Raw genomic sequence first — 133,643 nt, 5'->3', positions numbered from 1 at the left:
TTTTGTTTAACTCAATGTGCAGTGGTCTTTGAGACAGAGAAAAGGTACCTAAATGCATTGTTTGTGTTAAAAAATCATAGTTGTCCCAAACTGTCTAGTGAACCAAGTGCCACATGGCCACCCTAGGCATCCTGTTACCATCCATTTGTATCATTGGTTTGCACTCTAGAAAACGTTTCCAATAAATCCTGTGCTTTTAAGCTTTAGATCATAAAAGCGTGCTGTTAAACCAGTCTTGATCCCTGTGCTTTACAGTAGCTGTGGGACTTTTCCATGAAGATCCTGATTCTCTTCACTAGCTGACAGGTAAAAAGAGCAAAGCAAGTGCCTGTGCTGTGATATTCTCCTTCTCCTGCTAGTCAGCAAGACACAGTAAACACTGGAATCTCATTCCAGTCTGTCACAGGCTGCTGTGCTCCTGTTCGGTGGTGTCAGATTGACATACTCACCTGCTCACCTGGCTACAGTGCAGGGCGCTTTGGGGAGGACGAGGAAGGATTTCTTTTTTCCTCTCTGGATACAGCACAGAGAATATTGTTTCAGTTGTCTGTAGTGGGGACTGAATAGCAATTTTGAATTAAGATAAAGTTTTTTGGGGTAAAATTATGATTTAATCTCCTTTTTCTAATTCTAACCATAAATGTAAATCCCCTCATAAATAAATAATAATAAAAAACGTAACTACACAGTAATTACACATGTATATTGTAATGACACTGTAATAGGAACAAGTTAATGCTGCTTATAATTAAAGCTCAGAAATGAGACTGATACAATGTGATATATCTGCTTTCATCTTTCTGAATGTTACCATAGTTATCAAGGTTATTCCTGATGAAGATGAAGCAGCTGACATTATTTTACTCCTGCGCTTTTATCTCCAGACGCATGGCAGTGCGTGGCAGTGCATTCCATTGCATCAGCAATCCTGTATCCGTTAGCCCTACTAGTTCAGGTTCACTGCTTACAGACTAGGCTATCTATAATATGATAGAGACCGGGCATCCTTGAGCAGCACGCTGAACTGCTCACGTGTGAGCGCCCTCCAAAACTCCTGAAAGAGGTTCGTCAGTGTTTGAAATTGAACTATCAGACTGTTTGAAGCATTGTGCGCTTCTGCTGGAGCACAGATGGTAACTGCCAGATTATAGCATATGCTTTCATATCTGAGGTGTTATGCTTTATAAGGGGAGTATTTCTGTGTCCCCAATGACTTTCACAGCTGAGCAGATACTGAATATTAGTTTCCTCAAAAGGGAGAGGCTTTATGAATATCCCGTGGTAAAGCAGCAAGACAGATCATCATATTTAAATGTGAACTATTAACAATGGATCGTTACATTTGTGTACTGTATTAGCTTTCTTTGACCTTCAGTTGGTCATATCAAAGATATATTTATCAAAAGTTGATTATGATTCCTTTTGACATATACAGTACCATCACTACAATGCTCTGAAACACAATGGTCTGTTGATCTGCCAATTTTTATGATGACATTAGCAGAGTTGTAGTATGACTCAATGATTATTTTTTTTAGGCTTCACGCCAAGGAAATATTTGTTTTTTTTTTAAGGGAAGTTATATCGTCATTTGATAGAGATTTTGTAAAGGAATGACTGTAAAACCTCAGAATGCTTTCTATCATGGGGAAGTAATAACCTATAAGACATTTCTGTAATCTGCCACTATTTTGCCAAGGTTATGAATGCCACATTAAAAAGACAAATTATTATTCCAAATATTCTGTCATTATTTTTACACCAACAATGTTATGTTTATATATATATATATATATATATATATATATATATATATATATATATATATATATATATATATATGAGGCTCCATTGAGAAAGATATGTACAACATATCGAAACGTTGGGCAGCTGGCTAAAATATATATATATTGCGTCTTCTTTAACTTACTTATGACATCACTTTGATGCACTGTGAATGTCCTTCTCTCAATCTAATTACCCTTTCTAGAGGGAAACACTAGAGGAAATTACAAGGACATAACAGCCTTGTAATTTATCCGGTTGTAATGGATGGTTCTGGTCAGCTAGCCATTCAATTTATCATTGTTGCCCCTATACCAATCAGTATTGTTTTCTTACAGCTTAATCTTGCATCCTTGTTTATAAATCTCCCTCTTGACCTGTGAGGGTGCTGTGTAAATGGAACAGAGTGCCTCGGACTGGATGGTCTGACAATTCGTTCCTAGGGAAAGGTGGAAGTCGGCCTTCTAGAAAGGGGGCGGAGCTACGGTACACCAAGTCTTCACCCCAGAGGGGAAGTGATGTGTCAATCACAGATTGGAGGAGAAACGGTTGTACTCGCTAACCAAGGGGACGTGACTGACGGTACAAAAGGGGATGTGGCTAGGTGATCTGTTCCCTTTGTTATGGTTAAGGTCGAACCGAGAAAGGAGAACTGTAAACTTACCGTGAGTGTTTTGTTTGTTTGTCCTGTCTAATTATACTTGTTTGTTATTATTAGACGGCTAACGCGATCCGGAGCTGTCACTTAAGGCCAGCACTAAACCCGGACAACACTTCACACGAATAAATTGTATTTCACTACGAGCACTTTAGCACTCACTCTGGAGTTGTGATTGTGTGTGTGTGTGTCTTTGTGTGTGTTATACTGTGTTTATTCTTTCGGGACTGTAACCCGTTGTTTTGAAACAATGCAAGACACACTGCCTGGGATTATTCTTTGTGGTCGCCAGACCAGGATTATAAATAAACATTTCTGTCTGGATTGTGAACTTTGTTGTCTGTCTTCTGTTTTGTAATCACATCACCTCTACACCTGCGCACTGCAAACCACTTTACCACAATCGTATATATTGATTAGCATGCAAGCTGACTTGGACTAAATTATTATGCTCATTGTACAAAGAAACATCTACAAAAAAAAAAACACACACACAACTACTGTAATAAGAATGTTGTTACACAGACATACTGCAGCCATCTATTATTGTTCAAGAACAGAGCACTTTTAAACATGACTCACCTTTTTACTGCTATCTAGTGGAATAAGGTACAAATACACATTTAAAACGAGAGTAAATTCCGCATGTTTTTTTTTTCAGGTCTTTACTAAATAAGGTACATAAATAACCATAGTTTTGTAAAATTCAAATATAATTAGACATTCTGAAATGATTTTAATAATTGACTATTAAAAATGTAATAGGAAAGTGAAAGCCCAGAGAACCATTGTCAGTCAACAAAGCATAAGGAAGCATAGTAAGTATGGCACATTTATTGTTTAAATTTGACTATAATATGCTGTTTTCTAATGCATATATATGAGCTTACTGTAGGCAAAGGCATGATCATCCAAAATCATGAAATAAAGCATGGAAACTTTAATAAAAGGCTAATATAGTACAAAGGATAAAAAATAGATACCTAGAAGGAACTGCCTTCAAGCTGGAATAAAACACAACTTGTGAGAAACATTATAAGCTCCTTTACTGAAAGGTTTCACTGCAGCTAACATGCTTGGCCTTCAAAGTATTATATGCTGGTTAATTTGTTATCAGTTTTTGTAATATAATTACTCTGAAGAACCACTTTAATATCTGAAGACTGGCTTGCCCTGGCAAACCAATCACTGTGTGGGGACATATTGCTACATACAGTTGGGGTGTGCTTCAGGGAGAGCCTACACTGAGAGTAACAGAATGATCTTATTCTTTCAGAAATGTTTCCTGTATCCCTAGTATTCACTTCATTATAATTAGAATAAGTCAATTGAGATTCTCATGTGCAATAATGCCCTGGGTGGTTACAGATTGGCCGAGCATGCTCAGTTCTACTATCCAGAACGATATACTGTACAGAACTAGCAAGAAATAGTCATTAAAGGTATACACAGAAAACTTTTTTTTTTAATGATCTAAACAGAACTCGATTTATCCCCTTATGTTCAAATGTGGACGTAAAAATATGTGTTAAATCTATAAAATGACTCTTGTTGAAAAGTAGTTTAAAATATATTGGAACTGTATAGGTTAAATACTGCTGGCCTACAATTTATAAACCTGACTTATTCCACTGTATTTGTATTGTTTGTAGTGTGTTATTAAGTGATCATTAAATGAATCCTTGAGGGATACCAGGAACAGACAGGGGTATTTAGATTCATTGCTGTTTAGATCATTAAAATATGTTGTAAACTTTACACTGGAGTGAATGCGTAGTTAATTTGGCCTATTATATAATTAAAGTACAAAGACTTCATGCATCTAACACTTTACAGGTGAGGCACCTTAGTTTTAATGATGCTCTAATCATTGTTGTAGAGAAGTTTATAAGCAACGGCACTGCTCTAATGCAAGGTATTGTGCAAGTCTGTCACTGTCCCCATGAAAAAGCATGAGCACCAGAACAATTCTCTACAGGAAGTATACTGTGCAATAATCTTATATTGAGATGCTCATACATCCGAGTGGCCACACGGTGGCATAAGCTAGCTTGGTCAAAACCACCAGTTCAGTTCGTTTTAATTTTTTTTTTTTTTTTAATATATTTGTAAACAATACCATATTATTGTTGAAATGATTTGTGCATGTTTGGAAATGAAATGAATCGCTATGGTTTAATTGTTTGTGGTAGTAATGATAGAAATATAAAGCAATAGATACTGTATTCAAAATATCTCATATATGCCTATATAATATATATTTGTATACATTTGCATAATACTGTTTAGAGGATATGTATATAGGCTGACAGATAGATAGATAGATAGATAGATAGATAGATAGATAGACAGATAGATAGATATGTACCGTTACTGTACAATGGTTCTGTAACTGAAGAACGGTTCACCTCAAAGTGTTAACAAGTCTGTTACTTGGAAACCACTGATGTCACGCTTGCCTCCTCCCATGAATTCATTTAAAACAATGAATAGAATTTAATCTTTTAAGTCGCCGGACGTGTAGAACAACTCCTATGCAACCTGTGGCAACCACCACACGTTAATTTATTGTACAGCATAGGATGAAATGTAAACCTGCGATCATGCTCGTGGGTCCCAGGGGAGAGAAGCTCGTGAAAGCTCAGATGAGGAACACGTACGAAACTAAAATGTTTGATATCAACAAGGAGATCATTGAAAGGGAATGCAATCGCTCGTTGCTTTTGATTAAGAGGAACATCAATGAAGTCAAAAAAAGTTTAAGAGACATAAAGACTATAAGTGGATACTGCGGGGAAGCTCGGGGGCCATCGCCGAAATCAAAACCACCAGGTAATAATATTAATAAATTGTGTCCTTCAGCAAAGATGAATTTCAGCAAAGAGGAATTACATTTGAGAAACCAGAGCCCAAATGAAGAAATTGCACATGATGCAGAAGAGCACAAGAAAGAACTACATGGAATGTCAATTCTGAATGAGAAATTATGCAGCTTACCGTCAGACACCAGACAGAGTACCTACACTTTGAAGAAGGTGCACTATGATTCCAATGCTTTTACTTTGCATCTCTCCGAAAATGCATACGACACCGGGAACGCGGCGATCAGACACGGTGACCATTTGAAAGGACATTCAAAAAACGCAAAGAACGAAAAAGAAATAGACTCTGATAGTGAAAGTACTTGCTCTTCTTCCGACAGCAGCGACTGGCGTTCGAGGCCATTTAGTGATTCAGAAAAAGACGCGACCCCTAAAAGAAAGCTTATAAGAAACAATAAATCTCATTGCAATTCAGGTCAACATACTGAGGCGATTGTTTCAAGAGAGGAGCAATTTGGACTAAGACAAGAGGGATTCGAAAATGGATCAAAAGGGGAAAGGTTGCAGCATTCTTCTATGCTGTCCTGGGAGAACCCTCGCAGGTCTTCAGATTCAGGCACAAAATCGACTGAGTTTGCCAAAAACTTAAAGGACAGACCATTCAGACCAGTTTCGGAAAATCTGTTCTACAGAAGACACCTTACACTTTGTTCAACAAATACCGACTCTAAGAACGATTGCTATAAATCACAAAGGTGTTTTTCTGCTGTGCAACTGAATCCAGGTGACGATGGTGTGGAAGAACAAAATAAATCGAGTTTGGACGATGGATCCAGGCGTTTTAAACATCTTATAAACGAGCAGTCAAATGGAAAAGTGTTTGCATCTGTCGCGGGCAAATCAAACAGCGGTACACGAATTGTTAATTTTCCCAAAACTGACAATCACACAAAACTCAAACAGAAGTCTCCCGTCTTGAGAGATAAAAACATGAACAAACGACCTAAGACAGCAATTACTTTGCAGTTCAACGATGCATTATTAAAGCCCGAGTTTTCCAAGCCCCTAATTATCGGCTCTTCTCCATGGCAAAACAATGCCTCGCTGCGGCTGCGCCGGTTGTCCTCAGAGTCACCCGCTGTTATTTTCGGTACCAGGGACAGCGTCAAAGCCAGGGTTGTCATGTCTAAATCTGCTATACAGCGAAGCCTCCACCAGTTGGTTTTGGAGTATAACAAACCCAGAACCGTAAACCACTTGGAAAAACAAAAACAAAAACTTCTGCAAACCAAGGTCTCTTCCTTTGTAGCTATCCTGGAAACAGATAATCTAGTTTGAAAGCATACAAATGCTACTGCAAAAATACATATTTTTCCTACACGTCTGTGTCGTTTGCTTAAAATATAACTAATTACATGCTGGTATTCTATGCAATTGTTTTATTTCACACACAAAAAAAACTGTTCATATGCTGTGATTATTGTTGTCATTTATGAAGTCAAAGTCTTTTACGCGTATTTTTTTCAAGGGTATTTTATAATCAGGTAGTAAAAATAACATGAAGTTTATGCACTGCTTATTAATAGTGGTGTGAGGCATATACAGTGCCTTGCGAAAGTATTCGGCCCCCTTGAACTTTGCGACCTTTTGCCACATTTCAGGCTTCAAACATAAAGATATGAAACTGTAATTTTTTGTGAAGAATCAACAACAAGTGGGACACAATCATGAAGTGGAACGAAATTTATTGGATATTTCAAACTTTTTTAACAAATAAAAAACTGAAAAATTGGGCGTGCAAAATTATTCAGCCCCCTTAAGTTAATACTTTGTAGCGCCACCTTTTGCTGCGATTACAGCTGTAAGTCGCTTGGGGTATGTCTCTATCAGTTTTGCACATCGAGAGACTGAAATTTTTGCCCATTCCTCCTTGCAAAACAGCTCGAGCTCAGTGAGGTTGGATGGAGAGCATTTGTGAACAGCAGTTTTCAGTTCTTTCCACAGATTCTCGATTGGATTCAGGTCTGGACTTTGACTTGGCCATTCTAACACCTGGATATGTTTATTTGTGAACCATTCCATTGTAGATTTTGCTTTATGTTTTGGATCATTGTCTTGTTGGAAGACAAATCTCCGTCCCAGTCTCAGGTCTTTTGCAGACTCCATCAGGTTTTCTTCCAGAATGGTCCTGTATTTGGCTCCATCCATCTTCCCATCAATTTTAACCATCTTCCCTGTCCCTGCTGAAGAAAAGCAGGCCCAAACCATGATGCTGCCACCACCATGTTTGACAGTGGGGATGGTGTGTTCAGGGTGATGAGCTGTGTTGCTTTTACGCCAAACATAACGTTTTGCATTGTTGCCAAAAAGTTCGATTTTGGTTTCATCTGACCAGAGCACCTTCTTCCACATGTTTGGTGTGTCTCCCAGGTGGCTTGTGGCAAACTGTAAACGACACTTTTTATGGATATCTTTAAGAAATGGCTTTCTTCTTGCCACTCTTCCATAAAGGCCAGATTTGTGCAGTATACGACTGATTGTTGTCCTATGGACAGAGTCTCCCACCTCAGCTGTAGATCTCTGCAGTTCATCCAGAGTGATCATGGGCCTCTTGGCTGCATCTCTGATCAGTCTTCTCCTTGTATGAGCTGAAAGTTTAGAGGGACGGCCAGGTCTTGGTAGATTTGCAGTGGTCTGATACTCCTTCCATTTCAATATTATCGCTTGCACAGTGCTCCTTGGGATGTTTAAAGCTTGGGAAATCTTTTTGTATCCAAATCCGGCTTTAAACTTCTCCACAACAGTATCTCGGACCTGCCTGGTGTGTTCCTTGTTCTTCATGATGCTCTCTGCGCTTTAAACGGACCTCTGAGACTATCACAGTGCAGGTGCATTTATATGGAGACTTGATTACACACAGGTGGATTCTATTTATCATCATTAGTCATTTAGGTCAACATTGGATCATTCAGAGATCCTCACTGAACTTCTGGAGAGAGTTTGCTGCACTGAAAGTAAAGGGGCTGAATAATTTTGCACGCCCAATTTTTCAGTTTTTTATTTGTTAAAAAAGTTTGAAATATCCAATAAATTTCGTTCCACTTCATGATTGTGTCCCACTTGTTGTTGATTCTTCACAAAAAATTACAGTTTCATATCTTTATGTTTGAAGCCTGAAATGTGGCAAAAGGTCGCAAAGTTCAAGGGGGCCGAATACTTTCGCAAGGCACTGTAGTAATAAAAACACCCCCCTGCCGTTTTTGCAATTCCTGCAATACAGGGAGGGTTATTGACATTTGTGGTGTGTTGCCCTATTGTAAGTAATTTTGTAAACCGTGGTGTGTGTAATTGCATTATGTTTTAGAGGAAGTCTGTGTTAAAGACCACGTATTATTGGAGACGCCTTGAAAGACTAGCTAGGTTCAGATAATACTTTCCATTAAAACATACTAGGAGACGAAGGGCGGTTGCTTAGGACCGATTTGAACTGAATTAACACAGTGCGATTATTAACTGTTTGATATAAGGGGTCTTGTTCACACAGTTTAAATCAGTGAGTTATTGTATAAAAAGTGTGATGTTCATGAGAATACGGTTGTTTGTTTCATGCACACAAAAACATTTCAATCTAACAAACTGTTATATACCCAAAAATAAAAATACATATCTTTTTCAGGAAACATCAAATTTGTTAAAGCTTTGTGAAAAGGACGCCAAGGCAAAGTACCACCTTAAATGTCATACAGCATTATAGCTCAATGGTGAATGGACTGCACGCATTTAGAAGCAGTACAAGGTAACCGTCATCTGATATTGTATGCACAGTATTGTGATGTCACCCACTACCATATGCCCTATTGAACTGTTGCAGTAGATAGCTATTAAGTACAACAGTAGTTGCAGGTTGTACAAAAAAGCGAACAGCAATGTATTCAGTGATTTGGTGAACAGGATGACCAAGAGGCCGCTCGATCAATTACCAGGCTATTGGGTGTATCAGAATTACAGGAACCACATTAACACAACGTTGGCCCAAACATTGAGAGTTGTTGATGTGGAAGAATTTGACTCATTAATTCAGACTACATCAGCTTTGATGTAGTCTGTGACGTTGCGTAAAGTTTTGGGAGTTAGGTGGTGTCTTGGGATCGTTATGACGGTGTACTTTGAGCAAGCGCCTTTGAGCTCTGTAGTTTAATTCTGTAACTAAAAGCAACAAACCTCTGCCAAGGAAATAAAGAACATTGAACTGAGAGAACTCGTTTGGACATTTTTTTATACACTTCATGAACCTGGCTGGCTTGTCTGAAGAGAACACATGCATTTTACCGGCCAGCAACAATATGGTCAATTTGAGCATAATGTAGCGATCTTGGTTCCCGCAGGCAGGCGCAATCCACACACAGGCAGAGGGCGGACGCGAACCCGGGATCTCTCGCACTAAAGCATAGCGCCGATACCGCTGTACAAAAGAGCACGCTACAATAACATCCTAAACTTCTTTTAGAGAGATGAAACCCAATACGTTTCTATATTAACGATACAACAACATATTTGGATTTATTTTAAGCGATTAAAGGAATGCCATTATGTCTGCTTTATTATTATTATTATTATTATTATTATTATTATTATTATTATTATTATTATTATTATATAAATTGCATATTATGAGGGGGGTATTTTGGGAAAGTGATAATTAGTATGTTTTTAGTCTGGAAACATTTATTTATTTAAAAATTAAAAATAAGAAAACTGCTATAATGACAATGGAGTAATAATAAAGGCAGCTCCGGCAGTTTTGCCTTGGTCCGGCTTTACCACCACTACCATGTATATTACTGATTGCATTCTGATGTGCGTTTATAAGACCCGCAGTGTGGTGCTACGGTACTATAATCAACTTCGTCATAATTAAGCATTAGCATTTCAGATCTTACTTTTGAGTAAAAAATAGTGTTTTAGTTTCACATTTCAAATACTGTACAATAAAATCTACATCAGCAGCACCAACAATATTATAGTATTGTGAGGTCACTTTGTAGGCAAGGCTGCATTTCCAGCAACGATGTCTGACAGTGCTGAGCCAACAGCTTCAAACTGCGTGAAAACAAACGTGTTTTGTGATTTGGAGAGGATAGGAAGGTATCAGAGTTATGAACCACGGATTTATAGGACCTTGGCCAAACTATTGAGAAACGCTGATTTGGATGAGTTCGAGGCATTGATCTCAGACTATATCGGCTTCACACAGGATGCTCGCCAGCGCCTTGATGTGCACTTCTATCTCGAGTTCACTGAAATATGCATTAACACCATTCTTTACTGGGTATTTGCTCGGCCGGGAAACCCTTCCTTTGTGAAGTAGCTAATGGAGAAGACCAGATTTTTTTCAGGACAAAACCAATAACCTGGCACTCACATGGAGGTAACAGCAGCGTCAATCTAATAAAATACAGTAGATAAGAAAAAAACAATAATATTAATAACTTCAAATAAATGAGAGCATGCATAGCTAACCTTGAAATTATCACGGTACACTTACAAATGTATACATGTGTTTATCTACTTGATTGCCTACTTTAGGTACAGCAAACAGAAATGAACACATGCTTGTCCGTTGTGCCACATGTGGGGGGTTTAAAATTAAAATAAATAAATACATATATGACAATACTTTAAATAACATAATTCATGAATTCTGTCTGACAAATATCATGTTTCCGTATATTTTATATGGAGTCAACTTTTACATTATAAAACTTTCTTTCTCCATTAATTTATCATGAACATGGACCTATTTTAATGTGTGATCAAATTAACATTATTAAGTACAGCAAGTATTCTGGCCCTATTTGTACTACAAGTTGTTTCCAACTCTTGTTTATAGACCCTTCACACCAGTTTACAGTCCAAGCCCTCTTAGTGGTGTAACACCTTTACATTATGTAGCCCAGACCAGGCAGCATAACATACTGAAGATCCTTCTGCAATATGGGCTGCTGGAGAGGGAGATTACCCCGAATTACATTGTGCTCACTGTACTCTTCTACCCCCCAAGAGTAAGAATTCTGGATGACCTGAATTTTACTGATATCATTGAGGATGCTAGAGCCTGTGTAGCCTTGTGTGCCAGGGTGCTCACCCACATATCTATCAGTCATTGAGGTAGGCAGAATTCCTCTATACAGAATATAAATGATTTATTCTGAAATGAGGTATAGTTAGGAACTATAAAGGAACCAATGCATGCCATTCCTGCACTGTGTAAATCTCAAACATACAGAAAATTGTAATAGGAAATTAAACCAAACAGGTAAAAAAAAAAAACAAATAGACTTAAGAGGTAAATATGAATAGGCTTTTACCTCTCCTTTCATGGTGTTTGCAATCAGTCTGGGTGGTTTGAAGTTCTGTTGCTCCAACATCAAAAAGTATTCTATAGTGAACTATTTTACAATATGTTTAAATGGGATTTTAAATAATTAATCTGTCGGCTTTGCAGACTTACATTGGTTTTGGACTTCATTCTCTCGTTGCTGACTGGAAAGACTGTATACCTCCAACCCACTACAAAGAGCCATGTGAGCTTGTGCACCTGTGTAGAGTGACCATACGAAACTGCTTGTTAACCTACAACAGGCTCCCAGATGGGATCTATGGACTACCTGTCCCAAGAGCTCTCCAGAGCTTCTTAAACCTGGACACCTGAAGAGGATTTCAATCACCTAAGCAGACAATGAGCCAACCCCAACTTCGAGGGAGATCCGAATAAACTAAACGCAACAATAAAAAAATAAAACCGATTTGTATTTACTTTGTCACACATTATTATTAGATGATGATTATTGTTAAAATGCACGCATTAGTGGTCTAACAAAGCTTTTGAGCTATATTTAATAGAAATGCATCAAAACCACAAGCAAGCAAACATCAGACCCTGCACGTGCCAGGCGAAGAAGCCATCTCACCAACTATACCCAGCTTGAGGCAGGAAATCCAGGTGCCAGGCGAAGAAGCCATCTCACCAACTATACCCAGCTTGAGGTAGGAAATTCAGGTGCCAGGCAAAGAAGCCATCTCACCAACTATACCTAGCTTGAGGCAGGAAATCCAGGTGCCAGGCGAAGAAGCTATCTCACCAACTATACCCAGCTTGAGGTAGGAAATTCAGGTGCCAGGCGAAGAAGCCATCTCACCAACTATACCCAGCTTGAGGCAGGAAATCCAGGTTTTCTAGGTACAGCTGCTAATTATTTTCAGAAAAGGTGTATATTGAAATTGGACTATAAAAGTAATCATGTAAGGTTAATTGTTGTTGTTTTAAGGTCTTGCATTTAAAAGTGAACAAATTGAAAAACTGAATTCATTAAAATAATCATTTTCTTATTTTTTTATAATAAAGTGCCTAAGTCCATAATTGCCAGAAACATCTATATAAAATATGTATGTGCATTGTTAATAAAACAACCTTCCCCCTACATGCCACTATAAAACCAATGCATGTGAACACTGTGAAGCCCATGGAAACCAGTGCGATTGTACACAGATATTATTCTGTCTGATATTTGTTAGCTAGTATTTCATGAAAATGATATGTAAATTACCGTACATTAAGGGTTAAGTGTAGCTGCGTTTTAACTTAAAAACACAGACAAAAAGCTTATTTATATTCTAAGCATACTTCAAAAGATGATGCAAGTTACAAAAACACAAGAGGTGTGTGCATGTGTGAAAATGATAGTAGCATATCCAGCATGGAAACTGCATCAGGCAGCCTGTATAAATAATGAATGGGTTCTTAAATCTCATGCAGCAATTTACTCAGTGCCCTGGAAACAGACAACAAATGACATGAAACAAATAGCACGGGGGGGGGGGGGGAGGACTCAGCTGGACTTTAAAAACTTTTCTTAAAGAATTTTACTTTACAATGTTTTTTTTTTCCCTCATAGTTATTATAAACTTATTAAAAACTGATGATGGTACTAAAAGCTATCAAACTGCTGCCACAGAATACACTAGGAGCACTTGTTTTCTGACACTATAGCAACCAGTTTAAAAGGGGCAAGCTATTTATTCACTTGTCTCATGATCACACATGCTATTGGAAGTCTGTTTGATGCTGGCCAAGGCATATTTTTGTTTTCCTTATTTAAAATTCCCCTGATGTTTTAGAAATAAGCCCAATCCCTTTATACAGTAGGTAAGTCACTTAACAGATCTTCAGCAGTGAAGTTTGTACTTGAAAACATTATTATTTTCAAACTAAAACTTGTAATATTAAAGAAGTCCGCTTATAGGACAGGACTCAATATGTTGGTGATGATACTACTAAAAACCTAGAAGCCAGTGTCCTTGATGTGTCAGCATAGTGTGAGGCAATGCTATAACCCTTTCAATAGTACATCATACACCATTCCTTCCAGTATTGCCTCAGCATCATTTTATAAAATAAGTATCTCTTGTTCTTTCAACATACTGTTCTAATGTCCAACATACTATTCGATAGTTGTTCTTCTAAAAACAAATGTAATACAATAAAGTGCATTGACGTTTACATTCCACTCAAGAGACCAACCTAATGTAAACAACTAAGACTAGCTCTGGGGTAAAAGCACTAACAATACCCAGTGGGACTCTGCCGCAACCTGACAGCAATGGCTGTGTTTGTAGTTATTGATGAGCAATGAGATTGTTTGTGGTAATGTATGCTGGGCTACAGTAACCTGGGTTATCATTGCAGTTGATTATTTACCAGCAGTGCAAAGACACATCAATTAGTCTATCAGGATTTAACTGAATTAGACTGTGAACTGATGGATAATCACTAAAAAAGTATTCATTATTTAGCTTATCTACATTATCTGAATAATGCGCGATACATGACTTGAAACCATATTCACTTCATTCACAGTGATCAGCATTGTTTAGATAGTGTGAAGTGTACAAGTTCCTTCTGCTGATGCCAAGCAGCACTCCATTGTATCTCTTCAAGTAAGCAGATGTAGCTGCATTAAAATATATACATTCCAAATAAACTTGGCAAGAGTAAAAATGATATCTGTTCCATAATGTCACACTCGCACAACTGTGCTGACACAAGACAATAAGTTTAATTTGTAATTCAATATGCTTCCTCTCTCAGTAAGGGTAACCCTCAGGCTTTTGTAGGTGTCAGATTATATTTTGTTGTTTAACACTAGTGCAAACACAGTGTATCTGCTTCATACACAAACACAGGCCGTTGTTAGAGATGTTAATACATTTTAAGCTTGCTAAAGGAGGTAAAAAGGTGTGCTTTAACATTTCATTTTAAAATTTTGAGAGACAGAAATCTTACCTTTTTGGTGTGTAATCATGGAGGCAGCAGTTTCAGAATTGCCTGTTTATTCTCAAAACTACCACACCACTGCACATTGACTTAGCATTATACATTGTGATCTTAAGCCTTGGCTCCAGTAAAATGTTATTTTAAACACACACACACACACACACAAACTGTTAATGTTACAAAACTAATCAGATACAACTTTTGTGCACACCGGGGCTAAGGCCTAGCAAACAAACATTATTTGTAGCCAAAGGGATCTGTGTTATTTAGCAAGTTTCGAATTGTACGCTAGTGCAGAACCTGCCCCAGCTGCCTGCTCATTTCCATGGAAACTAATATTGAGAGACTATGGGAGCGTAAACTGAGTTCTGAATAATCCAACGTATTCCAGCCATGCGGTGACTGCAGCAAACCAGTTCCCTTAAGAATAGAAACAAAGTACTGAATTATTTAAGTGAGGACAATTCTTCTCTTTGAAAAATCCACTGTTCTGGCAGCACTTGAGGTGGCTAAATATTCTCTAATTTATCAGTATCCATGTTAGCTTCTACTCATAGCTCATGAAAGTATGCATTTAACCTGCCATGACCACTTTAGGGCACATGGGAGCAGATCAGTCTCTATGCCCATCCAACTCTTTCTCCAGACCCATTTTACTTTTGAGCAGACTTTGATTCGAACACAAACTACAGCCTACTTTTTTTTTGGTGTCTACTATATGCCACCAGTATCTTCTTCATGGGAAAATTAAAACTTATCTTTGTAGGATTCATTGAAGTGCCTATCTGCTGTAAAGTTGTTTTCCATTAGAAAAGAAGTCCCATTTCCATAAGTTTAAAGTAAGAGTACCTGGGATTAGTCCTATTCAATTTTGCCACAGACTTGGTAACAGATTGTGATCCTTGCCAAGGGACACAATAATTAACATGATGCAACTGCATCTAACCCCCAAGCAGTAGCAGACCTAATTCTACATAGCAACAATAGTTTGTAGAAGGGTATTGTTCATATCTGGAGTCAAAATCTTCTCTGGGCCAAAAGTCCTCTACCTTTGAATTTAAGCATGATAGCCATGTAGTTTTACAAGGGACAGACATGATTTGGACTAGCTACTTAACCTTTCTGCAATAAACTATAGTGTTTTGAGGTATTTTTTGTATTTTGTATATGGGTAGTGCTACGGTTTCTTGAGTTTTGGATGTCTCCACACACACATACAAGTAACAAATTGCATGGGACAAAGCAATGATCAGTTACGACACATCAAATTGTAATTGACATCTAGTATACCATACAGCACTACACACGAGACAGCAGTATATATTATCTTGACAACCAGTCTTCTCAGGAAAATTAAAGCACAGTTCTGTTCAGCAACTATCCAAACTGTGAGCTATCATGTAAGCCTTTGAAAAAACATCCTGCAAGTTAAAGGTGAACTAATAGCCAGAAGACCACTGAAGCAGACAAGCAAACATAATCCATTCTTGCATTTGTTGTGTACAACTAAATAGCTATGTGTAATGAGATTGTTTTACAGCCATGACTATACAGCAATAAGGCCAATATTAATCTACTTGGATTCACAATATATTCTTTAAGAATAATACTATATATTACATATACAGGCACAACTTTTCAACAGGAACTTCAGAAAAGTAAGCAAAGTCAAAAATCTGTTAATGTTTTAAGCTCTATCAACTGGAAACCAGTATTTTTTAAAGATGAAAAAGTTTTCTAATCAGAAACAGATGCTATCACTTGGGTAGAGAAATGGTGACATCTGCTGTTCATAAAAAAAAAAATCAACTGTCCTATAGAATATTGTGGTTCATTTCTGGAAATGTTACATTTCAGATTGACCAGGTGCTGCCATACAGTATAGGTTATTTTGTAAAGCAGGAACTGCACAGGAATTTGTGTAGACCTACCTTGAAAAGTTAGTCATTACAAGTGACAAATTAAACAAATTAACAGGCACCATATTGTATACAGAATATATATATATATATATATATATATATATATATATATATATATATATATATATATATATATATATATATATAACATTGAAATAAATTAATTCACTGGAATGATATCTATTTATTAATTAATCAGACATGATACTGACAATCTGAAAATCAGTCTGGCTAATCCATAACATATTTTCAAAGCACTGGTGAAATTACTCATTGTAAATAAAAACCTTTCCCGATTGCTAAAAAAACAAACTAAACAATGTGTACAGAATACTGCTGTATAACCCCATTTACAATCTCTAGCTACTTCAACCAGTATACTGTATCAAGAAAGGAAGATACAAGTTTCCTTTCTATAAAAACACTATCTGACTCTTAAGTGGCTACCGTTAGTCAAACATCAGTGCTGAACTGATATTGAACTATTCTAGCGAAACCATTCAGTGGTGTCTGCCAACTAGCCTGTGCCACTGTATTCAAACGATTTCCTCACTAACAATGTGTAGGGGGGTTGATTAGTATTCATTTATTCCACAGATTAAACCAGGGTGTAGTGATAGTTCCTGGGGCACATGGTGGCAAGTTACAACACAAAAAAGAAAAAAAAAAAAAAGACACAATCAAGACAAAACACAACAAAATGATACATTTCCACTAGGATTCTATAATGGTCAGATTCAAAGCTAACGAGTTGAGGGATAAGCAAGGATCAGTTTCCTTAACTTTTATTACATTGTTCCCTCTTTTCTTGTAATAAGAGAATACAACTGGTTGCAAAGCTTGGCTATCACTCTTTCGAAGGCTGCTATAGTTTGAAATTCTTCAGAGATACAGAAGCGTTGTACTCTTTTCATTTCATTGCTTGAATTCACCTGAATCGTGAACAAAGGAATCACACTGGGGTTTCAAAACATACAACAAAAGAACCAGTTTTTCTATCATCCAGAGTTCAACAACATACAGTGAAGACATGTCCTCATGATACAGTGTACACAGGGTGTATTCAAGTTTCAGAATGCAAATAGTGTATAATCAGAACTATGAAACTAGAACCTTCTTAAATCTGCTCCTTTTAATTTGATAAATTGATCAATACAGCAAAATAATTTAAAAGCTATCTCCTGCTTTTATTACATGTCAGAATACCACAAATAAAGTGATTTGTTCACAGCAGTAAACATTTAACTATTTCAGCGCTACATATCTTTATAGAAAGGTGACCTTAGGATGACCAATTAAGATTCCTACACTAAATAATAAATACATAAATCTGGTTAACAGATCTGCAGTTTTGAGTGGCCCTGTACAGAGGTGTGCAATGTTGTTTGTTACCTAATTGGAAGATCCAAAATTCAATTAATAATTCAATGGTAAATATGTTTTCCAGTTTTCAGACTGACAATTTTGGTATCTGAAGTTTCTCATTCACAATATCCTTTTCGGTATGAAAGGTAACAGTAACAATCTGAGCACTGTCCTAGCTTAAAACCTCAGGATGCACATTGATTCTCTTGAGGACCTCCTCTGGCATACAAAACACTGGGTTCACTTCTTTGATCTGTTCCTCTCCCATCAGTGATAGCCCAGCAATTCCAAACAGGGTATGAAAAGGATCCACCTAGCATGGACAAAAATAAATATACTTTAGTAAATGACAGAAGCAGCTTCCATAAGAAATGTGCAGTACAGTGCATTCTGTAAACAGAAATCAAATGTTTGATTGTTTAAAGGGTACAGACTGTTGTCCTTTTAAAGATCATTGCCGCAATTGCCAATAAAAACTGAACAAAAATCTGCGGATACTGTTTTTTGAAGATCACTAATGTTTTAAAAAAGGGAATGTGCATATAGAACTTCATTGGGAATGCAGAGTGAATGAATGTCTTTGCAGTCACCGGATCAGTCAAATAACATGCATCGATACTTTTTTAGTATACCATTTAGACAATCACATAAGATCCACCGAGATACAAATATCATTTCAGTTACAGTTTCCCATTCCTTGTATATACATACAGGACAGAGGAACTGAAAAACTAATAGAGAGAGAAATAGCCAGTGCAGTTGGAATTCACCATGACCTGCTCTGGAATTGTACCAGGACATTGCTGCTCCTCTTAAATTTGTGCAATGTATTTTTTTTTTAATATTTACACAGTATACAGAACCTCAGGTATGCATATTTGCTATTGGAGAGAACTCATTTGTTACAGTAGAGTACTTACCATATCTCCAGGCCTGTCAGCAAACCCCCCAGTCTCCTCATCCTGGCAGGCCAAGATAAATCTGCTTAGTTTGTTTTTGTCAATCCAGTGGATTCTTCCAATAATTTTCAATGAAGCAAGCACCCACCATGAATAACAAACATCTGGTAACTGCAATATTATAATAATAATAATAATATGAAAAGTTTGATTCCCTCTGGAAAGGGCAGACATGACTTATGAAAATGCTAAACAGAATGTTTTCTGGAATTCACGTTCAAATGAAAAAAGTTAATAACACTATCATTACAAATCAACATTTGTCTAATCGTAGTACAGTACTTCAGCAATACAAACGATTATACTTTTACAAAGCTAAAAAGATTTTTTTTTTTTTAAATAAAGCAGCACTGAAGATTATTTTCATTTTTGGATGCCTCCATACTGGACCTTTTATTGAAGCACTATTTTGTATATAAAATGGTAAAGACATTTTCTGTGCTCAATCAAAGCCAGATTTGACGACCGCTTGCCAGATTCAGTTGATTTTGCATTAATGGGTCTTCAAACTGTCTTTTCTAAAAACAGAATACCAATTATCTAGCTACCTTCTCTGGCCTCCCATTCAGCCCTCCAGATGGTAGCTGTCTTTCACACAGCCACCAACCAAGCAAGTCTGCTTTTATTTGGTGCAGCTGGCCTGTTATAGATAAAAATCCCGTACAGCAGTAAATCTGAAAAAAAACGAGCATCATAGTTATCAACATCATAGAAATCTTCACTCAGACATGACGCTGTCCATGTCTTTCTATAACATTAATAAAATATTTAATGAATTCACCTCCTACAAACAGTACTATTGCACTGATTCTTTAATAAAAGCATCCACAATCATTTTGCTACATATGCATTCACGGAGAGCAAGTACAGTTGCATGTTTTGGAAATAAATACATTATTAAATCCGAGAAGAAAAAGAAATAAGAATTGATAATGATGCTGCACACTGTATAATACACACCTGCCCTGCATGAGATTCGGAGCCTGGTCTGCAGCCAAACCCTCCATCAAAGTTCATACAGGACAAGACAAACTCTACAGCTTTCTCAACATTAATAGCATCCAGTTTTCCCTGAAAAACAGATTAATCATTACTGCATTCTGTATGGCTTCAATATAAAATAACAATGGATATAAAAGGAAAACAAGAACAACTGTGCTCCCTCGTTATCAGGGGGCTCTTCATACTGTGAAAGCTGTTACAGGATATGGCTCTCATTTGCCCCACCATGCCATTCCATATGCACTTTCATTCTTCTTAGAGGATGGTTCACACATATCAGTCTCTTAAAAGGATAAAGGGAGAGTACTGCAGTTTCTTTCCATTAAAATTTCTGTTTCCATTCAATTAAGGTACCTTACCAGCAAAGCAAGTGTTGCTACTGCACAGAAAGAGAACCTTGTGTCTATTTCACCTGTAAGAAAAAAAACATGTTTTAGTTTTAGTTTAAATGTATATGGGGATGGCATAAAGTTTCTGCGGTATATCCACACATCCATGTCTTATCTAGTTGGTTAACAGAACATGATAATTTTAATAATCACATATACTTGAAATTTAAACCTCACCCCATTTGTCCCCAGCAAAGGATCCATCTTCTTGTTGCAGTCCCTTCACATATTCAACAACTTTACCTACATCTATAGCACTGAGACTGTCATATAAACTAAGAATCTGGAGGAGAAAAAAAAAGGAATAAATGGTTAAAAAACTAATGGCAAGATTACTAAAAGAAAGTTCCCTTATGTCATATAAATAGTTTATTTAATGCTTTACAAACAAAAAATCTGAAATTTAACTCTAACTGCATTACAATGACATTAATCAGTATGGAAACACTGGATGTGCATTAATATTATACATCTTAAAATGTTAATTCGTGAAAACATTAAAGTATTTAATCTATTATTAACTGAAGTTATGTTTTTATGTTCTTTGATGTTATTATCCAAGGCAGCGAGATCTAATTAGCAACGCATTACGATCCAGGAGACACTGGGTTTAATGCCAGCACTGCCACTGACTAGTATGTCAGATGCTTCCTGAGAGAAAGGAATACATATAGAAAATGTTTTACCTGCACGGCACTAAGAGTATAAAGCAAGTGAGGATCGTGTCCTATGCTAGCACTGATCCCACCACAGTCATGCTGGCAAGCCTTGATGAATTCAGTGATTTCTTCCTTATCCATTCGATGGAGATGCCCCATAAGATCCATGACTGTTAAACCCCAATAGATGCCACTCATTCGCAAATATTCTGACATGGTATATTCCTGGAGGAGACAGAAACACCAGTGTTAGGGAAATATTGTTATATGAAGAAACTCAATTCACAGTTACAGTAACTCATGCATCCATACAAAAATGCAAACAATACCCATTAATGAGCTCTTTTGCCAATGCCCAGTGAATATTACACACAAGACACACCATTGCAGTAGATAAGTGAAGCACTTAAAATACTGAAACATTTAATTTAACTGATGTACAGTCTACATTTGAAAAATGTGTGGACAAATTTCGCCAACAAATAGTTAAATAAGCAAGTGCTAAAGTTCAAAAGAATCATGCAAGCAGTATACATGAAGACCTAAAGCATGCCAATAGTACTTCTACTATAGCACTGTACTTGATAACTTGATCTCAGCTACTCATTTGATACCTACGTAATCATCCTTCTTCGATCCATAAGCTGCTATGTAGTCTGCATGCTTCTCCAGCAGCAGTGTAGCTGGAACATCAGGTTTTATAACAACATCTTTAACTTGGGTACCCTGTAAAAATCAAAATAAACATTTAGGTTTCATTTTACCAGCTCCTTGTTAGCCAAAACACATTTAAAAATTAATGCTACCAAGGCATAGGCTTTTGTATTGCAGAAAACGTCTGGAACGACATAAACAAAAATATACAATAATAATAATAATAATACGAAGAAGAACAGCATTTTGTGCATGGGAGCACAGTTCTAAAGAGGCTCTGTTCGTGACAGGTTATGGATAATGTTTATATCTTAATTAACGATGCTATAGCTGACAAGCACATGTCATCAGTTTTTTAGACTTAAACCTGTGTTTTCAATTTGAACATGTATCCTTTGTTTTATAAATACATTATACTGTGTTTACTGTGGTATATTTAATATCGAAATAACAGAACAAACTCATAGAAACAAACTTGTTTTTTACTGAAACAATAAATGGTTACATGTAGAGTAAAAAAACGTAAGAGCTGGCTGTGCTAATGCTCTCAGACCAGGACTCAGCTAAGTAACACAGAGCATGCAAGCTGCAGCATGCTATTTCCTACATTACACCTGGACACAATTAAAGGGGCGTCAGCAATTCCCTACACAAGACTTGCAAAATATCTTAAATATAAAATGTTCATTGCAGTCATCAGCTGCATAGATCACCTATTCAACAGAATGAGGCAACAAAGAAGTCAGTACTAACATACCTTACTGTTTTACTATCACTGCAGTGTCTCAACAAGTTGTTATGTTTTAAGCAGTTTTTGGCCAAAGAGCCATTGACTCCTAAGGCAAAAAGTTAGTCTGAATCCATGTCTAGACTGCTGGTTAACAAAAAAAAAAAAACATCGTCTGAATAAATAAACAGCTATTATTAAGTTAAACTGTGTTGTTTCTTTTTGTAGCCAATAATTAGCTTTATATATGAATCATATACAAAATTACACAACATACTACAGTTTGGCCTTGACTTGGGTTTAGTGGCCTTGGTGCATTCTACAACTGTATTGAACTGAAGGCCATTTTGGCCTTGCCCTTGCCCTTCTTGTTGCCAATTTAGAGCCCTGCAGTACAATCTAGCAGTAAAGAACACACACACACACACATACATACATATATATATATATATATATATATATATATATATATATATATATATATAATACATGGATGAAGGCTATATTTGCATCCTGAGCCATTCTAAAAAAGGGCATAATACCACATTAATTTATGACGTCACAGAAACCTTAGATGTAATTATTTTCCTGTAACTCACTGAAGCCCATCTATTTTATATATATATATATATATATATATATATATATATATATATATATATATATATATATATATATATATATTATTATTATTTATTATTATTATTTATTTCTTAGCAGACGCCCTTATCCAGGGCGACTTACAATTATATATATATATATATATATATATATATACATACACACACACACACACACACAACGTGGGCCCTGATTAAATGTAATTATGGGTGCCCCCATGCAGCATTATACAGCAATAACTGCGTCATTAACTTTAACTTAATTCAGTTCATAAAAACACTGATCAAACACGTTATTAATGCTGCATGACTCACTGCATGACATTTTAAAAAGGCTAGATAACCACAAACATAGATGCCAACGAGTTGGTCCAGTTTCCTAAAACTGGTGAACGAGTAAATAAATAATGTACATCACTGTTGCTTTTTCATTCTAAATACAATTTATTTTTCTTCTTTTGTTCTCCGTTGGATAATATATATGTATTTTTTAAAAATAATAATAAAAATAATTAACATAATTATCGTTGTCGAGTCAAATTTATTGCACAGAAAAAACACATATCTGGAACGAGTTCAAGTATACTAAAGCACTACTGTTCATGTTGTAAATCGTACTTTCTAAACAGTAAACCAAAAAAAAAAAAAAAAAAACTTACACTACAAAACAATAGCATTTGAATCGGTGATCAACAAGAGCACAGACATATTGGCAGGGTAGTAGTGTCCGTGATCCGAGTGACAGACACCAGTACACATCTACCGTATTTACAAAAACATCTTATCAGTTTTGACCTCTTCACTAATTAGCATGACGGACCGGTTAAATATCGTCATTCGTTTATTTTGTGATTTTAAAATAGACGCCAATGACAGTGAATGTACAAAATATCGTTTCCCGTACATTATAATCCATTGACTATTCCGATGTAAGCCAACGGCAACATAAACAAATACCGGTATACAATATTTACCACTTAAAAGTAACTGTTATTGTACCCTCGTTTTACTTGCACATGCTACTGCAAACTCGTTTTTAGATGGTCACTTTTTCAATATTATTATTATATATAAAAAAAAATGAACACACCCTACCATTCTTAGATGCTGCCCCTAAATTGTCGCTACAAGTCGCACTTTTTGTACGTCAGAACAAAGGAGGCGAGGACAGGCAGGTCGAACAACTTCTGGTTTCCTATTTCAGAGTAGGGTCGCGTGATCTATTCTAGAGCGTTACAAATATGATAATAGTAGACAGTAAACTAAATAGCTGCTGCGGATGTTGAATAATTTTGTTCGCCACCATGTCTCGGCTCCCCGAGCTGATTACGGTGGAGCCACAATGGCGTCAGCTTCCAAACCTTCCCTACAGTTAACAAATGAAGAGGCATTATAGCCAGTATTAATACAGTAATCAATAATGTAATAACATGCCTTCCAGGGCATGTAAACATATTGTAAGTGTGACCCAAACAGCAACAGGAATATCACTTCCTGGGGGTGTTGGTTATACTTCTTTATATGTTTATTGAACTACAATAAAATACCCTTGTCAATTACCAAAGAGTTGCTGGCCCTCACTAAACTCTAGTTGATGTTTATAATAACAAGGCCAGTAGTTCGGGACAAACGCCAATCACAAAATGTTTTAGTATAAATATTTATAGTGGAGAATGTGATTGCATATACACATTAATTTGGAATCAAACCTAACTTGGTTTGAGGGCTCGCCCACTGGACAAGGCAAAGAACACCATTGACAAAAACCTAGAAATTGTTTTTAAGGTGGAGATGGGGAAGGTGATGGGTTATGATGAAATCAAAATGCGACTGAGAGGTAAGTGAAGAGGGTATTTATAGTACTAACAAGCTTACTTAGCTAATGTGTAACTCAAATGATTCCATTTGTTGACGCGGAGCTTGGTGTCTGACCCTCCTCCCAAACTTTAGTTAATAACTTCTTTTAACAGTTCTCTCTTTACAAAGCTGTGTAGCACATCAACAGCAGGTGTAACTCAACAAACATTTCCATTGACACAGCACAGTGCATTATCCCAATACATAATGTAAACACTCAAATCTTTGTTAAAATGTACAAATGTAACACTGGTGAAAATATGAGTTTACGTTTTTGTCACTTGCGTTAGCTTTTTACCTTTTAACATGCTTCACCTTAGTGCTCAGAGTTAGTGAGACATAATTTAGTTTGCAGTAGCTGTGACCATATGAACATGAGCAATCCTCAAATGGATGTTTAATTAGACCATAACACAAGTACCAATAGGGCAGTTATAAAAACACAGACACAAACATTGTTTATATTTATTTAAATTACACAAATTGTTTTGTTTTTTTCAGTTACATCACAGAACTGAAAACCACTTACCAATACATTGAGTTTTGTTCATAGATAAAACAAAACAAAGCATTTAGATATATCAGCATTGATCCAAATGTTTTTCCTGATGTATTTGGTATGCATATAGGCACTTCATTTCTAATTGAATAAAATCAAAATATGCTTTTATGGAAGACCATTAACCCTTTAAAAGAGGTAACAATTTTAAATTTAGATGGAAAGTCATGTAGTTTACATACATTAAAAAAAAAAAAACCACAGCATTAAATGGGAAGACAAACATTGATGCTCAGGTAGTTCCTATTACTGTTTGTATCTTGCGATGTGTTCACGTGCAATAATCAACCTCTGGATCTGAGCAGTGCCTTCATAGATCTGAAAGAAATCATTCTGTTAATTCAGATGTGTCCAGTGAAACTTCTCTTTCAACAAAAGTTAATATTGTTTTGTTAAAAAAAAAAAAAAAAAAAATGTACTGATCTACACAATTTGCCAGATTAAAGACTTTGTTTTAACAAAATACAAATGCATTAACAAACCGCCAACCATGAACGTTATTTTTAATAACACCATAAACACAAACCAAGTCATATGATGAAGTTAATGTATGATGTTTTCAATATTTAACCCAGTATTTGAATGTTAGATGTTTATACAAATACAACAAACTTTACATTGTGCTGTACAATAAAGTGCTAAAATGTTTTATCAAAAGTTTTAGGTGATATGCCAGTCATTTAATACTATACCTAGTTATAAAAACGGTTTCACAGTAGTAATGATTTAAAATATGGTTACCTGGTAAATTTTGGCATCTCTCATCAGTTTCTCAACGGGGTATTCACTGTTAAACCCATTTCCTCCAAAAACCTGGACAGCATCACTGGCAACTTGGTTTGCAATGTCACCAGCGAATGCCTTAGCAATGGAGGCATAGTATGTGTTCCTTCGCCCTTCATCCACTTCCCAGGCAGCCCTCTGATAAGCTATTCTGGCCAGCTCGACTTTCATAGCCATCTCTGCCAGTAAGAATGAGACTGCCTGGTGCTATTTCAGAGAGAATGACAAACATAAGGTTATTAAATCTTACGGTTCTCTTTAAATGATTATTCAGAGTACGAGAATGATCAATTAACATCATATCCAGCTTAAACGAAGGAACCACAGTTACAGTTGGACTACAGAGGCTAGTGGACAAATGGACTTGTCAATATTGTATTGTGAGCTGTTCAAAGAATGTTATGTTTCTTTCGTGGGTGTCATTTTATACAATAACATTATCGAGGACAACACAAAAATACTTACTTCTGCAATGAATTTTCCAAAAGTCTTCCTTTCCAAAGCATACTTTGTTGCTTCATCCAATGCTCTCTGTGCCAGTCCTGTTGCACCAGCTGCAACCTGTAATTGAGTTAGTCTGTTACTGCATGAAACAATCACTTTAAAAAGATAGACGAACGGAAAGCCTCATTTTAGGATGTCTGACCTAAGTTAACTACAGTGTACCTACATGAAATTCACAAATAAAGTTTCAATTACACTACTGTGCCTTTCTATTTATACAAATATTTTGAAATTGCTGTACTCACCGGAGGTCTGGTTTTATCAAAGGCTCCCATGGCAATTTTAAACCCAGCTCCTTCTCCGATAAGCACGTTTTCCTTAGGTACTCTTACATCTTCAAATGTAATACCTCTTGTGTCAGAGCAGCGCTGGCCCATATTCATTTCCTAAAAGTACACAAAACAGGATGGTTAAATATCAGTTATCTATGCAGTATTTTATTATTATTATTATTTAAAAGATGAAGACTGAATCAGTGAAAAACAGATTCTCATCTGTTTTACATTCTCTAGTTACCTATCAAGCATGCCTGCCGGTTTAAAAAAGGCTTCAACATTTCTCTTTCACCATTTACTTCATTAAATAAACTTTGTTTTGTTTTTGTGTGATTACTTCTTATAAGTATGTAGTCTTTCTACCTTTCTTCCAACTTGGATTCCAGGGGTATCAGCATCCACAATGAAGCCGGTGAAAGCTTTGTTTGCTGGGGTTTTGGGATCCGAATCGGAACGAGCCAGGAGGAAATACCTGTATACATACAAAAGGAAACAGTTTGTTTTCTCTCATTTGAGTTTTTTGGTCCTGTTCGCTGTGTTGTCAAACATCAAGCTACATATTCAAAGAGGCACACAGAATACAGTATGCCTCATACAGTAGAAGCACTTGCATACAGGACTTACCAGTTAGCTTTGCCACCATTTGTGATCCACATCTTCTGCCCATTAATGATATACTCGTCACCCTTTCTCTCTGCCCTGGTCTTAATCCCCGCCACATCTGAACCAGCTCCTGGCTCTGTCACACAGTACGCCTTTGAGATAAAACAAAAAATGGAGTTCAAAACACAGTTTTCCGTTTCTTTACATGTGATCTACTTATTTATCTACATTTTGTTAAAAGCTTTTGCATTACTGTATTTATCTTCACATACGCTGACCCATGCAGCAATTCTGGAGTATGTAAGTGAATGTGTTCAATATTAAGTTAAACAGTGTGCATCAAACAATTGGGGATCCTAGCCCAAGCAAAATGGAATAACACATTATAACACTGTCTGCCATAATAATATACGTTTCCAGAACACTTACACACATCAGAGGTTCCTCCGTCATTCTTCCCAAGTATTTATTTTGCTGCTGTTCACTGCCTGCAATGATGACTGGCATTTGCTTAAATAAAAAAACAAACACAATAAATACTAGTACAACTTGTGTATCATTTCCTTTACAGATGTTTCTTTGGAAGAATGTAACTTACTCCCAAAGAATTTGCTTCAATAGCAGTTTGAACACCAGTACACCCGTATGCTATCTCCTCTGTTATGAGGCATGCATCAAAAATGCCCAGTCCAATGCCACCTACAACAATGAGAAAAGAACATTAAATATATATATCTTCAGCTCCCAGGGATGGATTGTTGAATAATCAGAATGCAAACTGAATTACACAATAAATAATTAAAGATACAGTACCGCATTTTTCGGGAATGTGAGAATTCATCAGACCCAACTCCCAGGCTCTCTTGATAAGAGGTACAGGATACTAAAAGAAAAGAAAATACAATGAATGACACTTTATTAGCATGTTAATTACAAAAACAGAAAAGTTAAAAGTATTAGCATTCTGCAATATTTACCACTTTTAAAGAAAACAAAACTATGTTAAATTTTTTTTTCTTTCTCTAATGCTTCGGACAGTAAGATACCAAAAAGGATTTAAAACACTGAGCAGCAGCCCCATGCATCTCTATTACTATGTGTTAGAGCACAGGATTTCTGCGCAACAACTCCACATGGAATAGTAGAATACAGCACTTACCTCTCCAGTTCTGTCATAATGGGGCGCAGCAGGGACTACCTCCTCTCGGGCAAATTTTCTAGCGGTAGCTTTAAACTCTTTCTGCTGTTCGGTGAGCTCTGCAAACATAATTGTTCTGGACATTAATTAATAGAAACCACATTTATAAAATCAGACATACACTGGTATACATTCACAATGCATAAAAGTATCATTTAAATGTTACTGAAAAATATGAAGAGAAGTGAAACATCCACAATTGCAAAAGTTTTACTTACCAAAATTAAAACCACCTTGAGTCAGCTTAGCTGCACTTGGGGCTGCCCGAGCACTGGTATTCTGCAATCTCAATCCTGTCAGAGTGCTGGCTCTGAACAGCTGTAGCAAGAGGCGAATTAAGTATTCAGTGAGGTGTCAGATATTGGTGGTATCCTAATGCTAGTTAAACTGAAAGAGGAAAGGCCAGTCCCACAAAATGTACTTTTATTTCTTTAGAACGCTTGTCTGGCAGTGACAGTGTTATCGCGCGACTTGCAATTAAATATCTACAGGTTCACAGTACATAATGATGTCATCATTTTGGTCATATATAAATACCAGTGGGCCACACTTACTAAACTTTAGCTCCACTTTTAACTATAAATACCATTCCAATTCCCATTTCGCAGCTAAAAGGAAACCAAACCACCGAGGTAAAATAGATGATCATGTGTTGCAATTTCGCCGTGGACAGGAACCAAACTTTCAAATCTTGCATTTAGGATTATAAACTTCACGCTGGCATATTTACCCCCCCAAAAAAGCCTTTAATAAATAATGTCATTTGAAGAAGCAGATGTATTAGGACTGCATTACACAGACTGACTGCACTGAACAAAAGCAACACTGTGTCAGACCAGAACCAAGGGTGGCCGCCTGACCTTGTACACAATGCGATAATTTAAATACATGTACAGTAGATTGTGGCCAACGCATATCTAACTGAGGGCAGAAACTAGCAATACCCGCGTGTAACCTTTTATTTGAATCAGACAACTTAATATGTACAGTAAAATCTGCTACAATGTACAAAATTGTTTACAAAAAATATACGCACAGCACAAGTAAACAAGGCATTACATACTTTATACAGCAGAAAGCAGAAAACAGAAACAACATGACATTTGTTTACTTAAGATTTTAATATTGTAAAATAATAATGCAAACATAATGTATTATAATTTACCTTGCTTAAATTCAACATCTCTGTAATTTCCGGCGATAGTGTTGTCTGACGAAACCTTGATAGTCTAAATCCCTGGGCCTGCTCGAGCTCCACATTTATAGCCAATTACAGCCGTTCCTCCTGTCACGTGAAATCAGAGCCTGGATGACTTTTCCCCTAGTTTCCCTGTTAATTAATATTGATTTTGTGAACCAGTGCATCTAGCCGAATTTGGTTGTTTTGTCTATGGCGGGTTGGAGGTTATAACATTGTTGCAACGAGTCGTTAAGATTTTAAATTAAAGAAAATGTATACTTTTTGTGTTAGGTTTGAATTAAAAATAAGGAGCTAACTTTTTTTTTTTTTTTTACATTATCAGTAAAACAGAATACAAACTAACGTGATCTTGTTTCAAAAGCAACGCTTTTCCAAGAGTTTAAAAAACCAAGTCGGCACAATATAACTTTAAACATCATGGGACATCACGTGACCAAAAATATATATATCACACGCGCGCTCCCCTTATGTTTTTTTCTGGAGCTCTGCATCCAATAAAATTACAAATCCCACAAACGCTGGGGGGGGTGTCATCATGAAGAGGTACATTATCATTCTGTATTCCTGTAGCTGCTACGCAAACTCCCCCCTTACTCCAAAGATAGAATTACCTTGTCTCAAACTGACGGTTTTCCATCCACTGCAAATTCTAGCGAGTCAAAGGCAACTCCCCGTGACGTTTCGTGATGTCATAGCCTAATTTGCATATGTCGCTACGTTTTGGCCCTGTTACCACATATGCAGTTCACACAACCTTTGCATGCGTAAAATGGACTTACAAAGGAAAAAATATAGAACCTGCAGCACTGTTTTCGCATATTTTCTCACTAGTTTAAAAGGTTGCTTATTCTATTTCTGCGCTTTTGTTAGAAGTCTTCCTATTTTTTGTAGCACAGTGTACTAGGATGCATACTACTAAACTGCATAATCAGAAAGAAAAAAAAAACAGTTGTATTATTATAAAGCCATTTAAAAAGCACGTGTGTTTATACTATATATATATATATATATATATATATATATATATATATATATATATATATATATATATATATATATATAATGGACGCTCTTATTAAGAAAAAAGACAATTAAACATTCAGTTTGCTTAACTTAATTTCAAAGCTGAGGGGAACACAGAGCCACTAAATCGCAAATAGGTTTCAGGCCACTGCATGGCGCACCAGTGGAGACTTGAGGAGACTAGTGGCGCCAAATCAGCCAATCAAAAGCCCACTTTTAAAATGAGACAAAATAATTACTGAATAAAGAATACAAAGATTAACAAATTCGTACAGTTTAATAACATAATACACATTCAAACAACGCACACACTAGGAAATTAAGTTTCTACCACTTCATTTATCAGTAGTCTAACATAAAATAAAATGCATTTTATATAGTGCTAACACGTTTCTTGCTCTTATGTACTTACCTTTTTTTTGGGGCAGTATTCTTAAACAAAATAGCTTTTTTTTTAATAGACCTTTTTTGAGGGTGGTGTTTATTTTTTTAATTGAAATTAAACTTAAAACGTAAACAAATCAAGTGCAGATACATCATCATATACGTTAAGTAATTGTAAAAAGAATTGTATTTATTTGCTCCGGGTCTAACGTGTTTTTATCATCAGAGCATGCCAATTAAAGAATTTGACGTCACTGGAATGCAAAATAAGGGCGCTAGGACCAGAAATAGTCTCGTTACGCTTTTCCATGCAAGTGTCGAATAAAATATAGCAGCGGGTAAAAAATAAAACCACCTCTAGCGAGCGAGCTTGTCATATGAGTAAACACTTCTTAAAAGTCGACTTATCGCTCTATAAATGGATGGAAAGCGCACTTTAAACCGTTTTCCATAGTGTTTGTCGCATATATTTTTTTATTCGCATAAGTTTCACCGAACTTAAAAGTTGGATTGAAAAAGAAATAACATAACAATTGGAAATTAATGGTATGCCTGTCTCTCTTTATTTCACCTTAATTTACAAATAAATATGTGTAGATGTATTCCTTTAGAATAATTGACATGTTAAACCAGATCACATATTAACATTCACTGTTAAATGTCTTTTTTTTTTAGTGTGTGGTGTACCCAGACTATTTCTTTGTTTTATTTATTTTATTCCGTCTCCACAAAAGGAGCAAAAACAGACAGTATTTTCTTTTCATGACTAGCTACAGTTGCTTACGGTTTATTACAGCCTGGCATTTCTAATGATCTCATTATCAAGTACTACACCATCAGCCAACCTCCCACTCACACCTACAACATACAAAAATACTCTCCACACAGCTGCTATTTCTGGATTAAAACTGGCACTTCAGCTTGCTGTGTAGTCCTGGAAACCTCAGGCATCACATTTTCTTTTCTCATGTTTGAAATATTATGCAAACTTTTTCTTCCATTTTCTGACTAGAATAAAATCGTGTTATTTTAACCTTTAAAGTGTATGTACAAGGCATATCCACAATGTGCTTAATATGGCATATATATACTGAGCATCAAAATAAACTTATCACTTCTATTTGAGCATCAAAAGAAACTTATCATTTATATTTGGATAAAATTCACTAGATGTGATCGAAAAATGACAAACTCTGTTTTAGAGCTGGTGCAGTGACTTTTTATTGTGCTGATTAACAATTGACATCACGAAGATGCTGCAAAATGATCCGTCAATCTTGAGCAGGTGTTGTGACTCTTGGTCTCCCAGTTCGTGGCCTTTTCATTGACAGAGTGTGTCTGGTTATACCGTCTCGCCAGGTTTGAAATTGCTGGCTGTGACCACCGAAGACACAGAGACACAGTACGCTGACCTGTTATAATAGTGCTACGTCTCTTCTGATGCTCGGTATATATCCCGCAGTCTAGTTATAACTTGGATATTCTGGCTACCAGCCCTTAACAGCAATGACCAGGCCCCCAGTGCCACTAAGTACAGTACCTGAATATTAGTAAATGGAACCAAATAATTGCAAATGTTATGCTACATAGCTATTTATGTATTTTAAAATAAATGTGTTTATATCTATATAATATGTATCTAACTTAACTTTTAAATTTGAATTATGTTGTTGTTGTCGTAATCATACACCTTACATTGGTGTATTAACTGTAATATTTGAAAATAATTAGAAAAAAATGACAAGGGACAGGGGAAACAATTAAAATAAAATGTGGAAATACAATTTACTGCACATGTAAAGGTAAAGGTAATGGCTATAATTATGCATTTATAGAACTAGCTGTTGTGGCCTCATATTTGTTAGCTGTAAGGGACAATCTGTTTAATAAACAATAACATTAGCAGTTATGACCTTTTACCTACAAAGAGTGTCATATATACAAAGTGTATTTCTAGGACACAGATTCTGGAACTCTCTTTGACAAGGAGCTTATCTATGTGCATATTAACATTATGTGAGGTGTGGACCCAACCAGCCTTGGATATTTACATTCTGATCCATTGCCTGTGGTAGTTCTTTCTGAGAGCACTGCAGTCCCTTATCTTGCATTGATGTCATGTTCATAATGAATAGTGAAGCGCTTTCATATGGCATATATCAACATACCCTTGACAAGCTGTCCTGTCTAATGTCAAAATCCGTGTCATGTAATATGCACAAAGGCTTGAGTTGAGAATTCCACCTCAGATACTGCTGACAAACTTGAGTGACAAGGCTTACAACACTACAGATACCCAAGAGCCAGAGGAGTCATGTCTGCAGTATCTTCAATCCAGATGCTTTACAACCTAAGTAGCTCCTAGGAGACCTTTCTGTAGCAAAATGCATCCACGTTTTAGTGGATGCTCTGAACCACCAACAAAAGGGTTTGGATGTGATGCTCAACATTGCACAATAATCAATTTTTACAACAATATCAAAATCAAATTTGAGGTTAAGGTTAGAGATCAATATAATGACCTATATAACTGTTATCTTTTTTCCAAATCCGTATGCCTTATTATTCCCTTGCTATGGTTTTATGGTTAACATGACACAGAAATCTCACGTTGACCTCCTTTGCTGTTGCAACCAATATTGTCCCTCAGGTAAGTGGCTTTGTATTGCACAGGCCTGGCAGTTGGCCTTTCCAGGCTGCTGATAAAAGCAGGTCGATTGTAGCCAGGGGGCCTGGCCAAGTGGATTTCCACCCAGAAATAAAGCTCACTGACATCCAGCTGCAACATCTGACCTAGGCATCATTTATTAATTCCACCTACTGGATTGAACAGCCTGAGGAATGTACCAACTACCAATATAAGCTAAAACCTTTTTAGAAGGAAAAACTTGAGGTCTACATAAATGGTGTAATTTAAATCACTAGGACACAAATCTCAGTTAAACCATGAAGAGCTGACCGTGTGCCCATATGTACACAAGTTTGTTCTACTTTTGTTACTTCTTCAATATAGCTATCACACACTTACTTGTGTCTTCTTTGCAAAGGTTATTTGCAATTAATGACCCCTGTGTTCACATTCAAATGCTAGAGTTTTTATTAAGGTGTATAAGAAATAGATGACAAGCATATTTGACCTTGCATACAAGCTAGGTTTTACAAACTGCCAAGTTATGGTTTATGGTTTGTTAACACAAACCCAGGATTTTATATCATCTGAAGTAGGATTCCAAAATGAGTATGAAAAAGTATTTTACAAATATTGCATTTCTTTCAGCATATGGCATAGGAGGTTAAATAACAAAAATAAATTAATACGTGTGTAGTGCTTGCAATCAATGGCACCAAATACAACAAATGTTAAAAAGAAGTTAAAAATCATAGCATGCCTACAGGGCGGGTTTGAACAGGCAGTTGCTATCAATGGAAAAGTGTCTGTTCTAGACATGTTTAGTACCCAAGGTGTCCCTAGTAGACTGAATTACAGCGTACTGGCACAAAGCCATTTCTGGTGTACATCATAGCGATGGGCCATCATGTGCTTTGGGTTAATGCACTCCATCATTAGTAGAGGTAAGGAGTGTATTAAACAAAATCAATCAGGGTTTTATTTTCCTGCTATGATGTCTTGAGCCATCAATGGTTATATAAACCTTGAAGCTTCTGAAATAGAGCATTGCTTTCAAGTTGCATAAATGACAGTGAGTCTAAAAGCTTGGTCCATATATCAATAACATGAAAACAAAAAAAAACCTACAATGTATTGATTCTAATATACTGGTATCCTTTATAGATGTCTATCTTTCAAAAAATAAACTGCAAGCCTAGTCTTCATGTATTATGCAGTATTTTCAAACTGATGCAATGTAGAACGTAGGCAGCAGACTTGAATTTTAAAAATCAAAACTCTTCCTGCAAAACTCAGACAGGTCATGCATTGATTGATTATTTTCTTTGTTATGCAGATTACTTTAATTAGATAATTACAAGCTGTTGTTCGGTCAGGGATTGAACTCCTCACCTCCCAGTCTATACCTCAGCAACAATCACAGGGCAGCCCTGCAATCGGGACCTGCAAGTATCACAAACCATGATACTTTATTTAACCTGTGGGGTACCTTCATGTTTGTGATAAAACGTGATCCCTTTAAAACCCACGTGAGATCTACATGGCACACGGAAAAGCATGGCCAGTGAAACGTATTGAATGATTCAAATAGCTATACACTTTTAAATAAATCAGTAAAGTCACCCTCCTTTACGGTATGGTCGTACTGTGGTTCTGGGCTGTCGCTTATAAATATAAATCCTTTTTTCATTCCACATAGTTCACACAACCAGAAGAGTGGCTGGTCAATAATGCACCACGTTCTTAGATCATCTAATGAATTATGTGTGAGACAACCTAATTGATTTCCGTTTACACTAAATGTATTCATGGTGTTGCATGCATAGGACAGTGTTCCAGGGCAAAATATCTGTTCTCTAAGAAATACCATCTTGATTAATGCAGGGGTAAAGCGCTCAAATTATAGTGAGAATATTCTTCTGCATCCTGCATTCAGTAAAATGATGTTTTCTTGCTGTGTTTTAATCGCAATAATTTATAAACTTTGAAGTCAAAGGTTGTCACCTCTTGGTTTGAGCTACTTTCTCCACGTTGCTTCAACAACATATACAGTATATGTTGACCCTATGCAACGGCCATCCAAAACTCGAGGTAAAGAGCGCCTATTTATATATTGCCACTAGGGGGCGCCAAATATTTTTTTTTTTTACCAAAACTTGCCTACTTATCTTAGGTTTATTTTTCAATTTAAAATACATGCTTCTACCAAGCTTTAAAATACAGTCCCTTAAGGCAAATTTCACAAAAATGACAGTCAGTGATGTTGGGAATTCACAAATGCTTGAGTTGTATACATTGTGGATCTATTCCAGTGCTACACCTGCAATTGCCTCAAAGTTGTAGCTCCATATATACATATCAGTGGCTTAATTAACACCTTCAATTCACAGCCGGATGTGCCTGTCAAAACTAGGGAATACTGTAAGTGTACTTTTATTAAATCTGTTTTTCAGATTTTGCCAGTTGGAAAAGCTTTGGAAACTGTCTTTCTTTGATCAATAATGCTCCATGATCTGCCTACAAAGTGCCTCTCCAAAGTACTGCTGCCTCTTGTTCTTGATTGGATACGAGCACGATGTGGATTATACTGTACAGACACGCTTCACTGCTTTGTACTGCAGAATAATCACCAGGAGTCTGTACAACATTGCATCTATATTAGTATAAACACATGCTGTTTCCACACATGAAAAAAATATTTATGAATGCTATTCTTCTGAAATATAAGTTTGATAGAATTTTGTTTGTGCGTAACGTTTTTATTAAATGATTAAATTTCAATGCTTCAAATATGATTTGGTCTATTCTTTTTAGAACCCTGTGTTGTTCAGTATATAACAGCTCCATATAGAATCTAAGCAAAACAAGCGTTCAAGAGAAAACCCGAAGGAGATATATTATTAAATAAACATGTAGAATACCCAGACACACTCTTTTCTAAGAGTCTGCTTGCAACACAAAATATACTGAATTTGATTGCTGGCATCTGCACTCTTTGAAGCTCTGTACTCCCTGTGATGAATACCCCTTATAAAAGTTTACCATAATTCATAGCAAAGCGTAATAAAGCACAGTGAAAGCATGGTAAAGCATAGGAAAGCATGGTAAAGAACATTAATAAACATGGTAAACCAGGGTAAATTATGGTTAAGGTATTACCATGGAAAAAAGCAGGGGAAAAGTGCAAAAATACCATGGTAGACTTGTATAAGGGACTCCACAAAAGCGAAACCTCAAAATAAAACGAGATTCCTCGTGGCATTATTTGATACATGGACAAAATTGATAGCATCACATCTGTAGACATCAATGCCACAGGTGACAGGTGGTTGAGTCTGTTTGTTCCAGATAAGGAAACTCATTCTGTATGACAGACAGGGACCGAGGTTTGCACCTGTCCCCTGTCAGTGTGTCTGAACCCCCCACTCACGACAAAGATAAGCATTCTTTTTCAGCTTCGAAATATTTCCGCCACAAACCTACAGTACTGAAAAAGAAGCTTTGTTTAATGCCGAATTCATTGTATCACCAATAATAATAATAATAATAATAATAATAATAATAATAATAATAATAATACTGTATATTAAGCATCCCTATGGGAAAAGTGTAACCCATCAAGCTGGAATATATATATATATATATATATATATATATATATATATATATATATATATATATATATATATATATATATATATATATATATATATATATATATATATGTTTAGTTATACCAAAACTGTATACAGAAAACCCCGCAAATTCAGCAGACTGAGAACTTTACCCCTAAAGTACTGGATCAGGCATTTATTTAATCTAGAAATCAATCTTCTCATATTTTGGTGTTAAACAATCACAAATAATCTTGAAACACATTTTAAAAATACTTAACATTAAAATACTTAATTTAATGTTAACTAGCTTTAGGCTACTGTAACAGTATTTTCCTATCCACGTCTCCCCGGTTCATTTTTTTAATGCAGGGGGAGGGGGCATTTGCTTAATTGTGCAATTTAAATGCACGGTGAGTGTCAAATTTACCACTGGTCTTGACAGATTACAAGTTTGGATGAGTTGTAATTTCACTAATTGAAATCATAATCACTGTACTGTAGTTCCAAAAACGCCCGCTTCTCCTTTAAGCAGCCAATTTCATTGTAATCTGGGTCTCGGCTCCCACTCGCTACACTGGATGACGCTAGTTTCTACTTAGTGCTGTAAACTCTGCTGACGTTAGACTGAGCGGCTCAGAACGCAGAAAGAGGGGTCGTTATATACCGGTTCTGAGGCAACAAACAAGACGCTCTTCACACACCATCAGTATTACATGCCATCACAACAAAGAAACATACCAAATCTCAGTCGACCTCAGTGCAATGGGCAGAAGAAGTGAAATCCCACCCTCGCTCTATGGTAAGTGTTTCCATCTTCGTTTAATGCTTTCTCACGATATCAAACACGTATGTAACTTGTTTAATAGCAGTGAAGCAGTGGGATTTCTTCACAACTGTACTTTTGCTACCGTACCAAGCGAACATGATGTGGCTGGCCTATTTACATTCGTGCAGTGTTGAAAGTGCAGCGGGGATTTGATTGTATAGTACTGTTCAGTACCTCATTACTAATTATTTCCGTTATTCCGTTATGGATATACAATCTGTCCTATATTAAAAGCATGCATGGATATAAGTCTGTGAATTGGTGACTTTTAATATAATTTACGATTAACTTTATAATACTGTGTTTTCTGTGTTTTTCTCGTTTCTATAATATTGTTTTCGTTAGCGAACCCATTTGTACTTCTGATGCACGGATTGTATTGAGGATTCGGTAAACTTGTAGCAAGGTAACACAGGAGGGCGTTCGAACCCATGTCACATGGCTGTTAGCATTACAAGTGCAGTATTTACAAGGAAAATACTGTGAGCCGCCGCTATTTTTACCACCGTATACAGTATACTTGCAGTCGAGTCTTGATTTTCAGGCACATCTTGGGGTGTAACGAGGTTGCTAAGGATAGAAAGTGCATTCGCTACTCTTGATTTCACGACCGTCAGAATAAAACACCATCAATACCTGCCAACGTTGATCACACAGTATGTATTCACACATCGCAAGCAAATGTTATCATAGCCCTTCGGGGAATAAATACTATGTCTGCTAACTGTAGGAGGAACGGTTCAGTCAAAAACCATTGTTTGCTTTGTTGGACAGTGAAAACATAAAGCTGCACGTGTAACCAAACAACGGAATGTGAAACTAAAGTACTGATGATAATAATAAAACAAACAAACAAACAAACAAAAAACATTATCATAGGTTGACAAGATTTGCATACAATTAACACAGATTATTTGCGTTGGTTTTAATGTACCGATCATTTTGGTGTTACATAAAGAATGACATGCCGAGGGGTTTGACTGATAACGCTGATACTGTGTTGAGGCTCTGTTCTGAATGCGTCTGTTGACAGCAGCACAGTGAGGTTAAATTATATGCATGATTCTTCACAAATAATATTTTATCGCTGTGTGCTGATTTGATATTTTGCAAAAGATTGTGCAGAAATATTTTTGGTAACTACGGGATGCACAGCCCAACACGATTGCATGCAACGTTATTTATTTATTTTTCACGTATTTAATTTAATTTAAAACAAAAAACAACTTTCCCTTAACTTTTTATGATGTCAGCTATTATCCTGAGCTGAATTGCACAAATGTTGAAATGTAATCATATTGCCCTATATGGCAGTTTCTGACTAAATTCACTGATGAGTGTTGGGTGTTAGCAGCTGCGTTTCAAGACTATTAAGTATTCTACATAGATATAGCAGGTACACATTATGACTACTGCTGCTGTGCTAGCAAAGAGCCAATGTAGTGATTAGTGTTTATTAATAATAATAATAATAATAATAATAATAATAATAATAATAATAATAATAATAATAATTTCCCCATTCAATTTTATTGTGACCTTTAAAAAGCCATTTGGATGCATTTTCAAGGGGTCTGTGAGATAATGACATCACATAATGTATCTTTTTGTGGAAGTAAATACTCTTGCCATGCTACAGTTAACTTACACTGTATTTCTATTTAATTCAGTCTGAAGAACATCCTCATAACTATCCCTTTGTATCTAAACCCTCGACGAATCGCACACTATTTAGGAAGCAGCCTCAGCTTCTAACATTTTACTATACAGTATATCTCTTTCAAACCTTATGTCATTAATTGCTGTAATGTACTCGCTTATTATTTCTGTACATAAACAGTGATAACTCAGACTATGACACACAGAATTTACATTTACTTTTAGAATAGGTGAGTATGATTTGCTAACAAATGAAGTTAATAATTGAACAGTGTAGCCTTATTAAAGACAGTAAAACTGGGTTTGGGAGATGAGGGAGGTCTAGAGAGAGGTGATATTTCAAAGAGGAACATTTGCTTTCTTTGGATCACCACTGGTTATGTTATCCAGTGAGAATCTGCATTTTAGCTCAGGACTTAACTGAACTTCATGCAGAGAGTTTTATTGGATTCATGTGTAAGGTACTAGCGTGTGATTTTGAAATCTTCCACAGCTTTCAGCAGGAGCATCCAAGACCTCTGGAAGTTTACATGGTTCCCAATATGATGAATGGTTACTAGTGTTGCTGGTAAAATAACAGATGTGCAATCAGATGAAAGAGTAAGGGAGGTCTTACAATGACACAGGCTGAATTTGAGGCTGCGTCGCTGGCCCCATGTTGGCATTCTGCATAGCCAGTATTGAACTTGTATAGATCCATTGTTGACATCTGTTGGCACATTAATTCAGCCCCTCTCTAGAAATGCTGTCCAATCACCCTATTAGTTATGCATATGATGTGCCCTACATTTGTGAAGTCCAATGTAAACAAACCCTGTTTCAAGCTTGGCGCGTCACAGTTCAAGTTTGTTCAAGTGCTGTAGCATAGCAGAGGTTGTAATTGTAGATATATATTTGTATTATTATGGCACCATTAGTATTACTTTTGATAATTCTGGCTATGGCATACTGAATTTACATTTACATTTAGAATGGGTGAGCATGATTTGCAAACAAATCTCTGCTTAGTTTAAGATATTTGAGCAGCGTAAGCCTTAAAGCCAGTAAAACTGAGCTTGGGAAGGGTGTGAGGTCAGGGGGGCGGTGACATATATCAGAGGAACATTAAGCCAGATTAATTGACTCAGTCCTTATCCCATTTTTCAGCTTTGAAGCAGACTCTTTCTACATCTATCTCAGTGCATCACCCGTAGCTTAGTGGCACAGTCACACAGGCCATTCTGAGGTGCTGTTTGTGAGAAGTTGTTCATCTTAACTCTTTAGCTGAGCCCAAACCAATCTTTCTGCCCATTGGCGACTGTGCTGTATCTAATGCTAGTGAGTATAAGGGTCTATGGAATATATCATTTGTCACTGTAATGAAATAGGGTGGTATATTCAGTACTCACACGAGGGAACATTCAGTGTGTGCTGCAGTGCCTTTATTGAAATAAGTATGAATAATAACACAACTCCAATATTGCTATGCATATAATGGTATATTAAAGTAATTGTAGCTAGCAAAATATTTGCCTAAAATTCCTCCACCATGCACATCTATTCAAATATGCAGTTTTGAAAGAAGCATGTTACAACAAACGTGTTTTCATTTCAAAACTTGACAGTACTGGTACTACACTAAGTTAAATGTAGATAATGGGAGTAAGAATGGCTAAGATTTATGTAATTATTTTGTTAACTACACTTAGTTTAAGGAATATGTTCAGTTAATGCCATATTATTCTCTGTATAGATATATGGTAACATGCATATTCTTCAAAGGTAACATTATTTTTGGCGGCACATGTTTTCTTTTCGTGGTGTTAGAGAATAAAAATTAATGAATGTAAATGAGTTGTTCTTTTTAGCTCTTATTTAACAAGGATAATAAAACCCCTGAGATAAACATCTAATTTATAAAAGTGTCCGGGGGGGGCGGGGGCAGCTTAATTGTCATTGTACTGTGCAGAGCAGTGTTACCCTAATACAAATATGGTACACATAATCATAATTACAGAATTATATCTGGTGATTAAAATTCCTATTAGTGTTCCTATTAGATTGTAAAAATGTATACACTTCATAAGCTGCTCTTCCCTTCATGAGAAAGTGCACAAAAGCTTTCTAAATGCTACAAAAATGGCATTGCCGAGTTTAATCATACGCAATGTATTCATTCTCACAAATGCTAATTCCTTTGTGTTATGTTTAAAATGAACCCAGTCTCCTGTTTATTTGCAATAAGACAGGGTATGCAATATATTTGTTTCAATTTACTAATGAGTGCTTTGACCATCTTGTTTTGTGTGGAAATTTAAACAGAATGTTATTGAACTGATCAACACCAAGAGTGGAGTTTACTTTGGACAGTAGTAGAATTGTACGAGCAGAGCTCCCTGTATGAATGTTAATTTCTGACTTTTGGAGGAGAATTTTAATCTATTTCCAATTCCAGCAAGATCTTTCAGGCAGCACAGGGCTTCTTTGTTTGTCATGCACTGTAAACACCAAAACATAGAAACATTGTATTATTGTCTCTGTGCATGTTTGTCTTTCCCAAATAGTTTTAATTTGGACACAGCTCCTTGTTGGCTGAAGTGGCAGTGGTTCCCAAACTAGGGGCCTGGGACCCCTGAGGGACCACAAGACATACACAAATATTCTTTATCCAAATGACCCGGACAAAGCAATGCTCCCCAGGCCGGGTGATCATTTTATTAACATGAACACTGCTGTTCGGTTCTTGGGATTGTAACCCTACTTTGAAGTCAGGTATACTATACATTTCTGATGTTCATTTCCAGTACCGCGCTAACATTATATACCATTATAGAACAAAAAGGGGGTTTGTAGGAAGGGTTAGGTTCACAGTCAGGATTCCTAATATCATGGGCTGAAGAACATGAAGTCAATAAAGGAGGGATCCACTAGGATTTGTATTGCCAGAAATGAAGGTGATGAATGTTACTACCATCAAAAGGACCAAAGGTAGTAAACTGGTCTTACAGAGAACTGAACTTTTATAGAGATTTTCCCCAAAATGGAAGTGGACTGACAGTGAGCTGCCTTAATTGTGAGCTGTTATTTCTGTAGAGATGGTCACATGGTGAGAGTACATGGGGGTAGAGCTCAAATGCCCTATAGATTAACTCAACCAAATGCCTTGAAACTTGCTAAACTCTACTTAACTTTATTCTGCAAACAATTACACATGCAATACTGTGCATTCCATATATTTACACATATGCCTTTGAAATCTTATCAGTAATACCAGTGTTAATGAAGAAACTGTTGTAAAACACCAAAATGCAATTCTGGTCTCAGTGTCTCTAGGGTGTATTTACTGTAGGGTAAACATAAGGCACATAGTTGTCTTTCTAAAGGGTAAGAGGAACGGTTGATTGTATTCTCTTGTAGATCGATGGACAATACTGAAGGCTAACGGGGTAAGAGTCCGTTAACAAAAGCTGATTTAATTGATTCTTTAATTAATGTTCAGTAAATCTCAAGACGACTAAAGTGTTACTTGCCCTGATTTACTGATGGGCACCAAATGCTTATATTCACATACCCAGAATATTAAGATGACGTTTAAATGAAGGGAAAATATTACATTATTAATATGTGTTTTCATAATTTCTGGTTAATACGATACTGCTCAATCAACTCTTTAATATCCAGCTATTTATTTATTTATTAATTTAGGGTGCCCAATTATTTTACCCCCTAATTTCTCCCCAACTTAGAGTGTCCAATTGCATTCCATCACAGCATCAATTCCCTGCAACAGCTCAGGAGAACTGAAGGTCAGTGGTGGTCCTCTGATCTCATGACCAAACCCATGCCTCTTTACACCCACATGCGGAAGTTGCCTGCAGCTCACCATGGTTTTGGATGGTTTTGCCTTCCCTGCCTGCCAATGCAATGCTTCCCCTGGAATCCCCAGCGAATAACATTTACTTCACATAGCCAGGAAGTGAATATGAGCTCCCATGACTCTATGACTCACCCTGCACACCACGCAGCCATGCTTTTTCCAGATGAGCCTCTGACCAAATCCAATCAACCGCCTTCAGCATCGAGTTGTTATTATTTTCAGATTGCCTGAAAGGAGTAAACAGTCTTTGTGGTGAATAACAGATTTGGTTATAAACTCCCTTTATCAAGGTTGACTTAAAAATGATTTACATCTGTATGGCAATGAATTTGAAACTTTTGACAGTTCAAAGACGCCTCACTATTCTTGAAGCATCAGCTTTTGTGAAGGTGAATGTTGTACAGCAAGGTAAGAGTAAAATGAGTAATTGTGTCATCATCTAGATTAGAACAAGTGCATAGGAGGACAAGTCACTGACAGCAAATCAGTTGGCTTGGAACTTTGCAACCAACTACATAGTATTGAACAATATTTCATTAATTTCATCAGAGGATATTTCAAGCATTGGGCCCAGGACTAGTTTGTAGTTTGTTTTTTCATCTGTGACGGAGCACTTTCTAAACTGACAAAGTTACACCGCACATTTGTTATGGCTAATAAATATATACTGTACAGAATAAGTCTGTAATTCCTTTGAGGGTTTATCAGTGTCACCAGAAACTGAAGAGTGTCAACTGGTTCTAGCCAAATTTCTTGTAAAGTGTATCTAAAGTATATATAAAGTGTATCTAAAGTATATATACATTTATTTCACTTATGTTTTTTTATTCTGCTCTTCCACACATTTCTCCTTGTTTTCCTCAGCTAAATCTTTAAGTCTGTAGTGCACTGGAAGATTTAAGGTATCTGGCTTCTAACACAGGAGGAAATTGGCCACCATTGTTGAGCATGTTCTTTCGGGAGGCTGCTGGCTGTTTTGGTTCATTGTGCATACACAACTGGAAAACTGACTTCTATCCAAAAAACTATTCTTGGGCAGTGTCTACCAAATATGTGAATAGATTCCATTTTAAATTAGCTTTCTAGTACCTTATGTTTGGAAGCAAAGAATAATCAATCTTAAAACTACTAAAAGCAATGCATGCTACAGAAGATTTATTTTTTATCCAACATCTGTTTTCACAGCAGCTCCTTCATTTATTAATATTATAGTAATTTAGCAGACACTTTAATCCAAAGTGATTTACAGAGACTTGGGGGTGAACTATGCATCACAAATGCTGCTGCAGAGTCACTTACAATAGGACCTCGGGTTTACGTCTCAGCTGAAGGACGGAGCACAAGGAGGTTGAGTGGCTTGCTCAGGGTCACACACAATGAGTCAGTGGCTGAGATGGGATTGAACAGGGAACCTCCTGGTAACAAGCCCCCTTTCTGTAACCACTGGACCACCAAGCCTGAACAAAATACAATTGTTAAGGCTGTAGCAACACACTGAAGCATTCTAGTTTCTGTATTTAATAGAATAAATTAGTATCCATTTTCATTAATATTAACTTTTGTTTAAAAGTGGGAACCACGGCAGTGAAAGCCTTCATTTTGAATCGTGATACTTCTTTATATGACATGAACCAGGTTAGGAACTTAAACAATGAACCACCTAACACACAACACCATGCGTGCTCCATTATAAAGTTTATCATGGTTATCTAGTGTCCCATGCATACAGTGCATTTAACACTGAGCTTTTACCTCTACGTATGTTATCATACATACTGTAGTGCAAGTAGTTGAAGATTAATGGTTGCTTTATCTTACCACATCACATGCAAATCACCCTTTCAGGACCATATGATTTCTAATGATTGATGTATCATCTTTTATATTGTGCTGTCTATCATGACTGTATTATTACACAGATAAAGTACTAGTGAGTTCAATATGGCATCCAGCACTGTTTCACTAAAGGTTTGAATTATGGTTCATCTACAACTAACTGTATTCCTCTATGCGTATTTTTTATTTTTAATTGCCTGGGTCTGAGTTTAATCTATACTTGCAGGAGAGAACTCAGGACACACTCAATATGAATAACTAAACCTGCAAAGAATTAGAGAATGCTCTGTATTTGCATCAGTTTCCCTAATGCCTGTGGGAAAACTGATGCAAATAACTGATCTGGCACGTTGCTGATTTTGAGTTGTAATTAATTTGATCAATTCATAACGTTGGCAACCAAAATGGGACGAATGGCTTAATCAAGCATTGGAAATTATGCTTTTATCATAAATCAAGGCTGTGTCAAAATCAGCACAGCTGTAATATATGTTTCTTTAGCACTCGATGGTGAAAAGGGTTGAGGCACCTGCTGTGTTTCTTTATAGCTTAGTCTACAGGTAGTGACAGTCCTAAGATGCCCATCCGGTTACTCGCTGGGGTGATTTTTAAACCGCTAATTAAGTAAGAATCTGATCCTGTACAGTTAGGTGTAAAACAGTTAGCTCCATATCTCTTGGTTTGAGGATTACAAACTACTGGTGTAGCTTGGAAAGCCCTTTTAGGGCCCTGTAGGAATTTAAAATCAATTCTAATTTGCACTAAGAACCAATGTAGCATAGCCAGAAGTTACGCTGACTCATTCTACTTGGGTCTCTCAGCAGCATCCAAATGCCAGTGTGGGGTTTTAAACAGCCCCCAATCCAAAAGCTTCTGGGCTACCTTTAGCGCTATTAAAATAGTGAGGAAGACTAGTTTCATTCTTTAGAATACCGAACCAGATCAGAACATGTTTGTGTGCTAAAAAAACATCTGGTGCAAATTTTAACACTGTTTTAACAGACTAATAAGCATCCGAGACTATACTAATGGAGCTCGCTGTGCACACATTATTTAAAGCTCTTAGGAAATCCTTCCTGTACTGTTGCTCCCCTGTGCATTAGTGGACAGGAATGCATAAATAAAACAATGGAGTGGTTGAAACATCACATGACATTCTGCTTCAATGAGACAACACTGGATCTTCATACCACCTCTGCAGGATTAATGAACCTGCTGTTTTGATGACCGTGTTTATGGAGTTCACTGGTGTTGTAAGGGGCTTGACAACATGCATTTGTGAAGCATTGAACATTAAAGACTCCTTGTGGCAATGTGCCCCGCCCCTGTGTGCAATTGTGTGTTATGTGTTGTATGTTGCGTGCGTGTGTTAATGTTGGTGTATAGATTGGTACACGGGATATAAACGGGTCTGTGTTTCACGTGTATTTAAAAAGTGTAGATTTGTATTTAGGCACGAGGAGGGCACAAATCACTTCACGTGCTGGTTAAATGTAATATGTGAGCACGGGGTTGCACAGAATTAATTCACGTGCTGGGATTCAAGTGAATAATTAATTAGTAATTGAATCCCAGCACAACAGTATAAATAGGCACATTTTTCTGTCACTCGTGGTTAGGTGTTCAGAGAGTGGAGAACGGGTGAGAGAGAAGGAGTTAAAATAAGTAAAATCGTAAACGTAAAGTGTTTGTTCTCACCGTGTTTGTTTGTCTGTCCGTGCACCGTTTGTTTAGTGTTAGTCGTTTTGTATGTCTGTTTATTTTGGCGCAAGTGCCGTGTCCTGTTTTTGTGCTGTTTCAACCCTTTTATTTGTTAATAAACGCTGAGTGCAGCCATTGCACTCAGCTCATCACAACCACCCCTCTCTGTGTTTGAATTCCTTTCTGGTCTGACGCAACCCACTCTGGCCGTCTTTGTGACACTCCTCTATAGTGTTCTGCTGTGTTCTAAACCGTGGGAAATGCAGACAGACAAGAATGACATTAATTAGTTGTACTTCTGTTAGCCTGGCCTGTTGTAATGTTTTAGTTTGCAATCTGTCATTCACACTGTTTTTTTTGTGCTGTTTTATGTGTTTACATACAGACTGGCTGGTATAGCAATAGTGATCCTGTTGTAATGGTGCTAGTGCGAGGTTCCTGTGGTCTGAGAAATACTGCCAAAATAACACAACGGCGCCAACCACACTCCCAACCAATAATCTGCTACTCAACACATGACATGGTGTACCAATGTTTGTTGCTAAGTATTTATCCATGAATTCTGAAGATTATTACATTTTCATTGCCGGTAGTATGTAATCATGTGTTGCAGCCAAATGAGGAACTATCATGGTAGAATTGATAGTGGTTCCAGGCTGGTCGTGGTTCATGGAAAAATGAACCACTACCAGCCTCGTTTTGAAAGGACTGAGAAACCAAAGTGAAAAGGCTGAGAAACACTGTGCTGCTTCATATAGAAAAACATGTAAATATATCGCTGTTCAATTCTGAAAAGAGGTGGACTGACCTTGTTATACATGTCTTTCTTTTATATAGCGCAAGATGCTATTTAAGGCCTTTTGAGTAACGTGGCGTGATTTTAATCAGTAGAATATGGTGTCTGTTTCACAATATGGTGTCTGAGTCATTAAGGCAGGACCCTCCCAGGTGTTTTGATTATTTTCGCAAACATAGCAGACTGAAGAGACTTGCATGCACAGTTAGATGTTAAAATGCATTTGGATCTGTTGAATAGTGTGGCTTTTAATAAAACACAAATAGTTAATCAAAAGGACAACAAATGCACTCTGCTAATTTAGGTAATTATTACGCTATCTCAGCTGTGCTAAATGGTTTTATTGTTGCTCTTTTTAAATAGTCTTAAGATAGGAAATAATTTAAAAAGATGGAAGGAGCTGAACAGTTATTTAATGAGTGACTTTGAAAAGACAATTTAGAATGATTCTAGTTATGGGGAAAAGTGTAATGCTCTGCATTTACTTAATTGGCAATTACTCCACCAGGTCTCACGTGATTGGTTTAGAGTTTTTTTTTAGTTTTTTTATTTTTTATTTTTTAGCTTTAACCTTCAGTAGTTATTTTGATATTTAAAAAAAATGGTATTATACCACAAGCGTGGGTTTATATAATTTCATATTTCGTCCGAGATTGATGTGCATTTAGGCTGCAAATTAACAGACCGAGCTCAAGGTTCTATCTTAAAAGACAGTTGCAAAACAAATTGCGTTGAAGCATAGTCTGTTGAAAATGGAAGTACAGATCCGGCAGGTAAAATAGTCTTTGACTTTTTTGATTTAATATAAAAAATGTACACATTGCATTGCTATTTATTACAAATATATACTTGTGTTATAAACAGAATATTGCATGATCGTTCGTGGTATACAAATCAGAATAAAAAAAGTATACCAGAAATGATCATTCAGTATCCTCTCTATATATTACGATATCCATGTGCAGTATGAAGATTATTTATTAAAAGCATATCCATAACTTTAGACACTCAGTTGTACAACTATAAGGAGATAAAATATATAAGTCCAGTCTAAGGAGCTCCAAATGAACGGTTCCCACATGGTTACAATGTCATTAATAAGGCACGTGAAGGGACTACGATCAGCAGAAAAGAAAATACTGAACAGAGACCTGCCCAATACAAACACATTGTTTTTATTTCCCTGAAGTGATGTGTTTTAGATTTTCCACATTATTTATTTGAGTAGATTTGTTTAAGAAAAATGGTACTTTTACTCAACATGTTTAACAAGTGATTGTGTAGAATTATAAATATTTGTGACATAAAACAGAACAAAATATATTAGACAATATATGTGACACTTTATTGAGTAAGGTACGGTTGCACGTTGGTACGGAATAAAATATTTTAGAAAAGTATGAAGTTTGATATTAGTAAAGTGTGTACGGTGGGGCTGGCTGAAAATAAATACATTTCAGGAAAGGTATTATTGCTGTGAATAAACAAAGATGTCCACAGACTACAAGAAAGCAGTTTCTCCTGGCATCTAATCAATAATGACACACAAGTGTGATAGCTTTAGAATAGCTTGTATTACAGTACAATGCAGGGCCACGATGCCTTTAAGAAGTGTAAGAAAGTCAATCTAATCACTACACGTATAAGTTCAATTTCTTTTTTTTCCCTTTTAGCTTTAATCAATTACAATTCAGTTTTTTTTAACTGAATTTTAAATTAAACAGAGTAAACTAAACACTAAATACAAATGTCTCTACTGGTGTTGAACATTGTTTAACACCTTAAATCATTTTTCAAATCATCAATGCGTTTACTGAAACATAAGTTTTTGTCCTGGTGTTTTAAAGCATTCTTTTAATGTAAAATTTCTTAATTTAAAATATGGGAATTGTAAAAAAATAATTGTTTTATTGATTTATAGGAAACGTCAAGATATAAACCCTAATAAATATATACACACGCACACACACTGTATAGTACTGGTTGCTGTAGTCATCACAATGCTGAGCCAACTGTACACTTTTTTCTTTTTTTTATGCCATCACTTGTTTGAAGGCATAATTCTGCAGTTTATTATGGCAATCCAGGGAATATAACTTGCTTTGTTGCAGTGCTCAAGAAAGAGGATTTGAGTCAGTTCTTTAAATCGAAAGTGAGACATGATTGTAATGATACTAGGAGGGTTTAAATCAGGGGTGCCCAATCCTGGTCCTGGAGGGCCGGTGTCCTCCTGGCTTTTGTTCCAACTGCCCCCTAAATTACTTAATTGGACCAATCAAGCACTTATTAGAAGCTTAATTGGTCCAATTAAGCAATTTAGTGTACAGTTGGAACAAAAACCAGGAGGGACACCGGCCCTCCAGGACCAGGAATGGGCACCCCTGGTTTAAATCAAAGGCTGTAAACTTTGCTGTTCTGGGCCCAAAACATATTGACCCAGACTCACAGAGTCTGAGGATCTGACTAAATATATTGGCCATGCATGCAAGGAAACAGGCATAAACCCCACGAGTCATTAACACTAACGTATCCCAATACATTCAGCAAAACCTGTAAACTACAGTTAAGCAGCAAGTGTTTCTAGTACTGCTTGTCCCAAAGGGATACTGTCTACATTTTCTTTTTAAATGACATTTCTTAGCTGTATAATATCCCCTTGTATGTGTTCTCTATAATTCTGTATTGTAGTTTATGGTAACGACTGCCGTTCAGCCACAGGGTCTGCTTCTGAAGTGCAGCTATAATTTCAGTCCTTTCAAACCACTGTAACTAATTCATCTTTTCAAAACCGTGCTGTGGTAGATGCAGGAGGCTTTGCAAATGAACAGCATTTTCTTGTTGTTTGGTCTGGTCAGATTGGGTACATTTCTGAGTTTGCTTGAATGATGGGGAGACCCACAGGCATGGCATAGCAATTTGTATAGAGTGCGGATTGGAGATGAAAACTGTGGAGTCTGAACCCCTGTTAAAGTATAATATCACTGATTTGAGACCTAGCTTTTGAATTTGAAATTCATTGAAAACACTGCAGCTTGGTGGCAGCATTGAAAAGGGGGAATAATAATAATAATAATAATAATAATAATAATAATAATAATAATAATAATAACAATAATAATAATAATGGGTGATAATGACAGTGAAACGCTGAAATGGGGCAAATGATGTTCTAGCAAAGGGAGAGCCTCTATGGGCCAAACAGCCTCTTCTCATTCCCAACTTTTCTTATGTTCTTATAATAGGTTGATCTGTGGTTCTGGATGTTCCCTTTGTACACTGTATAACAAAGTAGCAATATATCCAAGCAACATAGAGAGCTGTATATAGATGTGGCAATGTGCCCCGCCCCTGTGTGCAATTGTGTGTTATGTGTTGTATGTTGCGTGTGTAAATGTTGGTGTATAGTCATTGGTACACGGGATATAAACGGGTCTGTGTTTCACGTGTATTTAAAAAGTGTATATTTGTATTTAGGCACGGGATTGCACATCACGCACGTGCATTTAAAATATAATATGTGAACACGGGGTTTCACGTAATGAATTCACGTGCTGGGATTCAAGTGAGTAATTAATTAGTAATTGAATCCCAGCACAACAGTATAAATAGATGCACGTTTAGTCACTCGTGGTTAGGTGTTCAGTGAGTGGAGAACGGGATTGGAGACGGAGGTAATAATAATAAGAAGAAGAATAGTTAAGTGTTTTCACTCACCGTGTTTGTTTGTCTCCGTGCACCGTTTGTCTGTGTAGTCCGTTTTGTTTGTCTATTTATTTTGGCGTGTAGTGCCGTGTCCAGTGTTTTTGTCTGTTCCAACCTTTTATTTTCTGTTCTGTTTATTAAATGCTGAACGCGATCACGCGTTCAGCCTCACCAAAACCCCATCTCTCTGTCGTTTGTGTTCCTGTTTCTGGTCTGACGCCACCCACTCCGGCCGTCTTTGTGACATGTGGTGTCAGAAGTGGGATCGACAGCGCCTCCAGGACTCAGGCCAGAGCAGGAACCGCAGTTTGGATTTAAAAAAAAGAAAAAAAAAAAAAAAAAAAAAATGGCAGAAGACGCCATCAAAGTGCGGGACTGGATGCTGGAGAATGCTGGGCTGGAGGCCCAGTCTCTGCCCATAGTCGTCCAGGCCCTGTGGATGATGGACAGTGAGAGATGGGAGGCCTATCAGGAGGAACACACCCCAAACACCTTGGAGGAAGGTGTGGAGTTTCTCCTCAGCTACCTGGAGGCAACCATAAATGGAACAGCAGCCCAGGTAGCAGGACCACCAGCAGAGGAGTACCTGCTGTCCCCATCTCCACCAGCAGAGGGTGAGTACCTGCTGTCCCCATCTCCACCAGCAGAGGGTGAGTACCTGCTGTCCCCATCTCCACCAGCAGAGGGTGAATGCCTGCTGGTTTTGCCTTCACAGCCCAAATGGGAGGAGCCCGAACGTCCTACGCCTGAGTGGGAGGAGCCCGAACGTCCTACGCCTGAGTGGGAGGAGCCCGAACGTCCTACGCCTGAGTGGGAGGAGCCCGAACGTCCTACGCCTGAGTGGGAGGAGCCCGAACGTCCTACGCCTGAGTGGGAGGAGCCCGAACGTCCTACGCCTGAGTGGGAGGAGCCCGAACGTCCACAGCCTGAGTGGGAGGAGCCCGAACGTCCACAGCCCAAGAGGGGGGAGTCGGTGCGTCCACAGCCCAAAAGGGAGGAGTCGGTGCGTCCACAGCCCAAAAGGGAGGAGTCGGTGCGTCCACAGCCCAAAAGGGAGGAGTCGGTGCGTCCACAGCCCAAAAGGGAGGAGTCGGTGCGTCCACAGCCCAAAGGGAGGCAAGTCGGGGCTTCCACAGCCCTGGGACCCAAGCCACCAGCAGAGGGAAAATGCCTGCTGGTTCAGCCCCAAGAGCCGGAAGGGGAGGGGTTACAGGCTCAACCCCCTGAAAATTTTTGGGGGGGAGAAGGGCAGGATGCTGGTGTCCCCCAGCAGCCTCTCGCTATGCTGCTGAAGGCAGCACGGTGCGCACATGCCCAGCCGCCACAGCAGAGGGAGCCAGCACCGCCAGGAGCAGAGGAGCTGGAGCTGCCTCTGCCTCCACCACCTCCAGGAGCAGAGGAGCAGGAGCTGCCTCTGCCTCCACCACCTCCAGGAGCAGAGGAGCAGGAGCTGCCTCTGCCTCCACCACCACCAGGAGCAGAGGAGCTGGAGCTGCCTCTGCCTCCACCACCGCCAGGAGCAGAGGAGCTGGAGCTGCCTCTGCCTCCACCACCGCCAGGAGCAGAGGAGCTGGAGCTGCCTCTGCCTCCACCACCGCCAGGAGCAGAGGAGCTGGAGCTGCCTCTGCCTCCACCACCGCCAGGAGCAGAGGAGCTGGAGCTGCCTCTGCCTCCGCCCGGAGCAGAGGAGCAGGAGCTGCCTCTGCTGCCCGTACCTCCGCAGGGAGTACGGTGGCCGGAGCCCCAGAAAGGGGAGCTGCCGGCCACGAAGAAGGGGGAGGAGGTCTGGAGACCACTTTCCCCAGCAGCAGTTTCGCTGCAGGAGTTCTTGTGGCCGGAGCCCCACAGGAGGGAGCTGCCGGCTATGAAGAAGGGGGAGGTCGGGGGACCACCTGCCCCCGCAGCTTTTTCGCTGCAGGACGGGACCAACAGGCTGTCAGCCGTGCCACTACCGGCAGGGGTGCTGACAGCATGGCCAGCCATGGGCCCACTGAAGCCTCCCTTCCCAGCCCGAGACTTTGTCCTGGACTGCTGGGTTTTTAAGGGGGGAGGTGGCCGTTGAGGCCATGTGTGCTGCGCACAAGGGGGGGTATATGTGGCAATGTGCCCCGCCCCTGTGTGCAATTGTGTGTTATGTGTTGTATGTTGCGTGTGTAAATGTTGGTGTATAGTCATTGGTACACGGGATATAAACGGGTCTGTGTTTCACGTGTATTTAAAAAGTGTATATTTGTATTTAGGCACGGGATTGCACATCACGCACGTGCATTTAAAATATAATATGTGAACACGGGGTTTCACGTAATGAATTCACGTGCTGGGATTCAAGTGAGTAATTAATTAGTAATTGAATCCCAGCACAACAGTATAAATAGATGCACGTTTAGTCACTCGTGGTTAGGTGTTCAGTGAGTGGAGAACGGGATTGGAGACGGAGGTAATAATAATAAGAAGAAGAATAGTTAAGTGTTTTCACTCACCGTGTTTGTTTGTCTCCGTGCACCGTTTGTCTGTGTAGTCCGTTTTGTTTGTCTATTTATTTTGGCGTGTAGTGCCGTGTCCAGTGTTTTTGTCTGTTCCAACCTTTTATTTTCTGTTCTGTTTATTAAATGCTGAACGCGATCACGCGTTCAGCCTCACCAAAACCCCATCTCTCTGTCGTTTGTGTTCCTGTTTCTGGTCTGACGCCACCCACTCCGGCCGTCTTTGTGACACGTGGCACTTTTTAAATACACGTGAAACACAGACCCGTTTATATCCCGTGTACCAATGACTATACACCAACATTTACACACGCAACATACAACACATAACACACAATTGCACACAGGGGCGGGGCACATTGCCACAATAGAACACATACAGTGTCCCATCATCACACGTTTCAGAGGTTTAAAACCTTCTTGAGCTGAACACATTAGGGGATGCAGGTTGTGATTTCAATTGCAAATGTGTGCATGAGACAAAGAGAATGTGCAAGGTGGAGAACTGAGAGGGAAATGCTGTAAATCAAAACTCATTGATTGCCAGGTTTTGGTCGGCTAGCCTAGATAGACTGAAGCTAATAAACAATGAAGTTGTCAGAGCAGCAGCAAACTATGACATGATAAACTGTGTGGATCTGGATATTAACCAGTATAATGACATACAGTACAATGCAAACAGAAGTCGACCCCTCTGGCTCCTGTTAATGTTTGCAGTGTAGTTGGCTAGGGAGACCAATGCTTATCCTCTACCCCTTAATGACTGCTAGGCCTTTAGTCTATAATAAAATTACAACTGGCCTTCTACCCAGGAAAGACGCAGTATTTAAATGAGCAGCATGTTAGCCAGCTTATTTTGAAAGCTGGGTGTAGATGATCAAGTGTATCTGACTTGGTAGAACTCGAATTCCACCTCTTGAGAGTCTGTGCTCTAATATGTATGAGAAACAAGCAACTTTGAGTCTATTTCCACTTCTCTCTTTTAAGATTTCTCTGCAAAGACTTTCCTGTAGGAGGTATTAGAAGTCTTGGGTAACACTACCATAATATATTGCATGCTGTCTCTTAGCAGATAAGAGGCTGCTGGGTTTACATCTTGGGAAGTGTGGGAGGTTTTGCTGCACGGGATCCCCGAGGAATCACCCCTGGGTTTGTCTAAACGCAGAGTAGAATAATTAGAATTTCTTGCAGATTCGATGGGCTGTCATCTTTTACAATTTCCATATACTTTCACGTTCAGATTCCTGCATTTCTCAAAGCAGTAGTTGATCAAACCGGCTGGTGGAGTCAACCTCCGGGCATAATGATTAATCCCGCAAGGTGATACCTGCTGCTTCACTCAACTTTTTTCAGTTGCAGTGGCTGTAGAAGAGAAAAAAACAAAAGCCTTACCATTACTTTGAAGATGCTAGAATCAAATAAACCCACGCAATCCATACAGTACAAAAGAACTGTCAATACTGTTATGTACTTGTGTAAAGCAGTAAAGCCTGGGCTTGTGGTTTACTGCAATTGATTGGTTATGGCTTGTATTGTATTAAACTATTACATCAAAATGTTCCATAGTGACATGAACACAGTGTAAGGCATACAGGTGCTCTAAGATTCATTCTGTAAAATGATGATTAATCACTGCAATTCTAACATTTGGTGCCTTTCTGCTGATTATCAAACAATCACATCTAAGTTACATGTCCTCAAGTAAGTTACTCATGTGAAGCCATAACAGCAGTGGAGTAGCTGTAAGCTTTAAAGAAAGTGACTGGGCTAGGCACTGGGCGGATTAACAGGATTGCTGCACACCACTGCAGTTTTGTGCCCTAAAACACATAATGAGTTGATGATATAATCTCTCAGTTAAAGACGGCTCCATGTGAGTATGTGCTTCATACAGATCTCCGCCATCCATCCACATGTTGCAGTAGCTGCTGCTGAGAGCCTTTATGGATTCAGACTCTCAGACCATTCTCACCCTCCCAGGGCTGCACTAACAGACAGCTGCTGTCTGCAAAAACAATGCAGACAGGATAGTACACCAGGAGCACGTGGGGCAGCTGCTAGGCAGCAAAGAATCTTCAAAAGGTGCTCTGTGATTGGCTCCCACTAACTGGGGCCTCTGAGAACAGTGATGTGAACATGTGGGTGGTGAAACAATGCGGGGGCTGGGTCTTGTCACAATTATTGTGTTGTTCTTCAGGAATTGTCAGCTGCTGTAATGAGTGATGTGGGATTCCATGCAAATCAGGCATTTAGAGCACTAACCCCGATAACAATACCAACAACATCAACAACATTCGAACCATTCTTGGATCCTCTAGTTAAGGCAAACTTTATTGATTGGAGATGTGCTTTATGACATAGCTAGGGATAACAAGACACATCCAGAAAATTCTTGTATTGTGGTTTTAAAGTTTAAAAAAAAAAAAAAACAAGAACAAAGAAAACAGACAAATGTTAGAATTACACATTGATATTTAAAACTGTTTAAAGAATTTGTTTTATATCCTCATTATATGGAGGTAACCTTGAAGCTTTTACGATGTCAGTGTGACTGAAAGAACAGGAAATTATCTACCTGGAAGTGAATTGTGCCTACATTGTTACAAGGACAGCGTCTTATAATTTTTGACGCAAGTGAATTCACGAATGCCAGTGTGTTGCACAATGCCTTTTAGACGTGGTTCACCAGTCCAAATATACATCAAAACAGTCTGTGTAAGTTCAGTATGAGTGTAATGCCCCAACGTCTCTGGTTGCTACTTGCGTATTTGCTGTCAGTGGCCACAGGAAAGGTCTTCTGTTTTGACTAGCCAGCCCTTATTATCGCGCTTGCTCTCTCTGCCCTCTTTTAACCCGTCTCTTCATGCGTCTACAGCAACCAATTCATTGACCCTTGTTTCTATGGCTACGCTTCTGAATGCAAGTCGTATAATTGGAGCTACTGCTGCTGTTGCTGGTGAATAGGACTGTCACAGGGTGGGTGTGTCAGCTTGTAATGAATTCCACTGATGTTGAAGTGGGGGCCACAGAATGTGAGGCTTGTTCTGAGAACACATTGAAGGCAGTGCATTTAAAACTTATGACAGCCTAAGTTCTGCTGCTTGTTTTGCCAAAGGCAATTCATTAGACACCTTCTGTTACAGTAAGTGCAACTGAAAAACTGGCACAGTAACCCAGCATGGATAGAGCTGTAAGCTTTATACTGACTGCTATTGCATAAAAAATGTTTAATAACTGAATTACTTTGACAATGCATATCGGGAAAACTAGGTGGCTTCTAAATATACAATCTTTCCTCATTACACTTTTACAATACAGATGTTTCCTATATAATATATATAGTATGCATTGCAATTGTGCATAAGTGTATACATTCTTTACAATTCAACATACCCTACTGAAAGGCACATTAACAAAGAAGGATTAAAAAAAAGAGTATGGCTTAGCCCTGAGCACTGGACTGGTATTAGTATGAATCCCACTTCTGTCTCAACAAGTGAAGTTGGTTCCCTGTTTAGAGAATTGCTCTGATTGGAATGTGGAATTAAATGTGTCAAGATCGCGATGGCTTGGGTAGGTTTAGGGCTGCGTTTTTCAAATCTTGGAGGTTCTTGATTGGTTAATCATTTCTTTGTTGTTCATCTTTTAATTTCTATCAAGATCAGAAATGTGAGGATTTCAGAAAAAAAAACCCTAATGGGCCTCAATTAAGGACTACACTAAAATGATCTAGAGGAATAGACTTGAGTGGGCTGTAGATTTGCAAGTAATAAAACAGTTTTAAGCCATCATTGATCTATTGTGGCACATGAATGTCTAAAGAGCCTATTCAGGTCCTATTACTGTACATCTAAAAATGAAAATTTCACCTGCTGTATTACATTAGACTTTTATAAAGAGAGAAATTAGGATTCATGGTATCTTAGTGGCACTTTGTACCATTGATGTAATTTAAGAAGTGTTTATTATTATTATTATTATTATTATTATTATTATTATTATTATTATTATTATTATTATTATTTAGTCATTTTATTTATCCAAAACGACTCAGAGACTTGGGGGTGAAGTATGCATCAACAACTGCTGCTGCAGAGTCACTTACAATAGGACCTCAGTTTTATGTCTCATCTGAAGGATGGAGCACATGGGAGGTTAAGTGGCTTGCTCAGGGTCACACAAAGTGAGGCAGTGGCTAGGATTGAACCGGCAACCTCCTGGTAACACGCCCCTTTCTTTAACCACTGGACTCTGGTTGGGCAGTGTGAATGGCTGTGTGATGTTCGGGCAGTGTGAGTGGCTGTGTGATGTTCAGCCCATTTTTCATTAAAACTAAAATAATTGCCCATTTTTCTCAAAAGTATATCCTGTGCATTTTCTTCTCTGTGAAACGGAACCATTTTTAAACCATTAAACTATACATTTGAAGAGGCATTTATAAACCTTTAAACTGTATCAAGCCTTCCAGCAATGTGCTTCTTACTGAGAGAAATGGCATTGTCCCCAATGGCATTATCCCCATTGCACCTTACATTACACTCTCGACCAATGACCAGTACAAAAAAGCAATTTATGAAATGTCATCTGTTTACAAGTGGAGGAAAATGAAAAATTAAATGACATTACGGTTTATGCCTGGAGATATATTTTATAGAATCAGTATTGGAGGTAAAGGAAACAAACCAAAAAATTAGTAACGGATCACTTTTCCCAGTACATGACTGCAGAAATGAATGTGTCCTGAGTCTACTGCTACTGGGAATTGAAAGCCCCTAGACCAAGTGGTGCTTAATAATCCATAATTCATTGCTCTGCGTCGTTATTCTCCATGCAGATTAATACTATAGCTGCCATTAGCTAAAAGTGTTACCATCATTCATTCAGCCTTATCTCTCACTAATAGAACAGTTTATTGATGGCTTCCTGTGAGATTGAAGGCCAGGGTGTATTGTTCTGTATCAATAGCTTTCATTCCACAACCCTTTCCTTAAAATATCAGTTATTAGCTTCTTTTTTCGTGGAACATTGCATTTGTTAGAAATTTCTGTTTCTGTTATTGCACGCCCCCGTCCTGTTGAATTGTTGCCTGTTATAAGCCCAAGGGAAAGATATATATCTTCACAGAATGTTTTACATGCAGACGACAGCAGCGTATCCCATATCATCAGCCATTAGCAAAGTCATTTTGCATGTCTTCTCTTATAACTGTCAAGAAAACACCATCTTCTCTCATAATTAATTAACGTAGCGCAAACCTTTTTTTGCTGAGTTTGGTATATTAATTATGCTAACAAGGTGAACAGATAGTATTAACTTTTTCTCAAGTTAGAACCAGTACAATCCTAATGAATGACCATATCATAGCAATAGCAATTACACTTACATAGTGTCCTTCATGTACAGACATCCCAGAGATCTTTTCCAAAACAGTTTTAATTTATGCAAAAGCCTGATCAACAACATAAGTCTTCTTCGGCTTATCTCTGCATGCCTAATTAAACTGGGGAGATAATTCCAGAGCTGTCATGTGGAGCATAGCAGCTAAAAGCCCTGGCACCACAGCTATTTAATAGGAATCTAGGGACTACCAACAGATCATCCAGTAAGGTGTTTCACATCAAGCAATTCTGGGTGTGGAAAAGAAGGGTTTTATTTGAACAGGCATGTCCCAATATCTAGGTGTTCAAGTTTACACGTTCAATTTAGTATTATTATTTTGACCCCACATGATGTGTGTTAATCTGTCTGCAATTACTGCAGTAGGCAGACAAGCATTGTACTGCAGTGCAATATTTCTGGTGTGTATTCTTATTGACCTCTGTTTGAAGTATTCCCATAGAACTAGCAGATAGAAATCAAAGTCAAGCCCTGTAAGTGTCTGCTCAAGTTCACTGGTCATCAAGCCAGTGAAACAAGGAGAATTAGTACCACCTATTCCAGCAGAGGCAATGCTTGTCCACTTTGTTGGTCATGGTTCACTGTGGCAGTGCCATCATTTGCAGAGCCTTGTCCCTGATGAATGGCAGACATTCCGACTGCCAGCATGTGCTGGTCCTGTACTTGACTAGAATAATCACCTAACATTGATTCATTCAACAATGGGGTGAGCTGAAGAATGGGAGAATGATCTTGTCAGCAGAGATGACAATGTCCCAGCTTCATAAGATGAATCATACCTGCCACTGCAGTTGTTAAATACTCCATTGGCTGCTTCCTTCTCTGCACAGGCTTCTCCACACAGCAGGGAAGGGTCCAGTAAAGTGATATGAAAGTGACTGATATGAAGTATCAGGTTTTAGGGAATTATACAAACAATATTCATTTTTACTTGGTTTGCACATCATTGATTATGCTCACTTCTCATTTACCAAACCATGTGCATTGACAAAGCTGCTCTGTGGCCTTCAAGGAAAGCTTGATTAAATACAATGCAGTACCAGCACCAGGCTTCCATTGATATTGTACTACTTTAGAACTGCTAGATCCTTGAACATCTCAATAGTTAATAACAAATGGCAAAGCGTCAGTTAATTAACAAAGTCGTCATCTGGCAAAAGCTTGGGGCTCCAGCTGTCAAACATCACAGGTTCAATGGTATCTCTTTATTATTCAGAATGCGATGTATACATTTAGATTGTCAAGGAGACACTTGGTAGTGTGCTGCTTATGTTCGCACTTTCACTCTAGGCAGGAATCCAGGAACAGATCAAGGAATTACGTGTCAGCACCTTTATTTATTGAATGTGTCTTGAAAGACAGAGTATGAAAATGGACTCAAGCCATAAAGACACTGTACTAGCTGCCTCGAAAAAGTTTACTGAAATGTTTTTACAGCACCTCTTGTTAGATTAGAAGCTGAAGGTGACACTTTCTTTCAAAATGATCACGCTGCAGGGGGCATGGGCCCATATCACAGATCATCTTCTGGAAGGGATTTCTATTTGATTTCTGTTTGAAATCCAAGTCAAGCCAATGAAGCTTGTAGGGCATCCGTGGCTGAGGTCATTCATTTAAGGTGGCCCAGGATATCCCTAAGACAGATAATGTGGATATTTTCTTCTTCATTGGTAGATTGATTGCAGAGTTCTGTAGGAGGTTCTGAGCAGAACTGGCATGAAAGAAGACCCTTTTCCACTGATCTCCTTCTTGAGTGGTGCTGCCAAGGACATTGCAAGCTGCATAATTGAAAGAACATATTCAAAGCTTTAGTTTTCATTTCAGCTTTTAGCTATAGCTGTGCTATATAATACTGATTTAATTCAGGCCACCAGGATAGGAATGTGCACCTAAAAACGAACTCCAGAATGGCCCTTCAAATTAAAACTGAGTCTGTGTGGGAATCTTTAAGAAGCATCCTATCACTGTCTATAAAAATAGTTTGTAAGTGTTGGTAGTTTTGCCTGAATTTATTCACTGCTGTTTTAACAGTGTTACAGCTCAAAATGTTAAAGACTTTCTGCTGGCATGCTAGCTAGGGCCTGCTTTCACTTCCTTCTGGTTGTCAGAAGGTGTTTGGTGATGACATTCAGCTGTTCTAAGCAGCCAACTATTGCTGTATTTGCATGACTTATTTTCAGTGATCCTGTCTGTAGATTCATTTGGTCTCAACGCATGTTTAAACCAAAATTACTTTATTTACATTGGCCCCCCAAACCTGATGGCGATTGTTTCTCTTTTCACCAAACAGTCCTGGAACTTGAACAGAAACCTGAAAGTGATGGGCGCCCTCTGCCATTACTAATGCAGGGATCCAAACCTACTGACCTACTTAAAAAACAAGCTGCATTCTAAAGATGAATTAAACAAGCTGAAATCCCAGTATAGCCTGACATTGAATGTACATCTGCTACCCCAAATATAAGTATCCAGATTATTATGCGTCGCCATTATTTCCCCCTCTTAAAATGTATTAATGATAATGATGAGCTGAATTCATGGGTGGGTTTAAAAAAATCTTTCTGCTCAATCTCTGTTGCAGCTCTAATCGTTGCCTTATGCTTTCCTTGAATGAGAATCCTTGATTTTAGAATAGGGTGTTTCAGGAACAGCATTGTAATCCCAACATGTATATAAATTCTTAATGTGTACACAGCATGCAGAATGACTAGCCAGAGAGAGCAGCAGAACTGTGGTGCAGAGACAACAGTAGCAATTATATTACACAGCAGTTGCTGTACTTTCCTATCTTACTGCTAGCCAAATGGGATTTTTAGAAAAAAAAATATATATATATATATATATATTGTAACGTCGGGCGTGCTGTGGGTTCCAATATATTTGGATAGTGGTGTTAAAAAAATAGATTAATAGGCTGTTTATTCGGATGTATTATGCATTATGCAAATCCCTTCAACCTTGTAGTTCTCATAGCCAGTGCTCCAGATAAGGTTTTGGGTCTGGGAGTAACATACCATTTAATTTGAACACTGAGCGAGTAAAATGTATTTTCAGGAGGTGAAATTCAACATTACCTTGAAGTCATGAGTAATCTCAATAAATACTGTACAATATTTAATGATAATGGGGTAGGCATTAAAAAACAAGCCTTCCATTTTAACTGCAATGTTACTTTGAACTCCTGTACAACCACGCGTGTGTTCTACAAGGTTCTTTATCGGCTCAGTGCATTTTTTTTTGAGGTATCACACTGACTCTGCAAATTAATTACGTTACTTATGTTTTAGCATTAAATTCTTAAACTCAGTGAACATGTTACAACTTCAATATAAATCCATACAGATAAATAAAATAAGAAAATGCATTAATACGTTATAAAACAATTTGTTTAATATTATAGGCACCTTTTTTTTAGCGGTTGCCTCTGACGATGGTTTCAGTTGGATTTATAGCTGGACTGGGGTGTTTACACTTCAACCTGAGTAGCTTCAAAATGTTCTTATTCTTACTGTGATTGGCTGCAAAGACAACAGGGCTAGCTAGAGATTGGTTGTTTTTTCTTGCTTACAGTTTCCTAGTAACTGAAGACATTGTATTCTGGGAGATGTAGTTCTTAGTGGAATTTTTAGGGGAGGCAGACGAGCTGTATAGCAAAATTGCTCTGCGTATTTTTATGCATTCAGTTCAAATTTAGTGCGTATTTCAGATTTTTTAATGTGTAAAAACGGCAGTTATGCAGCTTATCTGGACTGCTGCTCATTACTGTCGTTCCCACCAACAGATCTGAGGTTTATAACAATGTCTCAAAGAATGTTCTCTGTCAATTTGATTCAGTCATAGAGTATGACAGCTAAAGATTTTTTTTTTTTTTGCTCTGTCAAGTGTTATTAGGTTGTGTTTTGCAGAAACATAAAAAGTGGCAGGCTTTATCATTGTGGAACACAAGCACAGGATTGACTATTATTATCCCAGAGCAAATTGAATGGTGTTAAACCCTGATAAGACCATTTGACAATGGCTGTGTATTATTGCAATCCTAAATTGAAACTTGAACATTAGTACAAGGTGGGAATGCTCACATTGTCTACTTGTGAAAGATTTTGCAACCCTATGGTGTAAGTAGGATTTTCAACTTTGCCGTGTACACTTAGGGCAGTAAACTAAAATGTATCATCGATTTGTTTATAATTAGACACATATAACTGATTATCCAAATTCACATACAGTAGATGCAAAATCTAGGGAAGAACTCATGCAATAAAAAATAACAACTAATATTTAGTACTGTATACAGCTATGGACAAAAGTTTTGCGTCACTGTATAGAATTAACTAATTTTGCTTCATAAAGTCGAATGAAACCTGCTGAATAATGTTACGTTAACATATTGAATTAGATACCGCTTCGATATATTTTTGTAGTTTCTTTGATTACATGATGTTAAATAAAATATCTAAATTCTGTCCATCTTGTTTTTTTATTATTAATATTTTTCAATCCTAACATTCTAAGAGATACAAAACGTTTGGCCGTAGCTGTAGTAAACTCAACATTTTGTAACAGAATGCACTGCTGTAAACTATTCAAGCAGGAACAAAGCAAACGAGTAAGGTACTGAATGAATGTAGTACAGTTTAAACATTTTGCCTTTGACCAAGCGTTTTAAAGTTTTAACATTAAATGAAGGGCTAGAAGCTGTTACATGAAACATGCATCCAAGTTGACAACCTTGACATTCTTCTTGCGTTTCGTAAGTCTAATAATATGAAGCCCTAGATGAAGACAAAACAGATAAACCCTGTGCCGTTCCTTTTGTTTTGAGTCCACAAATGCAGTCCTTATGAAATCACATGCGCATCTGCTGTCAAAATGCAAATGAATTTGAATTACTCGGAAGACAAGGAGGTGTTGACTGTCTCTCTTTGAAGCTAATGCCAGAAGCCACTAAGGAATTGAAGCTTTCAAGTAGACCGAACAGACATGTTCACACATAAAGGAAACTTTGACAAGCTTGTTATTGATGAGCTGAAAATGTTAAAAATATACATTACTGTCTGCACAAGCAAAGAAAAACCAATATGAATAATACATTACGCACAACAACATTTTAAATAAGTACCCTGGGTGAAATGTACACAGAAAGATTCAAGTGCCAAGCCAGTCTTCCTAAGATAAGAGGCAGATGAATCTTCAAGGCAAAGATGATGGAGGTTAAATGTGTTGAAGCTCATGGTTGCAGCATGAGGTGATGGGGATGTCTGAAACAGTCCTGCGCCAGGTATTGCTTTATTGAACAAGTCTTGGCTGAAATCTCTGTAAAGTGTATTAACATACTGTTTCGTTGAGGTGGTAATTTGGTTTAAATACTGTACTGCATACTTCATGCTGAGCGATGTCCATTCAATTCTGTCTCTGTGCTGAGACAGTACCTACAATAGTTCTAGTACCGCATTACATTCTTTATGCCATTGGTTCCAGAACCTCATTACTATATATTCATATGTTCAGTCCTCTTTGTCTCTTTCTCTTTTAAATTGTCATTGTTGCTCCAGTTTCAGGAACTTCATGTTTTCATTGCCCCTGTTTCCCCTGCTTGTAGTCTTGCTCACTGTAATACAGAAGGATACTGCAATATGTGTTGAAGCACAGTGCTCAAGTTCATTGAGCTGTCATGCTGGATTTGAAACACAGATTTGAATAATATAAAAATAATTGCCTTCAGCAAAGTAAATGTCTTAATGTTAAAGGAAGGCAACACTGTTTTTGTATTGACTGCCCAGAGGATGAATTGTTAAGTTGCCTTTATTACAAGATGAGACTAAAATCCAACATGTACGCATAGGCTAATATTAAATAAGGCTGTGTCCAGTGGGCGATCGAGTAGCGTTAGACAACGTTTTAGAAGTTATTTATTTACTATGGTAAAAAGTGAAATAAGAAGCCAATATCCCAAGTTCCTCTTACTTCCTTTTTACAATTTCAGGTTTGTGTTTTACAGACCTATAGATGACAGAACTGTAGAATAGATAATCATCCTCTCGTCAGTATAGGTATTCTTTTAATGAGCTGTCTGTCTCTAGTCCAAGGCTGGCATCAGTCATGGCAATCACTATTGCAGATATCCATTTTTGATGGGAAGATTACGATAAAATATCCCACTGTGCTGTAAATGAGTAATGCTTGGGGTACCTTGCACTTGTGAGATGTGTAGATTAGGCCTTTTATTCTCTTAGTTTTTTTTACAGGGGGTCTTATCTATTCAGGATTACTATTTAGTAAGCAAAATGTCTGAGTGGGTTAAAACTGGCAACAAATACCCAGAACACGGCTCTACATATTTACTTAGAGCAAAAGGGATTCGTTAATACTGTACTGAAGAGGGGAAAGTTGTAAAGATTTGTGAGCAGGAGAAGGTCCCTTGAAAGATTATGATAAGTAACACTTAGTTCCCATTATTTGGTATCCAAGAAAGACTTGCATCGTATTTAAAGCAGAAGAATTTCTCAGGACAATGTAAAATGTCATATCAGCATGCAGGGTGAAGGCTTGGCTATGGACTTCTGAGCACCATCCAATCTGCCAGTGAAGAAATGTTCAGGGCACAGATTTGGTACATTATTATTTTCATTGAAGGAAGGGTAGCCATGCTTGCTGCTTATTCAATTTAAATAAATAGAGCATAGTGAAACTATCACGTTGTAGTGCTGGAAGATGAAGGGTAAGTATTACATTTGTAATGTTTGCCATTTATTGTAACCTAAAGCTGATTTGCTGTCTTTTTTGGACATATATTGCTGGGCTTGCTTGTTACAATACAACATAATGGGATAGGGTTGCAGTTATTCAAACTGTCAGTGCCTGTATCTGTCAGCCATAATCATTTTAATACGATCCCCTACTCACAATGTTGTCCTTTGATTACATTGAGCTGTAAGATGCAATATGTGAAGCAACTGTCAGTGGATTAGATGCTTCTAGTTAGTGGTTAGAGTAGATCTAAGAGTCAGGAAGTCCTTGGATCCAATCCACAAGGAGACAAGAGGGAAAGGGGGTTGTTTCATAATTTTACCCAGCTGGTTTTTGCGTGCCAGTAAGCAGCAGCAGTTGGAATATTTACTATTGTTGGAAGGAAGGTACTGTAGTTGGAGTGTGCACCCACCTGGATGTTTACTTTTGATTCTATTTGGATATTTGATTTAATGTACAGGGATATTGTTGATCTATACAACCTGCTGGTTATCAAATTAACTGCACATCTAATATTGGTATGCCTGGAATGCTAATATGTGTTTGTTGTAACAAGAGTTAGGAATGAATAGTGTATGCAGGAGGGATATTGGTTATGTGTATGAGCTGCCGGTTATCAAATTAACTGCACATCTAATATTAATATGACTGGAATACTAAAATGTGTTTGTTGTGACGAGAGTTAAGAATAGATAGTGTATGCAGCTGGGTGCAACCACAGTGTCCTACAGCATTAAACAGAAGAGGGAATAGGCTGGTAAATATGAGAGCAAGTCCAGCCGAGCGGATCCGCGCACACTGGTGCTGCTGTGTTGACCTCCTGCACATGCAGGCTGTGAGTTTGAATCCAGGCCTGTCTGTCAGTGTGGGATTGGCATTCGGCCTGGACATGTGTCAAGCTGTGTGTGGCAGGAGGGTCGTGGATCTCAGCAGTATGGTCAGGGGGAGTCCTTCCAAGTGGGACTTGGGGAGGTATAACACAGGCAGGCACTGGCTGAGTTTCCAGTTGATGGATCAGAAGCTCCATTCCAAAGGGACCTTTTTCTCGACACGGACCTGCCAGCGTGTGTGTGCCCGGCGTTCAACTCATACAACGCTGTCTTTTTAAAACTGCTGAGATGGAGTAGAATTTTTTTTTTTTCTGAAAATACCGTAGATGTCGTTTTAACAACACCTGAATAGTTTATCACTTCTGTATCGGTTTTCAGACTGTGCTACTAACTGAAAAATACCAGCTATAATATTTTTAGATTTCTAATGATTTTCAATACTCACAGGAATATTGGGGTGTATTCTGTCAGAACAGATACTGGTAGACTATAGATTTGTAGCCATTTTTTTTTAAATGCTACTAATATATCAGAAAGAAATGGAAGGGGTATTTAGACATGGGATATACTTAAGTAAATTGGAGGATTCTTTGGAGAGAAACCTTGAGCCAATGTGCTAATGTCACTAAGTTTTCAAATTTAGGGAATATCTAAGAGGCATTCCATTCATCTTATTTAGACTCCAGTGGCAAAACCATACGTAGTTGTGAATTACCTTATTGGAAGTAATTGGAAAAATCTCCTCTAATGAGTGTCTAAATGTGGTATGTTTTCAACACTAGAAAGGCATTATTTGCAGCTCAATGCGAAATAGATTCATTAACCCAAATGCTTACTAATGGAATACTGCATTGCTTCTGCCTGAGAGGAAAGCTTTCATTCAAGAGCCCAATTAATTATTCTCTCTTAGTACTTTTTAAAATATATATTTATTCAAATATATATTTAATATATTTAATATCTTTTTAAAATATATTTTTATTCATTTTTTATGTTCAAGTGTTTAGCCGTTTATCTTATAGAATTGTCTATTTCCAATAACAGTGTCCACAATTGCATCAGGAGTTGTTGTTTCTGATCAGACACAATGGACTGTTATTTATTGTTAGAATTGAACCATTATCCTTTTTAATTGTATGATTAGAAACCTTAGAACTTTCATCCACCAATCATGAAGCTTCATTAGAGGGCATTACCACAGGGTAGATGACTGCATTATTCAGATGTCTAAAATAACAAAACGGAAGTAAAGTTATATAACAAAACTAGACAGAAAGTAAATGAATCTGTATTTTAAAGATGTGTAAATAATGAAACTAACAATAAAGGCACTGTTTACTAGTTTGTTATCACAATAAAAGCCTGGATCTTATAGTCCTAGTCTCCGGCTAAGAGAACACCCTTCGAGAAACAAGCAAAGTGTTCTCCAAGACAGAGTTAGCCACCAGACACAATATGCATCAATAAATAAATAAATATATATTACTTGTCATGTGCATCAACATATGAAATTAACTGAAAAAGTAAAACAATAGGCAAGTGTATGTTAATAAACTATAATAATAAAGTAACGTTAATAAAACTAAAGCTTAAATCGTTTTGTACTATGAAATTAGCTGGTGGGTGTGTTTCGGTCTATCACAATGACAGAGGCAAAAATAATGGCCGTTGCTTAGGGTTAACTTTAATAAACTGTCAAACTAAATTAGCACAGCACCCCTAACAAAACGCGGCACAGACATGCACATTATTTAACAGAATGGTGAAGCAACTCACCAGAACGGGAAATGCCAAATTGCTCATCGACTTCTGTCTGATTCTTTTTTTTCAAGAGCTCAAACAATTTCCAGCTTTGTGTAGCAAGAGAAACAGCGGTGCATTTTGCCGTTTGTTTACATGGCATTTTGTAGCGATGAGGTGCACTCACAGAAATGGGGTGCGTTTTCTCGCTATGACCAGGTCATCGGGTCATCTGGTTGTGTGTTTTCACGATGCGATCACTGAACCAGTAGACCCGGTTCGTGGCACAGTTCATGGTTGTAACCAGAGGTATTGTGGGATAGAGGTTTCCTGTCAAGATGGCGATGAAAGTTTTACAACTTGTTTCTGTAACCTTTTCAGAATTATTATGTAGATTTATTTTTGTTTTTCTTGTAAATAATAAAAACGGCACGATTGTGTAAATGTGTTTAATATTTTAATGTAAGATGGTTTGTGTAGATTATAAAGTCATGCAAAATAATGGGGCTGATCATATATATATATATATATATATATATATATATATATATATATATATATATATATATATATATATATATATATAAAATCAAGAGGCTGTTGGTAACACGACAAGGAACAATTAAGCACTTGGAACAAACTACCTATAGTCCGTATACGTAGCAATGCAGTCTAACACGTTTGCCTAGAGACGTCTAGAGGTATGTTTTGCATTAGTTATTGGTATAGAACTTCTGACAGACATATCTGTGACATTAGTCAGTGTTATATACATAACCAACCTGTTGGTTCATTAATAATACTCATAACAACTGCGACTACATTTTCAAACTTCGCCATTTTTAATGACCGGGAATAAGCAAAGTTTCTGTTCCTTTAGCCGGAGCATTTACAATGGGAAAAATCTGTTACACCACAAGGGTGGTCCCTTAGGCGAGGTGTCAGCATTCAATTGTTTAAATAGTACAACTTTAAACTTTTATTATTGGCATCATGCTGGGCAAATTGCTAAGCATTTTGTTTTTGAGTTTTATGGTATGTATCTATTTTTTCAGTCCTCAAATATCAAAACATTTAACTGGCTTCTTAGACTTTTCCAAAGGGTCCCAGTGTCACTACAGCTACACTGCTTGTATGGGTTAGAGTGCAATACAACCGCTAACCACTGCTGTTTAAATATATGAGACTGTCCTCTTCATCAAGCGCTTCAAGATCCTGGCTTGTTAAACAGCAAAAAAAGTTCTGCACAAATTCTATATCGTTCACTTTTTATTTAGCTAGTGAAAAAAGATAGAATGTAGTTGAACTAATCTAATCTGTCTCCTGGTGTGCTAAGCCTTACATCCTCAAGCTGTTAGTTCTCAAATTGAATTGAAGGCTTAATAATAAGACAACAGAACGTATGAGGAGCATCCCAGCCACCCAATTGATCATACTGACACAGCTCCCTAGCCCTTTCAGGCTCAAGGCTAATGTAATAAGATGAAGTGGTCTAAATTAATTTTGGATTGAGAGTGCAAGCTGTTGCCATAGATGCAGGCTGTGACTACTAATCAGATTGAAAATGAGGATTAACTGCCAATCCTGGTCATTACTTATAGTGTCAGTATCAGGGGATTCCTAAAAACAACTCCTTTGGGATTCAATCTTTCACCAGGACATGCGCCAAGTATTTGAGTAAGATTCCCAAATTGAACACAGTGGAAGCCAAAATGCATTGTAATGACGCTGCATTTTTTTCATGGATTCTGTCACTGGTTTTAAAAGCTATTGTATGGAAGTGTGCTAGTCTTCTGTGTCAACGTTAAGCTTCTTAAGTGGTAGCCATTGATGGACTCAGTGCTCATAAGAGTTTCCAGATGAATTGGGTTTGTTCATCTGCAGTGCAGGTATAGTATTTATACGGGCAATGCTAACCATATTCTCACACTTACTTGTAAACTTGTTCTGGTTTGAGATCATAATGAAATAAGGGCTATTGCTGCTCTTTGAGAGAGCGCAGCGCTCCAGGCCTAGCACTGTAATTCACATCCACAGCGACTTAGCTGCACAAAAGAGGAGAGAGCTGCTGGCTTTTGTTATGTTTTATTCTTATATAACTTAACAAAGCTGGGTCGGGGAGCAGTTCCTGATGCTTAGCTACAGTAGCAGTTTATACAATCACGAAATTAGACAGTGTTTATTTTTGTACTTCATAAAAAAAAAAACGTGGATCTTGTACATCAAATATCCCAGAATATAGTTAGCTAAAGGAACCTGAGCTGTTGCACTATCTGCTCTCAGCACTAGGTGGAGTCTTAACTGCTGTGGGACCATGGAAATGAATGATGTATTATTACAACAGAAGCAGCTTGTGATTCGCGCTGCATGGTCGATCACTGGCATTGGTCCAGCTCGCTGTGAATGGGAGTGAATCTCTTATTGAACAGCACCTGCTTGCAAGCCTGTAATGATGCTGCTTGTGGCAGTAAATTTAAGAAACAACTGAAAACAAACTAGTACAGCCACATGCTGGTATATAATATGAATTGGCAGTATTAATCTCCAGGGGTGGCAATGCCAGTAGTCACCAGCCACCTCCTGGTACGAGATGTACAGGGATTTCACAAAGAAAAAAGGAAAAATAGAATAATGACTAATGGAGCAACAGCTGCAATGATGATTTTTTTCAGATAGCTTGTGTTGCACACATCAGTGAGAGGTCACTAAGAACAAAACCACCTCAGTACCCCTCTGTCTGAATACAGAGACTTTGAGCCATATCACACTAGCAGAAGGTTATTGTGTATGCAGGGGACAGAAAAGCTGAAGATTCACCCACCACCGTTTTGTGTTGAAGAGTCAAAGGGCCCTAGTTTGAAGCAAGCGCAAATGCAACTTCAGAGAGGAGTAAAATTATTGTATACACCTAATTGGAAATTAGTTTAACTGCAGTGCAACTATACCATAATATGATGGTATGATCATGGTGTTACTGTGCAGATAAACTGGAATGTACATTTTAACTGTGGTCCTGACACAGCTGAGAGCACTTTACTGTTTGTAGGTAGTTGGCCCCAACCTGATGTACTGTTGTTAAGTAGTTCAATAAATGAAAAATCGAAGCCTTGAATTTGCAGAGGATGGTTTTGTAAAACTCCTGTTATAAAGCGCCATACTGATGTCTGAAAAAATATACTTTTAACCTTGATGGACTTAAAAATTGTGCTACCATAAATTAGGTGTGAAAGGTTAAAGTAAAGGACTTAGTGTAACTGCGAGGGCCATAGCAGATTTAAGGACACATATTCTCATACCTATAGTGCAGATAAGTCTGTCTTTTTGGGGTGCGTTTGTTAACCTTTAGACTTAATTACTTTTATGAAGTGCAGGATTAAAGTAAAATACAACGTTTTGTCTGCCAACGACACACTTAACAAAATGAATTCAGCATTATGAAATCAGACTTCATCTCAGGGACTTATTCCGTTTTGTTGTTTTGTTGAATTGAAAGCAGAATTTGTTGGACTATCTAGACTTGAAAATTGTGAAAGACCAGAGTGAATAACTTGAAGGTTAGTTCAATTCTTTTTAAAATACATAACAATAAATAATAAGGTAAGTATACCTCCAGAGAGGTATGTTTTAAAACATTAAAAAGCATGCCAAACCTTAAACCATGGCATAGCATAACCATGGGAATTAATGTATGTTAATGTGGGATATTCATTGTAAATTGTTTTTTTCTGATGTTTGACCTGCCCTCGATGCATTAAGTAGAGTGGCAATGGGGCAAATCAATGACAATAGGTGAAAACATAAGGCTATACTATCTACAATTTTGGCTAGAAGGTGGCATGATCGTGAAAATCACATATGACTGGAGACATGCATATGTTCTCTCTCTCACTATTAATAAACACACACACACACATACATACATACATACACAAGGTATTCCATTGGTTTGTATATAATGTATATGCCGATTATCTTTTGAAAACAGGCCCTGACAGCCCCATAAGCATTTTAACTGTTACACGAAATATTTACAAAATACTTAAAAACTGCAGCTACAATCATTATTCATTTATTATTAATAGCATTTTAATTAAATTATACCTAATCACATTTTCATTTACAATGTAGGGAACATACTTTGTCGCCCAAATGCTTATAATGAAAACATGTACAGTATTATGTTTTTTCTTCATTGTAAATAAAAATGTTATTTGGTATAATTTAATTAAAACACTATTAATAATAAATTAATCATGGTTATAGCACCAGTTTTTAAGTAATGTATTCTGTAAATATTTTGCTCCCCATTCTTGTTTGTTTCGTAGATGAACCAACTGGGCGACTTTCACCCATGCCGTTAATATTTCATATTTCAGTGTGAGACACAGAGAAACAGTGAACTGTCGTTGACAGATTGCCAAGGTTGTTTGCTGGTAAGAGCCTGACAGAAAGCATACCCAGTACAGTGCATCACTATTTGTTTGGAAAGCTGTGGGCAGGTGCAGCTGGGATGATCAGCAGTGTTCTGGGGTTTGGAAATTCAGCTAGTTATTGTAGGAGGCTCCTTGCTTCAGAAAGTCACTCCTTTTGGAGATACTGTTGGTCAGCTGAGTGCCTGCATTTCCACTTTGCTGTTTAATCATTAACTTGTTCTTAAAACATTAAACTTGATTCGAGGAGCGACAAGGACTGTAAAATAATCTGAGACAACAGCAGCTGTTAAGTGCAAGAAACCATAACATGGCCCAGAGAGAGGGAAACTACTATGGGAAACATGGTAAGCATTTCTGTGATTTACTGAAACTGAACTGTGCAGGAACGTTGACCTAACTGGCCTTGAAACAATATGGTTAAAGTGCACTAGTTGCTCTGGATTTTTTTTCTCTCCAGTTTAGTTTGTTGTTTTGTAAAGCTATGAGAGCATTACTGTAATGTTTAGCTCTGGGTAGTAGTACATGTAATTGTAAAGTCAATTTCACAGAAGTGAGTTATGTTCCTAGTGTAATGAAGTACATTTTGCTCATTGAAACGTTTGTCTAAATGTATTTCTTTTCAGTTCTGCTATATTCCTATGTTATGCCGACCAACAAATAATTTCCCTTTTCTGATTGAACTGTGGTTGACAGGACATATTTTCACAGTGTTTCAGTTATGCTGTAGAAACATATTAAAAGTAATTTAACTGAAATTTGTGATAACTACTGTTGTGTGTCATTTACTACCACGACATCCTCAAAGTGTGAAGACAGAGAAAAGGGTGCAAGACCAGACATGACATGTACATCAGTAGTTGCAGAACACAAGACCATTTGTTGTGTCTTTAGACATGCAGTAAGAATCCATTTTAAACTTTTCGGCAAGATTTTTAAACATCTGGAGTTTTAGGATTGAGATGTAATACACAAAAAAACTACACGAACATCATTTAGATCTTTCATCATGTAACCAAAGAAACTACAAAATGACCACAAAACGATATGTAATTCAAAACATATGGAAAACCACAAAACGATATGTAATTCAATATTGTTAACGTAACATTATTCAGCAGGTTTCATTCAACTTTATGAAGCAAAATTAGTAAATTCTATAGGGTGAGGCAAAACTTTTTGCCACGGCTTTATAATATATATATATATATATATATATATATATATATATATATATATATAAATACTACATGCTATTATTTTTGAATTTCACCACTGTGTTATGCCATAATATTGGAAAACTGTGTCCCAATAAGACATTTACATAGTAAATATAAATTGTTGCTGTATCAAGTCAGACCAGCTGAGATCCGTGAAATCAGTAGGGAAGGTCAACCCAGTTAAACACAATGCTGCACACTGTTTATCTGTGTTCCACAGACACTGTGCTTGCCACTGGAGGTCACTCTGTCTATCTGCTCAGACATTTTACAACTTGCATAACAGCGAATGTATTATTTTTAGACAGATCTTTACAAAGTTACTGATTCATCTGTTCTGCAAACATTTGCAGTTCCATTTAACAGTTAGATACAGTACAGCAGGACTGGCTTGGTCTTATGATTTGATTGAATAATTATAATAAATAAAACCCCAGATATATCCATGCATGGTCATTAAACAGCTTGGGCCTCTGCTGTGTTTACTCGTCCAATTCAATTTTGTAAACACTCTCAATCCCGCCTAACTTGACCGTTCATAGCATTGCTGGCAATGGAGTAATGTCTGGCTGCAGTATGTTATTCAACACATTCATTCACAAGAAAAAAAGCTGTGAATTGAAAGTGCTATTGAACTCCCGTACAAGACGACACTAGCAAGTTCATCTTAAGTGACAGTTTAATATTGTTTTGATTGTGGCACTAATTAGAAATATTGCTCCTGCACAGAAGAAATCCAATCTATTTTCATATATCACTTTATCCAAAACTAGTAAACACTCAGCAATGCTGAATTTACAAATACTAAAGAAACTGAAATTCAATTAAAGACATTGAAAAAACTTCTCGTTGAAATGTTTGTCGTTGAGGAAGACATTGAAAAAGACTTCTCGTCAAATCGTTGGTCATTGAGTTGTAGTTTCTTTTAGTATTTATACATATAGGACTTTAATGGCAAATCATCTCTCATTTAGTACCCAATATAAAATGTATGAAAGATATGTCACATGGGCTTCAGTTAGTATGCCAGGCCAAAAAGATTTAGTCTGAGCCCCTGGTCTAAATCAGTAGCACAGGAGTCGGGTTCTGTAGGCTTGGGGCTCTGCAATGAAACACTCGGCCAAACAGCAGGTTCAGTGAGAAGAGTAGATTCTGTAAACACCAGGGAGCTACTCTGGGGTGTAGACTGGCATTGTGCTATTCTGTCTTGTGATAGCTGTACAGATATCCTCTCTGAGGGGGTCTTCTTGCTACATGAAGGACTGTTCCATCTTCTTTGTCGCCTTCGGTTTGCTGAAGGTCAGGGGGGAACCTGGTTATTTAGTTGGATTCACTTCAGATAGTTATCCTGTATTTCGAAGCCTAGCTGCTTTGCAATTGAGAAACTGCCTTCATTAGTTGTTTTCTGCTGATTGTGCCTTTTCTCCATACTGCAGACGTAACCAAGCTTTTGATCTTCATCGTTATTTTTGTTCTGTTAGATTATGCCCGTCTTTGTTGTTCTTCTTAAAAATAAATAAATAAATAAAATATTATGCTTAACGTCAACAGCCAAATGAAGAGGAAAAGTAATTTATTTTGAAACCTTTTAGAGAAAACATCTTTGTTTCATTTGCTTTTCATCTAAAGTATTTGCCTATTTGTGTTTTGGGACTGTTACTCTGTTTTCAATGAACTCAAGTCAATGGTAGAGGGGAGTGGGGGGGGGGGGGGGGGGGGGGGGGGCTGTTGTGGATTTCTGTTAACATTACTTAAAACATTTATTCATCTGAAACCCTGTCATCATAATAATAATAATAATAATAATAATAATAATAATAATAATTGTAGCTGATAGATACAGATTTTCTTGTCATAAGGGACAAAAACAAAATAATGTATGAATTATTCATTTATTGCAGTACTTTGAACCCTGTGAAGTTTTGTATTTAAACAGACAGTATACCCAATATCAGTGGTTTAGATAGGGATGTATGGCAAAGCAATGTACTGCTTCATTGGGGAACTGGGGGCTTTATGTCCCCGGGTGTTCTATTTTTCATGGAAAAATAATTGTGAAAACCAACCCCAGGAGTGCCTTTCAAGCTTTGTGTGGTCATCTGTGTTCTTCTTGTAAGCTCCTCCTTGCACATTGCTGTTTGTCAGTGTTGTTCTACACAGCTTACCTGTTTGTTTTGTTGCTTACAGGTGAACCTCGCAAGTTCGACCCCGCATTCAAAGGGCCTATCCACAACAGGTATTACACGCTTGTCTTGTTATTTTGTAGCTGAAAATCCTCTTTATACTGTGGCTTGGAATAGGAAATAGGATTCTTTTTATTCCACTCTACTCATGCAATCGCTTTCCTTTTAAACAATGTGTTTCGTTATTCTTACACTCTTTCACTAACGCTTGCCAAGTGTGTTTCACAGGTATGTGGCAGCATGTGAAGTGCTTCCTGACTGAGCCACTAACCTATTTGGCATACTTGAAGACTGCAGGAACAAATCCAGACGCAGGAACCAAAGAGCACAGTTTAATACAGCAGCAGGGAAGCAATTTACAGCTGCATACCAGTGAAGCTTGCTGTATATTAAAGTAACTACTGGTTTACTAACGATCAAATGAAAGACATTCATTGGTTTCTTTCCAGTTTCCTACTCAGTGGGCTCCATACAAAATAGCACAGGGATTTGATTCTTCAAACAGTACATTTCATTGTTAACAATTTAATGTAGAATTTTACAATGTCCTAGTTGCATATATATATATATATATATATATATATATATATATATATATATATATATATATATATATATATATGCCAACATAATGTAGCTTAATATCAGTTTGGAATCTCTTAACTCGGTAGTCATGGAGATGAATGGAACTAAATTGAACACATGGAGATTAAGAAGAACTATGCTGATGAGGACAATAAAACACACCACAGGAAGCAAAACAAACCCCTAAATAAATCTTGTGCTGTACAGTGTGGGTTAGTAGATTGTCAAAATGCTTTATTAAGGATTTCTTGTCAGGAAATGCCAATTATCTTCAAGGCATCATGGTAAAAGCAACTCTTTTAAAATGAATCAAAGAACTGCCTTTAGACACAAAAAACCACAAGCCACTTGTAGTGCAAAAACTGCTCTACATCCCACAGCATGACACCCCCAGAGCAATATTCATTAGTGGCAATTAGGGATTCAAATGGCTTTTACAAGTGACTCTTAAATGATCTTAACATTTAAAATGCTAGACTAAATAAAAAAAACTCACACAAGTTTTAAATAGAGATAGGGGTGGCAACATATTTGTTACCGTGTGTACTACAAATATAACTCCCACTGCACTAACAGTGCAAATCAACAGCAGTTTCACATTTTTACTGAAGTTTGCAAACTATCAAATCTAGAAAACAGTGACGTTCTCTGCAGGTGAACAATACAGCACGACATAATGGTCTCATAGTCTTTTCTTACAGGTTCTGCTTTGATGCAAAATCTATGCAGTAACAGAGGTGACTTAGAAATTCATTGACAAGCATTTTGAATGCTAGTCTTTCTCAGTGTCTATATGGATGAAATACCTACAGCATCACAAGATACACTAGATCTAAGAAGAATCAATCCTTGGGAAAGACCTTTCTAAGTATTTCTAAATGTGGTTTTATAATTCTGGATAAGAGAGAAGTAAACTTGATAGAACCAGGTTATTCACTGTGTGTGTTCACCTCCCTAAGGGGTTTTATTGCAGCGTGAGGTCCGCTGTGCCTTTAATAAATCACAATCCCAACAACCATGGTTCGGCTTGCATTGTCTTACAGAGCGCATAAAAGGTAATTTTATTAGACTACTATAAATCAAATAAATAGCTCTTGGAGTCATTTTTCATAAAATCGCTCGCCAGTCAAATTCCTGCAGAGATAATCTTGACACTCAGTTATTACTTAGTTTAATTAACAGATACTTTTCTTACAGCATTCACTCTACAGTAGTATTAGTAGGATACTAAAAAAAACAGTCGTCTATTGACAGCTTGTTATTTGCACCTACCACTGCACATACCTTGCCCTCAGAGATTTAAACTGTCAAAATGCTCGACATTCCAGTTAGATAAAAAACAAAGGCATACGATTCTGTGCCACCGTGACAGGTATCAAGTGGATTTGTAATTGGATATGCACGTTTTGGGTATAGGACACAAAAAAGGTTATTGTTTAGCCATGTACAGTAATATTACCTATGTGACCTGTATACCGTTGCTCTTAATCTCATGCTATTCTAACTACAGCATCTACTTGATCAGTTTCTTTTCGTTTTGAAAGTTGATCCTGGTTTAGCACTTTCGTGGAGTTTCAAAAAATGTATAGTTGCCCTAACAATTGAGGAAATACACTATATAACATTAAACATACCCTTTTATTTTTTTCTCGTCTGCTTAGCATATTCACAGATAAATAGGTGAATATGTTTGTTTTTCCAGTTGGAAAAGCTATCATTAACCCCTTTACTGTAATGTGTTTTTCCCTGGACACTTGTGAGCCTTGTTATACGGAGGGTCTGTAGATCCTTGTTGAGGTCCTATTTGGTAAAATGAGGGAGTAAAACTGATTAGGATGCCTCCAGTGCTGCTGAGGAACTTCTTTATTGTGCATATAGTCCCTGAACATAATGCTGTTGAATCTGAAGTCAGTGCTACGTCGCCTGGAAAACTGTTCTCAATCTGGGCTTTTGGTGCAAACTCGTACTTCCTTCCTGGAGAGTTGTCTGTATGATGCATGTTGCTTAGATACACAGGAATGCTTCAGTCATCCAGCGCTTCACTTAAACCAAGATTTATTTTTGTAGTGCTATAAAAGAAATGTGTTTAAGATGATATCCTCATCAGGTTACATGGATCTTCTCTGTTTATATATATGTACCCGGCCTCTGTTTCAAGGGAAAGGCAAAGTATAAAATGATATACTTTATAAAAAAATGCCAACACCATGAAGAAAAAATAAAAACACACACACACATTCATTCTGCCTGACAGTAGCTGGCAATACTCTTTTCAAATGCCCACATTATGGTAATAATATTTCCTAACTCTCATGGTATTGGAAAAGGCTTTTGGAAGTTGCTATGATTGGCATTACCATGTAAAGGGTTGATCCTCTAGGTTAAGATATCATATTGCCCCCCCACCCCCTACCCCTTGCTATTCTGGATCAATACGCTGAGCTCCAGGCTGGTGCCGTGAGCGTGGCTGGATAGCAGGGTTCTTTGTGAACAGATGAAGACAGAGCAGACTTAGCATCTTAAGTGGAGAGATCATGATGTTTTATTCTGTCAGGGTGATTCTTTAATGATCAGGGGTTCCCAGGTCTACCCGCTATATGTTAAAAAATATATATAATTAGCATAATTGCCCTTTTTAAGTGCTTACAGATAACCATTGTCATGTACTATTTAATTTAGCAAGTCCTAAAACAATGTTTTTTTGTATTAATGTGCCTTGGAGTATATTAGATTAAAGTTGTGTTAGAAAGTGCTCGTTCATTTTTACAATACTAAAGTGTTCCACAGTATTGTGCACTGCCCAGTAGAGTAGCATAGTAACGTTCAATGATTTTTTTAGACTAAACTGCGCTTTAGATCCATAACCATTAATTTATTGGGAGTAATTGGGTTTTTGAATAATTACTCAACCAACCATAAACTTTCAAAGAAATATTTACTAGTAGGAATATACTAGATTGTACATTTGTGCCTAAAACATATAGGTATAGTGGTAATCCTCCGTAACTATTAACCACTCAATTGTGCCAAACTTAGAAATATTAATACAAACTTAAATTCATTGGCAAATGTTTTGACTTGAAGTCTATTTTTAAACTTTTGTCATTGAATTTTAGTTTATTTTAGCATTTCTGTAAAGGTAATTCCCTATTTAATATGTAGGGCCCCATTTTTGAAATACGAACACTATAATCAACCGTTATGTAATTGTGACTGCTTCATTTTCCTCTTGTCCAAGTACATTTAAGTTTATATTGCATGTCCTTAAAGGTGGGTTATTTTTAAATACAGCCATTTTAAATACAGCCCAATAAGAGACAGTGACAAGTTGAGCCCATAGGGCCCAATTCAGTTAACATGTTTTATTAACAAACTGAGCAAGTCAATTTTGAACTAATTTGGCAACTTCAGAGGCATCGAGCCTGTCTGCTGGGCTGTCTGTGCTTCCCCACTAAACTGCTATTACCTCCCTAATCAGCTACAGTTAGTCTGCCACACTCAAAACTCCCCTGACCATTTTACTTCTCAACTTCATGGCTTTCCCTGCCTCTCTTTAGTCTTATTATATCCATCAAGCGTGTTGCTTGACACTGCATACGGAATCCTATGATTTACAGTCCTTCAGAAGTAACTTTTATACTAAATATAGCACTGGGGCTGACATTACAAGATGACAGAGCCTATTGATTGGGTCATTTTCAAGAAGAACTTTCCATTTGACCCTTTCACAAACCTGGGGTTTCATCTCACCCAAGTTTTCCTTGAAAAATATTTTGTATTAAAGACAATAATTACGAAAAAACACTAACAAAGTGCAGAGCTTTCCCCTGAAATAATCACTGTTCCAGCTCAGTTTTGTTACATATTTTCTTTCTAAACTTGCCCAGAGCTTGCCCTCTCCCTGTCTTTTAAAGAAGAACCCAGTGAATCTGTTTGTTCAGGATTTAATTATCTCATTTTACCTGTTAAACCTTGAGCGGTATGGCCCTCCAGGACGTTGATTGGACACCCCTTTTTTTCAGTTTATGCCACTGTCACCCCCACCCCCCCCATCCTATTGAAGCAGAACTGTGGGTGAAGGGCAGTGTATACAAGGAATGTGTGAATGAAAAAATAATATTGATATGTTTACTGGATTTTGAAAAATGGATGCTACAGTATATAAACTCTTAAGCCCAGGCTTTTGGTACAAGAAAGCACATTACATTTTAATTCTTCAGGGCTAGTTTAATTAGCTGCCAGTCTTGAGCTGCTTTTGATTGAGTTGTAAAGAAAGAAAAAAAAAGATTCATATTTCATCAGCTCATGCTTACAAGTGAGATTGAGTTTTTCAGTTTTAAAAAAGGCAATCTTAATTAAACTTCCATCTGATGGGAGAAGAGAGAACAAAGGGAGGGAGAGAAATAAACGAAAGCAGCACATTAACAACATTGAATTGTATTGTACCATTCGGAGGAGAATACAATTTCCTCAACGGGGCAAGATCAAAGAGAATGTATTTAATAGGCCCCCACATTCTCCCCTTCTACAACATACACTTGCAGTACAGACTGAAATCTGCAGAGAATCTAAAAAAAACATGTCAGTCCTAGGAAGCACAACTGGGGTCAATAAATAGCACAAGAATAGATTTTTTTGGTGCCACATATTCTTTTCTGTTTAAAAGTTTTCATTTTCACAATTTCTGAACTTTTGATTGTTATTTTATAAGTGCATATTTTTTAAGTCGTTAATGTCTGCCTATCATCTGCCCCCTCCTCTCAGAATGTCTGCACTTAGAATCGGCCTGCGTCACATGACTCACTGCAAGACCCAGGACTGTACTTGCAGCAAGCTGATCTGTATAAAGATTGAATCACGTGACATCGGTCTCTCGCAGAGATGATAAGGCTTGTAGTCACAGCAATCAACTTGTGTGATGTGGCACATTAGATGGGATCAGTGACTGGCTTCAAGGTTTTTATACCTGGCTGGGCACAAGAATAGGTTTTCTGGTGTCACAGACAGTTAAGGTTAAACCATATGGAACAGCCATTCAGTATTATTTACCTCACGTATGAGATGAATACCACTTTTCACACAAAGGATATAAAGGGGTTTACAGTATACACTATTCAATATCGTAATGGGACACAGAACTGAAAAACTTATTCACTTTAGTATATTATTTATATGCAAGTATATAATTAGCGGCAGTTCATAATGAAAAAAGTATTGCATATTTATATTTTATATAAATGGAGCATTTTTTCTTTCTACCTAGGAAGCTATATCATTGAAACAAGAAAAGCATTCAGCCTTCTATGATTCTTTTAAAAGCTTCTTAAACACCTGAATTTGACTTTGACCACAGACAGGATAATAACCACGAATACATCTGTAATGCTGATAGGATGGCTGTGCAGCAGCAGCAGCTTTCACAGAAACCGCCTTCCCGCTCCTGCCAATTGTGGAAAGTGAACTGCTTTTAATCCTGAAGGGAACCTCCTCCTTTTTGAGTTTAAAGATTTAAATCCATTTTTAAAATTATTATTCTGGAGATGTACTTAACAGAAATTATTCTGTTGCAGAAAATAGAGTGACCTACTTTGGAAAACAAAACAGATACATTTTGCATGCATCTTATTAGACATTCAAAAAAGTATCTCTCTCTGGTTATCATATTGCATTATCATTATTCCACACATTTTTTCCCCCAGGAACCATGAATATGAAACTGTAATAAAACATGATAATTCAGCATGCCTGTATTTCTAAATTAGATTTTACTTTTTTTCTTTTTTTTTTTTTGGTTTTTGCCTTCTTAACCCAAAGCTCATTATAAAGTGACGTATCCCACTGAGATAAGTGACATATTTTAAGAGATATGTATTGAGATTGTGTGCTTAATTAATGCAGCATTAATTAAAATAACAGTCAAAAAGTTCAGAAATGGTAAAATAGTGAAAAAATTCAGAAATGGTAAAAACACTGAGTTAAAAACATTTTTTGAGATTTAAATTATACATTTTTTTTAAACAACATATTTCCGGATTTAAAAAAAAAAAACTAAGATAAGTACATTTCATATACCACACCATGTTTACATTTTATTGTACTCATATACAGTTAGACAGTAATCATGTTGCAAGTATAAATGCTGCAGTCTATCAGTTCAACATGAATCATGCCGGGCAGATGTGTAAATCTGAATAGGTACAAGCCTGTGCATTGGATAAAGGTGTCTGCCAAATTATTATTATTATTATTATTATTATTATTATTATTAATCGCTAGGTTTAAACCGTTAACTGGATTTTCTGTTTTCTTGTCCATAGGCACTGTACAGATGTTGTCTGCTGTGTGATCTTTGTTGTTGTCATCCTGGGCTATATTGCATTGGGAACTGTGGGTGAGTAAAGGATCATTAAAGCAACATGTACTCCTACCAGGGTTATACACAATATTAGAAGCACCTGCCCTAACACTCCAGTTGCTTCAGGGGATGTTAAGCAGATTTGAACTCCAGAATGCTCCACAGTTGACAGAGGCTGTTCTTTATGAAGCAGTCATTTGTGCAGTCTCAGATACACACAGAGCCTGTGAACTGCACTCCTGTCTCTTTCAAACAAGCATGGTTACTGATACAGGCCTGAAACAGGGAGGTGCAGCCTATATATTACAGAATACATGTCAGGGATGTAGTTTGCCATTTTAAATGATTCAGTCATGGGAGGGACATGTAGTTTACACAGTGCATTACAAAACAGACCAGTGCCTCACCACTTGACACTACCACACTTTAGAGAATTGTGAGGGTCTGGAACCAACTCCCCAGTAACGTTGTTGAAGCTGAAACCCTGGGATCCTTCAAGAAGCTGCTTGATGAGATTCTGGGATCAATAAGCTACTAACAACCATGTTGCTAAGAATCTAGAAGTTCAATCTACCTAAATGTATGCAGTTTATAAATTCACAGCCGATGGCCCACATATAACACATCAAGGATTATGGTATATATAGAAAGCGGGCCTCAAGTCTCTGAATTTTTAAACAGGGGTTTGGAAAACATGAAGGCAGCATAGGGATCTATACATAAAAACAAGATTGTGTGAAGATAAAAGAGCAGTAAGTCAGATTGAAGAACATCACTTCCAATGGGCATCTGATTCTTAGACAGTGGAAATAGAAAAAAAGAGTCCTGCAGGAAATTGCATAGATGTTTCCAAGGCTCTCTGCTGGGAGTGTCTTAATATTTTATGTCTAAGGCTGTGCACAGTGTAGGCATTTCTCCCATCTCATTTCTCTGCCAGTTCAAAGCGGCTTTCAACACAGCTGTTCCATTTTGGGGCCTGTATGGAAATGTCATATAAGATGAATGAAAACACTGATACACTGCCTGCATAGATCCTGCAACAGTGACTCATGTAGCAACTCGTGCAAAGAGCCAATAATTAGCCATCTCTGCAGATTTCCCTGTGTGTTTTTTCTAGAATCTTAGTGCCACCAGGAGGTGCAATACTGGCAGGCTGTGCAGTAACAAGGCTGGCCACTCAGATGCCCTTTTAATTAAATTAACTGTGGGGGTGCACAGAGTACGTTGCTGTTCAGCATGCTGCATATTTGTTGCCCTTTTCTGCTTCCATTTGAAGTTGTGACTGCTGATCCTGTTAAAATATACTGTAAAGCAATCTATTCTTGTATAGAGTTCCATTGCAGGGTTTTTCAAAAAAAGAACTTTTAACAAGTGAGCAGCGATCTGAGCAGGATTACAGAACACTCTGTCGCCTTTGTTGTGTTCATTTGTCACCTTTATATGCACTTAACTGTTGTTTCCTTTCCCTGCTCCTTTATAGGAATGAAAAGTGTTTGAAATGCGATTTAATGGTGCTTTTAATCTGGATTGTTCTAGTTTGGGAGTTGAGAAATAATTTAATATAACCTTATTGTGTGTTTGGTGCTTATGAAATATTTTGCATTCTGTGGCATACAGTATATGGTTGGTAAATTTATTTTTTAAAAAGCAATTGTGGTGGATTATATTTTAAAAGCAGTTATGCCGGTCCAAATGAGAAAAATATCTATTATCTTTACAAAACTAAAACCAAAGCGTTATAATACAAGGCCACATTCTCAAGTTGTTTCCTGTTAATTCTGTAATATCAAAGTGAAATGTTCTCCTTTTTAAGAAAAATAAGTTAATAAAAGAATTAAGTAAACTTGCTTTTCTGTTTCCTGTTTTAATTCGGCAACCTCATCTCCATAAATGCATTGCCTATACAGGACAGCTCCAATCAGTTACAGTGACTGTCTGCTCATTAAGGTCATTAAGGGATTTCTGAGCGAGCTGACCAGGCAAGTTTACACAGCAGAGTGAGAACAGATAGCATCCATTCAACACGGTTTAAGAGATTTAGGAAGAGTTCATTCCTCCATATTCTGAATACTGATTCCAGATTTTTCTTCTTATAAAGCTGACTTATTGGTTGACGTCCTTAACCCCTTAAGGTAAGCAAGGAATTGAGCGCTTCTTCAAATGGTTTCTTCTTAAAATACATTTGAGAGCGACTCAAGTATCACGAAGAGGAAACTGACCATTTGGACGACCAGATCCAACCTGTCAGTAAATTGCAAAAATAAGAAAGTTAACATTATTTTATTTGTGGGACACATATGTCCCTTGTACCTCAAAGGGTTAATTACGAGTACACAGTGAACAAAAGCCAACTCTGATGCATTTCTACCAGCGTTTGTCAAGCTTACTAATAAATATGAAAACTGTATTTTCATTATTAAAGTGTGGTCGCTTTTATCTGTGTTATTGTATTTATTCAGTGGCGCTGATTACATTGTATAATTTTATTTTTTTGCATTAAGGGTCAGTTTATTGGAAAAGTGTCAGAAATTGGGTTAGGTTCACAAGCGCTTTTTACCATAACAGTAAATGCATCACACAACAATAGCTGTTACACTTGCATCTCTTTTTTGCTAGCAGTATACAGTATGTTTTCTCCATTAAATCTCTACCAGAATGCAGAGTGAAGTCAGTAGATGTTAATCGTTTTAGTCTCAAATGGTCTTACTACTGAGAATTGTACTTAAAGTTTTTTTTTTTTTTTTTAAATGATAGAATTTATTAGTGTTATCCTGGGAAACCCTATCGCGTAACTGAACAACAGTGAGGTCAATTCCATTTTCGATGGCTTCTTCCCAGCTTGATTTGATGACTCATCCTGCCAGGCATGCTGGCCCCAGGTTCAAACCAAGTTTTTTTTCTGTAGATGATCTAATCCTTGCATTTTATTTCATTAAGAAACGGCCTGCTTTAAAAGAGAGATCGATACTGCCTTCTTCCAGAGGTTAAAAAAAGGGGCATAACTGAGCGTGTCCTCATTCAAAAAACAAATCCTGCAATCCATTTATTTTGAAGACTTGATCAATTCAGATTTTACACAATCTTAAACTTCTCTTTCTTTGCAGCCTGGATGCATGGAGACCCAAGGAAAGTTATTTACCCTACTGACAGCTATGGGCAGTTCTGCGGCCAGCAAGGCACTCCGAACGCGTGAGTAAAAGTCATTGTTAAGCCGCTGTGCAAATTTACCATGGTAAACTGTTAACAGTATGTGGCAAGCTACTCTTTGGGTTCTATAACCATAGCTAGCAGCAGTAAGATACCTCTCTAGAGGAATATTGCCTCGTTTGTTTCATTTGCCTGGATGTTAGAAACCTAGCACTGTATTCTGATATTTTATTTTCCTTAAATAAGAAAGCAGCAGTAACGTAAAACATCGACTGCATTACCATTTACCGCAGTGAAGCGATTCCACTTTAAATTATCTTCAGGTCAGCATCTGAAGTTATGATGATACTGTCATGTACTCATATGGAGTAATGGGCTGCTGCAGCCAGTACTCCCACATGGACGTGATTTCCTTATTGAGACTAAAGAGCCACTGCATGGCCCACAGGAATGCATAATGTCATTTTCACCAGTGTTAGAGCTGTAAGATGCTCAAGGCTTCCTCTACCGGATACATACAAACTGATTGTTGTTAGGGAGCGCAATATTGCAACTTTGAATGCTGTGGATCAAATGTGATTTAAAATCACAGTGTGTGATGTGCCTACTGCATGGCTGACAGGCAGAGGGGGTGTCCAGAGACAGGAACAATAAAGGCTCACTTTCAAGATCAGTTTGCACCTCAGCCCCCCTTCCCCATAGCTGCTGGAGGATGGATAAGGAGATTGACAGTTGCAAAAGCCTAAAGAAACGGTACAAGAATACACACACAAACATTGTATGAAATGGTTGGTGTTATTTTCCATAAGCATCTGTCTTAATGTATATAGCTATAGTAAGTAGTAAATGAAATATAAAGGGAGATGACAAATTCCAGGGGATGCCAGTGTCCTCACATCTCATTGTGTTACATACTGGAGGTTGTTTAGATTGCCCTGTGTTCCATCTATTTTTATGCATGGGTGTAAATAAATGCATCAGTCTGCACCGCTGTACTTGAGTGTTAAGCAGAATGAATATTATAAAGCTAATGGCATGTTCAGTGTAATGTTGCTGGCTGCAGATCACGCTGCAATTCGATGCTGACTTGAAACTGGTTTATTCACCCTTAATGACCGCACATGAGCTTGCGTTCCATTAGGTTTATGAAACCGAATTAGCAATCGGATTTGCTAATCAAAATGATAACTATTCTATTTAAATTTACAGGGAGGGACCTTCCTTTAATCTGTATCTTAATAAGCCATCATATGTGTAAAGTTGTTTAATGCTTGTGGTGTGCTATACTGCACTATTGACGTTTTAAAGGACTTTTTTCCAGCATGTGTAATAAGTAATATGGATGTATGTGGTAAACAGACGAGCAGTGTATTAATTACTTAGCCACAGGATGTTGTACATAAGAAGCTGAATTAGTCTTGAGATGTGATGCATAGTATAGTAGATATATTTTAGTGTTAAACCCATAGCCCTGGGAACTAAGAAAAAAGTTACGTTAACGAGCTGTGATCACAACACTATAGTCATATGTGAGAACAGCAATTTCGAATACACTTTGTACATTACAAATGTGATGCAATTTGCTTTCTGATGACTATTTCCAGTAAAAATGTGGAACCTCATTAATAATGAAAGCCAAGCTAATTCGAGATTTTGGTTTAAAAGTCTTGCATTGAAAGTAGTTTGCATCGTGTGTAGCTTTTGGGTAATTACCTCACATCTGATCTATTTATTTTGATGGATACCTTTGTCCCTCAGTCCATTAAATAGAAAACAGTACAAAATATCAGACTGATTCATTCTCTAATGTAAGGTTCTTCCACGCATCAGGAACTTCTGAGTTTATTTTTTTTAGTTTTTCTGATAAATTCTGCAGTGTTTGTTCTTCCAGGCAGAGACTGCATATGGTACTGCATTGTGTGGACAGTGGCCAAATACATGTCATTTCTAAGCTTGGATTTAAAAAAAACAAAAGTTTTTAAATATTATCATATTTGTGATGCCAAACTCTCTTCACATGTGGACTTGAACACAGGGCTCAGTGCATGAATCGGCTATCCTCAGATTTTATGACACTGGTACGTGTCACATGATCCTTGGAAAATGTGATCCCATCAGCTTGGAGTGTTAGGAACCCAAGTAGTTTTACCTGAGAAATTTGACAGTACCTGTTAAAATAGTTCAGTGCTGGGGGCTCCCGAGTGGCGCATCCAGTAAAAGCACTTACGTAGAGTGCCGGATGCACCCTATAGTCTGGACGTCGCGAGTTCAAGTCCAGGCTATTCCTTTGCCGACCGAGGACGGGAGCTCCCAGGGGGCGGTGCTCAATTGGCCGAGCGTCACCCGGGGGGAGGGAGGGTTAGGTTGGCCAGGGGGTCCTCAGCTCACCGCGCACCAGCGACCCCTGTAGTCTGGCCGGGCGCCTGCGGGCTTTCCTGTAAGTTGCCCGAGAGCTGCGTTGTCCTCCGACGCTGTAGCTCTTGGGTGACTGCATGGTGGGTCTGCAGTGTGAAAAAAGCGGTCGGCTGACGGCACACGCTTCGGAGGACAGTGTGTGTTCGTCTTCGCCCTTCCGAGTCAGCGCAGGGGTGGTAGCGGTGAGCTGAGCATAATAAAAATAACTGGCCATTCCAAATTGGGAGAAAATAATAAAAATAATTGGCAACGACTAAAATTACAAACAAAAAAAAATAGTTCAGTGCTTTAGCTGAAAGCAGATTGGCCAAACTTTTGTACGTGCATTGAAAGCTTTACAATACAATTCTCAGCATTGGAATCGACAGAGCTTGAAGGTGATGGCACCTTCTGATTTAGTGAACAGAACTTCAGTTTAAAAATGAATACACTGCTTGCCAAGAAACAATTTAAAACCATCTAGAAAGCTAGAGAATGGCTTCAGAACTTGTTCAATTAAAGAAAATCCCCCAGGCCCCTTCCTGCTGTAATTCTATCCTTCTCTAATGATGAACATAGTTGAGATCACCAGGAATCACTTTTCATTAAGTGCCACTAACTATGCTGTAATTGCACTGGCGTAGCACAGTAATTACACATTGGTTGTGTAGTTGCAGTGCAACAACATGCTTCATTACAAGATGAAAAATGTTCACAGTTACTAGCGTATTGTAATTATACATGAAGAAAAGCATAGTAAAAACCAGACAATCCCAGGTGCTTCTACTCCTTGCTACCATCCAGTGGAGGCAGTGTGGTCCAGTGGTTAAAGAAAAGGGCTTGTAACCAGGAGGTCACCGGTTCAAATCCCACCTCAGCCACTGACTCATTGTGTGACCCTGAGCAAGTCACTTAACCTCCTTGTGCTCAGTCTTTCGGGTGTGATGTAGTTGTAAGTGACTCTGCAGCTGATGCATAGTTCACACACCCTAGTCTCTGTAAGTCGCCTTGGATAAAGGCGTCTGCTAAATAAACAAATAATAATAATAATGAGGTATTAAAAAAAAAAGTGTTACTAAAATATCTGTGCACAAATAAATGTCATGTTTTCTACAGCAATATAAATGCTTGCTATATATATATATATATTGTGACAAAGCACAACTCACTCGGGTTCGTGCCCCTTTAAAAATACGACCCAGAACAGTGAAATGGAGTTTTAAGCGCTGGTGCGCTATTTTTAATAAACACAAAAATCAAACAAAATACACAAAATAAACACCTAACTCCTCTTGGAGCACTAACTCAACTCTCAGGAACACCCTGACTAACGCGGGACAGCTACGCTGTTTTCCCGTCCTTCCCAAAACCACAAACTTCAACACACAGGTTTGACACCGCACTTACTTTTTATCTCACGACTGCCAGGAAGCAGAGCACACCCTTCTGCCTCCTTCTCCTCAGCAGCCTTGAGCAGACTAGCTGCCTCTCTTAAATACCCTGCACCTGGTTTTAATTTAACAATAGCTACCAGGTGCAGGGGATAATTAATAATAAAACAATTAACAAATCAATGAAACAATAAACCAAAACAATTAAACTAAACAAATGTGCATTTGCACATGTTTTCTGCAGGGAGGATTTAACCCCCTCCCTGCTGTCTCACAATATATATAATGCCAGTTTTGAAAGATGCAGACTGAAGTGCTTCATTAGTGGATTTCTTAGCTATTTACACTCCACTTTTAGGATGGGTTGGAAGGAAGTCGGAGAACTACAGTACCAGGTTCCAGGTTAACCTTTTGTATCTTTTTTTTTTATTATTATTATTTAGGAACAAAGCCATATTATTCTACTTCAACATTCTGAAATGTGCCAGTCCTGTAGTTCTCATAAACCTACAGTGCCCAACGACACAGGTATGTGAGAATGTGAGATGGAAGGGTTAAAAGCAGGTTGAGCTTTAAGATTTCTGCTCATGAAGCAAGAGTGTGTGCTGGGAAATGCATAGATTCTACTGAAATGAGAAAAAAACTCCCAGCAGAATAACATTGGAAAACAATGCTAAACCTCGTTGTGTATCAGCAATAATAGAAATGCTGAATGGGAAAATAGCCTGTCTCTTGCTTTTAGCAATTATTCTGCAGTACTTATTAATAAGCTATATGATATGTTATTACCATTAACAAAGTAAAACGTTATAGACAAATTAGTATAGTAGATCATTTTAAAATCCACACTCAAGTAATCTGCTTTAATTATTACTATGAATTTCCTATCAAACATTGTACTGTATATTCAACATTTAATTACAACTATCCCTTGTTTTTTCTTTCCTTTCTTTTCCAGCTGTGTGTTTCCAAGTGCCCCGACAGGTTTGCAACCTACTTAGACATGCAATATGCGTACAGATACAACAAAAGCTACTGGGAATATTACAGGCAATTCTGCAAGCCAGGGTTTAACAATCCAAGAAAGGTAAATGTACAGGCAATATATATTTTTATAGGCAAAAAAAAAAAAAGAATAATCCACCGTTGGGTACGAGGGAACATCACTGGAGTTACATCATATACTTAAAACGTTTTAGTCCTGCTATGTAAAGAGCAAAAATCAATAGCATTGTTTAAAAATACTGACAGAAAAGATTAAAAACACTTGCAGGGCTGGGTGAAAGGATTGATCTTCAAAGTGCTTTGTCTGGGAGGAACCTCAGGGTGCCCTCTGAAGAAACTGTCAGCCTCTTTTTTTTGTACCAATTCTACAAGGCTGTAAACGTCAAGGCTGTACGAAGCCATTTAAACTTCAGATAGAGATATTTCATAATCCCTAGATTCTTGCTTTTAAAAATATGCGTAATGAAAATGGGATCATTATGCTGTGTACCTTTAAGTGCTGTGTTATTGTGCTCCAAACACGGTTTTATCAAAAAGAGGCTCCTATTAGGCTACTGTATGTTCACAATAACAATATCTGTATGCATGACGACACTGGTATTATTCTTTTCAATAATCTTCCTCGTTCTGGGAACGCTTTTGATGGACCCATTTACCTGTAAATTCCACCGAATTGTCACTGTCACACTGAATTGAATTCGCTGCAGGAGACGAGAGTCATTACCAGCTTTAAATTGATACCTATTTCTTTAACTGCCATAAACTGCTGACAGCAGCAAGTTAGATCACTTAGGGGTCTATTCATAAAGGGTTGATGCTTCTTGAAATGAGAAAACAGGAGTACATGATCGGATTTCGTCCTATTTAACGGCAGTTGCTATTCATAAGAGATCATTAAGATGTGCCGTTAAGCCCCAACGATTTTCATCTGTGAAGGCATGTTTTTAAATTGAGAGAAAGGTTACGATTACCTCATTAGCATAAAGTTTTCATTGGTCCTGGTTCACAACCTGCTATTCATAAGAGTGAACGACATCAAAATGCTGTCGACAACTAGTAGTTATTGAACGCCTTCTACAGTCAAGTCTAAACTAACGACAGTCTCGGCAGACTATTTTTTTAAAGACATAGGCTATTTTATTACTGCACTTGCTCTGTTGTACAGTTTGACATACCCGTGATTAACACTGCCTATTTTGAAAAAAAAAAATCTGTAGCTTTATATGAAGAGAAATGTTTAATACAAATATGTATTCACACAATAACATATTCTCTGGCATAATCATTTTGAAACAGAGCTGTGAAGCGGGGAGCAAGTGAGAGACTGAGAAGAGACAGTTATTTTATTATTATTATTTATTTGCCATGATCCACGGCTGACAGCGATCCTTTTCTTTGTGTTCGAAATGGAGTGTTTTTTTTATTTTTATTTTTTCACACACCACAAAACAATCTATTTTGTGTACAGTGTTCAATACAGCGTGAAACCTTTACATAAACGTGATTCACTGATTCATAAACATAAACTCGCCCCTGACTGATTACCTGCTTTAAGCGGGGTGTATTATTATTATTATTATTATTATTATTATTATTATTATTATTATTATTATTATTATTAGAATTACAGTATTATACCGTGCTTTTTTTATCTTATATGTGCGTATAGAAATGTGTTTACCAGCGTTGCCAAACCAAACGAAAATACAAAGTATTTATTTAATTTTTTTTTTTTTTTTTTTTTTTGTAAATTATGACTTCATAGTAGGCTACTGTTGGTGGATTACTTTTTTCTTTTTGTAACAGCTACCGACACCACCCAGGGAACATTAATAATGCTGAGGATGTCATCAAAAAGAGGCAGATTTTCGTTCTTGAATGACTGTATACCCATTCATAAAGTGCTTTTAAACTAAATGTGTTTTATTATGGCTTTCGGCAAGTACTTTTATGAATAGGTCCCTTAATGTGATGTGCCAGTCACTGTGATAACATCAAGCAAGCTTCTCAACCACAAAGTTTTGTTTATACTGCTAAACGTTAAAGTACTTCTGCAAGAGAGCTCTTCATATTTTAAGCTTTTAATGTTTCTCAACCTGCTGTCTGTGTACATAAGCTTTAGGAACATGATGGCATGTATGTTTTTCATTTTTGTAAAAATAAAAAAACAAACAAAAAAAAAAACAGCTAAATACAGGTGCATTTTGGTGTTTTAATATTATTTTCTTGAGACCCTTGAAAGTGATACCGGTATTTGATTTGTTTACACCAAAAGCACTGTTCTAAAACTAGTAAGAAACATCTCAGCTGCAGTTGTGTAATTGTATTGCTAGGCAGTGGTCCTGGGGGAGCTCAGTGCTGCTCCTGTCCCACCACTCTCATTGGAGGCTCATACAGTAATGCAGGATATAACAGTAAAGATGACTGGCCAATGCCACCTTACATTTGCATTTAACATATAGATGTTTTGTTTTCTCATTTTGCATTCACATTGAGTTATACCCAAATGGAGCCCACGACCTCCCCACAGCCAAACTGAATATATCGGAGAAGGGTGGAAATAGCAATTGTGGCACACACAGCATGCAGCACTGGCATAACGGTAGAGAAACAAGCCAGCAATGTGACCTGCATCTTCTGGATACAATGACTATTGTTCAGTCTATCATTCGCAAGGGCAGTTCTACTACATATGCTTTATAAAGTGTGCTTGTGCATAGTAAAACAACAGTAATCCCTCTGCTTCTTTTCAGTCTATTGGAGAAGTTCTGCGAGATGAAGATTGCCCATCAATGATAGTTCCAAGCAGGCCATGTAAGTTCAGTACAGAGCAGACAGTATAGGGGCTGCATTGCCAGTGCTCTCTACTAGCCTTCAAATTGCCATCAGCTTGTTTGTTTCAGAAACTTGTATAGTTGTTTCATATATGTGGCCGAATTATTATTTATTTCCTACCAGAAAACAATCTAAATACAGAACACAGACAGCAAACAGATAGGGATATCACAGATACACAAGAAACACTGGATGGGATGAGTAACTTTTTTCCTCTCCTTAGATTCTTTACTTTTATTAAAGTTTATTTTTTAATTCTATAGGATTTTAACTTGATTTAGTGCCTGGTGGTCAAGTACTGTATTGCTGTTAAATAGTTTTGTTTTTTTTTGGGGGGGGGGGGGGGCTGGTTCATATATTTTTTATGATTACTTCAATTCCAGAGAGAAAACGTTTCAGAATAATTAATTGATCTGTTTGTTTCAGTTCTTCAACGGTGCTTTCCGGACTTCACCACCAGAAATGGGGTGCTGACTGTAGCCAATAAAACTACCTTCAAAGATGGACGAGGTAAAACGAGAAACGTGACCGATCTCAGAGAGGCTGCCAGGTAAGTTCAGCGCTTCCCACGAAGATATCTACTAAAAATGAAGTGCTGATGGTCAGAGGCGTTTTGTGATGCTGTTTCCTAACTGTGATAAATTACAGGCAATTCAACAGTGAAACACCAATAAGTTGGGTTATTTTTTTTTTTTAAGTTACCGCAAATATGTATTCAGTGAGTTGATAACAAAGATATTTTTAAAAAGTATTTAATCTTGTCTAGTTCTGGAGTGTTTTTTTTATTTTTATTCTTCAAGTCTTTTATACTTTGAGCTGATAGTACATTTAAGAAAATACACTGTTCAACACATGGTCAATATACTTGTATGTGAAAGCCTTTGTAGTATTTATGGTGCATGCTTGCTATAAATCTTGAGTCACCACCTGTACCTCGTTTTAAAACACAAACTGTATTTTTATAATACTTCCTTAGAAGAAAAAAAAAAGTAGCGTCTAACTTATATGTAAAGCGTGGTGCATTTTTGCTAGCCTGCTTCATCAATTAGAACCAACATTACACCTTCAGTAAATGTTTCTTTATCACGTGATCAGTTAATAACACTTCATTTAAAATGGTCTTAATAATGGCGTAGCTAATACTGTATCAATCATTTACCGTATTACAATATAACTTGTTAAATAAACAAAAACATTTATTAACCATTCATGCATGAAGAAAGAGCTGGATACCGTAAATGCATTATTGATTGTGCAAAGTAAAAACTGTCTGATAACATCCATCACAAGTGGGTTTTTGACCTGTATATCTCGGCAGAACCGTACATACTTTAGCACTATGCATATCTATGTAATACAGTTTAACATTCATGCGAGGAACTTTTAACAAGCAGAGTGCTTTTCTTTTATAGACAGGTTACAGCTATTCAACAAGGAGGTGAAAGGTCTCAAATCATTTTTAACTCTTAACAAAGCTCTAGCACTGAGCTGACTGCTGACTAACCCCCCACCCTCCCCCACCCCACCCTCCCCCACCCCCCCTCGGCATGTTGCAGTCTAGTCGTCCCGTGGGGCAGATCTGGCTCTGTGCGTTTCAGGAGCATGCTCCATTGACCTGGAACAACGCTTGCCTGGGGTCTCTCACAAGCCAGAGAACGTATGCCATAATCTGCAGATCCAGCCCCGAGACTAGGAACTTCAATCAGACTGTACACGACACAAAACAGAAAGCCTGAAGCAGAAACTAGGAATCTGCTTTAGTTAGTTAGCTGTTTGATTTGGTGTACAATACTGCTGCTTCTTCCTGATATTGTTTCATGTTTCCAGCAAGGATGCACTGTCGGATTACTCCATTCTTGACAGTTTTCTAATCATCTCTCAATAGCAGTGCTTGACAGCCCCATCGGCAATCCCAAAACGAAAGCTTTGCTCTGTTGGAACCGTAAATAGCTCGTATCTATGGATTGTAGTTATTTCTGAAACTTTTTTTTTAAACCAGGGACTTTTTTCACAGGTGAAGTAGGAGCATGTTCCATTAAACAAATCATAAAAAAACACACACACAACATACTGATAATCAATAAACAGCCACCTGAAATGAAACCATAAAAAAAAACAACGCTAGGGTTTTAAGGTGACACCCCTACTGATATGTATTGTTAAAATTTGTATTCATTATATAGTCAAGGACAATCTATAAAAATCTATTTTTACATTTAACTTTAACTTTTTATATTCAGCATTTTGTAAGTAATTGCACCTGCACATAAAGTAATAGCCAAAAAAAAAAAAAAGGCCTGCTAAGGATTGCAGACCGGTCAGGGGATATCCATTTCTGGACCACTTGTATCCTCTGGATCCCTGACTATTGGTCAAATAGGAGACACCTCACACTGTGGTCATGTACAGGTATTTCAAAATAAGTACAAAGCCTTGAGAAAAACATGGGTCAAAACCAACCAGCATGCCTCCAGTTACTAGCAGAAGAGGTCCTGTAGGTTAATAGACATTATAGCTGCTTTGCCTTTTGTTACTGTACTAATATGTCAAGCAACAAGCTAGTGTACTAGGTGTAAACCTACAGAAGCAGTATAACAATCCTCTAATACTGAGCAGTGTTTAGCCCTTTCTTTATCAAACTACAGTTAACCATACATACAGCACCATATAGGATTAAGAGTGTCTCTCTCTTTTGCTCTCTCTCTCTCACACAGTGGTATAAACAGTGTTCTTGATGCAAGAGAAGTTGGAATAAAGGTTTTTGAAGACTATGCTGGCTCCTGGTATTGGATTTTAATGTAAGTTGTCGGGTTCATAACAATGGAAACTAGGAACTAATACTGTAAATTGTACTCGTTGACCAATAAAATCTCATATCCACTAGGTGGCAGTGTTTCACCACAAGCCTCTGGTCCTTCAACAGTTATTTTGCTATGTTCCGACATGCTGCAGGGAGGGAGGCAGAGAGTGTGACAGTACTCCATTATACGAGTACCAATAACTCAATATAATGCTGAATTGAGAAACCGTGGGACTACTTTTTTACAGTTGTGTAGTTGCAGTTCAGTTACTATGTCCTTATTTCGTGTCATGTGTAGATGTAACACGAGGCCCCTTTAATAGAGTGTTACCGTATAGAACCTGTATTCTTATCACACATGTGAGCAGGCCTGCCCAGTAAAGGCTGTGTACCTGTGTTTCTCTCCAGAGGCCTGGTCATTGCGATGGTGGTGAGCCTGCTGTTTATCCTCCTCTTGCGCTACACAGCCGGGGTCCTGCTCTGGGTCATTATATTCGGGGTGATCGGGGTCATTGGATATGGTGAGTGTGCTTGAGCACTACTATATCGGTCAAACAGCTTAGTGCATGTAGGAGCTCATGAGTTAACATGCAGCTAGCTCTGAAACAGTAGCACGTCTTACTTTACTGGAAGCGGTGCCAGTGTTTGCACTGGTGCGCAGGCTTGTGGAATCCGTGCCGTTGTGCATCTAAATGTATCTGTTGTGTTTTTGTTCGACAGGGATCTTGCACTGTTACTGGGAGTTCAGTACCCTCCGAGGGAAGCCAGGAGCTGGCGTCACCATCTCAGACATCGGCTTCCAGACAGACTTCAGAGTCTACTTGCAGCTCAGTCAGACCTGGCTCATCTTCAGTACGGTTTAGTGTGCCATGGAGTGAACTAGAAATGCTCATGTTTGAAACTTTTTAACTCACACTTCATTTAACACGTCAGACTTTGGGATTGCATACAAAGGTGACACAGATGGGCAGTGTTAAACGGACATATACATTGTCCTTACTGGAACAGCCCAGGAGACCTGGGCATTTCTAGACACTTCCAGTTTTCAGATAAAGTTGATTTTCATTTGTGCCATTTTTGAGGTGACGTACAATATCGTCCAATGGTAGGGGTTTAGGGACGCATGTGTCACTCTCTTTTAGTAACTGGACTCTGCCTGCTCAGCTAAAATAAGGTGTCAAGTCGTGTTTCTGTCTGAGTGCTATTAGTGTGTCCTAAAGCTAGATAATTGAGGAGGCAGATAGATCTGTCCTTTCAGCTGAGTAATGCATTTCCAATACTTTCTCAGTGTCCATCATCGCTGACAAATCTATCTGCTGTGTGGTCCAGTGGTTAAAGAAAAAAGGGCTTGTAACCAGGTGGTCCCCGGTTCAAATCCCACCTCAGCCACTGACTCATTATGTGACCCTGAGCAAGTCACTTAACCTCCTTGTGCTCCGTCTTTCGGGTGAGACGTAGTTGTAAGTGACTCTGCAGCTGATGCATAGTTCACACACCCTAGTCTCTGTAAGTCGCCTTGGATAAAGGCGTCTGCTAAATAAACAAATAATAATAATAATAACAGATAGATCTGTCCTTTCAGATGAGTAATGCATTTCCAATACTTTCTCAGTGTCCATCATCGCTGACTCTTGCAGCTGAGCAAGTTTAATCTGACTGCCGCAGGCTGGCAAACTCATTTTTGTTGAGTAAGCCTTTTTGTTATAGCCAAGAACTTGACCTCTTACAGAAGTTCATGAATCCTCTCCAGTAATCCAAGAAAGAGCCAAGTCTTTTAAATCACTATCATTCATTTACCTCTCTGTAACTAGAGAGTGGTCAGCTTTCTTTCCTGTTACAGCTAATTGTTAAAGTGGGTCAAAAAAGATCATTTGAATTATTATTCTAGCTTTCTGTGGACTGTTACTGGACTTTGGATGAATGAGGGGAAGTTGTCAATAGTGAGAGAACCAAAAATGTGTAACACCCAGTCTCAGAGACTCGAATGCTGTTGCCACTGCTTCAAGGTTACCATGTCTTTGTTTTCTTTTTAGTGATATGTCTCTGCATTATTGAAGCCACTATCATACTGATACTGATTTTCTTGAGGAACAGAGTCCGCATCGCTATTGCACTACTCAAGGAAGGAAGCAAGTGAGTAGCTTTCATTATGCTACACACCCTGCTCTTGTAAACATGGAGGTGATACAACATACCAGCCGTTTCAGTTTATCTGGATGTTTGGATTTTAAAATAGTTGGCACCGTGTTCAGTTAACGTCATCCATTGGTTTATTATATCTGTCCCATGTAAACAAGTTGACGATTACCTTAACTCCTGATTGATTAAGCAGCAGTTTCAAAACCACTCCTGAAAAGGAAGCTACAGTGTGTCACAAGGTGCTTGCGTAGCTCGTGGTGTAAAGGGGATGGGATTGGTTATGGTTACAGGTGGGTCTTTCCCATGGATGTGCTTGGGTAGGTCTCTTAGGGTTCACCATTGCATGGCTAGAGTGTGTTTTTCCCATGGGACTGAACTTTGATTGATGTTCTTAATTAAATTTTAACAATTTAAAGCAGAGAGACTGAACCTGTTTCTTCTGTGTTTCATTACAGGGCCATCGGGCATATAATGTCGACGTTGTTCTACCCAATCATCACCTTCCTTCTCATAGCGATCTGTATCTCATACTGGGCTGTCACTGCCGTGTATCCTTCTCCTGCTCTGTGACAGGAAACAAGCCAATGCGGGCAACTCTACGGCACTCTCGTTTCTGATCGATCTCTTGGAATGAAGCGTTCCCTTTTAGATCAATGCAGCAATCACACACTTCAGCCATTTGGTGTGCTAAAATAAAATCCTAAACCAAGATCATTTAGTAAATATGAAAGACAGATTTACCATCATAGGGGTTGTGGTTTTACTGAAACTATATCTTTACACATTACCTTAACCAGCCTATTTTTAGATTCTTGGCTTCATCTGGTGAACCAATATACAAAGTGATGCCAGCCCAACCAAAGTGCATGTATGAAAACTTCACATGTGATCCTGAAGTAAGTGATCCTTTAATAATGTATTTTAATGAGTTTAATAAACTTAGCTTAAACGGTATTCTTGGGGTCATGTTTTACTGTATACTGTATACTAAATCTCAACATGTACTGTCAATAAGGTGTCCATATTGACAGTACATGTTGAGATGTTACCTGCTTGGACCATTTGCCTTGTGAGGGGGAGTCACAATTGAAAATGGTGGCATGACTCATCTTCAGGATATGCTACAGTACATAGCCTTAGAGGGTATGTCAGAAATATAGTGGACCTTAACGGTTATTGAGCTATATATTTATCGTGTTTCTTTTTTTGACAGACTTTCAACAAAACGAATGTGACCAAGTTGTGCCCCCGCTCTCAGTGCACGTTTGCGTTCTACGGTGGCGAGAGCCTTTACCACAAATACATCTTCATCCTCCAGATCTGCAACGTCTTCGTCTTCCTGTGGCTGGTGAACTTTGCCATCGCTCTGGGCCAGTGTACTCTCGCAGGGGCCTTCGCATCCTATTACTGGGCATTCAAGAAGCCAGGAGACGTCCCTGCCTACCCACTCTTTTCTTCATTCGGAAGAGCAATAAGGTACCCTTTGGATGATGCATTCAGGCAACCCTGCACTACACCTGTAGTTTTTTGCCTGTTTCAGAATATTGAGTCTTGTTTAAATCTCAGTGAAATACACCTTTGGCTGAGAAATATTTTGGCAGGAGTGTCTTTGTGCCAGAAGATGGCGCTATTACTCAGATGGACTCTCTTCTGAAATCAGTTGTATTGTACAGTGCAGTACAGTATGAATTCCTAACTGTAATGTCTGTTCCTGAATACTAAAATTTTTTTTCCAGATACCACACAGGCTCGCTGGCTTTTGGATCTCTAATTCTTGCCATTGTTCAGTTGATCAGAATCATTCTAGAGTATTTGGATCATAAACTTAAAAGTAAGTCTCATGCCTGGCTCTTTTTTTTATTCCTGCTTATGCATTCAGGCAGTGCTGCACAACCATTGCAGTACAGTATGGCTTCCAAAGGTTTTAAGTGATTTGATGTTTGCAATTGCCTGACGCATAATAGAGCTGTTTATTTGTTTGTTCTTATTTTTACGGTGACTCAGATTGCGTGTGTAACTTGTTTCTAGTTACTAGAATGTCTTTGACAACTACAAATGTATTTAAGTTTTAGTGGGGAGGAAACTGGAGTGCAGAAATGTTAAAGAAAAAAAAACAATCAGATATCCACTAGGGGGAGCTGCAACACCAGGGAGAATAAAAGACATCACTACAAAAATCAATCCTCAAACCCTTGTGTGGAATTGTGCTGTTAAACAGTCATATTGGAATGCAACCTGAATATTTTAATTATTATTTACAGGTGCACAGAACAAATTTGCCAAATTCGTGCTATGCTGTCTGAAATGTTGTTTCTGGTGCTTAGAACATTTCATTAAATTCATGAACAGAAATGCATACATAATGGTGAGTCTGTGAGATCATTGATTCTCTGTTACTTAAAGCAAAATGTTTTTTCTTGTAAAAAAAAAAAATCCTCATAAAAGAAACTGTTAGAAAAAAAAACAAAAACAGAAGCAAACTTTACAATGGAGGCAAACTGTGTAAGCATAATTTATTTTGTTAATTTAAGGACCTGTTTATGTACATCTTTATTTCTTGCTTAATATGTACAGTTACCAAATGCAAATACACTAATATTATTCTCATTATATTTTAATTGCGGGATCATGTTTCTGATACTGTACAAGCTTATTATTATTATTATTATTATTATTTTCAGATTGCAATATATGGCAAAAACTTCTGTTCATCAGCAAAGGAGGCATTCTTTTTGTTGATGAGAAACGTTATCAGGTAGCTTATTTTTGCCTTTGTTTTACATGTTTTTGCAGTGTATAGAATTAGTTTCCAGTCTGTGCAGATTATTTGACACTCTCACTCTCTTGTCTATAACAGAGTTGCAGTACTAGATAAGGTTACAGATTTCTTGCTGTTCCTGGGGAAAGTTCTCATTGCAGGGAGTGTTGGTAAGTCTTTTTTTTCATAAAGAGTCATTCCTACTTTAAAATCATGTACAAATGTTAGGGCGCTTTGAAAATATGCACTTTTGGGGTCTGCATGGTTGATAAAAAAAATGCTTTACTATGAATTACTTTATTGTTGCATTTAACAGTAGAGTAACTGCACTGATGCACAAATCACTATAAGCACACATTTGTATTAAATCTAATGAATATATGCTAGGTGGTGTTACATGGACGTTTTAGGTGCAATATATTTTGTTTAAAATAGTTCCATTTGTTTTGCAGGTGTCCTTGCCTTTTTTTTCTTCACACGAAGAATACCTGTTATTCAAGAAGAAGTGCCATCATTAAACTATTACTGGGTACCACTACTGGTAGGTGGAAGTTTTCATTGGTTCATGTACAGTATCTTTGCCAGAATCCTTTGCCTGCCAGCTCACTCCGGGGTCTGAAGATGCATGACAAGCCCCATATTAAATAAAGTTCATTTTAAAGAATATGTTGTCTAATAAAAGATTTACAATTATATGCACAATGAGCTCCTGCAGTAGGGTCACACTTTTTCTATCAAAATGTAATGTAAGTCACTTTTAATTTATTATTGATTTGGGTCGAACAGCAAACTCAAAAATATATACAAATATAAAAGCTAATATTTATTTAGCTGGATTAGTGTGGGATACCAACTGGAAAATAACAATCAAAGTCTTTCATTCCATATATAGCGTTCTGTGTAAAAATGTGTCCTGGATATTCATACTGGAGGTTCACCCCTGCTTGCGTCCCTGACCAGCGCAGTAGGATCACTGGATCGCAGTCCTTGGGCATGAGTTTAAACATGTTGGTTTACTGTAAGGCGTTGGTGAGGTTGTGTTTATAACACTCCCCTCTGGATCTGGGTCACATGTCAAATGAGGTCTGGTGGTTTCACTCTTCCTGGTGAACAGATTACCATCAGTTCAGGTCCCTTAAACACCAGCACTAATAATTTGGGGGCAAAAAAAAAAGCTATTGTGTTGTGTGTTAGCACAAAAGAAACTAACTCAGTAATCCAGACTGTGGTTGGAAAAACTGTGTGTGGATGAAAGGTGTAATATTAACACAGCACATATTCAGTATGCCATTAATAAAAGAGGCTGTACACTGTGAGCTCCGGCTGAGATAAAGCTGTGTTCTGAACTCGGAGGAACCTTTTTCACTATTTATCAATGGAGGTAGCCTCTCGGTAATAAAGGTGACACTTGAATAAATTTAAATAAGTGAATAAACCAGTTTCCATCTGATCAGACAGGTCATATTGCAAACAGTAAGATTGTGGGATAGTAATGGGATGCCTCATCTTGCTGTTGTATAAGGAAAACCACAAAGTTAACTTCATATTCAGTATTATACAATAGAAATGTTGAAAAAGGATAAAGACGTAAATTAAAGGCTTTTTTATAAGGTTTTTTATTTTTTTTATTTTAGTTTTTTACTGTGAATGAGTAGTTAAGGTAATCCTGTAGCATGCAGTGTTAATACAGACAATACTCTTTTTTTAAGTGATCATAATATCTAAAATTGAGGCATTCCCAAAGAGGAAAAACTGATTTATTGAGTCCATCTGGGGTCACAACGGTGAATGTGGAGCCTTGTCCATACCATGAGCTCAAAGCCCTGTCAGGAGTCAGCTGAAATTGGGATGGACAAGCCTGAATGGCCTCATGTCACTAACTATAGTGTCAACTCACTATAGATTGTAATTTGAAACAGCTACGAGGCCTCAGTGAGGAAGCGTGTTAAGTGTTGCAGACGTCTATTATCCTCATCTGCACATGACCTTCCTCAGTCACGGGCACATGTCCAAACCCAAAGAAATGAAACATTGAAACATGTGTGCATCCCAATAAATATCTATTACAGACTTGTAGCAGATGCAGTACTTTTGTCTTCCCTCTCTTCTGCAGACTGTGATATTTGGCTCGTACCTGATCGCCCATGGCTTTTTCAGTGTCTATGCAATGTGTGTTGACACACTGTTCCTCTGTTTCTGTAAGTACCACTGTCCCATTCATAAAAGTATGCCAGTCTATTTAACATTGCACTTGTAACAAGCCGGGCATTTTTATTTACTTTTATGAGGGGAGAATGTTTTTATTAATAATAATAATAATAATAATAATAATAATAATAATAATAATAATCATTTTATCCGATTTTATTCTGTGCCTTTCATTAGCAGAACACCTCAAAGCTATTATATGGCCTTATTGTTTGGTTGCACTGAAAATAATATTACTTGTCATGAAAGGCGCTTTTATAAAATAAACATTATTATTATTATCATTATTATTATTATTATTATTATTATTATTATTATAATATCTGCATTTTAGGAACTGCTACTGATAAAACGGATACTGTATATGTAGTGGACATTTTCTAATGATATGGTAATTGAGTTAAAATTCCAATTTAATGTTATAATTCCTTTACTGTTGTGCAGTTTTCATGCTTTTCCGTCTAGAAAATGTTGCTACAAAAAATGCCCCTCTTTAGAAAATAGAAGCGGCAATTGTATATAGAGACCAGCTAGGGTTGCATTCTGAAGCTGCTTTGCTTTTGTTTGGTATGCTTATGGATTTCCACCTTGTGACATCAAAAGCCATTTAGAAGGGTCGCAGAATAAATTCCATGCCTGTCTCAAGAAGTTCAAGTCATTCAAAGTTTGGTTACTCTTGTTTAAAACTGCCCAGAAGCCACATTTCATAGCATGATGGAACCTTACTAAGTGCTATAACTATGAAGATGTATTTGGTGTATTTCTTCTAAGCTTAAATGTTACTATTAACCAATGAAACAGATCCTCTGCAGTATCTTGGCCTTGCTCTTATTTACATTTTCTGTTCCTATCGGTACTTTGTTGGCAGGTTATACTATTACAGCTTCACAAACAGATCGGTTATTCGGATTGAGGAGTTTCCGAGGGTGCTGCTCTCTAGAAAAAGCTTTGGCAGCATCTGTAAAGCTGTGTCTTCAATTGCTTCAACTGCAATTGTGAATTCGCCCAGCAAAGATGGATAAAACCACATCTGGGTGTCAGCTCCTGCTGGCTGTAGAGAACTCAATCCGAATAATTGTCTGTTTGTGCAGATCTCTTTACTATGTGGGTTCTTCTAACCTGCCTCCTTTCTGTTTTCCTTTCTCTGTCTCTCTCTCTCTCTCTCTCTCTCTCTCTCTCTCTCTCTCTCTCTCTCTCTCTCTCTCTCTCTCTCTCTCTCTCTCACCTTTGGAATGCCCCTCCTTGTCTGACTGGGGAACACCTTTAGGTGAAGACCTAGAGCGAAATGACGGGTCAGCAGCAAAGCCGTACTTCATGTCTCCAGAGTTGCACAGAATCCTGGGAAGAAACGAACAAAGCCCTTAAAAAGGCTACTGGCTAATTGCTTCAATTGCTGAGCATCATCCGAAATAGCTTTATTTATTCGTAAACCTACTGTAGCATGCTTTAAATAATTTGGATGTGCTGTTCATGGGCTAAAGTAATGTTAATGTTAATGTGAACTGGCCAAACGTATGTGGACAGGTACAGACCAAGGGATGCAGGGCTCTGTTCAATTCTTATTTGGTGCTGAAGGCTTTTTGAGGTTTTTTTTTTTGTTCTTGATGCTAACGTCTTATGCAATGTGATGCATATGGCACTAAATTCCATTGTGGTGCGTATTGCTTCTACTAGGCCTTTGTGTACATTGTGTTATTGGCTTATTTAATCACATTAATAGGACTTTGCTGAGGTCAAAGCTAATGCAGTTTAATCCACTTTCTAACTGGTATAAATGATAAAATAAATTGCAAACAAAATTTACAAATTTTATAATAAGGTGGAGGTTAGAGGGGACAGAATAATAAGATTAAGTTGGAGAAGATTTTTAGCACTAGAATGCATTTGCAAAGTCAAGTCTAGAATTTTTTTTGTAGCAGTCTGGGAAAATGTATAGAAAGATGTGTTAATGCATCTTTTCTAACGTTTATTTTAATAAACCCAATTGTTTATTTGGATATTTAAAAAAAAAAAAAAGATATATATACACACACATTTTAAAGGTGCAATACATAAGAACCATAAAAACCTATTCAATTTATTTAAAAAAAGAATCCTAATGAATTAATCAAGTACAGTATCTTCCTAGCTTCTTCAGTCCTTATATTTTACACACAAAAAAGAACGGTATATGAAGAAATCAGTGGAATTTATCTTTAATATTTTTCATTGTAATTATCTTCATTACACAACAACCCCTGCCTATTCATTTTTTGGTATGGAAGTACATTGTATTAGCATACAGTGTCAGTTTGATAGGAATTTTTGTACACTCAATTTGGTGTTTTACTGGTGTATTATATATTTTAAAATATATTTTGTGAAATAAATTGGATTGAATTTTTTTTTTCTAAAGGCTTTTGAGAAATCCTGTACAAGTGTTTTTATACAAGCAATGTTGATTAGAGAATGAGCTGTAATTGGATGATACTGTGCCATACCTTGAACAGTGTACTTTTGTTTTTGTGACATCCCTCTGCTTTGAGGTTATGTAGTTATTTATTTTTGATGAACATTGACTATTAAGACATTAATATGATTTAAAAAATATATAATATGATCTGAACAGAGCCCTGTATGATTTTAGGAATCATATATTAAGACTAATAAAAAGAAGAGTTTCTAGTTCAGGTGCCTAGTTACTAAAAAAGAGATTACATTTTGGATCTAACTTTTGAATTCCATTTATAAAGGGATATTAAAGCCATTTTTGGTAATTTTGTACGAGCGCAGATCTTCAAAAGGGCTGCCTTTTATAATACTAACAACTATTATATACCTGGTTTTGTAAATCTGGGTTATTTAATGTCTTTGTACTAGGGGAGGTATTTTGTAAAACAAAAAAAATAAGAATTGTTAAATGAAAAACGTTTTTTAAAAATAAATACTAAGAACTTTAACTTTGGTGCTATGTCTTCGTAGATTCATCTTAACTGTGAATATCTACTGTTGTCTCCTCCTACACCTAACTTTACTCTGATATATACTAAGATTAATTTTAAAGACGTTGTTACGTTAATAACCTGACTTTCTTGGTAGCAAGGCCACCACTTTCCTTTAGTAAAAGCAAAAACAATAGTAGTGTAAATCTGTTTTCCATTAGACCTGTTGACAGAAGGAGGATTATATAATGTTGTATAGGCTGGCTTCCATAAGAACCATTTCCCTTTAAGAAGGTGTTACTTTACATAGAAGTTGTTTTCTAAGTTACCAAATAGTTTGGTAACAGACGTCCCAGCTTTGTGGGCTACGCAATTATTTTGTGACTCTCTGGATGTCATTCTGCCCATTGGAAATAGTGATCCGAGCAGCTCTGCCAGCAAACTTTTATGAGCTTTTTAAGATCGCAAACATGAATCATTGCCTGCTTAGTTATATGGGCTTGAGCTCTCTAAGGTACACATTAAAACGTAGTGTCAGAGCTTAGTCAAGAACAATGGGCAAGACCTCAACCAATGGCCCATCACAATGTTAGGTGGGTGCTTGGTTATTGGTAATGCTGTTGTTCAAATGAGATGTTAAACCAAGAAAAAAAGTCCTGTCTGGTTTTGTTTTGAGGATACATCCCTGAAATCCTCTGTCCAGAATATCTGTCTTCCCCCAACACTGTTTTACGTTACATTTTAAATATACTGTAGTGATGAATAAAAAAAAAATGCTTCCAAAACACCAAGGTCCATATTTCCTGTTCATTTGAAATGCTGATCTTTCACGTGAATTTGTACAGCAGTCCTTTTCCAAAAGCAACATAAACCCAGCAGTGTATGCATAATTAAACCTATTTGATGCTGTTCTATTCCCATTCCCAGTGGAAGATCTTGAAAGAAACGACGGGTCCACAGAGAGGCCCTTTTACATGAGCGGCTCTATAATGAAGATTCTGAAGAAGAGAAACAAAGAGAAAAAGATGAAAAAGAGGTCATGAGTGTGGAAGGAAGCGGCTGTAAGAGTTTGGACTACCTAGAGAAAGTGGTTACATTCAAAGACTGTTAAGCTTTTTTTTATCTACCAAAGTCGGCAGGCAGTACTGTAAAGGAACAGAAATATTATGATTCCCTATATAGAGGGGGTTGTTTTTTATATTTAGTCTTTTTTTTGTTTTATGTTATTTGATTATCAAGGAAAATTAAAGGGATTGACTAATAAGAGTTCATATATATTTGTTAGTAGATATAATCTATTATACTGCAATTATTTTGCTATTTTTTATTATTTAACTATGATGGAAGGTAAATATCTAATGCATATAAAGCAGCTGCTACAACATACTCTTCCTGGTACTTACGGACACCCAGGAGTTACTGTGTGTCCCTGTGGAAATGTTGCATTTTGTTTTCATTAATGGTATATTGAGAGGTGAATTCTCAACAAACGGTGCCCAATTTGGGCTGTTGGTGAAATTACACTGGCAGACATCATCAACAGGACCTGTGAGCGTGGCTCTAGAATTGTGCCTGTCTTTTCCATCAGCCAATTTTAGTTCCTGCATGACAAGAAAGCATACTCACTTACTGTAGTAACTTCCATGGGTACAGATAGCGATGTTAGTGAGCTATGCATGTTATGTATGTAGTTTGCCATTGCTGCATTGATAATAAGAAGCGTATGGTGTAAAATATTTTTTGTTGTTGTATTCGATATATTTGTATGTATTTGACCATTAGGTGGCATTATTGGTGCTGTCCTTTTGTATGGAGCGCCATTTGTGCCAAAACTATTCAGCCATTAAATTGTCAATTCATTTGTCAATTCATGAATTGGTCCGTTTGCCCAGCAATTCGTCCATAAATAAGGTCAAGCGCCGAGCAAACGCTTCACACTAAAGTCCATACAGCCTTTCATATTAATGAATTGACAAATTATTTAATTATTAGATGAATTAACAAATAAATTTAAGAATTACTGTATGAATTGATTAATTTATGGAGGAATTGCTGGGCAAATGGACCAAATTCATAATTTGACTAATTAATTGACAAATTAATGGCTGGATAGTTTTGGCACAAATGGCGCTCCATACTTTTGGACCTGCTGTGCCAACAACTGATTGGAAGTTAAAAAATGATTCCAATATTCTTGTACGTTTTTGGTTTAATGCCAAGAGAAATCTACAGCTATGGCCTAAAGTTTTGCATTAACTAGAATTTTAGGATTGAAATTAAACACTATGTACATAATTTAAATATTTTATTTATCTTGTAATCAAATTAACTACACAATGATATTGCAAAAATTCTACCGGAAGCCATAATAGTAGTACATTATTTCATGTTAGATCTTTCGTTAAGTATATGGAAAATTACAAACCAGCATGTAATTCAATACGTTAATGTAACATTACTCATTCAACTATGAAGCTACATTTGTTCATTCTAGTGTGATGCAAAACTTTTGGCCATAGATATAAATAGTTCTTGGCCACTATAGAAAAAAAAGCATGTTACCCATAGTTGAGTAAAACATAATTATTTTTCATCATGCAAATAACTACTTGGTAATCTCTTCACACTCACAGCTCTGTTTGGCATTTAAATACATTTGTATCCTAAGCGGTAAAAAATCATGTGTTGCCGACAATGTGTTTTTAATTTAAAGACAAGGTAAGCTCTTGTAGAGGGCTGTTACAGTACTTGTTTTATGTTGTACCTGTGATACAGAGTTAATGATGGCAACAGTAAAACCTGCATGGAATTTCAAGGCTTCTTTTTTACAGAATCAGTGCTTCTGCTGTGCAGAAATTATGTTTATTGTTGACCCTGAGTAACGGATTAAAATGTTTAATTATATTTGTTGGTGCTTAGTGCTTTGCAACTTCAATAGTATTGTTCAATTACTGCAAAACATTTAATAAATTTAATTTTAAACAATGTGGTGTCAGTCCCTTTGGTTTACTGCAGAACCTTTTGTTTAAAAGTTGGATTATAGCCACTAGAATATTATTATTATTTGGTTATTTAGCAGACACCTATTATCCAAGACGACTTAGAGACTAGGGTGTGTGAACTATGCATTGGCTGCAGAGTTGCTTACAACGTCTCACCCGAAAGACAGCGCAGAAGGAGGTTAAGTGTCTTTCTCAAGGTCACACAGCGAGTCAGTGGCTGAGCCGGGATTTGAACCGGGGACCTCCTAGTTACAAGCCCTTTTCTTTAACCAGTGGACCAAACAGCCACAAGGAATCTCAGTGATGTCATCCTTCAAAACATTAAGAGATGGTGTAAGAATTGCATGACACAGCTTTCTGAAACATGCACAAACTGGCCAATAATATAAAACTAATAAAATCTGCCAAAAAATATGCTTTCATATATTGTTGAGTTTAAAAGCTTTGTACATACAACACAAAACCATGTTAAATGTTACACAATTATCCCCGCTAAATTAAGTCACACATTTAAAAACACTTATTCAGACAATATTTTGGCAGCAATAAAGTATGTTTTGGTGATATTGATATGCAAATCAGTTGTTGCATGTGCCACATTTTATTTTCATTTAAGAACACTATAAAAATAATGCAGTACACACATTTATGGAGGGGGAAACGCAAGACTTTTTTGGAGTCAAATGTAAAAAAACAAAATTGATAACTGTCTGAATGCAAAAAGTTGGTGCAACTTCCCAAATGTCTGTTTATTTGTCTAACCTCCATTGTAACCAATGTTTAAGTCAACGTACACTGCTTGCAACAGACTAAATCAACAAGTGCATCAATAAATGAAGGGGTTGTGCCTCCAGTGATTTCAATAGAGCGGTGTTCTGAACAGCAGTCAAACTCGTTTGTACCTGTTTGTGCAGTGTACAGGCCAAATACTTAAATATAAAAACTACAATAACTTACTAAAAACATACATTTCAGTACAACACTAAAGCAATATTTACAGAATAAAAACCTTTTTTGAAGAAAAAAATAAAGCTTAACACATTCATTGCAAAAATGCATGATAGACATATTGCCCTAATTTCCATTAATTATAGGATCAGGATTTCAACCTTGGAGAGACTACAACGGTACACAGAAGGGTAAACATTTCTACACTTATGCATTCATTTATTTATTTTATTTTATTTTTTTAAACAAAGTGCTCAGTCAATACAAATAAATTAACAAAAAAAAATATACACCATGAATTAAACCACAAACAATACAAACAAAATGGTGTGTTACAACAACCTTTGTTTTAGCACGCTGATAGATTTTCTTTTTGTTATCAGATCAATGATGCCAATTACCAACAGTAGAGCTTCATAAAAAAATGAAGTTGTTGGCATATGTTAGTATAACATACTACTATAAAAGATCAATGCGCTTCTTGGAGGATCAACCTGAATAGTTAGCAACTCCTCGCTGCTGAACACAAAGGGGAATCAGGCATGACTGATTGGTAGCCGTGTCATTGTAGGTGGTAGCAAGGGTTGAAAGACCAAAGGCGAATGAGCTGTAAAAAAAACAGGATCATTACTTTCATGAGAACACACACCAACAGATACAAAATTACACATGTGATCGCTCCAGGGACTTCAGACTATTTGAAATACTAAATGATTGGCTTTTATATTTGGGATACCTTAAGTCACAAGGTCTGATTACAGCTAGACAACTGAAGTGAGTTTGAACTACGGCACATTGAGTCATTACGTTCCAGGAACCATCAACTTTACACCTATAGTGCATATTCCAAATTGAAGTAGAAAATGCAAGCAAAGAACCAAAAAGATCAACTGAAGAGAAGGAGAGACCAGAGATATTTGTAGTACCACTAGAACCTTGGTTAGCACTCCTTTAATACAAGAGCCTACTGTTATGTGGACACGGGAGAACCAAGGTTTATAGAAAGGGAAGGTTACGAGCTTCACCCTGAACTTTTTGTGTTTGGCATTATTTCATCTAACTCTTCTGTATATATTTATGTGGTTGACTTGAGCGTACGAGTATGCGGTCATTTCACAGGATGTAAATAAAACAAAATGCAGGCCCACAAACTCTGCCTTGTGCTCTCCTAACTTTTCCTTTGTAAATTTTGGGGAGAACAAGGGTTAAAAGAACTGGATAGACAGCAGCAGGCAATTTGTGTTACTTGGCCAATTTTGAAAAGGTTAAAAAAACTAAAACACTGTAGGTGTTCCAAAATCTTATTGCTAAAGGCAAGAATGTTTGGCGTATAGACTCTATGCTACTTACCATCCATGTAGGAGTGTAAAGCGGTTAGCATTGGCCCATCTTGAGGCACATATGCTGAATATTGCATTTCCTCCAGCATTGGTGGTGAAAGACGAGAGGGTTGGATGGAGGACACTGGGGCAGTGGATGAATGGTTGGGACAAACATGTTTCTTATGGCGTGCTCTACAATTCTGAAACCAAACCTAGAAAATAAATAAATGAACACAGAATATGTTTTATACAACACAATTACAATAACTGGAAGAGTGCCAGCTACAGCTGCTATACAGAAAGAGCTTGAATAAATAAATATCAAAAGAACTTGGGTGTGCTAGAACCTTAACCACATAATGAAAAGGTAGCTGCTGTCATTCATTTTGTGTATGACTGAAAAAATAAAAAGGCCTTTGTAAAATCGGAAAGTAACTGAGATTTCATGCATTAATGAAAAACCTCCAAGCGCTTCAACAGTACATCAAAGTGCTTTTTGTATTTACAGGTCTTTATGCTCGGCACCTCCCCATACAATCTCACCTCCAAGTATGGTTGTATGGCATATGTTGCCCAACAGTAACTAAAAAAATGTCCTTTGGCAAGGAGAAGCAATGTTTGTTGTTTCAATTTTGCCTTCACCATTAGAGAACAGAGTAAAACATACCAGGAGACATTTTCACAAACCACTTCCAGGTAGAAGTCAACTAATCTAGTTAAATTCTACAGAATAAAAGTAAAATTATTATCTTTTAGGAATTGATATTTTCTTCAAAAGCTATACAATCCTTTGACATATTAGTTTGTGAAACAGGTAGAAAGAAGTCTGCAAGATATTTTGCCAGCTATTCTAACAGTATGCAGAGAGCTTTGTGAATCTGGCCCCAGAACACCAGTATGGACTCTGGTCTAGTGGGGATAGCAGTGAAAGAGAAATGCCATTAGGTGGCTGGACAAAAGCGAATAGTTCCAGGAAATACAAACAGGACCCATGCCGTCAGGAAGGCACACTGCACAGGTAAGATACAAGTGGAAACAGAACGATGGCATAACCCACCTGAATGACTCGCCTGCTGAGGCCTGTCTTTTCTGCAAGTTTCTGAAGGGTTTGTGCATCTGGATTGTTATCCTGAGCAAACTGTGCTTGCATCACCTGAAAACATGCAGGGTTTAAACATGGAATATACTGTACACAATCCAACGTGCTCCAAAACCTTACACACAAACTTACTTCTCACCACCATATGGGTATACTTTTGATGAAGATCTGTTATGAAAGTAAAATGTTCCAATGATATATTTCTATGTTCACATCATGTAAAATGTCTCCTGTTGCAAGGGGTGGTGGTTCTGGAGCAGCTGCACATGCAACTCCAGCAATTTCTGCCAATTCGCACCACTGCCAGGGGTATCTGAACACCATCACGTTCGGTCTAGTGAGGGTTTATTTTTTCTCCTTAGGTGTTGGCTCTGTGCTACTAAACCACAATGACAACTTCTGATTTTTTATTTATTTTTTTTAAAATGGTGAAACATTATGTTAATCCACTTTGTTTCAGCAGTAATAATAAAAGTGCACAGAGAAATAACATCTTATGCACAAGTCCCACGTACAAAGAAAAGCATGTTTTATAACAAGTTGCAATGCTAGATATAGTTTTTCATATACAGCAACTGCCATTGTTCCCAGAGAATAGGGGTAAAACAGTGAGAGGACCTTCCAAAACTCAATCTCCTTGACAGATGACTGATTGCATAAGCTACTCTGGAAGTAACAAAAATATACGTGCATCTAGAGAAATTGTTTTTATCAGGGCAGCAAATCAAACTAACAGGACAATGGCTAAATGCAACTGCAAGTATACAAAAGTACTTTCCTACAAAAATGTAGTGCAACCATCGTGTTAAAGATCAAAGTCATTCAGAGCCTATCTGCATTCAGCAATCTGGCTGAAGCGGACTGAACCACACTGAAAGAGGTTTGATCTTTAGTGCCGTTTCTGTTTTCCTGCCTCACTCAATTGTTTACCTGAAGCTGGTCTGCTGTGAAGCTGGTGCGAGCTCTCTTAGCTGGTTTAGGTTGGTTAACTTCCTGTTCTGTCGGCAATGCTCCTTCTACATTTACACCATTTCCTGTAATTAACGAAAAGTCAGTAAGGGCAATTTGGCTTCGACAGATGCAACACCATGTGCAAAAAGCAAGCTTTTTAAAAAAAGGTTGAAAATCCCGCCCCCCCTCCCAAAAATTCTACTGAAATATATCCATCCTTTATTGCCAGCAAATGATGGAATACTAAAAACTAATGTTTAGAAGGCAGGTAAAATTCAACTCTAATACACAATCAATTTGATTTACTATTTAGAACATCATACATTAAAAATTAAACAAGGAAACTACAAATATAATCCAGCTATAGTAATAAAAGAATGGCAGTTGTGCACATTGCGCTAGATTTTCCAAAGCTAGTTACTCCATCAAATCATCATAAGAACAATCCTCATTTTAAAAAAAAAAAAAAAAAAAGTTACCAAACAAGAAAGAAACTCACTGATTTATTGGCTTGTAGGTAGTTGCATGTGGTTTGTTATTCATTTTGTATTTACGAATCATCTGAAAATCTTGACCATGCTGTTGAAGTATCTTACCATTTTCCACAGCTCTTTTTAGGTTGTCCAACATGCAGTCATAGTGTATTCTACACAGAACTTTTTCTTCAACCAAGGCAAACTCCTCTCCAGTAGAAAGCTGCCTCTTGCAGGAGAAGCACGCAAAGCACGCAAGGTGATAAACGTTTCCCTTTGCTCTGCGAACCCAGTCTGTGGAGTGTATGTGTCTGCCACAGCGAGCACACCGTGTCCCATATCTTCTGCAGAGGAGTCCGAGAAAGAAATTACTTGGAGGAGAACAAACCAGGGCGTACACATTTTAAAACAAATAAAAAATGGACTGCTAAAAAGAATGACAGTTTTACTAAGCGTTTGCTCCTGCAAGGTCTGCACCATTTTATCCTAATAAAAAATAAATTAGGTACATGTTAAACAGATAACTAAGGGTGGGTTAGGGGTAGGGGCATGCATGGGCACCTAAATGAACATTTAGGTTTATTGCAATGGTATGTTATTGGGGCTGGCCACAGCATTGTTGTACAATGTCAAATTAAAAAAAAGAGAACTCTTGAAGTCCTAGAAATTGTAGCAATTATAAAGAAACTGGATATTTTAAGAGAATCGCCTAAATATGGACAAGTGTGCGGTATGCAGAAAAATAAACGCCAGATGTGGCACCAGACTACACAAGCCACGTGTATGCACATCAAGTGAAGGCAAGAGAGATGCACTTAGAAAAAGAAATGTACAAAAGAAAAACAGTCGCTGCCACTTCCACTTGCATGTATCCATGAGCCTCATCTAAATGAGATGCATAGCGACATGTCCCATATTAGTCTACAGTGCAATATGCAATTCAGAATAGAATGCAAGCAAGCCATTCTGGCATAGACTGCCAAGACTATTTTATGTATTTAACAAGAACCACCTAAATAAAAGCTTTATATAAATAGCTGTATTAAGCTTGTACCCTATGGTTTGATACTAGTGATCCCCAGCATTGTGTACAAGTGGGAGTCTTATTTCTATCCCGATTAAGATGCTTAAATGTGACACCCGTCATGTTCAATCTAGAACAAAAAAAAAAAAAACTGCGTTTGATACTGAAGTTGAAAATCAATGTTAATACAATTCATGGACTGCATTTACTTGCATTTAATTTCTGCCTTTGAAACTAATGTATAACGTACGTAAAGCGTGTAATGTATACCTTTAATTATAATTAACAAAAGCATTCTTTCAAAAGGCATCCTCCTGTCTACGTATTTATACATCTATAGACAATTGAAAAAAGGGACAGATTAAATGCGTTCATAAAGTAATCTATACAGCAGTTTACCTGAAGTAGTCCAGTTTACAGAAAACGTCTTTTTCTTTGATGTAACAGCTTGTGTGCCTTCCTAACGATGTCCTGCAGACACTGCAGGACAGGCATCGCACGTGCCAGCACAAGTCGTTTACCTACAAAATATTATTAAATGATACAAAACATTTCTTATTTTGTTCTGCAAGAAAAGCAATTCTCATACTCATTTATGGCCGTACAGTACTTTCTGCGCGATCAGACAACACTGAAATAAAATAAAACAGAAACCTTTAAAATAGGCGATATCGTAATGCGTCACCTCATAATTAATAAATAGTTTATTTCGACAACGTAATACGGGGGTGGGGGGCGGGGGAGAGAAGCAGCTTGTGTAGAACTTTATTTTTACCGATAAACAGACAATTGCTGCCAGTGTAAAGTACCCTACATAAATACTTATTTCTCAAAATCACTCTTCCTTAAGCTTTGTTTAATCGGTAAACATTGGTGTGTGTTTTTTTGCATGAAAACATACGTGTTTTTTATTTTATTGTACACAGCATCAACAAGTAATGTTGTTGATGTTCTGTTGAATAAACCCCTGCCTGCAGCACCCATGTTCTCTGCAAGAGTTCCTAAATAAGCAATGCCAATTGTTAGGATAATAAAAAGCAATTGCGTAACTCAGTAATTATCAGGTGGACACCATGCAAGTCTTACCGGTGCTGCACATTCACTTCCTATCCCAGATTAATAGCTATGAAGAGTTTTCAATAAATCTAAATGCATCACCGAAACATTTGTTCAATCACGTATTTTAATTTAAAATATAATATATATTTTAAAATAAATGCAAAGCTTTCTTCAACCACACGCTATAATAACTATATTACGTTATTTTTTATTCTTGAAATGCATTATTGTTTTCGACTGTAAGTCGCCCTGGATAAGGGTGTCTGCCAAGAAAAATAATAATAATAATAATAATAATAATAATAATAATAATAATAATAATAGCTTCAGGAAAATGAATTACTTTATGAAAAATGTAAAAACTCTAAATGTAGCTTTTTATTCCAACAAATACCATTGTATCTCGACAATTAAGCTTAACTTCAAAAGAGAAGTTTAATATACATTTTTAATCGTATATGACATCTATATCAATGTAATTCAACACACATTTGTTTATGCTTAAGCTATCAAGAAAAATAAAAAGCATCAGCGTCATTCTTGGCGATTCAAAATTCTACAGTACTGTGTACTAGGTTTTAGAAGCGGCGCCATGCATTTTTTTAAAAAAAGTTATAGTATGTATAAGCTAGATATATATTTACATGTAGACAGCTATTTAACAAAAAATGTATAGCCCATCACAAAAACGTAGAGATAATACGCAACAATAAAACATATGCACTTTTAGCAAAAACGTCTGACAATTTAGTAGCCATGGAAAAAATGGGACATCCTCACCTTTAAAAGGTATTTGTCAACTATCTCCAGACCACAGCTGGTACAAACGGTTTTCCCCAAGAGCGAGGTGGAGGCCATGGCCTGAGGTGAAGAGGAAGGAGACAGCGAGGAGGAGGAACACGAATCGTCCTCAAAAACTTCAGGAGTACTCTAAATAATTGAAACAACTTCAAAACAAGTAATGCTTTTCTATATTACACTGACTGCATTTAAAACTACAAATTAGTTTATAGTTAAGAAAATACAAAACAAAAAGACACACTCGACCTACATTGTTGTTAATTTGTTATTTACATTTGAACATTGAGCTTCTATATTTTTTCATTTCATTTTAAGAAAACTGAAGCGTCAACATCGATTTTAAAAAGGAGTGCGAGTGAACAAACAGTAGCCTAGTGAATAATATTTCGCCATTGCCCCCGTTACTGGTGACAATTTGACAAATACAGTTGTAGAGAATAGAAGACAATAGTTATTTTTTATTTTTATTTTTTATTTGAGACATTACCAATTCAGTATCAGTCCTGGGTTTCCTACTTCTTCCAAAAGAGCCCGTAGCTGCTCCTTCACAATCTTCAGACATGACGAGAAACTAAAAAAATAAATAATAATAATAATTATTATTATATAGACACACACGAAACTTGAAAAGACTTTCGCCCAGCAGCAGCAAACACAAACCTGCAGCTTTCAAGTCGTCTTTTAACCACTGCATGCCAGCCCACAGAAATATCACCCATTTGCCTTTCACCATGACAACCCCGGCGATGATTAAGATGTAATTTAGAAAGTAAATATTCTACCCTTTGCTTACAAAAACAGAGGGCCCTTCGAAGTAATGGTTATCCTCCGTTTATTATTCTGTTAAAATCTGCATTCGGGGTTTGAAACTGCTTAACACAAAGATTTACTCCCCAGCATATCAATTTCTGGTGTCAATCAAAGCCAGTTTGGAGTCGGTGGGAATAAAGCATTGATTTTTTAACAGCAGCAATTAAAAGAACAGCGTTTGCCCCACATGTCTTTGAAAAGAGTAACCTAAAGGTGAAGAGGTTTAATAAGCTTCTTGAAAGTTAATTGCTGAAGATTTAACGAGCCTGGCGTTTGTTCAATTGCCAATTTGACGACCTATTGGGGCCTTTTAAACAGAAAAGCAGTTTATTTACTTAACTGGCTGCAATTACAACTGCAGGTGATGCGCACTCACATTTAAAAGGGCAAAAACAGTCTGGATATTTAAACGGATTAAGTGTATGCACGGATTTTCTAGATCGATACTTACATTTTAAAAGGACGCTTGTATCAGATTTTGAACAAATAATACAAGACCGTTTTGGGAATTGTCCACTCTTCCAATAGCACATTCATAATTACAAGTTTGCATTCCCGTTTAGTCTGCAAACACGAGTTTAAGGTAATTAATTGTATTCAATGCACAACGTCTGATTGCTCTACACAGGCAGGTCATTACAAATGGACACTCCAGCAACATTCCACCCTGAAATACGAAAAGACGATCTATTTTCCCAGTATCATAGAATAGTCATATCTTTTCCTTACATAAAACACATTATGCATGTCAATATTATAAACTGCAATGCCTATTTTACAAAATGCAAACTTCTGTTACAAAAATATTTTAAAAGTATTTTAAGGGCAATGTGAGCGTAATTAAGGTTATCTGTAAACATCACTCAAATGTATTCATAACCATGTGTGTGTGTGTATATATATATATATATATATATATATATATATATATACATATATACACACATATATATATATATATATACATATATACACATATATATATACACATATATATATACACACACATATATATATATATATATATATATATATATATATATATATATATATATATATAATCACACACAACGCACAATCAATAAATCAACTCTTCTTACCTTTTCATTAGACAGTGCGTTCAGGCCATTTCTCTTGTCTTCCGCTTTGCTACTCATGAGCATTTGTTCACTTTTCCAGTACATCGCACTTTTCGACACAGCTCTCGCATACCAAATCGCAAACCAAATTTACTCTATTCCAAGAAACAAAATCCTTTATTTTTAGGGGCACGTCAAGGTCGGCCTTGTCTTGTAATTCCAAAGGGCAAGTTTCTCCTGCGGTCTCTTGATCCAACTCGATGCTTCTCTAAAAAGTTTTGTTTCCAGGAGGGTGGAACTTTGCTCATAGTTTTTTCTCTCTTTCTTAGCCGCACCTCCTTGTATCAAACACGCCTTTATACATGTTAGATTGCCGGACTAGGAAAGGGACTCGTGTTGTTGTTTTTTTTGTATTTTATCAAACCATCGTCAGAAATACCGTGTGTTACATGTATCTTCCATCACTTGGCATGCTTATCCGAACAGTTAAACAAGGACTTATGTTTCGTCTTTCTCTTCGCTCCCCGAAGATAAAGTAAAGGAAGCACAAATATTTACACTGACTGTATGCATACTATCCATTCTATAGCTGCTTTTCTTTTCTGGAAAATCAAATTCGATGGAAATAATTCAGACCAGTTTTCTTTTTCTCCTTTGTCTTGTAGCAACTATGCTCTTTTAAAACCTCCCCCCATTACGATTAACGTGCAACATCTGAGCGATATAAATCATTTTTTAGTAACCTACACTTGCTGCGCCTGTTAATTGTACTATATATATATATATATATATATATATATATATATATATATATATATATATATATATATATATATATATATACATATACATATACAACAGCTATGTTTTATTCCACTAAGGTGAATTCAACCTGGAAATTGATAAACATAAAGAGGCCTGGGAATTAGATCTAACCAATTTAATAAAGAGCGCGTTTATTTGTAGATTATGCAGCCTATAGTAATTATTTGAAGTGTTTCCACGGTTTAGTGACATTGGTCACACCTGAACGACTTTATTTTGACTTGCTGAAGTAAAACTAAAAGTGGCAATAAAACCTATCCGAATACATTCACCTGGTTTTCAACTTGGCTATGGAGCAAAGCCATATTCTTCTATTGCTTATTGAGTTCCCATATAAATAGAAAATATGTAATCGCTGTAAATGTCTGTTTAACTTGGGATAGATGCTTAAACATTTAGAAAATCATTTTCCGAGTGCTATTCAGTCATTCCGGTTTTAGAAAATAAAACAATAGACAATAAAATCAAATGGCGTCATGTAACAAAACGTTTCTTGCATAGAGCTAATGCTGAAACAGGCTGCATTTTATTTTAATAATTTTATAGCTACATCTAATTTGTTGGATTTTCAAATCCCATGGGATTATCCCTCGGATAATTTTTTGGCATAACGTGACGATAAAATATATTTAATGGCAACTTTATAATTCTCATATGGTTTGTGGGCCTTATGTTCTGAAATATAAAATCTATGCATGTGCTGAATTATAGAAGTGTGTCCGATTAAGGTAAACACAGGTTTTCAGTGTTAAATATCTATAAGAACAGCACGTTGTGTTACATTGAACACAAATCCCTTCGTGAAAATACTCTGTGTTAATTTTTTTTTTTGTATTTAAAAAATAATCGTATCCAGTACTGTGCATTTCAAAAATGTATTTCATTTCTTGTTATGTATAACACTCGCCAATATAAATAACTAAAATAGGAATACAACTATTTCCTATACACTGAAAAAAAGAAAGTTACTGTTGACATGCAGCACGAATTAAAATTGCTTTGTGAAAATAAATAAATAAATAGATAACAGCCCACATTACTACTTTGGTAACCACGCCATTGGCTGTAATTCTAAGGATTTTGTCAATTACAAAATGTATAATTGTTCTGGACTTCTAAAAGCCTTTTAGACAAGCCTTTCAAAGAGGTTCAAGTAAGTGTTTGCCTGTCTGATTTGAGTAGGATAAACTTCTCCAGGTTTTTTAAGTGCAACATTTTCTCTGTAAAGAAATGGTCCATCTGTTCCCAAACAATACAAATAAAGACGCGTCAGTTATAGGCATGTTTTTTTGTTTTAGTTAATACCAATACAAATCCTTTGTTCTGAATGGCGAATCTCTGTCAGACTGCAGTTTTATTAGTTTACGTATGAACTTGAGTCTTTTTATTTTTTATTTTTTATTATTACATAATTAAGTATATTTAATTGTTGTTTTTGAACAATACTACAGCAATATCAATATGTTGAGAATCTACAAGTATTATAAATACCACTGGGAACAAAATGGTGTAGTGAAGTAATTTGGTTATTAAAAACTAAAAACCGAGAGCGCTGGAAATACAGAAAATACTTCTGCAACCATAGGTTTTTTTTTTTTGTTTTTTTTTTGGTGATTTTAGTTCTGAGAATCAATATGTGATACAGCGCAATTTTTTTTTAAAAAAATTGTAATTATAGTAATCAAAAATCGTAGGCTACATGTTGTTACAGATTTAAATCAAGACAGGTTGTTTTAAAAATAATGTCACTAATTTAAATAATTATCTTTTTATCAACTCGTATTACGCACTGTGAGAGTGGGTTTCAGCACACAAACACACTTCCTTCCAGACACGCTGATTAATATTAGGATTTGTATTATTATTATTATTTTTATAACAGATCACATGTCGAATGCATTTGGAAAGGGTCTTGCTGTAGCATCTCATTACTGTTGTTACTCACCCAGATATACATCAAGCAATCGGGAATCTGATAACAGCAGCAACAGCAGTCGGCTGTATTGGTCGTTTTATGAAGTGTATATTTTGAGTTTAAAAAAAGTTTTACTTAAGCATACATTGTTGTGTGGATTTACAATACTTGTTAAAATAATAAATTTTGAACGCTATACATAAACTTTATATTTTGTATAATTTGACAAATATAAACACATGATATGAATGTGGACTTGCAACGTAATTAACTTTCTTTAAAAAACACAACCAGTAGCTGGTATAGTATACAGCGATTTTCATATGCAAAACCTGCTGACAAGTTAGGGATATGTCATATGTGAAAGGGTCAGGCAGTAGAGAGAACCATTCGAATAAATTAAGTGTGTGTGTTTAGGGTTATGGGTTGATAGCGACATAAAAGTGACAAGGAAATTGCCTGTTTAATTACAATAAAGATGATAGAACTTTAAATGTGTTAAATGCAGCATCCGTGGATTTTAGAATATATAATTTTAGCTGCTGCAAATATAAACAGTACCGAACGTTAGAAGAATAAGACTTTTGATTCTACCGTTTAAGCATGAATTTGTGTTGCTTAAAAAAGTACTTCATAAAATGTGGAATAAAAGTTATACGCGTAGGCTACTGTATGCATAAGTAACCATTCTAATGGTTATTCACAAGCATTATTTCGTCAAAAATTATTATTTTGTCAAATTATTATATTTGATCTTTCCCCACACTAGTTATACCAAAATTTTATTTAGACTGACTCCCGGTCCATTAATTTTGTTTTTTCCCCAGGCTATCCTTTAAACACGTGTCTCTCTCTGTTGAAACAATGCGTCGCCAGGTAGCTTAACGGGCGCGCGCTGGAAAACTAAGTGCACCTGTTGTAAAGTGTGTAAAAATAAACATAACTTTACCTCTGCACAGAGTGAGTTTCAAACAAAAACACATAAACCAACGTAAGACTATATCAAAGATGTATCATTAAAAAAATAAATAAAACCACTCGAATTCTGTACGAACTCCAGTAATGTCTGCTTCTGACATGGCCCTTTTCCCAAAATTATAAATACGGGTATCGCTGCGTAGAACAGGTACAGGTAGGTCTATGGTATTCAAAAGCAGTAAGTAATAAATAATACACAATGGGAATTAATTCCACAGCTTTGTAACTTGTGTTAAAGCTTTGATAATAAAGGTCTGAACTGAAAAAGCAAATCACAGGTTTAACTTCACTGAGCAAAACAGATAGACAGTTGAAAATGATAATGTGAATAAATGTAGTCTAGACTTCAATTGTTTTTTTAAATGAAAAATATATAAATAATATTTTTTCTGATTTATAGTTTTTTTTTTAGAATTATTAATTTAATAAAAAGCAAACGTTCAGTAGTTGATTACAAATTTCCACTCACAGCCATTCAGAAAGTTAAAAAAAAAGTTTTTTAACCTAATTGGTCACTGTTTTGTTCCATATTGAATCCATTATACAGAACCCTCTGCTGTTTAAATACACGTGGTTCTTTATAGAAACAAAATGTGGATTCCTGAGAAAGTCCTACTGAATGTAAAACACCATACATGTCTAAAATGTCTAGATATTTGTGTTTTTTTTTAAACTAATATCCTTAGCCTTTTGTCTTATAAAACTACCTGGAAATGTGTGGTGCTTTGTAATTAAATAGCATTCTTTTTGGGGGTATTTCTGGTGGCAGACATGTAGTCAGCTAACACTTACCAGTTTTATTCATGTTATCTTGACATACAAAGGCAGTTAATGAGCCAGTACTTCCATAAACAAGATATATGCAATTAAATTAACTGCAAAATCAAAATGTAATCACTATTTAACCAAACAAGGGTCTGAGATCAGGGGGAAAGGGTTAATGTTTTCTATACTGTGCTCTTCAAGAACAGGATTTGGAAAATCACCCCGCATATGGAATTGCAGGCATCTATTGGATGAATCCAGTATTGCACAACTAAAGTACTTTGTTAAGCAGGTGGACGATGTCATTCTCTCCACATCTTGCTTTTTTTTTTTTTTTTTTGCGTATGAAATAAATATCAGGCAATGAATATACTTTTGTAATGACATTCTCATGAGTGTTCAGCGGGCTCATGACCAAAAAGTCTGGTTTGATAGATTTTCTTTTTTTTTTCCCCTTTGAAGAAAGCCACACATGGAAACCATTTTAAACTGACACAATTTGTAAAAGCAATAAAGTCGGTATAAAAATTATACTACAGCCGTGTGTAATATACTGTTTGCAGTCACATTAGAGAGAGCACTTAGTCTTGGATTTGACATTCAATGACATCAGTTATCTACCCATGACCATATATGTGTTATGTGTAATACCAAACTCAGCCAAGTTAGAATAAAGGTATAAGCATTGTAAGTATGTGATCTATAAATGGGGCCACGTTTAAATGGGTCCACGTTTAAATGGGGCCACGGCCTATGTTTATTGCATTAGGAATGACTAGCTACTGAATGAAACAAGTTGCTGCACCCATCAGTCTAACTTGCCAGGAGTAACACCATTACTCTCTATACTGTAGTACTGTATATACTGCAGTTAATTAGCTTGGTGTTTGTCAACTACTTTTGTATCGCACAGTAATCAATTATATGGTATTATCTGTAGTTTCCATGTTCTTATTTTTTCTTATGTCAGTTTAATTATAGCATGTCAAAATTTCACACTGCCGGGAATCTGTGACTATTGCTGTCATCTGGCCGTTCTGCTTTAATCTCAGAAATCTGGGATCAGTGAAGAAGACAGAAGCAAAAAGATGCTAGGTAGCAGGTTCCATACTGAGGTTAGAGCCATTAAAATCATATAACACCTTTTGCATCAGAGTAATTCTCCCACTGAGTCATGATGAATTAATGTATTTTTGTTTCTGTTGTGACCTGGGAAGAACTTTTAAGCTGTGGTGTTATATTCCAAACGAGTTTTGGATACAGTCCTTTTGTTCCCAGTGCCACACAAGAAACAGCAGTACACAGATGACATGATACTCCCACTTCATCAAGTACAACCATATTCTCAGCCAGCTGCACCAGGGACGTCTTCAAAGCTTCAATAAAACATTCATGTGTTTTCAAATCCACAACTTGTTATTACCAGATTCGCATTCCCACTAGCAAGCACATGATTGAAAAGAATGTTCCCAGAGCATCCGGAACAATAGTGGGCCCTTGGAGCTGTCTGGAGGCAACAATGACTCCTGTGGGTATGCAGCCAGCAGTATTATGAAAAAGGTTCCGAAGCGGATGAAATGATAATAGAAATGACTGCTTAACAAACTACTTTAAAATTTAGCAAGTTGTTAAAATCTTCTTTTGTGACATCAACTGTTACCAAAAAGTTTGCACTTTGTTAAAAGTGGATTCTCTGATCTACTCTGTATGGTAATGAAATTTGATCAAGCATGAGTTTTGTTTTAGTTTTCAACTACAGGGCATGGTTTGTTAGAAACAAGCATCTTGCAGTTACATGCCCTATGGAAGAGGAGATAATCAGGCAATATGATATTGAAAGTTATTTAATTTAAAACTAATCTACATTAAAGACGTTTTGTTAGTAGCTATTTTAAAATGCCACCACCACACATCCCCCACCACCTTTCCCCTCCCTCGGTAAGTCAAAAAGTCTATTTGTTTAAGTCATGTCATATTTGAAAATGCATGATAACATCTGTCGAGATTAAACAGGCATTTAAAAAGCAAATACATTTCAGTGGTCCTGAGAAATACAGAACTTCCCTGAGTAAAATGTTTTAAACATTGAAATTCACTTTAACTAAATTAACAAACATAAATATCACAACAAATGTTACATTTTTCTATTTTAGTTTAGACTTTTTTTAGACGAAGCCAGTTGTCTTCTGTTTAATGCCAAATGCACATGTCACATATTAGGGGAAAAAAAAAAAAGTTTTTATATCTGTATATTAAGCATGACCACCCGAGCAGAGTTCTAACAGTAATGGCAATAAAGCGACATAACAATGGAAAAATTCAGCGTGCTAAAATGACCTTGTCGTATATGCCAGTAGCATTCATTTATGCCAAGGAAATGCATTTATTCTGTCAAGACCTTTCCTTCTAACTTCGGAAACAATTTTAAATGTACACCCTGTGTTTATCGTTTCTTTAGTTGCTTCAGTAATTATGTGCACATCTGGTTTTCATATTTTGTGTGTGTTCAACACTGGCTATTGTGTTATCATGGATATACACACAGTACCCCCAGATGACTACAAAAAAAAGGTTTGCCAACAGTGTTTGATGTCTAGTTGAATACCAGCCAGGTTACTTAATCTTGTATGCTGTTTGCAATGTAAGAATAATAAAACAGAATAAAATGATGTGTTCATGTTTTCTGACAGGCAGGTATAGTTCTTATTCCTTGTAAAAGTAAAACAGCAGGTTAATAATATAACTTGTAAATAGATCCTAAAGCAAAAATGGATTGGATATGGAACAGTGGAGGGTGTGAATGTTACCCTATTATTGTGTAATAAACAGTAGCATAATTAGCTGTCTACTACAGGTCCACCAGGGAAATCTTAAAAAGAAACAAATTTAGCCAATCTCAAATTATTGTATATATTATTAATTATTATTATTATTTTATTAGCCATAGCTGCCCTTTTATGTTCATGAATGAGTTTGTTACCCATCATATTTAAGTACTACTGTATTCAACTATTTTAAGGCAAATTGGCACAGGTGTGCCTAAAATATGTAAAATAGTATGATGCTCACAGTAAAACCTGGAATGGATCTATCTCTATGCACGGGAAGTCTTATTTCCACCCGTGTTCACTAAACCACTGATCCATTATGTATAAATAATGGTAAGTAAACCTTTTTCATTTTGAAACTGATGCAGCACTTTCCTTTGCCTCCGATCTTATGTTTTAACACCTACCTAGACATTTAGTGGAGCCATGCTTTCATTTTCTATTTTAGTTTTGTATTTAAAGCTTTTTCAGGTGAATTGCCTGTGACCAAACAAACCCATTTAGTGACAGCTTTCTGACAAGGAAGCACACACCTGTAAGCCAGCTTATTAACAGACAACGTCATTGTGTGGTTTTAATATGCCTCAGGAATGCTGCCTGATTCATTGCTTATTGACAAAGAGAGTCCCTCTGAATTTCTGACAAAACTAACAAAGTAACTATGGCATGCTTGTGCAAACATTGAAAAACAGCATTTTTTTTTTATTGGACTGTATCAGTTCTAAAAATTTTAATTCAGGAATATTCAAATATGAAAACAAAATAGTGGTGGTACCATACAATTATCCATAGGTTGTAATAAATAGTAACTCACTTTATTGACTTTTTAAAAATTGGAAATAAAGAAATTCCAGAAGCCTGATTGAAACCTGTGAAAACCATTTCTGACACTGTCCAGAACACATTAATTGCAATACAATGTCAGACAAATGAAATACATCTTCTAAGGTCCCTACCATCCATTTCTGAGATTCGGATCAGAGCACTGTAGAGCTGGTTTTACAGTGGTAACACTGACAAACTCTTCAAAATTGGAATCCTGCAACGACTGCAATATTACTGGCCCACAAAGACCAGTTATGTATACTGGAATCACAAGAGGAGGGCAGATGGTTAAGCTAGGATTGTTGTTACAGTTAACAGTATATTGTACTTGAGAACATTTTTTTATTATGTTTGTTTTTAAAGAAAGGCCAGAAATACCATGAGAAGTTTGTTTTATGGGTTCTGCTGAGTTTGTTTTATGGGCTCTTCCAAGTTGGACCCTATTCAGCTCTATTCCCGCCGGAGGCCAAGCTGTATTGGATGGTATTATTCTTTGTCTTGTATATGGATACAAACAGCTCCAGATTGGTTGTTTCCTTCATATAACTCCTGGGTAAAAAGCTTACAATGATGCTTTAAGCTTCAGACACCCATCATTAATATAAAACGTTCAAGTAATGCCCTTGACTTGACATCATCTTCGTCTCCTGGCGCTCTATGATGCCATGTTCTACGATGCCATGTTCTGTAGAAGGGTATTACTAGCTTTTCCCCGTTCATACTGAGACCAGCTCAACATACCCCCAGCTCTACTGCATTCTCTAGTCAGAGGAAAAGGTACCACTAGATTACTGGTCAGGTACTACATTAGTACAGCTGCTATAGCAGCCCATATACTATAAGCAGTCCATCCATACACTTCCTTATACTGGCATATTGAAACCCAGTACTATTACTTATTGGCACCCATGTCCTTATCTACTGGTAATAAACATGTATTTATAATATTTGGGTTTAGACTCTAATGCCATGCAAGTAGTAAATACAATAGTACTTAGAAGCGCCATACTTTATAGAATTGCTACTACTAAGACTATGACCACTGACTGCCTTGATAGTAACAGTACAGCAGCAGTAACTTAGCTTTAGTACATTTTTGGGAAAGGTTGAAAGGGTAAAACAAAAGAAAAGGGAATCTTTTGGTTTCACCCGTCAGCAGCACAAAGACTGTGCCCACAGAAATTAAATATTTCAAGAGACATCGTAGGCATTTGGGACCTCAGTCTGTGACCTCTAACCGTAGTGTCACATGTTTCATTCTTGTACTGCTGTTTGGGAACTACCAGGTCAAATAACGATATTCAATATTATGATGCCTAAAAGCCTTTCTGAAATGTTACCACATGCTTTTCCCATGGCTATACTATGCATTTACCATTGTTTACCCTGGTTGGCCAAGTTTATTAATATGCTTTACCATACTTCACTATTCTTTATAGTGCTTACATATGCTTTACCATGCTCTCACTATGCTTTATTACACTTTGCTATGCTTTTACTATGGGAAGCTTTTGTAAAGGAGACACTACAGTCACACTTTAAAATAATGGCCACAAATATTTACAGATTTCAGTGGAATACCTGGCATTGCATTTCTTGCTAATCTGTGCCTAGTGAATAAACAGAATATAAGATGTTCTGGTGATGTACCCATGACATGCAATTGCAAGATCTATGAACTTACGGGCTTTGCTTAAAAAGCGTTACTGACGGGTGTCTGAAACTGGAACACTGTTGTAAGTTTTTTACTAAGTGTCATTTTCACAGTCCACAGGGACAGGGTATTAACCCATTCCAGAATCAACTCATCTCAACCCAACTTAATAGCCTGTTTAGTCTGTCCAATGCTTGTTATGAACACAGTTGTTGTAATTAATATAGCCTCATGGGACAAGACCCAGATGGGAGAGGTCAGTTACTGCCATTGGCCAGTGCCAAGGATCTCAGGAATGTTCTCCAATGGGAGGTGGGTTTATTGCTGACAGCTGGTATGTTACACAACAGAGAGTTAAATCAAATTAAAAAAGGAAAATTAAAAAAAAAACTTTTATTTTCATTATATGTCATTAAAGAGCCGAGAAGATGTTTTGAAACATAAATTTGGATAAGTTACATTTAATAAAATTCAATTTGACGTTTTATTCCTGAGAGACTTGTGTTCATTTTTCCTGGCCTGTGTTCTTGGCACATGAACTGGTAGACTGAAGGATGAAAATATGCGGAAGAATATTCCAAAATAGTCCCGCATCCGGCTTATGACTACCATGGATCTACTGGGATTAGTTATATCATACCCTATAAAAGAGAGTGGGAAAGCTTGTCAGTTGTAATTCCAAGGCACTTTTAAAATATTTTTGAAGCATTATGACAACATGCCAATGGAAGAGGCATCATAAATCATTTCACATCATCAAGTCAAGTGTTTGAATTACGAGACTCCTCCTTCTAAACAGTGCTCAGTAAACACCTATAATCCCCATAGAAAACAATAGTGACAAAATGAAAAATGAATTGTTTAAAGCAGCTTCCTGATTCTAAATGTCAACTTTAAAAGCTTTTGACAGACAAGGAGGCTAACAACACCAAATATGTGAATTCTTACATGTTCCTTAGCTGACAAAGAAGCAGCAGCCATTATTAGCACTCATGCTGGGCTATGAAACCAGTCAATTCACGTTTACCATGGAAACATTTCAGTTTACCATATGCTTCCTATGCATATACTGTGCTTTGTGATGCATTATGGCTTTTACAGTGATTTACGGTAATGTACTTTGTGTGCTTTAGCTTTAACATGCTTTCCAAATGCTTTTCCTTTGCTACACTTTTATGCCATACCATACCAATCTCATTTATATCAGCGTCCTTCATGTACAAGCATCCCAGGACACCTTACAAAAATAAACAAAAGAGCTCCAAAGTGCTCGCTAGTGAAAGACCAAATCAAAGAAATATGTTTTAAGCTTAGATTTTAAAATACTGATTGTCTCAGCATAAAACTTTGGAAGTGAGTTCCAAAGTGAAGGAGCTATATGGAGTGTAAGTATGCTTTTACCACATATCACTGTACTCTTTTGCAAGAAACATGTTACACTCTTCTGACATTTGCAACACTTCTATAGTCATAGCAACGTTGGCTTGTATTTCACAATGCCATTAAAACCTGGACGTGCTTTCTTATATGTTTTCCTGCAACAGTTAAAGGTAGTATTCTGGGATTTTTTTTTTTCATACTAGAAATCAATTTTTATAATTGATGTAATAGTTTCTATTTATGCAACATTTATGTCAAACTGAATGATATGATAAATAGAAAATCTGCTACTGTTGTTATTTTTGTAGTTCTACAGTAGATTCCAGAAATATAATACATAAGTACTGTATAAGGCAGAATTGTAGTTATGTTATGTCTATAATGAAATGTTTTTCTTCAAATGGGTGGGGGAAAAAAACATAGGGTCTGTTGTATCTATTATGTTCTGTGTTTTTTACATTGTAGTGGAAACCAGGATATGGCGTGCCTTGAATATCAAAAGCAGGTACAACCCCAGCAACATTAGGAAGTGCAACCGGAGCTGCTGAAAGCTCCTTGAAAGGCCAGGAACGTCCATTTAAGAGCTATCGCAGAGGAAACAGGAAACAGAGATGATAACATTGCTCTGACCTGGAAGTGATACCCAAAACATACAGAAACACTTCTCCTCTTCGGAGGAACTCCCAGCTCTAAACAAGCTCTTGTTTTCTATGTTTAAAATAATTAATTGACTTCCACTTTTCCTTGACGCCTGGAGGAGATGACCTATCATTTCCTTTTCTCAGGGAGGCTAAGCCAGGGGGTGAAATTGTAACACTGGACTAATTAGCACACTAACTGTTGGTTTGGATATAGGCTGGTAACTGAAATGTATAATAACTACAAAATACACTACAGCACATGTGACCTTGTGTGGTCTCCTCCTGAAACAATGTCACTCTTACCAATACATTTGAATTGGCCTTTTATTTTAATAGACTGTTATTTAACTAAGCCCTTTAAAAACCAGCAAGTGCTGAAACCAGTCTGGTAGTGAAAGAGAATAACTGAGTAGGATGAGGAAGAAAAGACATTATGTGTAAGCCGACATTCACATCAGCATCAACGGGTAGCTTTGGTTCCTTTGTTAAACAAAGGTGATTAAATGAGTAAATATATTTACCTTCATTATTTAAACTTGTGATCACCAGGATATAACACTTGAGATAATCTCCTTTACAAGGGGCTCCTGGGTGACAGCAGGGACAACACAGTTCCATCTTTCATACTAAATATTGCAATTACATTGACATTCACAATATGAAAACACCAAATCAGCAAAATATAATACAGCAAACAAAGTCAGCTTTTAAATAAATCAATGAAATGCTTCTGAGTTTGTTTCCTGTACTCATTTCTCATCCTTGTCATTTCTTATTTCTTATTCTGGCAGAGCGTTCCAGTCGGTAGGTGCTGTACATGCAAATACTTGCTTTGCATGCAGCATTTCTTAGCAAATCACTTTAGTTGTGGCATAAACCAGGCAATTTGTTCCTAAGCCTTACAAAATTTGGCTGTGAATGGGCTCTACTTTTCTGGTAAATGTGCTTCAGATCTTAATTTGTTAAGTAATACCATAACGTAAAATTAGAAATGGTTAATAATATTAAAATATATATATATATTTCTGTAATCAGGCAGTGTGACATTTCCTGATCAGCAGGGCATGTGTTGTCTCTTCCAATACTACAGTGCATGAAAATGGAAACCCATATGTGAGCTTCCCCTGGGAGCCTAATGGGGTTAGTCTGTAGGATTTCCTTCTTTGGTGACAGGATCATGAGAAATTACTCAGTATCACTACCAATGCTCAATGAAGTTTGACAGGCACCCTTTTCCCCAATCCTACATCTGAGATGAGGCTGCACGCAATGCTATGAGACAGGATGGTGTCGTCTAGACGTGACCCTTTGAAGTTTGTTTTACCTCCATCGTCCCGTTAAGCAAATTCTTGACATTTTTAATTCCCGGCATTGTGAAGGAGCCAGTCAGTCAGCAGATCTTACCCTTCTGCTGTTAGCGGTCACTCACTGAAAGCGCTAATGCAGAGGGAGCAAGAGGAAACTACAGAATGTGTATGGAGTTCTTGGTAATCTCTCTCCTTTCATCCGCTCGTTTCTTTTGAGGTTTCAATTATTACATCTGAACAATGTAAACTGAGAAACCCCAGTGAACAATAACTTGCCGTGTTCAGTTACAATGGTAACAAATAGGCCTAATAAAAAAAAAAAAATCCTGAAAGAATGCATATATCAAATGTACAGTAAAAATAAAAAGTTACAAAGGCCTCTCACTTGCTGTTTTTCTGGAGCAGAGTCCAGACATTTGGAAATAATCCAGAATATTCATTATGCCTAATATTTACTCCACTTTAACCATTTAACCACCTCAGA

General features: G+C 37.1%; 4 protein-coding genes across 11 annotated transcripts; 1 reads left to right on the top strand and 3 right to left on the bottom strand.

The window, feature by feature from the left end:
* Nucleotides 1-16,690: 16,690 nt before the first annotated feature.
* On the bottom strand, nt 16,691-24,139 carry rabggtb (Rab geranylgeranyltransferase subunit beta). The gene is made up of 9 exons (XM_034028137.3): nt 23,992-24,139; nt 21,514-21,621; nt 20,923-21,120; nt 20,414-20,519; nt 20,207-20,259; nt 19,806-19,916; nt 19,394-19,519; nt 18,807-18,956; nt 16,691-18,199 (listed from the first exon to the last, which is right to left on the bottom strand). Exons 1-9 carry the CDS (start codon nt 23,992-23,994, stop codon nt 18,059-18,061), a joined length of 996 nt encoding a protein of 331 aa, XP_033884028.1. The 5' UTR covers nt 23,995-24,139; the 3' UTR covers nt 16,691-18,058.
* A 1,065-nt stretch (nt 24,140-25,204) lies between these two features.
* LOC117416830 (medium-chain specific acyl-CoA dehydrogenase, mitochondrial-like) lies at nt 25,205-30,103 on the bottom strand. Its single transcript, XM_034924679.2, has 12 exons — nt 29,841-30,103; nt 28,894-28,993; nt 28,637-28,734; nt 28,291-28,360; nt 28,076-28,176; nt 27,907-27,987; nt 27,499-27,629; nt 27,238-27,346; nt 26,845-26,985; nt 26,561-26,656; nt 26,054-26,302; nt 25,205-25,630 (listed from the first exon to the last, which is right to left on the bottom strand). Exons 1-12 carry the CDS (start codon nt 29,856-29,858, stop codon nt 25,559-25,561), a joined length of 1,266 nt encoding a protein of 421 aa, XP_034780570.1. The 5' UTR covers nt 29,859-30,103; the 3' UTR covers nt 25,205-25,558.
* An 8,005-nt stretch (nt 30,104-38,108) lies between these two features.
* On the top strand, nt 38,109-110,458 carry LOC117417087 (choline transporter-like protein 5). Of its 6 annotated transcripts, none has more exons than XM_059034953.1 (23): nt 38,109-38,328; nt 76,940-76,988; nt 83,838-83,911; nt 86,980-87,064; nt 91,251-91,335; nt 91,766-91,894; nt 94,566-94,626; nt 95,074-95,197; nt 96,060-96,092; nt 97,362-97,445; nt 97,856-97,968; nt 98,168-98,299; nt 99,481-99,580; nt 100,042-100,134; nt 100,395-100,482; nt 100,800-101,062; nt 101,323-101,417; nt 101,848-101,951; nt 102,268-102,341; nt 102,444-102,514; nt 102,797-102,885; nt 104,458-104,542; nt 108,401-110,458. In XM_059034953.1, exons 1-23 carry the CDS (start codon nt 38,292-38,294, stop codon nt 108,514-108,516), a joined length of 2,184 nt encoding a protein of 727 aa, XP_058890936.1. In that variant the 5' UTR covers nt 38,109-38,291; the 3' UTR covers nt 108,517-110,458. The 6 variants fall into 6 exon arrangements, with proteins under 6 accessions (XP_058890936.1, XP_058890938.1, XP_058890939.1 ...); XM_059034955.1 differs by having other exon boundaries at nt 38,111-38,328; nt 105,820-109,929; XM_059034954.1 differs by lacking the exon at nt 38,109-38,328 and adding an exon at nt 73,590-73,879.
* Nucleotides 110,459-111,045: 587 nt separating this feature from the next.
* lhx8a (LIM homeobox 8a) lies at nt 111,046-120,752 on the bottom strand. Of its 3 annotated transcripts, none has more exons than XM_034028133.3 (9): nt 120,063-120,752; nt 118,640-118,723; nt 118,132-118,281; nt 116,692-116,813; nt 115,392-115,609; nt 114,775-114,878; nt 113,803-113,898; nt 112,774-112,957; nt 111,046-112,030 (listed from the first exon to the last, which is right to left on the bottom strand). In XM_034028133.3, exons 1-9 carry the CDS (start codon nt 120,144-120,146, stop codon nt 111,960-111,962), a joined length of 1,113 nt encoding a protein of 370 aa, XP_033884024.2. In that variant the 5' UTR covers nt 120,147-120,752; the 3' UTR covers nt 111,046-111,959. The 3 variants fall into 3 exon arrangements, with proteins under 3 accessions (XP_033884024.2, XP_033884023.2, XP_058890942.1); XM_034028132.3 differs by having other exon boundaries at nt 115,392-115,612; nt 120,063-120,745; XM_059034959.1 differs by lacking the exon at nt 120,063-120,752 and adding an exon at nt 118,813-119,221 and having other exon boundaries at nt 115,392-115,612.
* Nucleotides 120,753-133,643: the final 12,891 nt, after the last annotated feature.

The sequence above is a fragment of the Acipenser ruthenus genome, chromosome 12 (assembly GCF_902713425.1).
Source record: "Acipenser ruthenus chromosome 12, fAciRut3.2 maternal haplotype, whole genome shotgun sequence".
Taxonomy (NCBI): domain Eukaryota; kingdom Metazoa; phylum Chordata; class Actinopteri; order Acipenseriformes; family Acipenseridae; genus Acipenser; species Acipenser ruthenus.
This window is presented reverse-complemented; position numbering and strand designations above follow the sequence as displayed.

What these genes read in the sequence shown, in the direction of transcription:
- LOC117416830 (XM_034924679.2), bottom strand. An exon ending in TCACATTCCCGAAAAATGCG is followed by an intron (nt 28,177 to 28,290) that starts GTACTGTATCTT and finishes TCATTGTTGTAG; the next exon opens with GTGGCATTGGACTGGGCATT. An exon ending in TTGGAAAATTCATTGCAGAA is followed by an intron (nt 26,303 to 26,560) that starts GTAAGTATTTTT and finishes TCTCTGAAATAG; the next exon opens with CACCAGGCAGTCTCATTCTT.
- LOC117417087 (XM_059034953.1), top strand. Translation starts at nt 38,292, where the DNA reads ATGGGCAGAAGAAGTGAAATCCCACCCTCGCTCTATG. An exon ending in GGTTTAACAATCCAAGAAAG is followed by an intron (nt 91,895 to 94,565) that starts GTAAATGTACAG and finishes GCTTCTTTTCAG; the next exon opens with TCTATTGGAGAAGTTCTGCG. An exon ending in TTTGGATCATAAACTTAAAA is followed by an intron (nt 101,418 to 101,847) that starts GTAAGTCTCATG and finishes TATTATTTACAG; the next exon opens with GTGCACAGAACAAATTTGCC.
- rabggtb (XM_034028137.3), bottom strand. An exon ending in GATCGAAGAAGGATGATTAC is followed by an intron (nt 21,121 to 21,513) that starts GTAGGTATCAAA and finishes TGTCTCCTCCAG; the next exon opens with GAATATACCATGTCAGAATA. An exon ending in CTTTGCTGGGGACAAATGGG is followed by an intron (nt 20,260 to 20,413) that starts GTGAGGTTTAAA and finishes TTTTTCTTACAG; the next exon opens with GTGAAATAGACACAAGGTTC.
- lhx8a (XM_034028132.3), bottom strand. Translation starts at nt 120,146, where the DNA reads ATGTACTGGAAAAGTGAACAAATGCTCATGAGTAGCAAAGCGGAAGAC. An exon ending in AAAAAGAGCTGTGGAAAATG is followed by an intron (nt 114,879 to 115,391) that starts GTAAGATACTTC and finishes CGTTAATTACAG; the next exon opens with GAAATGGTGTAAATGTAGAA. An exon ending in TCAGCAGGCGAGTCATTCAG is followed by an intron (nt 112,958 to 113,802) that starts GTGGGTTATGCC and finishes TTTATTTTCTAG; the next exon opens with GTTTGGTTTCAGAATTGTAG.